The sequence below is a fragment of the Chlamydotis macqueenii genome, chromosome 2 (assembly GCF_036417535.1).
Source record: "Chlamydotis macqueenii isolate bChlMac1 chromosome 2, bChlMac1.mat, whole genome shotgun sequence".
Lineage (NCBI taxonomy): Eukaryota > Metazoa > Chordata > Aves > Otidiformes > Otididae > Chlamydotis > Chlamydotis macqueenii.
This window is the reverse complement of record NC_141557.1, coordinates 15,977,273-16,093,234: the sequence shown is the minus strand read 5'-3', so window position 1 is coordinate 16,093,234 and position 115,962 is coordinate 15,977,273. Positions and strand designations below refer to the sequence as shown.

The following is a 115,962-nucleotide window of genomic DNA, read 5'->3' as shown; positions in this document are numbered from 1 at the left end:
CTGCAAAAGGGAGTGTTTTCAGAAGAAGGGGAGAGGGGAAGGAGGAAGGAAGTCAGAAAGGGAAATGGAAATGGAGGGCAGGCAAATGTTGGATAGATTTTCCAGGTACATTTGTGAGTATTCTACCTGTGCAGTTCGAGAGCCACTCATGCATTAGAACTAAATGGCAATGGTGATAACAACTCTACAGATTGTTTTCTTAACAGAAATTCTGTACAAGAAATTACTGTAACTCAGAGATTATCACACAGGTCCAACATTGATGTTTATGATTACTGTTTCATTTTTCAGTATTTTTAGATTCTTTAGTGTTGCAGTGCTAGATGATTTTGTGTTGACTTTCTTTCCAGTGGTGTAGTCTGAACAGTTAAAAAGTTTGTTTTCTCTTTTCCCTGAGGTATTATTTGTTGGAAGTACTGCGGGCAGTAATGCATACTTCCAAAGTACTTGTAAGAACTGGACTAGGAAAAGTACTTTCCAGCAGCTGGCAGACTAAAGGGTTAGACCTTGAATGGCAGGAAGACCCTCTTACAGATCAATTCCGTACTAGTTTATTTGGAGTTTAATATGTGTCCATTTCTGATTCATTAATGTTCTTTTGAATAATGACTCACATAATCGTTATGGTCACGGGAATTAATTCTCAAATTAACTTCTTCAAGATTGAGCCTTGAATGTCAAACTTAGTGTTGTAGCTAAATCTTAGTGCTAGTGTGTGAACTTGTTTTGGGAATCTGGTATGAAGTTCTGTAACTTGTTATTGGTGCTAACCCAAAGCCTTCAATAGCAAGCTTGGCACTGATACTATAACGAGTCTGTTGCTACCTTAATCTTTTCAGGACCCAAAGGTACATTTTCTGCTGTTTCCCCAGCAATAGACTTTGAAGCTTTGTGAAAATTAGAGCAATGCTCAAATACTTGTGAGTTTTCTTAATTCTAGCTAAACAAAATGCGTAGTACTGCAGTGCAATAGTAAGAAAGAGGTGTATCAGGGACAGAAGCATACAACAGAACTGTGGCAGTGCATACCTGCTTGCGTTATATTCACAGTGGTTCACTCTGGCATATGTAGGAAAGATTTTATAAGAATTTTGATACACAGACACAGGACATTTGTAGTCAAATACCAATAAACTTTCTAATTTGGTTATACAGTTAAACCATGCTGAAGCACATGCTTCATTTGTAAATATGTATAGGCGTTCAAGCTGCTTAGTGTTCCTTACAAGGCAGGGCAGAACATGGTTACTGTCCATGCAGCGCCTTTCAGCATCACTCTTCTGTTTAGACTGCCTGTCCCTTTTGGGAATCGTTCTGAACCCTTGTCATGGCTGCAGGCCAATTTTGAAAAAGAAAAGAAGCCAAAAGCAGTGTTGTAGCAATGGAAATGCACAGGTGATCATTTCAGATGTCTGCAAGTCCAGGGAGCGGGAGGCCAGCTGCTAAGCAAAGCCTAGAGTTTGAGGAGCAGCTATCGTTGATGATATAAATAAGCCTGACTGGCAGTTTTCATAGAGGAGGCTGCTGGCTGGGGGTGGAGAACTGACCGTAAACTTCCCTAGAGCATGAGCTGTGTCTGGGAGAAGAGCTGCGTGACACTGGTGGAACTGAAGCCACCTGTGAGAAGACAACCAGACAGAGAAGAGGAGGACAAATATTTGAGGGGGTGTATTTAGCAAATCAAGAGAGAAGATGTGATCATAATTTCCTGAGAGCAGCAGCCTTATCAGGTTGAAGATGGTTAGAAACAATATGGTTCTGTCAGTAAACACAAGGGTTGGATATTTGTCAAGAAAGGACTATGGTGACAGTCTGGATTTGAGAGCGTCTTCATATGGTCCAAAAACATGTAAACAATGTCTCGGTGAGAGGGAGGCAGTATATTTTAGTTACTTGTCAGACTTGGCACTGATATGCTATGTTGTGGGGTAGAACTGTTGGGGAGGCCACATGTAAGGAATATCAGTGCATTAAACGCATTTTTGCCCCTCTGCCCCTTCCCTTCACTGGGAATACTTTTTAGTGCAATCTCATGTTCCCTGACTCTTAACTGGTTAGGGAAACTGCAAACACTTAAAATTTCCTTACCCTGAGAAAATGCACTTTGGGACATTAATTCAAGTTAATATTTGTTGCCAGGTATTTTTTTTTCTAAATGTTTGGTGCTCACAACAGTTGCAGGAACGGGTTCTGGTACAACTGCCACTGTTCCATCACTCCTCCGTAGCTTCCTGAGAATCTGTACCCTTGGTCTGCGGTTAGCTGCTGGGTGAGCATCTGTGCATCTGTGTGTGATGCTCATGGCTAAGACACAGTCACAAAACTGAGACTTCTTGGCTGGTAGCAGATGCTTCATTCCTCTGCCTCGATATCAAAGCTACGCTTGCTGCCTGGGGTTCTGTCCTTTAGACTTTGCATCACAATATAATGCAGGCTGGGAGAGACCTCTGGACCTAGTCTAACCTCCTCAAATGGGAACAGCTGTGAGATTAGACCAGCTTGAAAATCTCGCAAGGATGGATACTGCACAGCCTCTGTACAACTTGTTCCAGTGCTTGACTGCCCTCATCACCCCGATGAGCTGCTCTGAAATACGCTGCCACGTGCTTGTCACTCTTACTGCCATCCATCACAAATGTTCAAGCTGCACCTTCGTGTAAAGACACCCCACAATCTCCCCCTTCTTCCTTCCCTGTCTTTCCTGAGGAGCTTGTGTCCATCCATCAACAGTACTCCCACCACATGTGAGCTCTCCCACCATATCTGTTACTCCAACAGTGCTGCAGTAATAGCACAAGGAGCTTTAGTTCCTCCTGCCTGTTCCCCAGGCTGCCTCACATTTGTATGTGTACATTTGAGGTGGGTACCTCTTCATTCATTTTTTTTGTTCCTGAGGTCCCTCGTTCCCATCACCCTGCATCCTTCGCTCTCAATCCATGTCCACCGCTGTCTCGCTTAACTTGGTTATAATTGTCCTCCCTTATTGTTCCTAGCTGAAAGCCTTGATATGGACTCTGCTCTTATCCAACTTGCAAAGTCTCCTTGACATTCAAGTCCTGCCTAAAAAGTAATTTCTAAAAGGATCTGCAGGAAAATAGGAGGTTGTGAATACGAGATTGGCATGACAGAAAACCAGCAGAAAATACATTTGCACCTCTGCAGGGAAGCATGGTGGAAATGTCTGAGCTAGCCTCAGCTGTGCTGGTGCATCTGCAGAGAAGCACATAACACCATGCAGGGACACTCATGCAGATGTGGAAGAGGACTTTGCTGCCCAGCAGAGCTTGTCAGCTTGGATTTGGGACGTTGCTGATGCTTCTGGGTCCAGGGCAGTTGGGCTCTCAGCTGCAGCCTAGCTCCATGCTCATGCTGGGTCTGTGGTTGTTGAGGAAACATGTTCCTACAACAGCATGTCTTCCTTCTTGCAAGTTTATTTCTAAGTTCAATTTAGTTTGTATTCTCTGGGGAGTACAGGCAATGTTTTTACTTTACACAATTTTGTGCTTTTGGAAAAGGAAAGATAGACAACCTTTATTTAAATAATTTAGCCAACAGACAAGTTAAAGGTCCATGCCAAGTTCAACTGAAGCAAGTTTAGGATTTCCAGCCTGGGCTGCTTTGGAGATCTCATGAATCAACAGTTAGGAAGTTTTTCAAAGTGAAATAATCCTGTTCACTGGAATGCTTTCTCTTCCAAATGCTTTGTCTTGCTTATCGCAAAATAACCACCAAAGTTCTCTTCTAGTACAGAATTCTTTTAAATGTCATGGATAGTTGGGGGTCAGTTTGTTTAAGACAAGGGTTAGGATTTATACAAGGCTAACCTGTGCCTGGAGATAAAATCTCTTCCTCCGTAAGTCCTCTTAGTTGACAGTCTTGATCCACTGCTTTTGCAGACCTGTTTCTTGTACGTTCTGTAAGTAGAGTTGTTTTGCTTTCAAAAGAAGCAGTACCTCCCTGCTTCTTTTCCCCCTCTCCGTTGTTTTTTCATCCTATCTCATCTGATCTAATCTGTGAAAAACAGTATTTCATTTGACCTGTAGTATTTTGTGGAGCAATATTGAGATACATAGAAGTTGCATTCAAGAAATGGGTTGTTTTTAAAACATGGCTCTCACACGGCAATGTAACTTCTTTTGGCAGCTTAATTTCTTGTGTAGATTGGGTCTCCATACTGCCTTTTCCGTGGCTCGTAGAGGGCTCAATTAGCTGGACTTGATGCACCTCACCTATACTGAGCATGTTTTTTAGGAAGTCTGCTGTTTTGAGAGACTTGTTTAACACAGTCTGTAGTATTAGAAAGCAGGAGTTCCCTGCAAATTTTTTGAGACACTTTATCCTTCGAAATTATTTCTGGTTTCCCCTGTTGTTATGGGGAAAACTGTGTTCAATTTGTTTCGCAGAAAGACTTTGGAGATAAGTTTTTGTTCCCATGCTGAGGTCTCTTGTGCATGCAGATTCGTAGTCAATGTAAACAGTGCAGCTCGGTACAGGAATCTTGCATGGAACAACTCCCAGAATATGTCTTCTAGGTATTATCTTCGCAGCCCCACGATTAACCTAGGCGTAGCCTCCCGTTTGTGTTGCTGACTCCACGGAATGGAACAACTCCCATAATTCTGTATTGCTTTTTCTCATGTTGGACACAGGCAGTACTCTGCTTTCCTGCAGAGAAAAGGTACATAGGTTAGAAGTTGGGCTGTTAGGTTGAAAAGCAGTATTATTTAAATTCTTTCTGAATATTTACATCTTAAGTTTGGTTCTTAAAGTCCTTGTCTAGGAGCTATTGCTGGAGATTTTCAGGATGAGGGAAAGAACTGTGAGAATACATAAAGGCTTCATATTTCAAGTCACTAGATAAATGTTAATTACAATTAGATTAATTATAAAAATAATTATATAGTGGAAAATAATACATGTAACAATCCAGCAATAACAAGGAACACTGCCTTATCTCTTTGAACCAAGTAGTCCTCCCAGTGGTGCACTTCTTTTAGAAAAGGATGGGATTTGGGAGAGCATGCTGAATGGAAATGACAATATCCAATACATGGGAGGGTGAGTGTTTAGTCACTACAGTAAATAAAAAGGAAACATTACTGACTCCATCATGAAATGAGATTCAGAGATTTTGTGACTCCAGAAATACAATATCGAGAACTGGTCTGTGGATCTTTTGGTAATTCATACTTCTTCTTCTTGAAAATTTTCTTTGGACACCCGTCAAAAGAGGGTTTGCCATAATTGCTTGGTATCTGAGCCTGCTAAGTAAGATCTCATTTGAAATAACCATGATCTGTTTTGTTGAGAGACTAAAGACCTTAGCTATTACAGTTCTGCTCTCCACGTTTAAGAAGGTTTCCATTGCAGTTGGCTTAGGAATGTGTTGTATTGTCATTTTCAGTTATCCTAAAAATGCAGGTGCTTACAGATAGCAACAGACTTTCACACTTCTCCCACATAGGCTGTATGATTTTAGTTCCCCTTTTTACCGCAGAGAATATTTTAAATCTTTGAAATGTTTTGCAGCAATTAATTTTATATTTCTTGTAGGAGATTCATAATAAAGTAAAAGACCTCCTCTGTATTTGTTTGTTAAGTTACTGTTCCATTGTGCTATTGAAGTCTGATGAGATAAAGAATAATCTATCTGGTGCTTTCTTTCCTCAGATGTGAGCAGAGGTTTGTTGCATGCTGAAACGAGGATGCATTTCGTAGAGCAATGCTTCTGAACTGCTGATCTCTGAACCCCTCAGCACCCAGGGAACTATGTCTATAGAGCTTACCCCAAAAAAAAGCAAGAAAACAAAACCCTGAGAAAGCCAACCTGATTGTCAGCCAGCTTCAATTCACCCGACGGAGGTTTTTAACTTTGGGGATTTTCCAAACAAAACAAAGGTCAAACTAACTGCTATTGAGTCATGGTTGGAGATGTAGCATTTCTTGCATTCCAGCATCACTTTATGATTAATAATTTGTTTAAGTAAATGGTGGTCTGTAAAGAGTACATCTCTCTGTCACTTACAAAACATGGTTTCTAATGAAGAGAGCAGAAATAATATTTTGGATGTCTGACAAACTCTGAAAGATATCTCTTAATGGGGAGAGAAGAATTTTTTTTTCTAGCAGGATATCTAAAGTTCCTGAACCCTGTTCTGGCAAGAAACTTGCATTTTATCCTTATAAATTATAAAGAGAGAATACGGGCATCTCAGTTTGTCTTGATTTAATTTTATCCCACATGTATAGGGTTACAAGTATGTGGCAGTTAGGCATAAGTGATAGGATTTTATGCTCCAAATGCTGGTAAGAGAGAAGCTTCAGATCACATAGGTTATTGCAGACTTGATTCAAAGACACCTAGTCCAAATCCCCTACACTTTTTTAGACCCCACCCACCATTGCAGCAGAAGACTATAAATATTAACGACTGCCAACTGCTCGCTCCCAGTAGGGATGCCTTCCCCTGAAGTTAATCTTTCTGATTCAGTGGGGACATTTCATTGCCAAGCTGGCCCAGGGACTTGTGAAGCCTGAGAAGGCAAAGAAGGGTTTGTCACCCCCGTGTCCCCTTCCTGGCATTTTTTTTCCACCTGACTCCAATAACAGGAGGACTCAACCCCAAAATTCTCAGGTACAGAAAGTGGGCAATGATGTTATAGCATGGCCATTTCTATTCCTCAGATTTGTGCAATTTATGTTGAGGGCAGGGGGGAAGATGGACATTTTTATCTAGTATCTTTATTCTGTTTTTCAAAGAAGACTGATGATTTTTTTTTTCCCTTGAGTTTAATAAGCTAGAGTTTTCAGAGTTGTGCTCCACTTGCTCCCATGTTTGTCCTGGCAAAGAGCAAAATTTAAAGCTGGGGTTTGTTCTTCTGGGTGTTTTTCTTTTCTGCAATAAACACAAAATATGGAGTTGGTGTCATGAGAGCAGTAGGTGTGGGATTCAACTAACACTTCCCAGCAGAAAACTCTTCGTCTTGCCAGGCCATTGAGGAGACACGACAGTGATTCATTTCAGTGATAATGCAGCAGGAACACAAGTCCAACTGTTTGCTATGTAGGTCAGAATGGGGTATGTTGGCATCTCTGCAGACTTTACAAAGAAGTCTGGGAATGGGAAGCATGACAGGAAAACCCCTATTCTGATACTGCTTACATTGTTCCCTTGGCAGAGGTAGGCTATAAACAGCTTGCTGTCAAATACTTGCGGTCTAGCTGGCATAGCTGCACACTGTCTGTGTATGAGGAGTTTTAATTTTTCAGATTAAACAGCTCATTTACTCTTTACCCAAGCTCTGTGATTAAAGTCTGGGTCTGTGTCAAGGAGAAGGCCCTTAGAAATGCTCAGTCATGCTGTTCCAGCATGAGTTCCTAACAGCACTTTATGTTCATGTAGATATTTCATGTACTTAAGAGTCAGGGGAAATTGGCAGGTAACTTTGTTAGCTCACGACTTTTCATGTGCCTTTTAATGTCTGTAATAGTGCTTCAGAAATTTGTTCATCTGTCAGTTTGGGTTTTGCCTATTCAGTCAACACGAGCTTTGCAAATTGGCAGGAGATGAAGTTCTTGGGGACATAATTTTGTGTAACACATTACAACATTCTCTTGGACACCAGATTGCACATCATGATGAGATGTCTTCTTGTGGGAGTCTACCAGCTCTCCCCAATGTCTGGTCCTTCCAGGAAAGCCTCTGGTTATTCAAGATGAAGAACCAAGCTTTTCTGTCTTTCCCTTTGTGAATGCTCCAAGGGAGGGACCAGGGACTGCTTTTGTTTGGTAGGTTTGGATGATACCATGCACTCTTTGGGGCATGGCATGTCTCTGCATCTGCCCGTGCAAGCACTTCAGGCTCTTGTTTCCAAGTTCGTCCCTGTGGTCCTCAATTACCATTATCTGCATAAGCAGATAATAATACTGCTCTATAGCTAGGAGAAGCTGAGGCACATGTTGTGCCTTCCTGTTCTGGGGAGAATAACTCCCAAATGATGCATCTCCTTGAAACCGACTGTCTGCTTCTTCTCACCAGTGAGAGAAATGTGCAGTGCCTTACAGTATCAATCAAATATATGTTATGGCAAACATTACAGCAAAAACCACACTTTTTTTAAGTTCCACACCACACACGTTCAAGGAGAAATTTTTTGTCCCATATCTTGAGAGCTGAATAGATTTTTGAAGCAGTTGGAGGCAGTGTTCCAAGATCAGATCATGTGCCTTTTTTTTTTCCCTCAGAAGGAAATAAATCCCGATGGCTGAACATGATGTTGTCTAATGATCATACTTTTTCTTGGCATGTTTATTAGCACAATGTGGACTTTTATGAGACTGGTCTCCTCCCTCTATCAGTCCTAACAATTTATAGCAATTCTTTTCTCTGAGGTTCAGTTAATTACCTTATGAAAATCTCTCTCATCCAGGAAAGATACCAAGTCAGGTGATAATAAATTTGAAATAACGATATGTGATATCAAAGATTTTAAGTGGGTGGTACCTCTGATATTTTTATTTCAGCCTCATCATGAGAATTTGATTTAATCTATTTTTTTTATTGCTGGGGAGGCTTAATTTATAAAAGCCAGGGAAATTCTGTCTACCTGCCTAAAGGTCAGATTTCTCTTCTAGTAGAGGCTGAAGCCCTAGCTAGTGTTTGTGCATATATCTGTAGCTTAATGGATTTCACAGAAGTCACTAGCTGAGGATCTTGATTGTTCTTGGTTATGAATAAAGGCAAAAAGAAAAATAAAGAACAGGGATTTTGATTTCCGCTACTGCACTGTTACGTGAAATGCTTGCAAACACAGAGCAGAACACCATGTTCTGACACAGAGAAGGGTCTGTCTGTAAGTGCAACTTGAATTTTCAAAGGGCTCCAATGTTGAGTCCCAGATCTTTTTGGCATCTTTGAAAAATTACTGAAAAATCAATTACACAGCAGTTTATGCTGGGAAGAAGAAACGGAGCATGTCTTCTGTTGAAGCATCACGCTGTGATGAATGGCTGGTAGGTCTGGTGAGTCAGTTGTCCCTTCCAGTCCAGTCTTTGTTTCTGTAAAGGAGCCAGTGTATATCTGGAAGAATGGGAAGTTGTCTGCAAACTTGATCCAACAAATAGCTCAGTTGATGCTGTGATAAAAGTGTAGCTGACCATGTCAAATGTTCCAATAATGGTGATGTTTTTAATTAAACAAGAAATTATAACCTTGTTTAACACTGCCACTACTGTTTATTGCTGGAAGAAGTAGAAAAAAAAAAAGGAGTATAGATCATGAGGTACACTCTAATCTTCCTATTTAAATATCTGTAACACTAGAATAAGGAGTAGCATGATAGGATGAAAAAACATGTTTTGATAAGTCTTTACCACACACACTTTGACTGTCAGGCTTAAAGATTATATTTAGATTTGGATGGTGTAATAATTACTATTGTATTAGGCTATTTGTATATGCATCTATTTAATACACTAATTTAAATAAAGCTACTTTTTTAAAGTGTTGAGTTTGGTCTGATTCCTATAAAAATTAAGAGAAAGAAGGTCCCCCTTGGTTTTCTCCATTGGCACTAAGGATGCAGCTGACAAGATGCTCAGAACCCCCCAAGTTTGAGGATGGATTTCTCAGTTCATGAAAGTTTTCTTGTTCCTCCCTCACAGTTCTAAGGCATTTTATACACATCTCTGTGAAAGCTTCTTGTTGGGCTGTAACAGCCTATCCCACTGGTACTGTTTTCAGAAACAAGCTCCTGTTTATAATGAACAAAATGTACTGAGATTTGCAAAACCACTCTGTTACAGCTCATGGGAAGTGTGGTGCTTCCATTCCTAGCGAGGTCAGATGCTGAATCAAGAGCAAGCTCAAGGCTGTTAAACTGTTAATGTGGATCAGCTGTGACAATCATCCTGTAAGTCGACTGAAAGGCTTCTTTTAGTGTATGTACCTCACTGGCAGAAGGCAAATTCAATCTCACTTTTATTGGCATAGATAGTTAATGGAGATAGGAATTTACCCTGAATCATTAAAAGTAAAGGTATTTGGACTAAATTCTGCTGTAGTACAGCCTCTTGTGATTCTAGGGATACCAGGGAGTGACTGTGGCTACACCTCTTCAACCTCTAGTGAAAACTGTCAATGGCAAAATACATCTGTGCTCCGGTGGCTCAGCACAGGCTAAGACAAGAATATCGTGGAAACTGTTAGATTTTCCCCTGTCTCAGGAAAGAAACTTGTGCAGCGCTTTCCTGTGTGAGTTCTGGCTGCAGCTGCTGGAAGGCAGCAGCTTTCCACCCCTTTTAGCTGAGTTTTGCACGCTCTTTAGTTGAGTTTTGCGCACCCTTCAGCTGCACCTGCCCCGTTCCTGCTCCTGCATTGCCCTCTGGTGCGGGCACACGCATTTGCATGTCCATGCAGCGATCCCCTTTCGGAAGAGCGTCCATAAAAGTGACCCCAAAAGCCTGCAGCTCTCTTGCTCCTCTGTCTGCTCAGTGAGCACAGGAAGCTACACGTTTGGTTTTCTTTTGCTTTTCTGAGCTCTTGCAGCATGCAAGCATCAGCACTAAACACCCAAAGTGTCTAATAACTTATGTTCTCTTTGTGTTTTAAGCAGAAAAAGGCTGATGTGGGCTTATTCCCAAGGCAGCCGCCCCCGCCATCGCTGTACCCTGCCGTGTGCCCACACAGCATCCCGTGACGCAGAGCTTCGCGCGGGATTGGGCTCAGCACCCTGCCCTCCTCGTTGGGAAATCCCCGTGCGCAAGCAAGCCCTGCTTGTGCAATAGGGTGGACCTTGATGCTTTCGCTTTTCTCGCTGTAGAAGAGGTGATGTAGAAAGAAGCTCTGTCCTCATCCAATGTGGCTTCGGAGCTGGGAGCAACGATGCTTCAATGCTCAAATAAGCTGCAGTTCTGGCTGGGGAATTTTGAAATGCCTTGGGCTCTCTTGGGAAGTTTTAGGGTACGTGCCTGTACCTCGCAGAGACTTTCTCAGTATCCTCCCCCACTGTCCCTCCCTGGGGGATGCCCTGCACAGCAGCATTCCTCTAATCATCCCAGGTCCCTAGGGATGGGGGAGTTGGCTGCTCTGCTGCCTGTTTGCAGAGGAAATCACCCTAAACTTTCCCGTAAGTGAGGGAGGAAACTCTGACTGCTATGATGCTCCTGGGTTTAGCACCAGTTCTGAAACTCTGAGCTAAAGTGCTCCATTTCTTCTTGGAAATGGAAAGTCTGGCCCAAGGAAGTGAATAAATCTGTTAACATGGAAAGGGCCTGACTCCCTCCTTTGCCCATCTCCTCTGCAAAGTCCCTAAGAGTGTTTCTATGCTGCTCAGCCTGTGAGGGGTGTAACGCCGAGCACATTTTCTCTTGGCATTACACTGGAGGGAGGGGCCTCTTCCTACATGGACAGCATGAAAAGTGTGCTAATTCTGTTTTCTTCCTTTTAAGGCGTTTACACAGCTTGAAGAAATTTCATTTGTATTTCAAAACCAGCGAGCGAAGGCAGGCAGGCGGGTGGTTGCTGTCAGCACACGTACGGCAGGGAGGTATGGATGTGCCGAATGGTTGGGTGCAGCTGCGGCTTCCTCTGCGGCCAGGGGCAGAGCATCTCTCTCCGAGCCACCCTGCAGAAGGTGCCTCCTGGGAAATGGGGTGCCCAGCAGCAGCCCAGGGCAGGCACAGCCCTGCGACAACCTGTGCTTCTCTGCCTTTTGCTTCGTGCTTTTCGTGATGGCTAAAGTACACAAGTCAGGGTCTGGGCTGTGTGCTGTCCCCACCGCTCTGGTCTCCTCACGCCTACCTCTGAAGCTTACTGTCCTCTCTCCTTTGTGCGGGAAAAGCCCCGGGTGGGTTCTTTATTGAGATAAATGATTCCTGCTCTCTGCCTACTTTCTCTTTCACCTGCCAGCTTACTCATTGCTGGATTGCTGAATCACTTTATACCTTTCTGGTATTAAGTCCATGTCCTGGACAAATGTTGTCCCTCTTCTGCAGGTTCTACAACTGGGAGAAAGGCAGATCCTGACAGTCAGAAGACAGCAAAACACCTCCTCCTGTCTTGATTTTGAGTTTATCCCCAGCTTTAATAGAAAAAAAAAGACCCTTTTATATGCATAGAGTTTAACCATAACCAGTCCCTGATGATGGCAAAGGTAATGGGTTGGAAAGCTTTCCATCCCATAATCCATAGGAACAGCACGTGGACTTGGCCATGCAGTAGCCTGCGATACGCTGACAGATTGGGTGGTCTGCTCCCAGGAGTAGCGACTCGGTGGGTGGGGAGATGCTGTAGATCATGATTTTGGATTACTTCAGCACAGCACAGAAGACTCAACTTCACACTGCTGTTCCCTGTCAAAAAACATTTACTGCTTTTCTCAACCACAGCCAAGGCTCTGCATCGCAGCTCCATGAGGATATACGTGGCACCAGGGGTGCAGGCCGTCCTGCTGTCGGGGTACGCGGCAGCGCACCAGCTGAGGTGCAGGCGGCTGACGAAGCCACACACTTCTCCCCGACGGGGTGTGTGCTCCCAGCCAAGCCGTGACTGCGCTGATGGACTTTACTGGAGGATGTTTAGAAATGTTTCACCACAGTGCTTGGAAAACTCTGAAAAGCAAAGAAGGTCTCTGGCTCTGCCAGCAAAAACATCTCCTAAAAGGAGAAGATATATTACTTTTTCTGTGTGGTGGGCTTGCTTTCTGGAAAGGCAAATGCCACTAATAGTGGTGGGAGGGATAACAGAGGCAGCTAGTAAGGAGGTGATTTCTTTCGAGATGAAATTATGCATCTGTTCAGCCTGACACAGACATTGCAGCATCAACCCTTCCTCCCTCAGCTCAACTTCTTTCTCTCAGTAAAAGGCTGTGAGATGCTGTGCAAAAATTACGTATTTTTGACACAGAACAACTACTTCTGCAGGAGCACGCATCAAAGGCACCACAGCACTCCTTGTAAGCTCTGAACCAACCTGCCTGGCCTTCTCTCCTGAGGCTGGAGCATGAGGCCATTGATTAGAAAGGACTTTGCTGAAGTCCCAAGCAAGCTGGGAAACCTTTCCCATCCTTCCACAGATTTCTCTAAAGGTGAATTTGGAAAAATGTCTTCCCAGGTTTGCTCATGCTCTTGCAAACATGAACCAGAATAACGGTATCATTTGTTCTGTGGTATTTTCCTACAAAATTCTCCGTATTCTAGGGTAATTCTTGCAAGCCCTGTTATTTACATGTAGTAGGTGCATTCTTTAATCATTGTGAAGATCTATAGATTTTTCTGCTTCAGCTGAGAGCTGATAAAGACTGGTATATCATATGTTTATTATCAGCAAAAAGCTCATCTGTCATTCACTGAAAAAGGCCTATCAACACTCATTCATTCAATCAACGATTGAATGAAGAGGTAACAATCATAACAATTGGAAGCTGGGTAACATTGGAATCACAGCCTGATAAGGCTGGATGAGGTTGGCAGGGACCTAGATCATCCCATCCAACCTCCTGTTCAAAGCAGGGTCAGCTAGAGCATGTAGTCCAGGACCGTGTCCAGTTGATGTTGAATGGGCAATCTGCTCCAATGTTTGACCACCCTCACAGTAAAGGAGTGTTCAAATTTCTTGCATTTTAGCTTGTGTCCATTGCCTCTTGCCCTGCCATTGGGCACTACTAAAAAGACCTTAGATCCATCTTGCTTAAACTCTCCCATCATAATGGTGAGATCCTCCATGAGCCTTCTCTTCTCCAGGCTGAACAGTTGCAGCTCTCAGCTTCTCTTTAAGAGATGCTCCTGTCCCTCAATCTTCTTTGTGGCCCTTCGTTGGACTCTCTAGTATGTCCATGTCTCTCTTGTACTGGGGAGCCCAGAACTGGACACAGCACTCCAGGTGCAGCCTCACCAGTGCTGAGTAGAGGGGAAGGATCACCTCCCTCAACCTGCTGACAATGCTTTGTCTAATGCAGGCCAGGACACCACTGGCCTTCTTTGCCAAAGTTCCCCAAATCTTTTTATTGCACTTCCTGAAGAAGGAGGAACATTTGCTTTCTTCAGGAATCTCTCCTGATTGTGATGATCTTTCAAAGATTATAGAGACTGCCCTTGCAATGTCATTGACTAGCCTCTCAGCACTTGTGGGTGCATCCCACAAGGTCCCATGGGCCTGTGTATGTCCAATTTGTTAAATATTCCCTGATCTGGTCCACTTCCACTGACAGTAAATCTTCCTTGCTCCAGATTTCCCCCCTGGTCTCAGGGAAGTCTACAGCATTCTATAGCAAGGATATAATTTTCTGTTAATTCTCTGCAGTGCTCACAGCATATTGGAGTCTTCTCCCATTTATTTCTGCAGTATTGTCCAGAAAAAAAATTACCTGAGCAGCAATGTTTCATGTAATTCTAACCTGTATATATCTACCTTCCTTCCCTCTCTTTTCCTTCCACTCACCTCCTGATTTCTAAGTCCTCCTCCTTCCTCAGTGCCTGCAGCAGCAGATGGGCTTTGCAGCATGTTCGTGGGTTCACATTTCCCACTCTGAGGGGCACAGACTGTGTAAGCCCCTGTGGTGCATACTGAAAATTTCAGCTTCATTTTGCAGAGGAGGAGAGCTCTGCTGAAGGTTTTCCATTAAGCTCATCCCAGTCCCAGTACTGACATCGTCAAATCCCCAGCAAGGGGTACCATTGCCACCTCTTTGCAGTGAAAAGGTGAAACGATGCTGTTTAAACACACAAATTTAACTTACTACCCAGGGTGTGCTCTAGAATACTACAGAATTTTCCTGAAAGATTAATGATGTTAAAATGATGGCAGGCGAGAGCAGCTTTTAGCCACACAGCTGTCAGAGGGTGGCACAGGATGCTGAGCTGCTCCTGGCGCTCCTCCACACTGGGGCTGGGGACCCTTACCCCCACAGCCCCGTGCTTGGGATGGCATGGCATGGCACGGGAGCCCACCTGCCCCACCATGGTGAGCCTGGTACAAGCTGATCTCACTCCTGACAAGCCTTGGGCAGGCTCGGGGAAAGAGTTCCTGGCGGTTGCTGTCAAGCGTGCCGGTACTCACCCTTCCGCAGAGCAGGAGTACTCCGAAATGACAGCTTTTTTCCAAAGTGCTCGTCTGCCTTTTATGTTTGCCTCCTCAAGCAGAAGAACACTTTCGCATTAATACACCACTGCAGCTTTTTCAGAAATATTGGCCTGGCCTTTGCCTGTCTGCCTGCAGAGCCCCAGCTGGCTGGTGGAAAGAATAAGTCCCCCTCCCAATTTCTCTGAAGGTGCCCACATCACCCCAGCAACCCACCTCGTCCCCAGCCTCTCCCCGCCTTCCTGTCTGGTCTGGGTGCCAACAGCCAGCTCTGCCCCGTGCTGGCATTTTTTTTTCCTTCTCATCTCTTTCAGTGAGACCGGATCCTTCTGTAGTTTCAGCCATGGTGTGACAGTTGGATTTTGGACACCACTAGCTGGAAAGATTTTCGATCCAAGAAAATATTACCCACTGCTCTGGGACAAAAAAAAATGGAGCAAAAAGTTAGCAACAGATACCCCGACCCTGGGGCCTGTTGACAGCGAGCATGGAGAGCCAGGCTCCGTCTCCAGCTTGTTCCGGTGCACCTGGACAATGCTTGCAACCCCAGAGCAGACTGCACTGGGCATAAACCAGATGTCTAAAGCCAAGTACACAGTCAACACAATGGGCACTCTAAATCTGTGGGTCTCTGATTTTAAGCCCATGCCCCTGCCAATTTGAGATGCTTCTTAAAAGATTTCAATTAAATTCCATGTTCTGGAGTGTAGAGTTTTAACTTTGAGAGAAAGAAGGTCCTACCAATAGGTTTGGCTAGACAATGAGACGCATCCCTTAAGGTATTTTTTTTCTGCATTTAACAGAAAATTAATTACATGGTGTCATTCTCTATTAATCTGTATGTGACCAAAGAGTGATTTCTACAGAACCCAGTGGGTTAACCCCACTGCCAAGGCCTGCCCCGCTATGCAGACTGCCCAGGGGCGCAGCAGAAACTGGTGTGGGAGACACTGGTGGGGCAGACACCAAAATGACTACGCAAGTGCCTGTGCTCCTGGAAAACCCACAGGGAAGAAAGCCCCACTATGGTGAGCCGGGCTGCTCTGCAGCACTGCTTCCAGAGGGGAACAGCCCAGATCCACACACAGCCTCTGCTTTGCCTCTAACGTGACAAAGTGCCACAGCGATCGCTTGTGCTCTGAGGTTGATCGTGTCTGACTTTCTGTGACCACACTCAATGGATAGAGATGATTAGAGTAAATTCCGGTGCTCTTTGGCTCTCCCTGGTGCCGGGACGCTGATGAGCAGTGACAGTTGCACCACTGCTGTCCTTTTCTGTGGTGGATATCAGAGATGAAAGTACAGAGACATGGCGGCATGTGCTGCTTCTTACAGCCCAGTTCCGGGAGGCGTTTGGCCCCCAACATCCTCACTGCCATAGAAGAGAACTAAGAATTGCATTGGAAGGTGCCTGGAAAAGTGGAACATTGGCGTGGATCTGTAAACACATAGATCAGTATTTTTATCCATATTTCTCCAAGGAGAGGTGGCAGATTTGTTGTTTGCTTTGGGGAGGTGGAGGAAAGGTCAGTGTGAACACCTCAGCTGGCTTTACCAGGAGCCAGGTAGTGCTGGGTTTGCTCTGTGATGCACTCTCTCTTCAGACCCATGTCACCCTCCAAATGCCACCAGAGCCAAACTGACACACAATAACTCGCACTCCCCCAGCCCTGCCATCCTGGATCTTCTGTCCATGCAATCCCTTCACTTATTGAGTGGCACAGCACAAATCACAATCACACCCATAATCATACACCATCCGTCTGGACCCCCGTGGGAAATAATCACAAACCGTTCAGAAATGCAATAAAAACACAGAAGCCTGCAAACAGCTGTGAAATCAAAGAGGCTACCTGTGTTTGCAGTGTTTGCGAAGGGTGCCATGGGCAGGCCGGTGGGCCTGCGCCTGCTGCTGAGGGGCTGGCTGGAGACAGGGCCCGTGCTGCCGCAAGGTGCACGAAGGCATCCAAAGCGGTGCCATCGGCACAGCGGTACCGGGCTGAGGTAACCCGCCGCAGGTGATGTCAGTGCTGGCAGCTGAGAGGCGGCTTCCTGACGGCTTTGGGTTTTGTTTACAAAGCCTTCATCTCAGTCGGCAGCAGCCACACTGACATGGCCAGCGGGAAGGTGGTTGTATCCCAGGCTTCAAAAAAAGGATGCCATTTTCCTGTCTTCAAAGACACGGATCTGTAGAGGCACCGTGTTTGCAGGAGATGCTCGCTCTCTTTAGGGGGAGAGAGCTTTTAGAGAAATAGCTTCTCATCCAGCAGCAGTGCCAAATGGGACCCTGAGCAGCAAAATGACACTGGGAAACCCAAGTGGAGGACAGCATGTTTTGCTTTGAAACTTCAGTAGCTGGTTATAGAGAGAAAACAGTTTTGATATAAGGTCCAGCGCATCCAGATGTGGCAGCAGGGGCTGCCCGGTGGAGTTTTAGATGTTTTACGTATTTGAGAACAGATGTGAAGCTGAAGTTCTATTATTGCTGGGCATTTCTTAGCTATTCTTTGCCATGAAAAATTCCATATGTTTTATACCCCAATGCACTTGCCCTCCCATCACTATAGCATGAAACTTTAAAATTAAAACTTCATTTTGTAGAAGCAGAAAAAGAAAATGTATTATTTGTCTCCCATTGCTCTCTATTCTTTCTCCTATCTGCCTCTCACACACCAAGTTACTATCCCAAAGGCTGTTCTGGGCTCTCCCTTGTTCTTTGTCACACACGAGGTAGGAGCTCAGTGCTGAATGTTTTTTTCTGCCAGGAGAGACTGTGGTCATTCCTACTGCCCACTTCAGTTGTGCCAATGCAACTGCTTTCTTGGGCTGAAGCCTAAACTGTGTCAGTGAAATGGTTCGGGTTAAGGAACAGCAAGCCAAAGGGGGAAAGCTGCAGATGTTTAATGCGTGTTTAAGCAGAGCAAATAGTTTACTTTTCTTACCCATTTTACAGAAGTGAAGTAACTGTCTGCTGGCAAGTGAGGCAAGATGCCAGGTGAGCTGTGGCCGGCAGCTGTGCAGATCTTGGGCACGGGCGCTTCAGGCTGGAGGCAGATGAGACCCCTGGGCAGGTCTTGGGACCAGGGCTGGTTGTGCTGATGTGGTTGGTTGCCATTTTGCTCCAAGGCCGTAATGATCTGATGTCCCAGGTGACAATGAAACCTGCACACCAGCTAACAAGGGATGGCTTTGGAGGTCACCAGCACTGGTAGACCCACCAGCAATACAGTGTTGTGTCCAACAGCCAGGAAGCTGGCATATTTCTAGTTATAACAAAAAAAGTGGCCATAGCCTGATTTCTGCAGATGACTTCCTTTGGTTAGGCCAAAAATTGTGATTATTTCAAAGCTGATTTATACTTCTAACTGAAGTCCAGAATCTTATCCTCTCCTCCTGTTTCCCTGTCTGAACTATGCTTGGCTGTGTGCAGTGAGGAGTTAGGGTCAGAGGTGGAAGTCAGAAGGAAGAAGGATCAATTATTCCTATTGCAAAAGTAAACAGCAGTGAGTGCTTAATTGTTTCTGTATTTTTTAATCAAGTGGATTTTTCACTGCTTCAAAGAGCCCTCAGTGTGTGTGTGCAGCACAGGCTGAAACCAAACCAATCCATGTCCTCCTCTCCTCAGGTACTTGTTTTTCTTGTCATTGGTCCAGGGTGAGGACAATTTACTCCAGCGGTATCCATCCCCAAACCGGGACAGGTCTGGGGAAACATCAGGAAGTCCCGCTGGGTCACGTTCTCAGTGTTGCAGGGCAATGCAACTGCATGATCAGCCAAAAAGCCTAGTCCTGCCTTTGCAGCCGTCAGCAATATCGAGGGACCGCAGCACGGGCTTCCGACCCCCTGCAACAGCCCTTGCAGGCCGCAGCGAGAAAATAAGCTCATGCAGAAACAAACGCTTTGGTGGACACAGGAGCTACTGATGGCTCGTTTCCAATGGGTCTGTGTTTTATACTTGCCCTGGGAAAGTGTGGTCTCCTACAGTACACTTTTCTGAAGCAGGTGGGCTTCCCTCAAAGCAAAGAATGTGGGCTCTGCTTCAACCTGATTTCTAGCAGCCCAGCTGCCTTCAGCAGCCATGAACCCCTGCCACCCAGGCCAGCCCCCTCCTTCAGCCCCTCCTGAAGATGTCGAAGGTGCAGTTCCCCACAAAGATGAGGATGTTTGATGCTCTGGGCCCAAACTGGGCTGTCACAGGGACAAATGATATTCCTGTGCTTGAAATGGCCTTGCGGCTGGTGAGACTGGGAAGTATCATCTGAGTTTCCAGAGGCCAGCTGTCTTGTATATCCTACAGATGATTTTTTCCTCCCTTCATACTTTTTCCCAAGGTTTCATATGTTTTGACAGACAACTGTAACCACGACGCTGAGGGATTAACCAGAATCAGAAAGACTTTAATGATTCTTGGTAATTTTGGCTTCTGCATTTCCCAGAGTCACTGGAAGGCTGCAGCGTTTCAGTATGGGACGTAATGGGCATTGAATGAACCTAGTCTGCTACACTGCAGGTTAACTGTGAGTAGAGAGGAGATGAAGAAAAGAGTAGCTTGGGCAAGAGGCACACCCTCTATTTTGGCAAGAAGCAGTTCAAATTCTTACTCTGATTTACTTTAGTTTATAGAAAAGTCTGTACTGAGCTCTTGAAGCATGTGGTAGTATTTAACTGTAAAAAACTTGGAACCAGCTTCAAGTACTGCACGCAGGGAGATCAAAGCTAATAAACTATATTTTTTATATAGGGAATATCTGTGATGAAGAAACAAATTCATCTCAGCAATAGCCAACTGGGAGAACCTTGTTCAAAAACAAAGGCTGGCGCGGTGATGTTCCTCTGTTTGCTTGTTTTGCAGGGAGATTGTTTATTGGAGCCACCATTTTAATATAAACTCTGCAGAGGCCTGTGTACTTTGCACGAAGGCGCTCGTGCTCTGGAGGCCGAGTCGCGCGGGAGCAGACAGAGCTGGGCTCTCCAGAGGTGCGGCGCCTGGGGCAGCAGCTCTGCCTCCCCTGCCAGGGAAGGGATGGAAAATGCTTTCCTCTTCGTGTAGTCAGGCTGATACAACTGCCTCTGGCCATGTTTTTCCAAAAGGGAGATGAAAACCTTTGCTTGGCTGTTTTTTGGCACAGCTAATGACCTGTTGCCTAGTCTCAGCTCCCTAGGAACTGAAGGTGACCTGCAATGCCTGTCCCAGGGAACGTGGGGAAGAACATGGTCGTCCTGCACCCCTCAGTGCTGCTGCCAGCCTTCTAGCCATCACCAGGGAGGGTCCTTCACTGTGGAGAATGGCAACCGTTCCCTCCACCATCCTCTTCTGGGACGTCCCCTCTCCCCATCCCCGCTCGCTCTCCCTCACCTTGTGCAGTTCAGCTTTTATGTCCTGGTTATTTATGTGAAACGAGCTCTCCAGGGCTACCCCGCACGGCTATTTTGGTCGTTTCCTCCAGCAAGTTCCTGCGATTGTTAGGCTGGCATTGTGTGAGTCACCCACCACGCTTCCTCCCACGATCCCTCCAGGCTGGGAAAAGCCTCCTCCTGCTAATTCTCCTTTGTTAACCAAAGCATCCTGAAGTAATCACACTTTTAACAACAGAAAAGCCACGCTTGGTGATGGCAGCCCTGTGCTTTGCAGGTGCCTGCAACATCAACAGGGGCAGAGGATGCCACTGAGCCGTCTGGCAAAGCTACCATGGGTGGGAGAAACCAGCTGGGCTGACCTGCCCATTCGTTTTCTGCCCGCAGCTCCATGTGGTCACCCTGTGCCTGGGGCTCTTGTCTGGCAGTAAAGCCAAATTTCAACCAGAGAGGGACCCAGAGCCACAGCCTAGCTCCTACTCTTTGCATGCAGCCCCAAGACTGCTGGGAAATGCTTGTCCTCCTGCAGCGATGTCCCTCATGGCCTCTCCTGCCCAGAGGACACCTGCATGTTGTATGCAGGACCTGCTAGCCACGGCATAGACAGCAGTGTGTTTCTGACACCAGCCAAGATTATTTGCTTTAGTAGACAAGAGGCACAACCAACTACACAGGTCAAAGCCACAAGTCTGTGAGCAGAGCCCTTTTGGTGACAGGGATGCTCGTTGCAGGCCGTCACCACTCTGTGACGGAGAGCAGAGCTGGCAGGAGCCACTGCAGCACGCCATGTGCGCACAGGGCAGCGAGAGGCCGCACTGTGCATCTGGGCACCATGTGGCCCTGCGAAACCCCAGCGCATGCCTGGCCAGGCACCCTGGCTGGGCTGCCCCATGAATGAGCTGCTAGCGTGTGAGCGCTAGCATGCTTCACCAAGGGCAGATCGTGCCTGACCAATTTGGTGGCCTTCTATGACGGGGTGATGGCATCGGTGGACAAGGGACGAGCAACAGACATCATCTACGTAGACTTGTGCAAAGCTTTTGACACTGTCCCGCATGACATCCTTCTCTCTAAACTAGAGAGACATGGGTTTGATGGACGGACCACTCGGTGGATAAGGAGTTGGCTGGATGACCGCACTCAGAGAGTGGTGGTCAATGGCTCAATGTCCATGTGGAGACCGGTCATGAGTAGCGTCCCTCAGGGGTCCGTGCTGGGCCCGGCCCTGTTCAACATCTTTGTCGGCGACATGGACAGTGGGATAGAGTGCACCCTCAGCAAGTTCGCCGATGACACCAAGTTGTGTGGTGCCATCGACACGCTGGAAGGGAGGGATGCCATCCAGAGGGACCTTGACAGGCTGGAGAGTTGGGCCCGTGCCAACCTCATGAAGTTCAACCAGGCCAAGTGCAAGGTCCTGCACCTGGGTCATGGCAATCCCAGGCACAAATACAGGCTGGGCGGGGAATGGATTGAGAGCAGCCCTGAGGAGAAGGACTTGGGAGTGCTGCTGGATGAGAAGCTTAACATGAGCCAGCAATGCACCCTTGCGGCCCAGAAGGCCAACCGCATCCTGGGCTGCATCAAGAGGAGCGTGGCCAGCAGGTCAAGGGAGGTGATTCTCCGCCACTCCTCTGCCCTGGTGAGACCCCACCTGGAGTACTGTGTCCAGTCCTGGAGCCCCAAGATAAGAAGGACATGGACCAGCTGGAGAAGGTCCAGAGGAGGGCCATAAAGATGATAAAAGGGCTGGAGCACCTCTCCTACGAGGACAGGCTGAGAGAGTTGGGGCTGTTCAGCCTGGAGAAGAGGAGGCTCCGGGAAGACCTGATAGCAGCCTTCCAGTACCTCAAGGGGGCCTACAAGAAAGATGGGGAGATGCTGTTCAGTAGGGCCTGTTGTGATAGGATGAGTGGTAATGGTTTTAAAATAGAGTGAGGTAGATTTAGATTGGAATTAGGAAAAAATTTTTTACAATGCGAGTTATAGAACACTGGAACAGGTTGCCCAGAAAGGTGGTGGAGGCCCCATCCCTGGAAACGTTCAAGGCCAGGCTGGATGAGGCTCTGAGCAACCTGATCTAGTCAGGGATGTCCCTGCTCCTTGCAGGGGGGTTGGACTAGATGACCTTTGAAGGTCCCTTCCAACTCTAACCATTCTATGATTCTATGAAAGTATCAAAAAAATACACAGGGCAAGTACCTAAATATATGTGATAGACAAGTGTTAAAAATCTGAAAGAAGCAGCCCAGCATGTTTCTTTACAGACTATCATGTTTCTTTTTGTCAGTTTGGTTTGCTTTGGGATTTTTGGTCTTGTCATCCAAAATGAAAACACATTTTTTTCCACCTAAGCACCAGACTGGTATGCGACTAACATTTTTGCCCCCATAATAGTGGAGAACATCAGCAAGCTCGAGTCTAGCAATTCCTTTATTTTATTTGATGGAGACATAATGTTTTTCACTTTTGTGGTGTGCTGGACAGACTAATTCTCAGGGATGCTCTTTGCACACCAGCCTTGCCCCCATTCAAAGGAGTCTAGCAATGGGCTTGTAGGAATGTTACCTCTGGCCACTGGTCCCCACCGGAGGTGGCCAAGGGCACCCCCCACCCCAGCATTGCTACCTTGCTCTGAGTGTGGGTGAGTCCTTTGGAAAACGCCTGTATGTGCCTGATGAGTGGGAGCTGAGCAGGCAGCTCCACAGCAGCTGGGCAGGGGAAGGCATGGACCAAGAACACACTTTTCTTACGGCCACCCAGGTGGATGCTTTTCTGAAGGTGTCCCTGAAAGAGTAGGAACTGTACATACATGGACTTTATACAGCTCCTCCTTTGTACAGGAGGACATCTGGCATTTCTCCCCCATTACCAACTGCCATTACCATTACATTGGCTTGTCTGATGTTATTTCTGCTGCTTGTTAGGTTCGCTCTTCCGTAACCACTGACACGTTTCCCACTGGGGAGGTGCTAAAATCATCACCCAGCTGCAGGGGATAATTATAATTTCTGCTGGAGCGACCCTGACGTTTCTGATTAGCAGCGGTGGTATGTATGGAAACCTGTACTTAGCAGGAAGCAGATGGCGAAAGGGTCCCCTGAGAGTGCTGGGGCAGGAGGAAGACTGGACTACCACCAGCAGAAGCATCTGCCAGCTCTGTGCCTGGGTATCATGATCCTGGGCACCACCAGTCTGAGGCTTTTCTAGCATGTGGAGACATGGCAGAAGATGGGAAGAAAAGGAAAGGAGTTTAGAAGGAAAACTCAAAAAAAAGGCACCTGTGAACAAAATTCTGTGACTTCTCTTCATGGCTTCACTCTGGATGTGCTGATCTAGTAGCGATGCAGGAGGAAGGTCCAAGCCACTGTCATCTGGAGGGATGCCACGAGCCACAAGTTGGGCTTGGCCTGTCCTTCAGCATCTCACAGGGCAGCGCCATGAAAACAACTGGTCTAGGTCTGAGGGAGGTGCATGGTCTAATCTTACTTGGTTCTTTTCAGTGCACATGCAGGGGCCAAATTTCCTCTTGTGAACACTGTGTCCTTACCCCATAAGGAACACAGGGCCACCCTGTACATATGAAAAGGCAGGCAGCACATGCAAATTACTTCATTCATCTCTGGAGACATCAGTTCTCCCTCCACCAGACAGCTGCAAGGAAACTGTTGGCCCTGAGCCTGGTGCAACAGCACAGCAATACAAGGGCAATACACTTAGACCTTGTTGTTTCTCAGAGCGTCTGGGATTTTATTTCCTAAAAAAACCAAAACAAAATCTGAAAATCACCTGAAGTTCCTCATCAAAATTAGGAGATCGGGACGGCTTGAAGTGCCTCCTCATAGCTATTTGGCCTGTGTTACACCTGGGGGCTATCTCACTGCTGAATTTGTTTCTCTAAAGCCTGTTAGGATGATCATTCTTGGTATAGGCTGCTGCGGGGCCCCAGAAACACCCTTCTGAATTTTGGTACCACACAGGTCCAGTTGATCCTCTTCTCTCTGCTGCTTTTCAGTAGGGCTACTGGGCTGTCACAACAGCAAGAGCATTAGGACTGCTTCCTTCTGAATTTAATAGACTTGGAAACCCTGAAAACCCTGAGGTTTAAGGTGAAGTAGTTGTCGAGCTGGGAAATGTTTGTTTCATTCCCAGTCCTGCTTCCTCTGACACTTGAAACAGCAGGAGAGACAGTGAAGAACTCATTCCCCTTTTTATCCCCTATGTCCACAACCTCATATCCTTATTTGCCCCAGGGCTATGGAGGACAGGATCCCTGAAGGTTATTTTTTTCCCAAAGATGAGCTTTTCCAGTGCAGCCAACAGTTACCATGAGTTAAGGACCAAAATATACAAGAATTTGAGAAGTCATGTCCCAGGCCTGCCTCACACAAAGCTCTGGTTTTGGGCTGATCTGCTTCTACTACCTCAGTCAGTAGAGTAGGTATCTTAGCTACTCCAGGAGTTATATTAACTGTAGGACTGGAGCATCTCACAATGCTGAAGTGGTTCTCACATGAGCTCCCTTCTGCAGACAGGAGTGGAAAAATCATAAGGGTAAGTGACTTGCCAAGGTCAAATGAATGTTTGCAGAAAAATAGGGTCTCCTGAGTTCCTGATTGCCACCAAAGACACTGCAAGACCTTAGCAGGACTGCACAAGTTAGGAATGGGATGCTCAGGGGTGACTTTGACCCCTTACAACCTCTGCATTTTGAAATGTGTGTGCCTGCTCTGCTTCCAAGCCAGCCCTTTAAGCTTTAAGGTTTTCTGGCACTGGCACAGAGATGCTCCAACTGACCTGATTTTACTGATCTTTCTCATCTATAACCTCCATGGTTCATTGACTACAGGGATCGCTGGGTTTCTCATTAGTGGTTGCAAAGTATTTTTATGCTTTCCTTCACTCAGGACAGAACACAGAGTACAAGCTTCCAGAGGGTTATCCTGTGCAGGTCAGGGCTGCGGTCCACGGAGAAGCAGGCTCCTGATGCAAGCTCACCCCTTTTCTCTAAGAAAGGTGCAGCCAGGAAAACTGGAATCAGAACTACAGTATTCACATTATTCACATAGAATTTTTTCTCTGTGTTGACATCTTATTTTTTATGTAAGCTGCTCCAAGTGAGGATTTCTTTAGTCAGGCATGTTCTCTAAGCACATAACCCTGAATTACTATTTCGTCTTTTGTTGAACTTTTGGGCGGTGGAGGTGCCTCTCACAGGTTGGCAGTGGAGCTCTTACAGATGTGTGCGATAACACAGGGGGTCCGGGGTGTTTTTGTGTCACTCTACACTCGCTGTGGATCGTGGCGATGCTTTCCAGGCTCCTGCACACCAGCGCGGGTGAGGCTGTTCCCAGCGCTATTCCCAGCACTTCTGCATCTGCGCTCTTCTTTCCAGACTGGGGCTGAACCCTGTCACTTCTTTTTAGATGATTTTTCAGTTTCCTTGCCATCCCTTTTGATGTCCCATGGCCACCCACAAGCAGGGGCTCTGCAGGGGACCCTCACCCACTGGGTGCCAGCGTTGTACCAGGCACCACGTCGCAGAGCCCACGCGGGGACGGTGAACAGCAACACTTCACATATGCTGAAGATACCCTGCAGGATATTTTCCATTCTTCATACACCATGGTGCTTCCCTTTACTTGTTTCCTCTTAAACACTGACTTGCTGCTTCTTAAGGGGGAAAATAAAAATGAAAAAAAAAAAAAGGGCAACTATTAATTAAGCCTAGGATTTCACAAATACCTTCTCCAAGGCTTTTGGTGAAGATCAAGTGTAATATAACATTAAAAATTTAGTGTGTCCTCTCAAAAGGGATTTGATCTTTACACATGAAAAAGGGATGAGACTTAAAGATTAAACAGATCTTTTTAATATCCAGCTTCAGTGACTCCTCAAAATAACAATGTAAGCAGCAGTGACTGAAGAATTTGCATATGGGGGATTAGGCACAGTGATCAGACATCAGGGACAGAGCACGGGTCTGGGGAAGCTGTGCTGTATTCAGGGTGTCACTGGTGGAGACACGGAGATACCTGGGAGGAGGTGACATGAGGTTGGAAAAACACTGACAACTAAAAGGAGAGGGGCAGGAAAAATGTGACCGTACACATGAGGAAGAGTTGTATAGCATTTAGGTGTGGTGGCCTGATGCTTTCCCAATTGGCCTTTGAGCGACCAACTCATTCTATCATGCTGCTGTAGTATCTCTCTGTATACAATGAAGCCCAAGAGTCTTCCCAAACGACTCTGAGGAGTCCCTCCTGTGAGACACTGGACTAAAAACATCGCTCCTGCCCCAGGCAGTGTATTCAAACAGAAGACTTTGTGCCAGAGGTACGTTTATTTATACACAGACGTGCATGCAAGTTAAAAAACCCAGAATTTATGAAATATGTTTATCAAGCAAACAAAAAAAAATATTTCAAAAGGCAGAAGAAAGGGAAAAATCACAACAAAAATCTTTCTGCACAGTTTGTTAAAATTAAGGGTTAAAACAGAGGGATGCCCTGCTGCCACAAACCCATCTCTTTTTCTGCTTTTAAGGATGAGAACGGTGAGATTAAGACAGCTCACAGTAAAGGAGGGCTTAGCTAACATGGTGTGGCAGCCGCGTGAGGTACAACGTGGAGCCCTGCCTTGGCAGAGAGCAGCCACACACGGCCAGCGCTGTGGGGAGGCTGCACTTCACCGCTGCCCAGGCTCTAGCACCTTTTTCACTTCAGTGTTTCTTAAACAATGCACCTATAGCATTTGGTCTGGAAAAAAATGCTTGTCTGGCCTCCTATGAAGCCGATTTCAGCCTTTTTCCCAGTCCAGCTCTGTGCCACTCTTGTGTCTGAATGACCAGTAACCACCTACATGGGAAAAAGGTGGTGGTGGCCCCATCAAGAAAATAAGCATTCCTCAGCCTTTCCACAATATCCCAGTTTCAATTGTATCCCATTTTGTTCTGTAGAGCAGAACCCTGAATGATTTCAGTCATTTCCCTTTCAAAATAATCACTTTCCTGATGCAGCCTTGGCCAGTCCAAGCAAAGAAATGTTTTTTTTTCTAGCAGCCCTGATGAAGGAGTGGCAGATACTGCACATGGAGCCGTGGTGAGCTCAGCATTACTAATGCCTATCAGATCTAGTTCTCATCACTGTAGTGTGGCAACTTGCAAACCTTACAAAAAATAAAAGGATTAAAGCTGGTGAAACCTGTCCTCGGTTTGCCATTTAGATTTGCTGAATACTGAATCAGAAGAGACTGTTATAAACATTTACTCTGACTTACCAGGCCAGAGCTCCCCTGAATTAGTTTGCCTTTGAACTAAAGTGTTTCTGTTTAAAAATGAATTATAGGAAAATTTCTGGGTTTTGAAAATCCACCCCAGCCTATGCTAAACCATTACTGTGTTTGGTTAACACCATTCCTAAAACACCTTCCTTTTGATCTAAAACCCCCATGCTCTGACATCCAGCTCCAGATTTTGCTGCACTTTGTGTTCCAGATTGATGAGCTCCCTGATCACATTTTTATTCTCTTTAGCATCACTTACGGTCAGGTTTGCCTTGCCTTCCTTTGGATAGCTGCAGTGGGGACATTGCTAGCAGAGCAAGACACCACCGCCTCTTTATACTCAGTTAAGGGAAACAGGTACTTTGAGGATACAATCTCTGTCACCTCTTTTAGACTTCTCCTTCAGGAAAAGGAGAATTGCACCCCTAAAAGTGCTCATTTCTCTGCAATGACTTTGAAGGGAGTCTAAAGATAAGCTTAAATATATCTCTGCTTAGTCAGATGAGACCCACCCAAGCAAGCGGTGATCCCAGCCCTCTGAACTCATTTCTGACAAACTCCAAAACCACACAGAAAGCCTCAAACACTGTTTTACAAAGCAGAGTTATCACTCCCTCCAGTTACGCCCATCATCCTTCCTTAAGCCTTTAGAGCTTCCCAAACCCTTCCTGCACTGGTTGCTACTATGATTCACAAGATCTCACCACATCCCATCCGGACAGCAGTCTGAGCTAGGGAGTAAGCTCCCTACCCATGACAAGGGTGCGGCATCGTTGTCATTCTTTCAGGGTTTATTTTTACTGCCTTGCCTGTGTCCGTGGAGAGCTCCAGGGTCCATTTAGCAGCTCCATGCTTGCAATGAGGCTGCCACCTAAATAATAGCGACCTGCTTCCAGGGCACGGCACGTCTCCTCTTCCTTTGCAAGACCGAAACTAGCTTGTTCAAAACAGCGTGACGTATCGAAGACATGGAATAGAAAGGGAGATGTTGTAGACTCAAGGCCAGAACAGAGTTTCCTCAGCTCTCAGAGAGAACAGTCAGTAAAGGAAAACCTTCTTGGTTTGGCGGGATGAGCCTTGAGCAGAGATTAACCAATGTGAAAGACGGTTTCTGCAGGAAAATGCCATCTTCCTGCCGCGGAGCGGGTGCACATCTGGCTTCCTCCGTGCTCCACAGCTGAGGCAGGGGCTCTGCAGCTGCAGCGACACCAGCCCTGGCTCCGGACGCGCTGCTCCCGTCCCCGGGGTCAGACACTTGAGCTGCTGGGCTGTTGTGGTGCATCCCTCCCTCCCTGCTTCCCCTGAACTGCTGTTTCCCCTCTCCACGCTATTCCGGGTTTTCCTTTTGGAGAGGCTTTTTCCTGGACACCCTGCATCTGCACCATTTCTCTGTACTTTCAGCTCATTCAAAAATACCTCTTCCTTCCCAGGCCTTTCTCCAGGACACCGTGGACAAGAAGCAATCAAGCAGATCAACTGAGGCCAAAACAAGAGGGTCTCATTTTCCTTCCCCTCGTCAGCTCTCGGGACATTTTGCTGCTTTTGCAAGTTTATAGCAACCTTTTCTTGCTGTGGGGCTGTGTCTGGGTCTCTGCTCGGTCCCCAGAGTGCCTGGCATTCCCCTGGCAGCCAAGGGGAGGAAGAGAAGTTTTCCTCTTCTTTCCCAAGCAAGACTACCTGCCTCCACATTAGTCCAGCCTGCATGCAAACACATGGTCCCAAAATGAGGGACTGGAATTGCCACCGCTGCAGAGCAGCTGAGCAACATGCAGAGAGGGAGGGAGCACAAAAAAGACAATAAATGCTCCGTAAGTGGATGGTTTGCATATTTGGAAAGCTCACCTGGAGAGTTTGCTGACACCCCAATGCTCTGGGCAGCTTCAGGCATTTCAGAGCCAACAACACAGATCCAGCTGAGAGACAGCTGCCCTTGGAGGCTGGAAAGCCAGCCCTGTCCCTGCCAGCCCTGTCCCCTTCAGCCCTGGCCCTGTCAGACCTAACCAGTACTAGCCATTTCCAACTACCCCTTCCAGACCCAGTCATTATCCTTGATATTCAGAAAACCCACCTCTGCTGTCTATTAGGTTTTCCCATTTAAATACATAAAATGCGATGTACAGCCACAGGCTGGCAGCTGGGCTCATTTTAGTTGCCTGAGCTGGAGAGACAGTGAGCCTTGGTGAGAGATGGGAACCAAAGCGTCCCCTTCACCTGCACGATGGGGTGATAATGGGTTGGTATTGCCAACTTCTGCCCTATTAACTGCTGGGGTTCAGCATCCACCTCTGGGGAAAAGGGGCTTGGCTGAGCCTGACCCACACCCAGTTCATGCTCTGCAGGCCAGCAGAAGGGCTGAGGGCATCTGCTGTACCAGGGACCTCGTTCGGGTTGGCCCACCCAGCCTCCAGACCCACAGCACTGCTGTGGAGACAGGGCGTGCACAGCGGTCCTATCCTGCCACCCATGCCCGCGTGGGCAGGGAGAAACTTCCATCTGCTTGTAAATTTGTATTGCTTCAAATGCAGCAGTGGGTTTTATGAATGTTAATATAAGAGAATATTACTGTAACAGCACTGCTGATTTTTTTTTCTTTGCAGCCTGGTTTTGACAGAGATCCCTATGCTTCTGTTGAACTTTTTTCCCATTAGTACCATTTAATTCCATGCTGACTTTCCCTTAGCTGTGTCTTAGCTTTTGCTTTTACCCAGTTCATCAATAGCAGAGAATTCCCTTAAGACGAAAATAAAACCTTTGTTGTCTGCAATTATTGTGGTGGGTTGTTTTGTTTTAAAAACATGTCTATTGAGGTAAAGCTAAAAGGAAATCAGACAACCTTCTGGACAAAACTCTTGAAGGCAATGAAGGGCTCCCAAACAGTGGTGCTCCTTCCCTTGGTAAGGAAACCTCCATCAGTGCAACAGCTATTGAAAACAAGTCTGGGGAAATGCATTCCCCCAGTCATCTTCTCATAAAACAGATCGGGTAGGTTTGAGCCTTTAGTCTTTCATTAATTTCCTTGTGCGTGTAATTAGCATTGATCCTGAAATATAAAGCAGTCCTTAAGAAGGATAATATCTGCTAAGTAAATTGCATTGTTATGTCTATTATGCATGGCTTTCTCAAAGATAAACCTTAAGGCTTGATGTATAAAGACATCATCCTTCCTCGAATAACTGGGGAGAGTGTTGCTAGTGAAGCTGTTACTACAAGAAAACCCATTTAAAAAAATCCGTCTTTGCTCTGACACATGGAGCAGTGCCTGCACATGAACATGCTTATTGCAGGCACTGAGACACTGAGACAAGGCAGATGGGTTTGGTGAGGGCTGTGAAGAGTGGCAGAGAAAGAAAAGGGTGAGTCAGGTGATTTTAGAGCAAACCTCAAATATCTGTGTGGGTAATGTTCCTTTGCAAGAAGTGTCTCTGCCTGTTTCTAAGGCTTAGTCCACAGAAGTGAAAGAAATGCTCTTTTAGTTTTCCATTGAACTGCATATATTGAAGGGCCATTCAAATCCACCCCAGTTGTCAATAGCATTTTCTTTTGAGGTAACCCAAGCTAATATAATGCAGCAGCCTCAGGCTGAATCTAAACGGAGAGCAGAGTCAGGTCAGTTATACTACTTCAGTTTGTGATTGTCCTTCTTAGTCCTTCATAAAGTAAGATGACCATATCTAAGGTAGCTTGTAGGTGACAATGCATGCTGATTTGTGAGAAAGGATTTCCAGGGCCTGCTAAATGGATTGTCTAGAAATCCCATCAGCAGAGAGAGAGCAAGAGCACATCATCACTCTGTCCCTGCAATGAGTGGGGTGAGTAGAGCTCGTTAGACACTGGCCCTCCATTAGGGCTTGCAACTGTTGCTTGCACACCAGTCTTCATCTTCCTGTTGGTCCAGAGTGACCAACAGCAGTACGTTCCCGGGGAGACCTCATGCTCGATGTGGCGGTTTCCGGCACACAGGCATTGGGTCCATGAGCCCTGTGGCCACGCTGATGGGGACAGAGGGTTTCTGCAGCACTGCATATGTGCAGCACTGACTCCAGGTGACTTAGGAAAAGAAAGTTAGTATCTTTTGATTTAAGGGTCTTAAGATCTGGGCTGTTCTGTAATTAATTTTCTATTTAATAATGATAATAATAATTAATACTGAACTCGTCTCTATTCATTAGTAAAACTGAAAGCACAATACAGAAACGGTGATTATTCCCATTTTACATAGGGTAAAAGTGAAGCAGAGAGGGGTGGATTGCCTTCCCCAATGTCACACATCAGTTTACTGTCAGATCTGGGAATAAAACCACAGTTTTCCAAGCCTTGGTCCAAGCTGAAGCTGCCAGGTCCCCTGATGGCGTTTCCTAAGTATCCATGACTGCTTCAATGCCTTTCCCATTGCAGCACATCCAGGAACCGGAGGAAACTACTTCTAGGCCAGGGTTCATACACTTCAGTTTAAGGTCACACCGAAAATCAGCTGCTAGATAAGGGTTTTCTCCAGGGGAGATGATGGACTGTCTCTCATAGCCGTACACAGAGCAAACCCAGCTCTCTGGATGGTTCAAAGGCCTTTTGAGGGATGTGTTTCCTATTTTAAAATGAACTTCACTTCTTTCTCTCACTTTTCCATTCCCTGTGTATGCCCTGTACCACTACCCAAACACAAACCCCTGCATACATTTTTTTTTCATGACCCCTTGTGTTGTGGTAGTATTAATTTCCACCCCCGCTGGGTTTTATTTCAAGGTCCACTTTCTTTCTGCAGCCTCTTCACTCTGTCCCGGGCTCTTGTTGGGTTCATTGTGTATCCTCAGGTGCGTGTCTTGCAGCACCTCTCCAGTTCGTGTTTATGCTCATTCTGAGCCATGAGCAGACGGCAGCTTTATCAGAGCTGCTCTGCTCCATCCACTTGCGCAGCGTAAGAAGAGACACTTGGCTAATGGGTGTCTGACACTCTGTACACCATTTCTGTAGCACTCAATATCACCCGCCCTGACATGGGTACTAAGGGCTTTGTTGAGTCTGTGTAATGATGGCAAGACCTCTAGGAAGCCTGGTTACCCTGGAAGGATTCAAGGATGATTAACTGTAAAGGTCTATTTGGGATTTTTTTCCAACTGAAATTGTATTTCTCAGATTTGAATAGCTGAATTCTTATTCTACAGAGAAAAAAAAATAGTTCAAATTCACTCTCCAGTGAAATAGTTCTTGCATCCTCTCTATGAATGAGTGAGCTCCTGCATATCCATTTGCCAGAACCAAAATTTTTGTGAAATCTCCAACAGGCAAGACTGTATTGTCCTGAAATATAACAGATTTAAGCAGTCATTTTGTAGCTGGATATTTCTCAATTCCCTTAGCATATCTAACTACAAAGGAGAGATGAAGAACAGCTTTAAAAAGCTGGGAGAAAGTGGAGCGTTTCTGTATTAGCTATTAGCAGGTCAAAGGCTTTTCCTAAGGAAACCTGCCCATTTAAACAGAAAACTGAGAGCACACAGAGTTTTCTTCTCACTCTTCCCTGCAGAGAGTGAAGTGAAATCTAGGCATTAGTGCTAAATTGTTTTCAATTTTGTAATGGCTTTACATAAGTAGCTTATTCTCCTCCATGTCAGCACACTTGACAGCCGTTAAATACCACCCTTGTCAAAACAGGCCCTTGTCCCTTCAGTCCCTATTCCAGTAAAACTCGCAGTTCTCGGTTGCAATCACGAATCCCATGCTGTGAGTGAGCCGTTGCACTGGTCTCTGCGGTCCCTGCGTACGGACAGGCAGTGAAGCCCCGGCGGGGCTGCCAGGGGTAGCACACTGTGGCCAACCTGTCCAACCCAGCCCTCCCAGACACACACCTACCCTTGCTCTTGTGCTCCGGAGAGTTTATTAAAAAAAAACCCCAAGCTATTTCAGACTCTTTGAGTGCCTGAAGACAATTGCCAAAATAACTCTCCACTCTTGTTATAGCATCCGGTGCCTCTAACTGTGCGGTGCTGCACGCCACGAGTACCAAACCTTCGTCAAGAGCTTAACTGATAGATTCAGAAAGACATCTTGGAGGTATAAGTAATGAATAAAGTTGTTTTTATTATCTGACATCTTCTGAACACTTCATAAATGAACCTCCGATCACTGTCTGAAATACTGAAGGACCCCTTGCATGTTGGGTCCCTGCCAGGGTCTGAAGGGTCCCCAGCATGTTCCCAAGGAGACTCCCTACCCAGAAGTCAACATGGGCAATCTGGCCTCAGCCCTTAAGCCTTTGAGTTAGAGCTCAGGTTCATCTACAGCAAGGACACAAGCATTGCCCTCACTTGAACGTAGCATTTGTGAGGAAAGGAGTGGAGGCAGATAGCTGGGGGTCTGGCAGTAGATTTTGGCTGACTGAATGTCTGAATGCTGGGCTGCCCTCCACCAAAACCACCTTCAGCCCTACCAGGCTTTGACATGGTCTGGTGACACCCAAACGAAGACATGCACCAGGAGGAGATGGCTCTTCATCCCACAGGACTGCCTTTCTGATGCTGAGATCAAGTACCTCCCACCTCATTGGCAGCAGGTGACAACCAGTTGCACCAGCCTCCTCACGCCCAGGCAAGGGGCACAAAGGAGCTACGAGCAACCAGGTTATCACCATCAGCTGCTGCTGCTGCTCCCTCCTGTTGCTGCCAGCAGGACTTAGACACCAGCAGAGATGTGGCATCTCTGGACAGAGGAGCACTAACAGCACCTGCAGTCCACTGCTCTCCTTCAGCTAATGAGTAATGAGGAATTAAAACACATTGTTTTCAGGGGACTGTCTGCCAACATGCAGGTGTAGTCTTCTCATGGTGGGAAGGGGTCCTGTAAAGCACACAAAACAGCCCCTCTCTGGTGTCCTCTGCATTTCTGGGGTTGCTTCCACATGTTGTGGAGGTGTAGGTGACCCTGCTCCCATGGGTACGTCCCACCTTTGTGGCACCAGCCCTCCTTCCAAAACCGCCTCTCCAGGGGGTGAGATTATCAGCCTGACTGGACAGAGCTTTTCTATCTCCAAAAGCTCTATCAAGAGCACACGTGTAATTTGGCCATTACACCAACAGCAAAAAGAGAATGTCACTTGCTTTCTGTACCATTTCCCCTGGTGTCCTTTCTCTGTTATTTTGTTCTTTTTCCTCACTGCAGTCATTTAAACAATTTCCAGCTTCACATTGAAGTGAAGTCATTTTAAGACGGCTTCCTCCTGTTCAAATTAGAAGGAGAAAGAAAGGGAAAAGAAAATCTTTCTTGCTTTGCTGTCAGCCCTCCAATATAAGCAAGTGGTGGTGAGTCTCTTTACTGTTCTGGCACAAGTACCTTGCCTATAAAGGTACTGTCACACTGCGAATCTGAGACACCGACTTGCAAGGCAGTTCCATGAATCTAACTGCCAGGTCAAAAATATCTACCTGCTCTTCCTTTGGCAAGGTTATGGTGGTGGTTATGAGCTTTCAAACACAATATTTTCATTATCTTGATATTTTCCAATCACATGTTGAATTGTATTTTTAGTTTTAAAAGTTGATGTTGGTAAGAGGAATTATATTTTTCAAAGCTATTACTCCCTATTAAAAATCAATAAATAAAATATTTAAGGAAACACATTAGTTCATCAGTGAGGGACAATACCCATCAAAACAGAAGCAGCCACCTCACTGTATGGCAGCAGCAACAGAAACCAGCCAGGATCCGCTCCCTGAAGGGTTGGGGACCCACTGGAGGGGATGCCCCAGGGGTGTCCAACACCCTTTTGTACTTCAGCTATGAATGTGAGCAGTGGGACTAGTGGGTTTTTTGGACCCCCTCCTCTGACTGACCAGCCTTACCATGTCTGCTTCTAAACTGGCAAAATTCTTGTGTCAAGTTTCTGGGGAATGTTGGGGTTTTTTTATATCACAGCTAATTGACTGCACTAGCAGATGGGGGAGTTTAGAGATTCAAATCAATAATCCATGTATGCAGGCGAGAGTAAGGACAGCTTTATGGCTAATGCACTGAGCAAAGGCTTGGGAAGCTCAGCTCAGCCAGGGGTACAGGGACAGGCCCCCAGCATGACCTTGGGGTCGTGCATGGAAGCACAACCTTGAACATTGGCTTCTTACCTGCAAGATGAGAACATGTGAGGACACATTCATCAGTGTTTGGGAAGTGCTCAGAAGTTGGGGTAACAAACACCGCTAATGAAAAGAGGCTGAAAGATGACATGGCACTTCCCAGTTCTGGCTTTCAGGTAGTTCACTCCAGCATTCCTTCCTCCAGGAGGGCTCCAGGGAGCTCTGTGAGGAGCGGGGGATGCTCAGGGGCTGTGGTGATGTGACTGGATTTAAGCTGCCTGGCCAGGGAGAGATGTGGTGAAGGAGCAGCATCCCAGTGCATGGGAGCAGCTGCCTCCATCCATAGCTTCAAGCACTCCCACAGCAACTAATTAGTGTTGTTTATTAGTGCTGTGTTCCCCTGGCTAGGCACACTGCATATTGCCTCCATTATGTCCCTCCCTATGGCCCCAGGAAAAGCCCTGGAAGCAAACCTGCCTTGCAGCATGCCCTGTGGTTCAGCTAATCCTGCCCCTGTGGGACCAGTGCAAAGCGCTGAGCTTCAGACAAGGAAACCTTGTGCAAAAACACATCTGTAGAAGGAAATGATTAAGAGTTTTCATCTTCTTTGCAGTGAGGTGCTTCTTGCTGGCTGATGAGACCAGCCTTGCTAGGGATGCTGAAGCCCAGAGTGATGCAGCGAAGCCCCCTCGCCAGCCCAGCCTGAGCAGGAGCTGGTGATGTGAAACCTCCATGCACCGAAGTGCCAAGCCCCTCTGTGCCCACAGCAGACCCTCCCCAGCATGGCCGCCAGCTCACAAGGCAGGCTTGCCTTCACGTGCGGTTAGGAGCCCAGCAGGCACCATTCAATAGAGGGAGCCAGTGGGGAGCCCAATGAAAAACACAACATGCCACCCGTGCACCATAAGTCTGAAGATGAACACCACATCAATGGCAATATCTGCTTACACTACATCTGCTGCTGGCTCTTCTCTACAGTGACCACTGTCTGAGTGTGCAGAGGCAAATGCTCCAGGGGAAAAATGGAGAGCAGTTTGTTTTTGTCTGGCTGAAATGGGGAAAAGAGGATCCAGCGTACGTGCTCCTGTATCAGAGACACAGGTGAGAGGATGGGACTTGGGCTGTACACAACTGGTATTCAGGAGACATCTGCACAGGGTTCTAAGGCGAGTGCAACGTTGCTGTCACTCCTGGGCAGCTTCTGCTTCAGCACGCTGCTGCGCCATGCCCACCATCTCCACCGAGTGGGCTCCTGCCGAGTCCAAAGCCTGCTGCATGCTCCTGCTGCATGCCTTACGGCTCATGCTTCACTCCTGGTGTGAGCATCTCTCCTCGCTCAGCCTGCGCATGCCCCTTCCAGCACAGCCGGTCCAGCAGCAAGATGCCAGTCTAGCCTGATGCTTATTTGTGATTAATATATTGTGTTAATTGTACTTCACAGAACGAGTGCATGTGACCTGTGGCTCAGAGAGCTTCCCAACAGGCAGAGGAAGGGCTCTCAAATGAGAGAGCAAGCTGAGGGGCTCTCAAATGAGAGAGCAAGCTGAGGGGTGAGCTAAAAGAAATCACCCAACAGCTTTTTAATTTGCCACCTGGATTTTGATCCCTTTAGTTTCATATTTTTAAGCTTTTCTCCTCAAACAGGACAGCTACTAACATTTTCCTTAAATAAATTTAGGCGTTTTCACAGAATCAGATTATTCCAGGAACTGGAGCCTTAGAAAGAAGCCGGAGCCTGTTACACGAGGTGTGAACACAGGATCCTCTGAGCATCACAGTGCTGTCACTTGGAGAGACGGGAGGCACAGTTTTGCAGGCGGAGGTTATCCTTCATTTTTAGAATTTCCGTTTTGATCCAGTTAGCTTCTTGAAAATTTAGCAGCCCCTCCCAATTTTTCTCAGAGCCTCAAGGGACTGGTGGTGGGAGCGCAGTGCAGGAGGAGGAGAACACACCACGAGACCGCAGCAGATGGAGAAGGGAAGCTGTGAAAAGAGCAGGGTCACTGGGGGGACAGTGCTCAGATCCTGGCTGTGGCAGGGAGTCACTTTAGCTTGTTACTAAATTCTGTGAACTTGGTATTTGTCAGTGGTTTTGAGCAGGCATTGGTAAGACCACCACCACCAGACAGATCACCTGGATTATTCTGCTGTGAACAAGAATAAACTCAGGCCTTTTCATTGGAGTAGCAGAGTCAGATGTAGCAGGTACAGGTCAAGAGTTGCTCTTAGAGTCATCAGTCTGACAATGACCCACAGCATGTCTCAGAGCCAGCAATTTAACCTCCCATGTTTCTGTTTCTTCACCTGTAAAATGGAGAAAATGAAGTATTTCTCTCAGAAAGCCTGAAACTCATGTTTGTTTGATGTATTGAGAAGCAGTTTTATGATTAATCTCGTATCTGCAGATGCATAGGAAATGAAGATTAAAAAAACATACTGGTCTTTGATTTCCTAAATTCAGACATAATTTTTATCTTCAGATTGATGCAGGCAACGATATGTTGCCTTTCTTTAGGAGACATGAAGGGGCAGTCAAAAGATGTTTGGGGCTTTGAGTGTCTAAATTAATGCAGGTTTTCCTCTGCCTTATTGCTTAGTAGTTGAGTCTAAATGGGAGGAGAAGGTGCGGGTTTGTTTTCAGGCAGCTTGGTTTCCATAGGGCTTTGAGTTATTGATCAGTTAACGTCACTACCACAACAGCTGATGTGGACTTGCTGCAGTCATAGTCAGGGCACCACCTGGGTTTGCTAATAAACAGGTTTTTGTCATTTTAATACAGTGACGCTGGCTGGGGGTCATTGTTAAGGCTCCTCTTGGATTCATTTCCTCGTGAAAGCTGCGCCAACCTCCAGTGCATAGATACCGTGTCAGTGCAGTGCATTGTGAGGAGCGGATCTGGTTGGATATTTTCCAGTTGAATGGGGTTTTTTTTTTGCATTTGAAAATGCCAATTGGTCAAAATGGGAATGCTCTGCAGGAATGTGTCGATTTTGTCAGATTGCAGCAGCCAGAGGAGTAGTTTTGCCATGGGGAGGTCTTGCTTACAAAGCCCCTCTGCACCCCAGGGCTCCAAAGCAGCTCATGTGGTTGCAGGGTAGTGAACAGGAGCTGATTTTGCCTAAGGGTCCCCTCCTCTCAGGTCCATCTCCTGAGGGCACCAGGAGGCTGCATTTTCCTCTGAGCAGCCTTCCTAGGGGAGCTGGGCTCGTGGAGGCAAACCAGGCAGGCACCTCTGCTTCCTAGCAGCAGAACTTTCACAACCTTTTTCAAATCTCCTGAGTTTTCCCAGAATGGAAGATTGTTCTTCTGCCCTGTCTCAAGTAAGAATCCTTAGACTTTCTGTCATTCTGGAATACCAACACACACAGATGCATGGGAATAATTGGTGGTTAACTGCTTTGCTTCTGAGTATTGCTAACAAGTGCAACCATATTGCCTTCAAAGGAGGACATAAACAAGAAGAAAAAGAAAAATTCTAAGGAGATGGAGGAACAAACCTGACCAACAATGGAAAATGCTGTGTGAGCCTGAGTTTTGGCAGCACACCACCTTACCTTCCTCTCCACTGCTGCCCCTGGGCCCCAGCTCGCTCACATCAGGGCAGGGGAGGCACCAAGCAGCGGTGGGACACAGCAACCTGACTTTGTGCCCAGAGACCCAGTCATGCTCTGCGAAGAAAACACCTGTGATATCTCACTCATCTCCTCAAGTGGCTGTGGACAAGCCGTAGTGTTTCATTTTGCCCCATCTGCAAATGGGGATCAGGATACTGTCTAGGGCTGGTGCCCACCCTGCTGTGACAGTGTCACATCTCCTGGAGCCTGGCCTAATTAATTTAATTTGAGCTGCCAAGTAGTTCTCAGAGGGTAAGAGCTTCAAACTGCTTCTGTCTTAAACAGATTTGAAGAGATCAGCTAAAAGCGAAAGACTCCATACCCAGGCCACACCCTGCACACAGCCCACCACAGTTTGACGTTTTTTTTTTTTTTGTAGAGATCTGCAATGCATTGCAAAGCGGGTGGTAAGGAAAGACACCCACTCATTTTTTTAACCTAAAGTATAACAAAACTAGCTGCAAACTCAGGAGCATCCGTATGATAGGGTAATGCATGCAACTAAGATATCTACACCTTGGTTTTGCTCAGGTAAATGTTCCCAGTCCTGTCTTCATAAACCCTTTTATTTGGTGTGAAATTTCACTGCATCACTGTCACTGTCCAGGAGTCCTCCCTGACCGCAAGAGTGGTGATTTGGTACTGAAAGTTGCATTGCGACGGCAGCGAGGAGGCAAGCAGAGGAGTATGGATCTGTGCTGTAGGAAGACGTGCAATCTAGATGCAGTTGCTAATCTTTTTGGGGTGCTTTCTCCCTGCTGAGCTGACCAGTGCCCAGAATAAGACTTGTGGCCTCCTGTGAGTTTTCTGACTTGGGGACAGGTGGAAATGGCAGGCCATGAGACAGGGCTGACCCTGACTCCATCAGCAGCTGCTTTGTTGCAAGCTCCCCAGCAGCTGGTGCAGGTACATCCACAGCATGGTGTGCAGGGCAGGCAGAGCTGCCTTCGGAGCAGCATTTAACCCATAAAGTGCTAAATACCCTGGCTTTAGAAGGAGCCACTATCGCTTTCTGCAAGACACTAAAGATTTCAAAAATATCACCCTGCCAGATCTGAAAGTTATGTCTGTGGAGGGTGGAGCTGAGGGCTCATCTGCCAGCCTCTGCATTATTCTCCTTAACTTCGCCATGCTTTCTTGTAATTTTTTTTTTGTGGGAAATGTTGCTGTGAGCTTTTCAGTCTTAGTGCAAATCTCAGTCTGATTATCAGAACTTTGACAAAAATATCCTTCTTTTTCTCAGTCACCTCTAAACATTTGTGTACTGCCAATCGGTGAGTGACCCATATTGATGGTATGAGGCTTGGTTTTCTGGAATATGAACATGTAGGAAAGAGTTTTGATCTGCCAGGGGCAGTGTATAATTTGAGTGCAACTACCTTTGTAGCTTTGCTTTCCGTAGCTCAAAGGAGCAGTTCCAGCATCTGAGAAATCCTATGCTAAACATCACTTTCAGATGAAAATCAAGCGGAATTACTGTGGCCATAAAATTGAGGAAAGGTCAGTTTGCTCTGACCTTAAGCTCAGTTTCTTTATATTTCCTGGGAAATCCTAATGTTTTGCTCCTTCTGATGCCCACTCTAGACAGAGCATGCTCATCCTTATTCATCTTCGTCATTAAAAACCCAAAGAGGATTTACACTGCCTTTCCCAGAAAATGTGCCTTCTAATCTTCAAAGTGTACAAAGCAGAAATAGGTCCCAAACACCCAGGATCTTATAGGAGGAAACAGATTAAAGTGCATCAAAGAGCAATCTAACACGATATTTTATTTCCCTTTTTAGTGCCTTTCCTCTGTGCAGTTTGCTTCTTCATTCCATTCCTGTTACCAACGACATATATTTGTGTAACAGGGGCAGGCAGGTATGTGTCAGAGGTTCGTGCTCTGCCATGCCAGAAATGTTGGGACACCTCTACATGAGAGAGGTCTTATGACCAGGAACTCATGGTTGAAATAGAAAGGCCAGACAAAGGACTTCAAGGAAACATGGTTTCTTTCAAGATGCAGATGGGAATGGAGGCAGAGAGGTGTGGGGATAGTTTCTTAAGAACTTGGGGCTGCCAGGGACAGGCAGGTTTTCAGAAGAGCTGAGCTCCCATTTAGTAAGTAAAATAATGGGCTAATTCTTCCAAAGAACTCTGGACACGGGGAAATGAGTTCTTCTGGAGATCTTGCCTTATATAGTTATTTTAATGACTTGACTTTAGTGCCAAGTGTATGAAAATCCATCACAAAGTGACTTGCCAAAGTGATAGAGGGTCTGCAATACATCTGGGGATCAAATCCTGATCTCTGAGACAATGTACATTATTCAGGCCTCTTGCTTGTCTGGAAAGCACAAAATTTGGCCTTGGCTTAGCTGTCTTGCTTTAGACAAAATAAAACAGCTCAAAGCAGATCTTACAGTTCCTTAGAAGCCTTCGGCATGTTTCCTTGGGGAGCTCTAGAAAAGGACTTGACCTCTGTATGAGGAAATGTCCTCAGGGGTGGTTTGACTGTGATGAGGTAGAGACAGCCCCACCTCGCCCTGCCCACCCTGAGCCATGCAAAAACTTTGGGGCTCTGTAAGATTTTAGATCTTCCATGCACACTTCATAATTTTTGAACAAATTCCTCCAGGGCTGCTGGGCATGGTGCAGGCTTGGAGAATGCCTATGAGCAGGTTGGTGAAGCATCTTTCCCTGAGTCTTATAGTATTATATGCAGGATAACTTTTGTTGCAAAAAAACAAAGGCAAAATGTAAATGTGGCTCTGTAAGCAGTGCGAGGCGTAAGGACTGGTGTGGTGCCATGCTTTCTGCATTTTATTCCTGACCTACCTTTTTATTCAGTAGGAGTTTTAGCTCAGCATTTCCTTCAGACAGGCTTTCACACTGCGGGCTGAGCAGCCACTTGGCTAATTGCAACAGAAATAATTGCAGGTAAGCAGCTAAAGGCAAGGCATGTGAACAGAGGCTTTCTTAGAGATGCAGTCTGCAGTTCTGGATGTATTAAAAAGAGACTTCCCAGCTGCCTGGATGCCTCCTGCCTTGCTGAAATCATCAAGAACTGTCACATGAAAATAGCCAAGGAGCTACAGAGGCCACAGGACAGGACTCCAGTTCATGTCAGACCCACCTTTACTTTCCTTAGCAGCAATTACTCCATGTCCTGGAGAAGCAGCCGTCAGGCCAGACACAGTCCCTTCCTGGTGGCTGGCTCTGCATTTTGCTTTCACAGCATAGACTGACAAGTCATAATCACCAGCAGACATCGATGGCGTGATGGCACCTTCCACTAACAAGCCTCATTTCACAGTCCATCATATAGGGACCTGCCAGAGGTCCCTGGGCTCCTGCAATCAGAGGTGTGAGAGAAAAGAGAAACCACCTAAAAAGAACCATCACACGCTTTGCCTGATTATTAACATTTTCTTAAGTTCAGCAAAGAGCTCTGCTAACTCTGTTTTCCTCATTAGCCCCTCTTCTCGGGACCTCCGAGGTTCCTGCTCCAAAACCCCAATTTCCTTTCCTCTCAGTCTGCTGTTTCTCCATTTTCTCCACACCGTGCCCTGACACCTCCAGCTGAACAAGGACCTCTGTTACTTGCTCCCATCTCATTGAATGCACCCTCTAAACCAGGGACTTTATCCTGCCACTTTGCAGCTGGACAATTTTGTGGAAAAGATGTCCCTGGTCTGTGGGCAGCATCGTTGTGACTATACTTTTGAGTGCTGCACACTGCCCTCCTAAGGCACACCATGCTCCTGTGCTACTTCTGTTCACTCTTCTGTTATTTAAAGGACAGTTTGGCAACATGTTGCTCCAAGTCTGGATCAACAATCAGCATCCTAAATATACACACCATCACTGCGGGCATCCATGCAGACATGAGGCATCACCACTGTGGGAGGACATACAGCCCTCACCTGTGTGGTGAGTTGACCCTGACTGGATGCCAGGTGCCCACGAAAGCCACTCTACCACTCCTCTCCTCAACTGGACAGGGTAGAGAAAATATAATGAAAGGCTCCTCGGTTGAGATAAGGACAGGGATATCACTCAGCAGTTACCATCACAGGCTTCCACCACGTGTGCAGAGCAGCTCATGCTACGGAGAGTACCACATAAGACAGGGGACTTCAGAGAGGCATTGCTCACAAAGTAAGGCAGGAGCTGACACTCCTAAAACTACCTGCTGCATTCGAAAACTGCTTTGGTTTGGGTATCGTTATGTTAAAGACACACATACCTGACTGCAAGAATGTGAATCCTTTGTTAAAGCAGAGGAAACCCTTAATCTCATAAATCAGAACTCAGTTGCCTTCTTTTTTGATCCTGAATGTCACAATAAGTAGTCTTCCTTTCCACAACAAAGACGAGTATATAAATATTGCAGGAGATACAAAGAACTCCTCCTGCAACTGCAGAGCTTTCTCATAATGCACGTTCTCCAAGGCAGAAATTCCAGTTTATAGCAGTCACATATCTAGCGCAAATGCTCCCTGCTGACGGACGAGCCTGCCTATTGGGATTTAATATGTTTAAGGACCTCAGAAGACACCTCATAACAAAGGCATATTCAGTATAAGCAATCGCATCTGCCCATCTGGTGGGACTAGGGGAGAAGATAACATCTTCTAGAGTGGAAGGATTCATTAGGCGCTGCTACTGGCACTTCTCTATTGCTGAGCAAAAGCAGCTCATGTCTAGGAATGTTTTCAGTGTTGTCCTCAGTTAACTTTAGCTGTCTATACAGCCTGGTTTTCAGCTATCTCATCCAAATCTCCTTTCAGGAAACGCATGTTCTCCCTTCTGAGATCTACATGGATTTTCTCACTCTGTCTCATACTCACAGCAAGCCAGAAAAGGCTGGGAGATGGGATGTAGAAGAGGGGCAGATAGATAGGTGGGGTAAGAAAGCTTAAATAAGACATAATCAGATCATAATATCTCATTCTAACATTATGCTAAAATACTTCTAACTAGACAGGAATTTTCCAATCAGATCTATTAATGGAAATCCTCCCACCAAAAGGAAGCCCTTTCTGAAGCAAGTCACCATAAGGGCAATATAATAACATTTTATATCCAGAAAATTAGGACAAAAATATTCTCAATACGATTAACAGTTTGGTTATGCCTTCATCACAGAGTTAATGCCAGTGATTTAGCATCAAGGGCCGTGCTCCTGGGCCAGTCTGGCTTTGATGTCAGCAATCACCCCAGGAACTGTATTGACCTTACTGTGCTGTCATAGTGCTGCCCTCACCTTTGTGGGTCCCCCAAAACCCATTGTCTTGCCAGAAGGTGAGCTGTTTTATGGTACCTACCTAGTAAGCCATTTGAAAACCATCCTTCTAGGCACACTGGGGAGAGCATGCTTCCCAGTGCCTTCTAGGCATGCAGGGACATAAGGGAAGACTACCAGCAGCTGAATGATTTTGGCTTCATCATCTCTGCAAGCAGGGTGTTCCTTTCCAAAAGTAACTCTGAACTTCAGTCCACACCTGCACTGGGCCAGTTAGCCCAGGTTTGAAGAATCATCAAATGCAGGCATTCTGGTGTAAATGGGAGGAGAGTTAGAGATACATCCAACAGAGAGGCCAACTTAGCTACAGTCACAATACATTCTTAAGCATCTGTAGAGAAGAATTAATTATCCTTATTTTCTCTAAATTTGTTAATTGAACCAAAAGAACTTGCTAAGTAGCACAAATTCCCGCCCTACTCTGAGACACAGACCAAGTTTAGTCTTCACTAAGACTACAGGCAACTACAGGCTGGTCAGCCTCATCTCTGTGCCTGGCAAGGTCATGGAGCAGATTCTCCTGGAAACCATGCTAAGGCACATGGAGAGCAAGGAGGTGGTTGGTGACAGCCAACATGGCTTCACCAAGGGCAGATCGTGCCTGACCAATTTGATGGCCTTCTGTGATGGAGTGACAGCATCGGTGGACAAGGGACGAGCAACGGATATCATCTACCTGGACTTGTGCAAAGCTTTTGACCCTATCCCGCATGACATCCTTCTCTCTAAACTAGAGAGACATGGGTTTGATGGACGGACCACTCGGTGGATAAGGAGTTGGCGGGATGGCCGCACTCGGAGAGTGGTGGTCAACGGCTCAATGTCCATGTGGAGACCGGTCATGAGTGGCGTCCCTCAGGGGTCTGTGTTGGGCCCGGCCCTGTTCAACATCTTTGTCGGCGACATGGACAGTGGGATAGAGTGCACTCTCAGCAAGTTCGCCGATGACACCAAGTTGTGTGGTGCCATCGACACGCTGGAAGGGAGGGATGCCATCCAGAGGGACCTTGACAGGCTGGAGAGGTGGGCCCGTGCCAACCTCATGAAGTTCAACCAGGCCAAGTGCAAGGTCCTGCACCTGGGTCATGGCAATCCCAGGCACAAATACAGGCTGGGCGGGGAATGGATTGAGAGCAGCCCTGAGGAGAAGGACTTGGGAGTGCTGCTGGATGAGAAGCTCAACATGAGCCAGCAATGCACCCTTGCAGCCCAGAAGGCCAACCGCATCCTGGGCTGCATCAAGAGGAGTGTGGCCAGCAGGTCAAGGGAGGTGATTCTCCCCCTCTCCTCTGCCCTGGTGAGACCCCACCTGGAGTACTGTGTCCAGTCCTGGAGCCCCCAGCATAAGAAGGACATGGACCAGCTGGAGAAGGTCCAGAGGAGGGCCATAAAGATGATAAAAGGGCTGGAGCACCTCTCCTATGAGGACAGGCTGAGAGAGTTGGGGCTGTTCAGCCTGGAGAAGAGGAGGCTCCGGGAAGACCTGATAGCAGCCTTCCAGTACCTCAAGGGGGCCTACAAGAAAGATGGGGAAAGGCTGTTTAGTAAGGCCTGTTGCGATAGGATGAGTGGTAATGGTTTTAAAATAGAGGGAGGTAGATTTAGATTGGATATTAGGAAAAAATTTTTTACAATGCAAGTTGTAGAACACTGGAACAGGTTGCCCAGAGAGGTGGTGGATGCCCCATCCCTGGAAACGTTCAAGGCCAGGCTGGATGAGGCTCTAAGCAACCTGATCTAGTCAGGGATGTCCCTGCTCCTTGCAGGGGGGGTTAGGCTAGATGAGCTTTGAAGGTACCTTCCAACTCTAACCATTCTATGATTCTATGATTCTATGATTCACATAGTTAAAAGTAAGCCTTGTGTTGAGGCACCCCTGGACACTGCTACTGAGCCCTTCCTCTGACAACTGTGAGGAACCCCAGGCTTGAAGGTGACCACAACTTTCCTTATCACATGCTGAGCATACCTCTGTTGAAGTCCCAGTGGGTCCTTGGCTCATGCCTGGTTCATGGTGATTCAATCATTTAATCCTTTGCTCCTCTGCAGAGTCCTGCAGTTCCCCAAGGTCGCACACTAGAGGACAAGAAAAGCCTGCACCATTACCATTAGTTTATATTATACTTTAGGTTTTGCCCAGTACTCATGTAACATTCAACACAACTTCAGAGATTTCCATGTGAAATGAAGTTGATTGTTGGGGCAGTGGTAAAATGTGAAACTTAACACTTCTTCCGTAAGTACTCATTCCAGAAGGAAATTGATTTGAATTTGTTCATCATACCAGAGCTGTGGCAAAGCCTGAAGGGCCTGGCTGCAGTGCTCAGCCCACCCCAGCATATCCCTGCTCTTGCTTAGCAGACCTGGATCTCCTGGGACCAGGCTGGGGGGTATCCCCACTCCATGTCCCCTGGACCTGCCACCTCCCCATGGGCGCCTGGGGCTGCCTGCATCAAGCAGTGTCCCACATAACCCTGAACGAGGGTCAGATCCTAATGCCATTAACTGGGAGATGCTTCTTGCTGGGTTGGGTGCGACTTCCTTATGGTAGGGACAAGACCTGGTGAGTTTGGAGAGGCAAAGCAATGCCCACATAGCACCAAGTGCTGCCAGTGCCCCTTCTGTGCCAGGCAACAGGGCCACAGATTCTTGTGATTGACGTAATTTTAGAAATAAATAGAACAGAAACAAGCACTGCAATCCAGAAAGAAAATAATTAAAGATGCATCAGCTTAAACTCATTTTTTTTTTCTTCTAATTCTTTTCATTTTCAACAACCACTACAATTTTGTGTCTTATGGCACTTGACATTGGGAGGGCCTGGTTCAGGCCTCAGTTTCTGGACTGCTTTGATTAAAGAAAACTTTTGCTTACTTTTACAATTATAATAGAAGTAAGCACCAGATGTCAAAACTGCAGAGCAGAAGTGTGAAAATGTGGTCTGCTACCGTTCCCAATGGGCTGTTTTCCCCAAAGCCTGCATTTTCTAAATAAATCATGTGGTTTTGTGTGGATCCTAATGGAAGATCTTTTAATGGTGTGAGTTGGCAATATCACTTCTAGAAGCCACTCCCTAATTCAAAAGAAATAGAAACTTTTTATCTCTACCTCTCAGGTCACTTTATAAAAAAGGCAGAAAACATGCAAAATAGATGGGCAACTAGTCAGGTTTCTTTAACACGTAATTTCCCATCGACAATGTCTATTATGAATTCTTTACCCCATTATCTCGGAAGGGGAGGCCAGTGTGGGAGTTCTTGCTGCTGCAAAATTGTACATCATTGTACAGTTCATTGTGCTTCGCATTTCCTTTCATTTGTTGCTCAATTCATCTAAGCGCTGACTGAAACACAAAACTGAATCCCTAAATAGTTCTAGCACGGGCTGTATTGTGTTCTGCGGGCTGTAATGGAAGGCAGGTGAGCACCGCAGCCTGCAGACCACAGCCCGGTGTGATTACGGTGCAGAAATATCCAGCATCGCACAGAGAGTGCTGAAAGGGAATGTTCCTCTCACAGACTGGGAACAATTTGTTGCTGTTTACAATTGGGAAACAGCCATTCCAGCTTAGATCCGTAACGTTAGCGTTGGATGAAGAGGGAAAGATCTCTAGTAAACCATGTGGAGCTGACTTTGTGTTGGAGGCAGCAGGCACGTTTGTGGTTGGCACTGCAGCAGGAAGACGCGCCAGGCAGGGAGCAGGTCCGAGCCGCCCCAAGACATGGGAGAAAAACAGCAAACTTCATCCATAGGCAGGTATTCGACTTCCAAAGGCTGGCTGCTGTGTCAGAGCCTAAATCTGGCAAAGGTTGCAGACAGAATGATTTTTTTTTTTCCTTTTTGATTAAAAATACGAACTTGAAGGAACAGGTTTGTGAATTTGGGTCCAATATGTTGACTTGTCTAGGAGAAGAAAGGAAACAAACACTAAATCTATCCCACTGTTACTACTTTCCTCCACATCCCAAAGAAACAGCAGCCATGTGCAACGCTGAAATGTCTTGCCTTGACATTTTAGAAATGAAACTCTTCATTTCCTTTATGTTTGTTTTTGAAGAGCTGTTTCTTTGTAAATTGAGTACAGTCTGACCTAAGAGATAAAGTAGAAAAACCAAACCATGCGTCAGGATCAAATGCTTTCACTTAATTCAAAATTATTTTTACTTTCTTCCCTCCCACTTTTTTTTTTTTTTTTAGTTTCTCTGAAAAAAATGAACTCTTTTCAGGTCAACCTGCAGATCAGCGTCTCCTGACCCCTCTTCCTCCTGCTGTTTCCTATCGAGCCAGCTAAGCAAAATGAAAACTAAACCCCTCTGCAGCACAGAAACTTCCTTTGTGCATGCAATGCACAAGAAAGACAGCTTGGGTGGAGCGAGCTGCTTGGCTGGTGCAAGAATAAGTTTGTTGGTGGACCAGAGGCATGTTGATGGGACATCTGGGGACACTTTGCTCCTAGCTCAGGTGCACAACCCTGCCCATGGCATAGATGCTTGGGATCCCAGTTGCCTACCTTGCAAAAATCCAAGCTCAGGGGAGCCAGGCTGAGCCAAGCATTGAGGGGAGCTCAGAGAGCTCAGCCTGAGCTCTGGGAAGGAGACTGACATCTCTGGAGATGCCCCAGTCTGTTCTGGGAACCCGTGGGCTGGGCTGGGTGACAGGCTCTTAACCACTGCTGGTCAATGAAGATACCAGACCTATACATCAGAGTGAGCTCTCCTGCAGCCAGCGGTACCCAGGTGACCCAACAAGCTGACGCCCCATGCTCTTCTGGCCAGCACCCCAACAAGCTGATGTCCTGTGCTCCTGGCCAGCACCCCAACCGCAGGGTACTGACTGTGACATCCCAGCCAGCTGCCAGCTCAGGGACTGGCCAAGCTGCGGTCGGATGCTCTGCTGCCTGCCTCCTGCCCAGCACCAGCAGGGCCGCCGAACGGCACTACCCTGCACTCCAGGGTGGGACGTCCGCCTGTGGTTTTCAGGTGGGATGATTATGTCTGCAAAGCACTTGGGAATGCTTTGGGATGAAGAGCGTTATGTAAGTGTAAGATAATGTTATTTATAGAGCCAGGTTTTATTCGAAATGGAAATACACTTGTGTTCCTGAAGCCTCTGCTGTCAGACAAATTGAAATTCGTCCCCTTTCCTCTAGTGTTTTGCATTCAAATTGTTTTCTCCAACTCAGCCCAAAGTTTAAGAATGTGTTTTATTTACAAATTGTACCTCTTAGAAAGTTAATAGATCTCTTTTCCGTCAGCTGTGAGGTGGCCCTGGAAGCCTGGACCGTAGCCATGCTTTGCAACCACAGCAGCTGCAGCACCAAAATGTCATACACCAGGAAATGAAAGCAGAGTTTAAACTGAATTAAACAACAAAAACCCCAAACCAGTATCCTGGGCACAATATTTTGCCTGCATTTAACAACCTCTGTAGCAATCCATGAGCTACAGGGAGGGTATCAAGCTTACATCCCTGTTGGAGATGGCACTCGTTCAGCGGGCTGATGTCTGTGCTCCCAATGAACTACAGACCTCGTGGCCTTTTCAAATCTTGCCTTATTGCCTTAAAGAGCTTTCTTTGCTCTTTTAAAATATTAGATTCAAATCCCTCATATATGTACTTTTTACGAGCCGTGAAAACCCAGATTGCTGGGATGCCTGCTGAAATCTGTGCTAACAGGTGTTAGAAATGGTGTTTTACGAGGTATGGCACCTTACATAGGTTACTTTGCGTGGTTCATCTGCTGCCCCTCACTTCTTGCAGTATCTAGCATGAAATTCCACACATGCCTTTTATTTAGGAAAGAACACAAAAGTATGTTATCTTATTCCTCTGGAATTTTCCAGTTATTTAGTATGTTAGTTTAAGCATAATTGGTTCGTAGGCTCTTGAAATTTATATCTTAGCAGTACTTATTTACATCAGGCTTAAAGTACTTCATTTCAGTTGAGGTAGATGTGCAGCATTAGATTGCAAACATACCTAATCCATCTCTCCTCCCCCATGACTAGAAATCCTGTGGTTAAAATAACACAGCCTCTATTCAGAGCACAAACTTAGAGCTGCTAGCGGGAGCAGGCTTGGGATTTAGACAACTCTCAGCAGATGAGTCTGATCAAGGGTCTTTCTCAGGTTTGTTTTTCATCTGACTTCTGATCCATGAGAGAAAACCAGGCTCTCTCCTCTGGGCATGCAAGGTAAGGATTTTCTGCATTCTGTATATTGTTGCGTGTGCTTGAAAAGGAGTGTGTAAATGTGATTGTAAAAATGCTGTTACAAATGCAATTGTAAAAATGTTGCTGCTTACAGAGCAAGAAGTGTTTGGCAAATGGCTTCACAGTCTTTAACTGTTAACCTGGTCTTGTGGCTATCTCCATACGACAGTGAAACGATGAAATTATAATCTTGCACAGAGAAGCAAGCAGCAGCGATTCTCCGTCACGTGTTAGAGAGGCTGAGCATGTAGGCAGTGTAGGAAATAGCAAACCCAGGCACTACTGCGATCAAGCCAGACCAAAGCCAAGCTGGCATGTTGCTGACTGTCAGGTATAGTCCCTCCTGGCTTTGTCCAGCTGCTGTAATCCCCGCGCGGGAGGCTGAGGCTGTGTCGGAGGACGGTACTGAGTCTGTTTACAGAGGATATGCTAATGCTGTTCCAGCGTGATTCTTACTAACGGCAGAGCAGTGCCTTCAGAAATGTTTGGATGTGGTGTGCCAGATAATTAACTGCCTTTATTTGCTCTTATTGCTTTCCAAGTCACAGGGGATGTAGGAAAGCATCATATTTTCCTTGAATACTTATTTTATTTGAAATCCAGGAAACAAGCGTGATGTCTGTGCTAATGCCTGCAGAACTGTACTCCCAGTGCCGGAGTCTGTTAACTCTCCCAGCCCTGATGCTCTTTCTTCTCCCCATGCTGTGATTCATGGGCATCCTGAGTACCAAATCACTCCTCCTGGACCACAGTGTTCAAATACAGTGGGTCATGCTCCTGGATAATACAGAAACACGGTTACTCAGATTTTTGCTTAATTTAAAAAAAATGCTGTCCCTCCCTGCCCCAAAGCATGGGGCAGCATGTGTGCATTGTGGGGACACTTGCTGCTCCAGGTGCTACCTTGCCAGTGCTGAGAAAGCCCAGTCTCCCACCCAGAGACATTCCCTTTCCTCTTCCCCATTTTTTCCAGCCCCCTTCTCTTCCCTGAGTGAGACAGGATGGTTTCACAGTGTCCCGCCTGCAATAAATGGCCTCCCTTGGTCCCCGCTGTCCCACAGCTGTGTCACCCTGGCAGCATGCACTCCACTCCTCTGCTCCTCTGGAGAAAAGAGAAGGATCCTGCTTGGCACTCCAGGTCCCTCACAGTGGGAAAGCCTCTTGGCTGGCAAAGGTGCCCTCGTCCCTGGAGCCAACAATGCCGCTTTGTCCTGGAGGAAGAAACGCAGCTTTATCACTTGGGTGCCCGGCGCAGGGAGGGGCACGCGGGGCTATAAGGAATACAAACACACAACTTTTCGTGATACTCATGTACAGCACGCTGCTGTGGCAGAGAGGCAGCTTAGAGGAGACAGAATATGCGCAGAACAAAGAAATGTGGTCAGGCAGCAACTATAAAATTTCAATATAGAAAGTGGAGCTGATGTCATTTTAACGTCCCAAGCAGTGCCAAGAATTCTAAGCTCTGTATCAAGATTCAGTGCAAATCCCCCACATACTCACAATTTGTTCTTGTGGAAAAATGAACTTTTATGGAAAATATGCATGGGAACCTGCCAGAGGAGTGTGTTGCTTTATTTCTTTTATTAATTTTGAATACATTAGTTCAAACAGCAATCCCATTTTAGCATCAGCTGCCTCTATCCAAGAAGCTCAAATGCAAATACTGGAGGCGAGGGAACTGTGGTTTTTTGTACAACCAGTTGTGAGATGGGAAGAGCTGTTTGAGTAGGAAGGGGTGTGGGAAGGCTCAGTGGGATGACTGAGTTAAAGCTTTTTTACTGGTGACATATCTGAATCGTGATAAGAGACAGCTGAATGAAACAGCATCATCAGCTATTATAACTTTGAATGCGTCGAAGGTGGGATTGCATGCAGCTCCTATGATTAAGGTTACTCATAGATGTCCTGCTATAAGACCACATTCACAGTTGCTTATAACTTTGCCAGACTTGAACAGTTTAGACTGAGTTCCTCCAACTTGATTGTCTGCCTTGGGCTAAGTTCTTTTCTGGAAAATTTCAGCCAAAACTGTCCAGCCACTTCCAAGAATGAACATAGGGAAAAAGGCATTGTTGTCCAACTGGAAAAAAAAGAAAGGAAGAAACAGGAGGGGGGAATCTGGTGATCCTTTCCTTGGATAGTTCTTATCCCTCTGCACTTTGGAATAGAGATCTAAAATTTGGCAGCTTTGTGTTAGGACTGTGATTTTTTTTTTTTTAACTTCATAAATCTCCTCCAATTTGGCTTAGTGATAGCCTTTGAAGGGAAAAAATAGCAACTTATTAGGGATGTGCTAGGGCCGAGTAGGCAAAATCTGCTGAGATTCCTTCTCATGAGTGAGCTCAGCCCAGCATCCCAGCAGCTCCCAGTGCTGACCCCAACGCTCCTTTGCACCCAGTCAGTGCTACCAAGTTCCTGCTGCTCCTGCTGCCTCCCCACAGCTCTGCAGGGACTGGGCAACACATATCGCCTCTCCCCAGCCCAAGAGCCATCCCCAGTTCTAGGAGCAGGATGAAATTGGGCTCTCCCCATAATGCTGCTCAGAGCAGAGGGGTTGGGCAATGGAAAGGCAGCCAGGGAACAACACTTTTCTTTTGACACCTTCACCATACAGCCAGGAGGCAGCTAGGGACCCTGGGGATGCTGGGCTAAGGGAAGGTCTGGTAATGGGATGCTACAGCTGAAGGATGGCAAGCGTGGGGAGTACATGGTACAAGTGAGGAGTCAGGGGCTTGGGACCAGGGCAAGGAGGCATGTGTCAAGGTGTGAACCATAGGGAGAGGCTGGACATGCCAGAGCCTAACATGAAAGCTGAGCTGCCCCATCCATGGTCCATTTTGGGGAATATGAGTGGTGTCTTACAGAACTGGCTTCAGTCCTGCTCTCCCTGCCCAGTCTTTTGTGCCAGGTCTCGCTGAGGCTTTGCTCAGTCTGCAGTAAATAGCCATGGGGGGGCTATTTACTGACATCCCCATGTCTGCAGATGCCGCGGGACCCTGGTACTGAAAGTCTGCTCCTGGGATGGGATTTGATGGGAGCTCTGCCTCAAGCGTGTCCAGTACTGCCTGATGCTGAACACTTTTGCACAGCCCCAGCCCCAGCTATGTCTGTTGGTCACCCCTTGGTCTCAGATCATGATCTTGAGGCACTGGGCTGTGGGACTCGTGAAGTCCGCAAGCATGGATGCGGGCATGGATCTTGCTGTAGGGAAGGACCACCACTCTGGTGGGAGACAGCTGGGATGGGCAACCAAGCCAGATCCCTGATAAACTGGTGCCTGATGCGATAAAGCTGGTTGCTTGCATGCCTGTCTCTTCCCTCTGTTTCTATTTTACTCAAGTGACTAAAGCACCACCATAGCCCTGACAGAGGTACTAGAGCTCAGAGACACTTGTGATGCACCCAGATACTACAGGGAGGTGTGCCAGTGAAATTTTCCCAGTGTTGGGAAAATCAGTAGTTTTTATCAAGAGGATTACTTGGGTAGCAAATAAAGTCTAGGAGTACACTGAACACTAAGGAAAAAAAACCAAAATTCCATATAATGTCTTCTCCAGTGAAGACAGTCTATACCATGGGATAAAGCTCAGACCTCCAGCAAAATGCTGTGTGATCATCTAATTAACAAGTGTATCATAACACATAGCACAAGGGAGGCCTAATTCTGGCATCTCTTGCCTCATGGGCTTTTCAGTCTTAACAGTTTTCTTATAGCCTATTTTTGTAGGCAATACTTATGCAGCACTTGCAGACGGTGAAATCTCAGTGTTTCCATTTTGCCACTTGACGTGATTTCCACATTGAAAGGTAGGGAGCTGCAATCTGCTTGTTTCTGCTCCTGCTGGAGTGGCAGGGAGAGGTGGTTTCCTTCACTTCTTTTATGGCTGTGGGTTACAGAGCATCCTGTACAGCCTCTCCTTCCACAAAGACAGGCACTGACATTTCATCATCTTCATGAGCTCCTGGGAACGCCACACACACACCAGGACTCAGCTGTGTGAGACAATGTGGAAACAAAGACCAGAAGAACAGGAGGTGACAATGTGAGAAGACCACAGCTGCCTACAGATAGCTACTGAAAGATGAAGGAGTCCTAAGAACCTGTAAGACTATGTTGGCCAGTGTGGCAGGCAATGCTCGCTGCAAACCAACAGCCTTGCTTTTGTCAAGGATGTCACAAGAAGGAGTTTTAAGCAGAGATTTGCAGGAGAACTGAAACAGAAAAAAAAAGGAGTGGTGGATGCTTACGGGCTTCTGCTCCAAATGTCATGGAAGAAAACAAGAAAGCGCTTGTCTGGATGCTGTGGCAATCAGTGCCCTAAAGTTTGATTCTCAAAAAGAGTGGATGGGTGGAGTGCAGACCAACAGTCAAAGGACCAGAGAAGCTTACTGGGGATGTCCTTGTGGAAGTTGTCACAAAAGAAACCCAGGAAGCTGTTGCTGTTATAACGTTGATGTGATGTTTACAAGTGGGGAGCAACATCATGAATGAAGCAGTCAGGTCTGTGCATAAGGTTTCCTGCACAGCTCTGAAAGAGCTGTTGCCTCCTAATCTGCAACCCTGGCTGGTCCAGCCAGCTCCTTTCACCGCACACAGCTCAGAAAAAGAGTGAGGTCATCTCATGAGTGGTAACCCAAAGCCTTCATTGCTTGATTAATTGCTTGACCTACTTGAAACTCAGACCTGGTTCCTATCCCACCTCTGTTTCCAACTAACTACTGGCTGTATCCCATCATGCTCTTCCTACAGTTTGAGTCTGAATTAAACCAGTATGTGTGACATGACTGACTAGTACAACAATCACAACACTGTGCCTTGGAACTTAGCCTTTGCTGGAAACTAAAGCACATGCAATTAATTCTGCAGTTCCTCAATGAACAAAATGGAGCTTTTGTGTAATTCCTATTTATCATTTGTTTCCAAATAGTCATGAATCATACAGTGTTTTGTCTTGGAAATTAATGCTTTTTTTTCCAAATAATCTGCTTTGACCTACTCTGTAGACCCTCGTGTCTCCACAGACTGTGTGGGCCACTTCTTCTGTCCTGAGCACACTAGGGCCTTGGGTTTCTGAAGGTGGTTGTATAGTAACATTGAGGTCCCCAGATCCTGTGGCTGGAGAGAATCATATTGATTCCAGCCCTGAGAGAAGCTTCCTGCCTTCCTGCAGTTGCACCCCAGATACAAAATCATCTTCATGTTATTCTGCTCTCCAGTGACACGGGATAGGGAGAAACATCAGAGGAGTTTGTTCATGAATGGGTGCACAGATTTTGGCTCCTACCAAGATACAGCCCTGGCTGAGTACTCTTGTAGTAACCATCTTGATAACACAAATCATGTCCTATTTTTTAAAGGGGATCTGCCATGTCTTCGGATACATACATGGGGACCTCAATGTTTAGGAACATACATACATGTGACAAATTCAGAAGGAGAGTGAACACACAGTCATATCAGAAAAGAAAAACTAATTGCTGGTAAGGCAAAGGCCTTACCTTTTTCAGAAGAAGAAGACTAGCACAGAATGAGGAAGATGAGCATTTCAGTCTTTTGCACTGGTGAAGACCATTTGGGAAACCCCTACTCAGACATAAATTCAGGTTTCCCACTGTGAGGCAAGTGCCGTGGGTTCCCCTAAGTCCTTTTATATCAATTAATTTATAACACCCTTGTAAATCCCATAATCGAGATCTATGTATGATATTATGACATAATAACCTCAAACTCACTGAATTTTTTTTAACTGCTTACAGCCTTTTAGCATGTTTTCACTTTTATTTAGATGTCTTGTCCCTTAGTGGTGAATTTCTCTTGGTTTCTCTTCTTTTCTGCTACTACTGATTGGATGTTTATGCCCTTGGCATTTTCTACCTGCAGGGCAGTAAGCACCTCCTTGTATCAAACCTCTGACAGCGCACGGCGTTGAGCTTTGGCTATGCTCTGTAGCCACAGAGCACAATAAACTTTGCCCCAACTTGCCATCCCTGAGTCTCCACCAAAGCAAGCAGGGTTTGAAAATGAACCCATATTGCAATGTGCAGCCCTCTAGTACCAAGGCTCTGATTGTGTGTCTGCCAAAGACCGGCCAACACAGGTGATGGATCAGGCATGATCAGCCATATCCACCTTTGTCCCCTCGTCTTTGGCACACAGTCAGGCTGCTGCATGTCTGATCACTAGCTGCCAGGCAGAATATCACCTGTGGAGCCAAACTCTGCACTTACTTCTATTCCCAGCCATCTCATTAGCCCTAAAATGCCAGCGAGGCTTGCAGAATGGCTTTCTTGCACAGCACACCCACTGCTGGGATGGCCAGGGTTCGTACCCCTGCTGCACTTTGGCACTAGGCAGAAATGGTATTGTCAATACAGAAACAGAATCAAATGAAATTGCTTTCTCTTCCTCTGCCGCCTTTGTTCATAATGGTTTGCTTTGGCCTCTCGCATATAGGCAATCAAACGCTGCTGCTTTCCACATGCTACAGCTCACTGTGTTTAAATTGAGAGGAATCTCCCTCAAACATTTATTGAAACAATAACATCCTTTGAGCTCTTTATAAATTGCTGCACAAGGTTGCCTTTCATAAATGGCTTCAACTTTTTAAAAAAATTTTTTGAACTGCTTTCCTGCCTCACCGCCATGCCATGGGCCAGCACCTCCTTCTGCTGGGGCTGCAGATCCCACAGCTCAGAAAGCTGGTGGCTACTCACAAGGCTTACAGCCCCAGCCCTCAGATTGTAGCGGCAGCTCCCGGAGTTGCAGGGCAGATTTTCAGCAGTCAAACTGTTTCTGTCCAAGGAACTCGACAATCCTGTAACTTCCAGGAATAGGCTCCTTTCAGATGCAGGAAAGCTGCTCTGAGAGCCGCCTCTTCCTGCTGGAACCCACACACAACGGCTGAGGCTGGAAACGCAGGGACGCCAATCCTCTGTGGCTCTCATCAGCCAGGGGGGTGAAGCTGAGGCTGCCGGTACCTTTCAATAATATTTAAATTATAACTTCAGAACCTGCAATTCTGGGCATTTTCTGAGCAGAAGACCTTCAAGACACATAAAACATGCTCTGTAATATTCAGTTGGAGTCTGCAAATCAAAGAAGGACTCACCATTCGAAATAATATTTTTATGTTGTACATAAAAGAGAGGATTCAAATTCTTTATTTAGCAGGCCATTTGTTTGTATTTAGTTTTAGCTAAAGGTGGACTTTCACTAAAATGTTGCTTGTATTAATGTTATCTGTTAAAAAGTTTATCTGAAATTATCAGTGTTTAAGAATGAGTGGTGGAGAGCTACAGTCCTTCTTCAGCATTTCCAATTCCACATTCTTCCAGCATCTTCATGAATCAGATATTGGCAAAATCTCCATAGTTAACGTGGGTTTGGGTAGAAATTGGATTACTCACCAGCTAAAGTAAATGCAATGCAGATAACCCATTATGCTGTTCTTTAGCTATAACTGAGGCTCTAGGCTCTGTGTGGGTTTAATCACGGGAGCTAAACAGAGGAGAAGTACCAGAGCTTCTCTGAATCGTTTTTATTCTTGGCCCAGTTCTTCATCATTAATTACGTCAAGGCATATTTCCATGGAGACCGCGAGTGGTGCCATCAGCCTGCTGTCCCTCAGGTCCCCCTGAAACCTTCACTTGCTTTGCTAAGTGCAATGCGTCTCCGGAGGGTCCCCTGGGAGGAAGAGGTAGGCTGCATTTTGCTCAAGATCCTTCTTGTTCTGAGTACAAATTTCAACAGACTAAATGAAAGATATATCCTTTCAGGAGTGAATGCTATTGGTGAAGCTGGGGGATCAATTAGCCTTTTCTAGTGGCTGAGGATGATTGCAGAAACAGTTTTGAACATCAGGAGGGCATTGAGTATTACTTTCCTCCCATGGCGAATGCAATGTGTGGAAAGTCTGCCTCAGACATCCTTTTCCTTTTTCCAGTCTGAACTGGAAAGACCTCCTTGTACTTTTCTCTCCATCAGATAAAGCCATCATCAGCAACGTGGATGTAGTATCACAGTTCAATAATTTCAAATCAATACTTCATTACTTTGCTCTGTTCAGAGGAAGCACATTTTTCTCTGGATGGGTGTGTGTAGCCTTTATCCAGCTTGCATCTACCCAGCCATCTTGTGTCAATGTTAGGGTCAATTCTCTCCTTTTAATTTCCTCCCATTCTTTATTCACAGCATCTGGCGCAGACCTTTGACAGTGTGTGTCTGAAAGAGTATTTCCAGAATAAAATTCTTAAATCTGGTTTTTTTTTTTTTAATTTCTTGCCTGTACTAGTCAATCTGAACAGCTGCTCAGTAGCAAGAAAGGACTCTTTCTTCCTCTCCTTCCAAGCTTTTGCCTTTCGGTGATAGCTCTTGCGTAGCTCCTGCATTGCACATGGCTACATGGGCCCAGTGTTTCCATTCCATGGGAACTTCTGAGAGTCATACCCTTGTCTTTGTACACGATCAAGTCAGAAAGTCACACTGTAGAAAATTTGAGGGAGCTGCATGCTCCAGAAAAAAAAGTTGTTTCAAACATGACCAGGTCATTTAATTCCAGAACCAAAACACTTTGATGGTTCAGAACTGAAACGTGTTTCTAGTTTGAACTGAACCAAAACCTCTGGCTTCCTCTCAGTTTGACATTAGTTCGTGGCCTCTCTTTTCCACTTTGGTGTCTTATGGGAGCTTGTGCTCATCTACAGCAGCTATGGCTCACCTGCTGGACTGCAAGCCTCCATAAGTCACAGCAATCACACTCGTGTGTCACTCCACTGGCAGTGGGAACACCTGTTCCACCAAGGAATAGGCTTTTCCTTTGATCCTGCACACCTGTAATGGAAGCTATTCACCCAGAAAAAAAAGGACTTTGGTGACTTGACCCAAAGCACTGCAGCAGAAATCCTATCTCCTCCTGGAAGTCCCTGGAGATCTGAGGTAAGGCACTGAAAAATACAAGAATAAGGAAACCCATTCAGGTACAATGTCCTGAAGCTGGGCCAGAAAAAGCAAGCTCACTCATTTCACTATACTCTTGCAGGGGCTGGAGCTGCCTCCTGGACATGGTGAGACTCACTTCCCAATCTCCATCCTCCTAGATCTGGAGAAGGGACTTGAAGTGCAATGCCACACATCTGCGCTGGCTGTCATGCCCACAAAACCAGCTGTTTCCTTCTGCCCAGTAAGTGCAGGAGGTCAGCACAGGCATGATGCAAGAGCAGAGCTGGGCACTGCAACCGCTGTACCAGGCACCCTTGCAGAGGTCTCTGATGTTTGCATGGCCAAGGTCTGCTCAAAGAAGCATTGGTTTAATTCAGCCATGTTTACGTGGCTTTATGAGCACTGAAAAAGCACGAGCCCAAATGATTAACTGTTGTTATTTATTAGGTATAATCCTTCCTGGCCCTGGGGCTGAACTCTCCAAACCTAAGCCCAATATATACAATCAGCCTTGCCTCTCTCCAAACAGCGCCCAGCATCAATCATGGCACTGTAAATTGTTTACACAAAACTGCAGACATCATAACTTATTAAATAACTCTCTTGTCAGTCAGATAAGTAAATATTTCGAAAGACTGTGAACACCATGGCAAGCTCCAACTGCCCAGAGCAGCTCCAAATGGATCCAAGTTAACAGGGGACCAGATTTGCCTTGCCTTTGATGTCCCTGCTCCAAATTGGGTTGAGAAGGGATCTGAAAACCAGCCTCCCTAAGGAAGGCTAATGCAGTTTTAAAGATGCTCAACTTTCTGTAGAGATAACAGGAGGAAGAAAACCATGGAAAGTGTTTGCAAAGAAACTATCTTTCTGAAGTTGTAAATTTGAACTTTTGGTAGTCAGAGCCTCCTCCTCCTTCTCCATGTCCTGCTTGCTTAACCCAGCCAAATGAGGTGGATGCCAGCAAACCTCTGCTGCAGAAAGGATGGAGCCTTCACTCCTCAGGCCATAACCAGAGACTGCGGTGGTGGGTCTCTCATGCTGTTGGTGAAATGGATGGTGGTAGCACCTTTACTCAACCGCCTCGCGGTGAAGGCAGCAATCCCACAAGCTTTGCGCATGAGGAAGGGAAAGGCGTTGGCATCGACTCCCACGCCTCCATTGCCTGCCCGTGGCAAGTCACTGTGCTTTAAAAAACACAGCATCTCACAGCTAACTGCTTCTGAAAGATTCAGCTCTCTGTTTGGCTTAGGATGTTGTTTTATGAGATATTTCTTTCCAATCATTTCCAACAATTATTTGGGATCTCTTTCCTTTTGAGTTCACTGAGTTGTACCAGTTCACCTCCTTTTCAAAAAGGATCCTGTTGCAAGCAGGAATGCGGAGTTAAAAGGACCTGAGCCTTTGCAATAGGAATTTGTTTCGGAAGCAAGCGAGTCGGAAGGAGAGGAAATGGGCAGCCCACCAAGGGCTTCGGCAGGATTATCCCATCCTTTCAGCAAGCCATACTTGGGGCAACCCATGGGCTGGGGCTGAGCCTGCTTCTAGCGGAGGCAGGGGCAGACAGGCCATTATTCCCAGCAGTTTTTATACAGCACAGGGTCTGGTCCTGTTGTTTGAAACCTCATCTGAGAAATCCCCTCGGGCACAGACCTCACTAATGTAGTAGCCACCATGAGCTGTGGTGGAAACCTTCACGCGGGTGCACGCAGCAGCTGTCGGGGTCGCTGGGGTGCTGAGGAGGGCAGTCTTCCATGCAGAACACCATCGAAGGCCATGCACAAAGTTTGTCATCAGCTGAAAACTCCTTGACTTCGGGCTAACCTGATGCTGAGTCATTGACTCAGCTGCGTGTTTGGTGTCTACTCACTGGGTACCTGATTGGGACGTCCTTTCCTGCAATTCCTTTTATAAGATTTTAATTCTTTTTCTCTTGTGTTACTTTGATACCTCCTGTTGCTGGTGCATCTGGGTAGTTTTCTTAAAATATACGTTTCCGTGCACCTTGTTTATTACTTATTTAATGTCAGAGGCATGTGTGAGGCTGTCCGTGTTTGCAGGAAGTCAGGGTTCTCATCCTAGGACTAAATCAAATGCTGCCAAGACAGCACAGTACAGACATAAATAAAACATGGGTTGTAGAGACAAACTGTCAGTGGTTCTCATCTCCTTAAATATCTGTTCATGTTTGTGCACAACCACACTTGCTGGCACTCCTGCCTCAAGGTAGTCAGTATAAACTGATGATTGATTAAGAAAACAAGTTGACAAAAAGAGTAATTTCTTACTGTGTGGTAGCACAAATGGGTAGTGCAGAGGGGAGATGAGAAAAGGGTGCAGAAGCAATACTGACCTGATAGCGCACATGCCAATGTGAAATACAGTCAATACAGCCAACGTATTCACGTCCCGCAGGCGCTGAGAGGTTTCACACACTGGAGTAAATGTTTTCTAATTCCTAGACACATGATAGAAAAGGACAGTGCGCAGAGGGAAATACTGTTAGGCAACCTGCCAGAAAGAAAGGTGTTATTGTTTTAGAAGAGAGCTAGAAACACTCCAGCTCTGGATCCAGACCCAGCTCTAGCCTCTAGGCATAGGTGCCAACTCACCCTAATTTGGACACCACCTAAGGGCCACAACTCTTACAGACAACATGTCTGTACTGATTGCCTACATGGCTGCTAGTGAACAGGATGTCCCAGTGTGCTGTATGTAGCCGTGGACATTACAGGAGGAATATCCTCCCACCTCCGAAGCCCCAAAGCCCCAGAATCCCATACTGTGCAGGATCCCGCAGCTCGCATAGCCCTTCACAGCCATGTCCCCTCTCCCGTGCTGGGGGAACATCTGTGAGCAGGCACCACAGCCTGCCCCTGGATGCATACACTGCTGGCTTCTTTCTGAGTAGGTGCTGTGTGGGTAACTGTGCTGCTTGAGGATTTTTTTTGTAAGCTAAAGGTGCTGTGCATCTCTCTGTGTTGGTGTTTCTACACCTACAATGGGAAGTTTGCAATGGGGGTAGGTTTGCCCTTAACTAAGTGCATTTCTTTTCTTCTCTGCGTTGCAACATGTCACTGTTTTTTTCATCCATTAGTGATTTTTTTTTCCCCTCTTAACATTGTCTCTGATTTCTGTGTCATGAGGGGGAGTATTGTCAGATTGCATTCTCATGATGGGAGAGGCAGAAAATCCGTTCTGTATATCATGCGCCCTCGGCTCCCAACACCACAAAGGATTTCTTCAAGCCCTGCTCATTATCTCGTTTTATACTTTAAAAGAAAAGCTAAAATGCTGGTGACAAATGGCCTCGTTTATCACATTTAATTGACTGACTGTTCTTTTAAGCCTCTGAAATACATACTTTGGGCCAAAGCACTGGAAAAAGAACATGCCATTTACCCTGGTCTGCTGCCAGGTCACATTAAAAAATGTTCTGGAGGTGTTTGCTAGACCAGTACATGGAGCGTGCTTTGTCCAGGAGTGTGTCTCCAGCTGTATGTGTTACTCTCTAGAAAGGAGGTTGAGCAATTGCACCACAGGTACTTTTTTCTCCTTTTCTAATTGCACTAACAACTTCACTAGAAACCTGTGCGTGCGCAGCACGAGGCCTGTACCCTCTGCAGAGGGTAGGACTTGGCAAAAGATGCAAGGGTCCATGAAGCAGGCCTTCTAGGACCCCAAGATGGGGATCTACCAAGCTTTCCTACAGCAGGGCCCATGCTCTGAGTGGCTTCTCCCTCCTCTCTCTGCTCGGGCTGGTGCAACCTGTGGGTACTGCCTGCCGCGGGCAGGCTGCCATGCCAGCCTGGCTTCGCCTGTGGGGCAAGTGGGATACCATCCCACCCACTCCTGGTTTCTACCAGCCCTGACAGTTTCAGCCCTTTCATGAGCAAGCAGCAGAAACAGGGTTGAAGCGAAACCATTACGGGGAGGGTGAAGCCATTACAAAGTGTTATGTGGAAGCTCCCTGTTGACTAGGGGAGCGCCTTGAACGGGGCTCCCTAGGGGGGTCCCTTAATCCCAGGGCTAACCAACATTTCCACTGACAGCTTGGACAACAGGAAAATAGAGCAACGCGCTTGTTGCAGCTACAGTGGGTGCTGAGCTGGCTGCAGGAGTGGCAAAGTGGAGATAGGGATTGAAAAGCCCCAGGATGCAGTTTGGGAGGGATGAATGCACACCTCTCCACAGCGTCCCTGAGCCAGGCTGGGGCTGACTGCCTGGGCTGCTGGTCGGCTCTGAGGACCTGCAGATTGTGACGGGTCAAGGACTGGCTGAGAACATATAATGTCATACAATGTCATACTGCTGCAAAAAGACCCCTTGAACTCCATTATGGAGTACATAAATAGAAATATAGCATGTAAGACACCTCCCTTCCCTCTGTTCAGCTCCCCCTGTTAAGTGTGAGACCACCTTGAGAATTTTTTATGGATGGAGATACTATTCCTCAGAAAAGGCACATACAGGTATGTGCAGGAAGGTAGGCTAAAAAAACTGGGTTTGATTAAAGAACAGATGTCTGAAGGGAAAAATAATAGCTTTCAGGCATATAAGGGCCTGAGCAAAAAGAAAGTAAATAAACTGCTCTCTGTCCCTGCTGTAGATAGCAGCCACGTGACAAAATTTCAGTGAGGGTGTGTACTGGGTCTGGCTGGGAGGGAGTTAAGAAAGATTTAAGACAGATTGAAGAAATATTCCTAATAGTAAGAGTGGTAAAATGCTGAAATACTTTTTCTCAGGAGACTGTGGAGGTTCTGTTATTAGAGATTTTTAAGAACAGGTTATCCAGACATCTGTAAGGACTGACCTAGCATGGAGTGGAGGGATGGACTGGAGCCAGCCTGAGTCTCCAAGGACCTTTCTGCATGACATTTTCATCATATTAATGTAAACACATGAGACTCCTCTCATAAAGCACTAAAAACACCACCTTGATTTCTGAACAGCTCCCAGAAAAGGTTTCGGTCTCAACTGAGCCCATAGGCAGTTTGAAGATGGAAACCTTTTGACTCCTTTTTCCATTCCACTCTCAGACAAACCTGCTGCCAAGCGGCCACTGGACCCCAAAGTCACAGAAATCTTGTCTCCTCTCCTGTCCTCTGCTGGCCTGGGAGCCCCAAGCCGGAAAGGGCAGCAGCAGGACCCTTGCCCCAAGAGGCACAGTGGTCCCGTGCCCTGGGAGAGCCTGTCCCACATTCCTGCTCCTCCCCACAGCAGCACACACAGGGCACATGCAGGGCACCCCAAAGCCCAGCATCACCCCCCACAGCCGTTCATCCCTGGGGAGACCCGGTCACTTCGCAGCCCCAGCCACCCCACGCTGATGACCGAGGCACTTGGCATCACCTCCTAAGTAACAGATTGACACAAATCCCGCTGCCCTGATTAGCAGCCCACCTAATCCCCATGATGTCAGCAGGGTTTTGCGTGGTGGGATTTGGCCCACTGCCCTCGTACGGGCACGGCTGAAGAGCTCCGGGTTTTATTCCCCTGCCTTCTGGCTGGGGGTGGGCAGGGGGAGGCTGCAGGTGTGAGCCTGCAGCAGGAGACTGCGCTGGGGTTTTAGCCACCCAGCAAAATTCACTGCCAAGATTTGCTTATCTCAGTGGGAAAATAGGGCAGAAAGGTGTTTCCTGGAGAGTGCAGAGAAATCCCACTGTGCAGTTCCTCACTAACTGCACAGCATATAGATATATATGGATTTGATTACATCTATGTGCATAAATATATATATATTGCAATTATACTGTTTTCATGCTTTTTACAAGTACAGTTTCTGGGGCTAAGACAAGTTACACATGTGGCAGGGGAGGAAAGGGAGAGATGGAAGGAGAGGAAACTGCCGCTGGACACAGCAGCTCTCCCTAACCCCCATTTTTTACACTGATGGAATGCACTCGGAGACTGTTTCTGCTATTTAAGGAAAAAGGTTCCTATACAAAATCCTGTGGTTTTGAAGTGATCCTTTTATAGGCATAAAGAGATTTTTCCACATCCCTCTATTTGATTTCTTTTTTTACTCAGACCTGGCTACTCAAATAGATGTTTGCAGAATATCACGCACTGGAATCAGATACTTCGTTCCTGTTCTTGGTGCTGGAGAACAAATATCCCACCAGTTTACCACGTAAAGCCACAGGGATGCGAACTGAAGTCACTTTAGTTGTAGGGAAGTGCAAGAGAGAGTTGAATGTGGTCCCATAACCATTCTGATGGATTTTGAGCTGGCAATGCCCCATCACTGTATGTTCTGCAGCACGTTGGCCATAGTCACAACGCTCTCTAATGAGTTGTTTACTCTGTTTCTCAACAGTGGTGAATGTTAATGGCATTTGTAATCTCCTCAGTTTGGAATAAGATTAACTATATTTTAACCTTGAGTTAGTAACACAGGTTTTTAGGGTGTGTATCCTAAAGAGCAGTTGGGTGCAATGCACAATCTGCACCTGGAGCAGGGACCTGAACACTCATCTCTCCTGTCCCACAGCACAGCGATTTGCCAGCAGCGATGTGGGATGAGGAGGTGATGGGGTGTCCGGGCTGTGATGGTGGGTGCTCAAGCGGGAAGGTTCGGACCAGGCAGAGTGCGTCGCATGTGGGGTCTCAGGTAGGAGACGTCCAGCCCGAGGGCAGATAATGAGTTGCTTGACTCCGCCAAAATGCTGGGATGTGAAGAAGAAAAGTAAACCTTAGGAATTTACAAACAAGCCCACAGACACCTGAGAGTTCCCTGAGTCCCTCTTCAGGCACGAAAGTCCTTGGGGGTATCCAGGCACAAATGCTAAGCTGGGGATCCGAAAGCAGCATTACACAGCTCAGTGCTTTGTAAGGACCAACACAATCTTTTTATTACTCCAGACTATACAGTCATATACTGTGCTGGAGGTAGCTTTCCTGCACAAAACTACAAAACAAGGGGTTTACAGAGCCTCAGTAGCCGCTCAGTGCCAAATGTCTATTATCTCATCACATACATATGCTGCGCAACGATGACGATGCTAACGCTTTCCTCCACTACCACAGAGACATGCCTGGTACCACCAGTTTGCACTGACATAAATAACAACCTGTCCAAACATCTCCCCTGTGAGTGCTGGGGGAAGGACATATGTTCCAGATGGAAATACCACCGGAGGTTGTGCCCTCAGTGGCTCAGAGTTGTGTAATTTTATCTCGAAGTGACCTGAGTGGGAGTGATTCCTCCACAAACTGCATCGTAGTTGGCTGCTTGCACACGTACTTTTTTTTTTTAAAATAGGGGGATTGGTAATAGGGACGATGCCAAAACTACTGCAAAGCAGCTGAGACTTTCAGTATACGGTAAAAAAACTTAACCTGCTACGTGGTTCCCCCTTGGCAGAGGAGGCACGTTCACTTATTCCTGCTTTAAAGTGCTGTAAAACTCTGACTGCAGAAGAATAAGTTCTGATTTAGTCCCACACTGAATGAGTGGAAAATGCTGAGGTCTCAACACCCCAGGCTTTGAGGACTCTCAACTTGAAATCATCTCTTAACTGCCTATGAGGCCACCATGGAAAATTATGTGATCCAGATATGCTTCCAGCTCATCTAGAAGGAACAAGGCCAGGCCAAAGATATATTGACAAAATGGCAATGGAAAACTAAGTAATGTCTGCCCACAGAGGGACAAACTCCTAGTGCTTTCCCAAATTGTGGGTGGTCTATTGTGCATCACTCCAGTCAATGAGAACATTACACTCATATATGCAAACTTAATTTGAAAAACCATTATTTAAACTGAACAATGAAGGTATTGTAGCCTCATCATTCACACACACTGAGCCTCAACCCTCCGTTCCTCTCCAGGACATAGTAGCCTCTTCAAAATCCTACAATTTGATTCAAAAAAAAAGATGCTGTGGGCGTAAAGTTAGCACAGAAGTACACAGACCACTGATGACTCTGTTTTCATCTGCACAGAGCATAAGGCAACCAGATGATTTATTTTTATTGGCACTGTGGGCAGATAAGCTTCCACTGTTTTGAAGGAGAGAAGTGCGGTTGGCCCACGCTGTCAGCCAGATCACGCCCAGCAGAAAGACCACAAAACCCGATTCAGTAGTTGCAGCCACCTCAAGGACGTACGGCAGAGGAAGGCCAGGATCCCCGCTTCTCCCGTTGCCCTTGGCCGTAACCAGGAGGGCTCAACGAAGGACTTAGACTGTTCCTGATTTTTTTAAACATTGTGGCACGTCATGGGACACCACAGCTATGCTGCAACAGAACAGAAAATGTCCAAATTAAAATAAGAACTAAACACTGGTGCTGAAAAATAGAAATCTTACGTAAAGGTACTGAGACTTGGTGCTGCAAACACCCTTCCCAGACTCTGGAGGGGTGCAGGCAAGGGTGCGGTGGAACATCTCTGCTTAGAGGGCTGCAGCCTGGGGAGGCTTCTCCCCAGCTTCTCCCCCTCTCCCAGGGAGGCTTAGCTTCACCTGGCCCATCCAGTGCTTGTCAAACCTGTTCACAACCTCCCCTGCCCCCGACAGCCTGCCCCACCACCCCCCTCGACTGCCCCATTGCTGTGCTTTACCTCCTGCCTCCCAGGGGCAGGGCGGGCAGCCCGCAATTGTTCTCATTTTTGCCCTGCCACCACTTCAGCAGGGCTTTCCTGTACACCGTAACAAATCCTGTCCCTTGGGCTGTTGCTTTCCTGGCTTTTACAATACACTGTTTTGTGGTCACCTGGACTTGGAATAAAGGGAACAAACTTTTGATGGATATTCTCACTTTGCCAGGTTGTGGCTAATTTATCCAGATTCTACTTGAAGGAGACCTTGATTATCATGCAAATTATATTTTTACCATGTTCCTCAGAGATCTCAAGTGGGAAATGGATTTTTTTTTATTAAAGATTGCTAGAGGATTCTAGCAAGTAAAAAGGCCATGAATACAAATGGATGATCAGGGGTGAACATCAAATGATATTAACAGCCCTGCGGAATTGCTCCATAGCTTTAAATTTCAGTGTTGTGGATCTGTGTGCCTCCACAGTTGTACTGGCTCTTCTTGGATGGTAGCTTCAAGGCCAGCAATTAAGATACTCCGAAGAAAAGCAAATTACAGCTCCACATACATGCTATGGGCATGTGTTAAAGCATCTGCAATGGAGATGCTGCTCGGACTTTTGTGACTTAAAAACATTCCTCCCCAAATAAGGGATTTTGTCATTGGGTTTTTAAGTCACCTGTTGCAGGAAAATGTTGCTTTTGAACAATTTTTTTCCATTTAAAAATGTCATTTAAAAATGACATTGTAGTTTAAGTTTCCAATTTTTGAAAACAAAATACCTTGAGAAATTTGGATTTCATAGAATCACACAATCATAGAATCTTTAAGGTTGGAAGAGACCTCCAAGATCAAGTCCAAACCATTAACCTAACACCACCATGTCCACTAACCCATGTCCTGAAGTGCAACATCTACACGTTCTTTGAACATCTCCAGGGATGGTGACTCCACCACTTCCTTGGGCAGCCTGTTCCAGTGCCTGATCACTCTTTCAGTAAAGAAGTGTTTCCTAACATAAGAAGTGTTTCCTAATATTTCATTTTTCCATCTCTGGTACCAGGCCTAACAACTTGAAAAATATAAGAGGGTCCTTTCTATTTGTTTCTTTTCCCCCTTGTTTCTCCGTCTCTCTTTTACCCCCAAAGCCTCCAGAGCTCCTTGGGTTCCTCCCACCTTTCCCATTTGCCTTGCCAAATTGGTTCACCTCAGTGGCATCAGGACCTCACCACCAATGTCCCCTGGCACAGCCTGCATTTTGGAAAGAGGTAAGCATCCCATGGGTACCAGCAGTGCAGGGGAGAAGCTGCACCTTGGGTCATCCACGGGCACGGGTGAGCACCCCAGGTCAGACCCACAGTGCTGTGTCCAGAGGCTGCTCTCATGCCCATTTTGCAGCCAGGGCTCAGCAAAGGTCTGAGCTTCCTTTTGCTGGCATCTGGGCATGCTTGGTGCTTTCTGCTATTGGCACTGAAGATCAGGCCCTGGAGGGCAATGTGCTGTCCACGACGAAATCTGGTTGGAAATGGTAAAGATCTGAGGGCTTCCTCAACCAGAAAATCAGATCCAGCTTATCGGAATGTCAGGTCATCTGGGCTGGAGTTAATAAACAACTCAGGATGGACGGGAACAAACAGTGATGGAGTTGCTTATAGGAGCTTGTGAGGTTGGTTTCCTGCCGGGTCCAGCCCTTCACACTGCGCTGGCCACAGCCTTACGGCTCCCCCTTGCCCTCCATGGTGGCCAGCACTTGCCTGGGCAAAGGGTCACTGGTGCTGAGGATGGCCCCAGCTCGTTGCGTGTCCCAGACCTGTGGGGACTTCATGGCCGTGAAACGCCTCCCCTGTCAGGACTGGGTGAAAGTTGTTGACAGAGCCATGTGCTGCCAGGGGCGGACAGACAGACAGCGCAGCCTCACAGACCTCCTCTTGGCAGGAAACGCAGCTGAAACACCTAACCAGTCATTCGTACCTGTCACCCAGCAGGCCAGGTCCCACTGCTGCTGGGCTGCCAGGTACTGGGGACACCAAAATGGACTGTCTTGTGTTCCCAGGATTGTCCTACCTGCATCCCTAACCACATAGCCAAAGTCCTTGTTTCTCTCCACTCCCCATAAATGTCTGCAGAGGTGGAAAAAAGGTGGATTCTGCAAGAAAACCTTGATATATGGTAGCTTTGAACATGTTGAACTGCTTGTAGAGAGAAATCCCATCTCCGGCTGTACGCTGACCTCCCTGGAGTACCCCACCATCCTCCTTCCCTGGGCATCTGCTGCCCAGTACGGGGCCTGAGCCCAGTACTGAACCTTCACACTGAGCCCAGTGTTTCTTTCCAACATAAGGGAAGAAGACCGACCCCCACTCACAACGTGAGTCGTTTCTGGGACTGCCTGGGCTGGCAGGGATGTGCCCATGCCATCAGGAAGCCAGGTAGCGAGATACCTTATTTTGGGAGAGGGAACAGTGATAAACTGCAGAAAATGTGCTGAAAGTGTGACTCCTGGTTGCCTTGTAACCCCACACCACCGCTGCTGAAAGACAAAGAGAAGGCTGCTCAAGGCAGCCAAGGGCTCTGCCATGGCGATGCTGTGGCCTTCAGAGGACCGATGGGGATGATGGTGGGTGCTGCAAGGAGCAGCTCCCGGCAGGCACTGGTTATGGCACTGCTCCTTCACACAGATTTTATACCACTGCAGTTAGATTTTCTGTCCTGTGCAGGGGAAACAATGAAAGGTGAAATCCCTGTAGGGAAGGATTTACGAAATTCTGCGGGAAATTGGTATTACAGATAATTGTTTCCTGCTGAGGGGATCTAACAGAACTTTGCAGAAAAGCTGCCCTTTTCAGCAATACCCACTGCGGTGTACCTAGGCACAAAGTCTGTCTCTAGCATAAAGATGCTTCGCTGCACATTTTCCTGCCGCAGCTGAAATCTAATACTGGTTAATTCCAGCGGGATTTCCTTGAAAAGAGACATCATAGTGTAAATGATAAACCTGTGAAATTGCAAATGAGGTGAAATGACAGATGCTTTGGCCTCTGGAGAACGAAGACTTTGATTCTTAATGGTGGCCATTGAGACTCACCTTTTGAAAATGGGGGAAAATTTATTGACTATCAGAACAAAATCTCCCCTCCGAAGCAGGCTCATTCTGCCAGGAGGCACCAACTTTGCTTCATAACACTTGGTTGAGGATAAAAAAGACACTTATGAGTAGCTTCTTTTTTTCTGTCTGGTTCCCAGTATTTTGAGAATATGTCCTTTATTTCTCCCTGTTGAAGGTACTCCGTTAAAAATAAGGCAGCATTAATAAAATAATAAATACGACAATTGAGATAATCCCGGCTTTTACCATTGTATACAGTCATGGATATGCTTGTGCACATCCAGAAAAATCCATCTTTTTTTTTTCTCTAAGCCAAGACACATTTGGTAAGCTACTCTGAGCTGCAAGAGTGTTAACAGTGGATGGTGAGGGGCTCCTCAGACAAGCTCTCCTCTTCACTCTGTCACTGAACTTAGCCAAGTAGACTGATGGCACTTGCTGGATTGGACACTGTTGTCCAGGGAATGAAGCCCTCTTGCTCAGCTGCCTCTGACAGCTCTAAACTTAAAGCAACAAAGACTTTGACCTAGACAAAAGAAAACTTCTGTTTATAATTATCACAGTCAGAACAAAACCAAGAGCGCTGTGACTGCTTTACTAATAGTGCGCTTTGCTGCTTCCAACCTTTGCAAAATCTGTGTAGCTGGCTCTCCAAGAACATTACTACTTGGACCTATTTCATATGGATTGGGAAGGATAAAGACATTCCTGAAAGCTCACTTGCCAGCTCTGCTGCTCTGCCAGCACCAATAATTTGAGAAGGAACGATGCTCCCTTTGAAATAAGGATCGTAGCACAGCTGGAGTACAGGGCACAGCCAGATACACGTGCATGGACAGATCTGCAGACCATTCATTTTCCATCCCACAGTAGCCCTCATCTTCCCTCTTCTGCTGCTCTGCAGTTTTCCTATTGAGGGCACATGTTGGCAGAGAAGACACCAAATCTGATCTTTGAAATAATTTCAGAAACATGCCTCTATCGGGCGTCTCCTCCTGGTTGTGGGAAGAGGAGCCAGGGGCAGAAGGCTGGAGCAGGAAGTAACTCAGATCTCATGTTTTCCTTATACATCTCAGTAGTAGCTTCATGAAGAACTAGAGCATTTTTGCAGGACTGAAGGATGCTGATGGCATGTGGTTTAATATGACAAACCTTTCTTGTCATCTCAAATTTACTGACTATCAGATTACCTTATCTGTTAGACTGGGAGAGTGGCTCCCTGACATCATCAGAAGCGAACGTGTTACATCGATTAAGCCTTTTACAGCCCAGCACAGATTTAGGTAAACTGCATTAACTGAAGTGCTTAATGAGAAAACCAGCCTGCGCGTGTAGAGCCCTACCTGAGACACATATTTGAAAAGTGCAAGTGTCTGTTACACGGATCCCTAACTGCTTTATCAGACGAGAGGAGAAACCTGGCAAAGCTTAACGATCACACAGCGAGACACGTGAATGCGGCTGAAAGTTTGTTGGGTCACCCAAACAGATCCTCAGGCTGAGGGAAGGGGTGCTGCCACCCCAACTAACGAGCTCCAGGATGTGCACCTCAGCTCGTCATCCACCCCAAGAGCTTCCTGGGAGGTAATCGGCTTTTTCAGGAGCAGGGTGAATAAGTTGTAGTAGAAAAGTAACTACGCTCTCCCTGTGAGTCACTGGAGTTCGAGACTTCTGTAACTATTTTGAGCTCCGTCTTGAGGAAAGAGGCACCTGGACACGTGCTCTGCAATGTAGAAGAGCTGGTTAACAGAGGAATTTTATACCGTGTTAGGAGTGACTTTAAGCTGTTCCTGTACAGCCTTATCGACAGGTCGTGGTACAACTGGGTTTGAGCCTGTCATCCCATGACCCAATCAGTTTCCACATGTGCAACAGCTGCCAAACTGCAGAGTCCACCTGGCTCCACCGTCCTCTATCAGGCCATCAGCAGCAAAGGCAATGGAAGAGGGAACATCTGTTTTCTGCAATGGGTATGTTCATCACTTCTGTCCTGGATCCCTCTTACAGAGCACGAGAAGAGGATTGCCATGTGTGGACAAACCTACCCAAGCCAGGCTAGTGGCAACCTCTTCCCTTGGCAGCATAAAGCCACTGTTACGCCATGCTTGTCATGACTTTCTGGTTGCAAAGGGTCAATTAGGACCACCCCGCCATGGTGGCTATATCGATGGGGAAGAGCAGCGCTGGCCACAGTTTGAGCAAGAGCAGCTGCTGTTGCTGAATTCAGAGACCAGGGCGTAGCTGCAGAGCATCCGAGTGACCTCGAACATGGCTACCTCCTCCGCAGGGCTGGAGGGCAGAGAAGCAGGAGGCAGGCAGTAGTGGCCAAGCCCAGCTAAGATGGCAGCACCTAGAGTCACACCCATTGCAGAAGTCCAAGTTTTTAAAGAGGTTCTGGGAAGGGGTGTACAAAAGGGGGAATCTAAGTCCTTAGGCAGCTGTGCATTGATGTCTTGGATTTAGGCACCTAAGTGCTTTCTTGGACCTCATCCCAAACACTTCATTGAGCGAGCATTGCATTAACATCAGCCCAGTCAGAGGATAAGCAGCAACAGGATAAGCAGCAACAGAAATGCTCCAAGCTGTTCTTTTATTGCATCCTAGGATGTGAACAAATGATCACCACAGAAGCAGCTGTACTTGGTTATGGTGTCACTGCCCCAAGCTGTTTCCCTCATCACTTTGACAGGGAAACACCCCTCAGCAGAGTTTTCCTTACTGGCTTCACTGCAAAACCATCAGCACTCTAAAAAACTAGCTGGGCTAATACCACTCACTTGCTGTTGAAAGGGGTTTGCAGCTCCTGCCATCCGTACCTCTGGCTCTGTTAGGGAAGAAGGTGGCCCTTGGTAGGTGGGGAAGGACACCATCTTCCAGCAGTAAGACATCCCTTACAGCTGCAGGGATGGTTTGCCTCTTTCCTTAAATATGGAGCAGCCACTTGTAAGGACCCGAGCATGCACTGACCTTCACAACTTCAGCTTCTCTTTTGAGCTGTGTCAAGTACTTACATAGTTTGTGGTGCTAAGCTCATATTTAACAGAAGGAGAACAGAGGCTCTTCTAGAAACGATGAGAATGAAAGGTAAGGCTGCATGCGCCATTTTCCACTCTGGGTAAGCGTACTCTGACTTTGGAGGATGCACCGTTGCAGGTGCATGCTGCCTGCAGCGCACAACAAAAGGCAGAGCTGAAGTAAGAAGACTCCTTTCTATTTTAGCTTTCTCTTTGGTGTGGATGCAGCTCGACTCCTCTGGTGTTGTCTGCCTGACCATAAGCTGCACGAGCAGGGAAGGGTTTAATCTCCTTTCGAGCAGCAGTTCACACTTTTCTCCTAGAACCTTCCTGAGGACAGGTAAGGCACTCCAAAACACGATGAACGAAGGATCTCCTGCTAGGCTCAGGTCTTTGTGAGGTGAAGGGAGGCCTCATGAGGTCCCACCCCGCCTGGGCAGGGGGATGTGGGACCCTCAGGGTAGGGACTTGCCCATGGAGATAACCGGGTTTGGGCAGGGTGGCGATGCGATTAAAGAGTGTGTGGTATAAATGTCCCACAGCCCCTCGGTCTTTAAACAGCCTCCCTCCGAAGGAGAGCTTGAGCGACACCTCTGTATCACCGCGCTGCAATAGGCCCAGATACCGGGGGGGAAGCTTAAGCCAGTGAAAGAAAGGATGTGACAAATTAAGGCTTCCACGGTGGCTGTTTCTGATCCAAAGCACAGAAAATACGGTGAGGGAGAGGTGTCATTTCCACTGATGACTCTGAAAGCCCTCTGGTGAATCGGGGGCTGCATAAATTCTACAGAAGGTGGCCTCAGAAGAAAATAACCTACTAAAATGCACATAGATGCCTTCTGATTAATCTGAATGAGGCTTTGCCTAATAAAAATTTTCTATTATTTTGGTGCTTGGACCCATTTTCCTTCTAGTCCTGGATAGAAGGAGGGAAATGGAAGAATTCAACTTGACAAGCAAAGCATTGCGGTATGAGAGCTTGCATTTCTCTACCCGTCTAGCAAGATTTCTTTGTAACATCAGTATCAACTTCTCAGGACAATTAATAGGTTTCAGTGACTTTCAAACCCAAATACAATCCCTACAGACCTGCACACCTTTATGGTGCAGGCTAACACTCTGGTATTGATGCTGCAATCCTTTGCATAGGTGCAGTAGCTTAAAAGGTTATTGAGCAAAACCATGTTTCCGTAGTGCTGCTCACAGAAGTTCTGGGCAAAAGCACTTTTCCAAAAAAAAGTGTCTCCTCTCCAGTCCTTCCAAAAGCAATTCCAGTGGAGAGCAGGTAAGAAACGGGGATGACAGCAGTATCTGCAGAAGTGCATACTCTGCTGTAAAATAACATGAGAGCAAACAAGAGTTAAATTCAAGACTAAAATATACATGCACGAGGCAAGTTAATTACTGTGGGGCTAAAAACACATCCCCACTCGCTCCTCTAAACCTCTCCACCGGCGGGTGTGAGGGGGAAGGAAAGCAGCTTGGCGAGCGTGACTCTGTGCAACAGGGATGCTCTGCACAGCTATATTTTTTCTTTTTTTGGACTCCCACTTGAAGCAGAGGTGGGCCTGTACCACCCCCACAGATAAGAGCACACTCCCTGTTCATAGCTTTAAGTCAGGCACTTGGGAAAGATTTTTCTATGAAGAATGGATTTGAGTCATAATCCTCTGACCCCCTGGCCCGTTCGAGACGGCCGTGACATGTCGTTGCTCTCTGATAACCATTCCCCATGCTGCCTCTGCCTGCTCCCGTGGCGGTGAGCTGCTCCGGGCCTCCCTGCAGAGCTCCAGGATCTGTGTAATCTCCAGTGTCAAGATGTGTTTGGATACGGGAAGCCGCCACACTCTGGTATATATCAGCTAGATAAGAGGAGCATCCCCTCGCCCGAGGAGACAGATGCCTGGTGCCGGGTGCTGAGCGGCTGAGGGTCCGTCCCTCTGTGGGCTTTCTGCCTGCTCTTTAACCCCGGATGACAGTCACATCTTCACGGGGCTGTTCTTCGGAAGATAAACATAGCTTTTCTGGTTCAAAAATTACAAGCCACTCTCACTTTTTTCCCCTTTAACAGAGAAGGACTGTAATTTCAGCTTTTTGGTGAGGCTTTTTGTGGGAATGCACTGGCATGAAGAGGTCTTGCAAACTCTTGCTGAACTTTTTCAGTATTCCCGTTACAGAGAAGCCTTTCTTCACGCTCTGCCCTTGCTAGTGTGCTCAACTTCTCTTATGAAAAAAAAAAACCAACAACCTACTATAGGTAGTTTTCTCCCCTTGATCTCATAAAACCAGCTCATGTAGATCTGCAGGAGGGAGACAGTATTCCAGGAAGGACAGTGCTGCCTTTTGAAACATAAGATTTAAAAATTAATGTTACCACGGCTGAAAGCTGACATTGGTGAGTTAAACTGAAATAGCTATCACTTAAGTCCTTATGGAACTAAGAGGAACTATGCCACAGAGCATTTATAAAAAGAGCCTTTTATTGCCTGCTGTGGGTTTGTATCAACACGCGTCATTTCAGCGATGCTCCCCTCTCCCTGGTGTGAACCTGCGCTCCCCGGGGAAGGGCTTGCTGCGGAGGCTCAGCGCGAGCGGTACCCAAAGCCACACTGCAGAAAGCACAGCAAGCGCTGCGGGAAGGATGGTCTCTTAATTTTGAAGCTGCGTTTATCTCTTGCCTTCTAAAGGCAAGCAGGAGGACTATGATGCCAATAGCTGGCCCACGGCCTAGAGCTGTGGGTCCGACTTCCCGTCCGGCTGCACGCCCCTGCCTGGCTGTGCACAGGTCCCTCAGCACCTCCTTGCCTCTCTGAATGGCAGTGATGGGGCCAGGGGCAAGTGGGTAACCTGCTCTAGGGCAGGTTTCCCTTATTTTCCCAACAGTTACAGTCTGGCCAAAGCTTTGAAGAGTGTAACCCCTCCAGACTCTATTTCTTGATATTTACTGCTGTAACTGTGGGTTCTTTTGCCATCAGTATATATTTTTGTTTGTTCCTCATAAACCCCAGGGCTTCTGATGTATCTTACAGCAGTGATTTTCAGAGCCTAGCTATATCAGTGGAAATTAATAAGAATCCTTTTATCAAGACTGTATTTGCCATCTCTCAGCTAACTGTTTATACATATATGTTCAGGAAAGGGAGGAGACATTCCCAAATCACCGCTCCTGTTTCTACATTACTGCACATACTGTTATCACCCTGCCCCTTGTGCATCTCCTGCCCCAGGTGCCCCACTTTTTCAGACTCTGTTCTCCCAGATAAAGAGCTGCCTAGCACACACTGTTTGGAAGAGGAAGTTGAATTAGTTTCATGAAAAAGGCAAAGAATTTTTAGCTAATGCCTGTGGGCAACCTGAGTTTGCTTGAATCCTTCACTGTAACTCCAACAGGTCAGTATCTGAACTTGCCACAGTAAATCTGGAGTCACAGTTGGACAGTGCTGAGGTGTAGCTAGAAATTTGGTATGAGGACAGAGTGGATCCTACTGCTTGACCCAGACCTACACTGGATATCGTGCACGATCCGATGGGCTGCTGAGTGTTGGCTGGGAGCTGCTGAGCACTCACCTGTACTGGTGGAGTGGGCATTTCCCTGGAGATCATCAACATCTGGTGGTAATACATGAGATCCAACCAGGGCCCGCTCTTCTTTTACTGTATTTGAAGTGTTTTCCACCAGCACTAGTCTACATAGTGATGTTAATGGGATCCAGAGCTCTTGCTAACCCCTAGTTTTTTATTAGAGAAATCAAGCTAAAACCTTGTCTGTGCTTGGAAAAAGACCACTTCCCGGCTGCGCGCCCCTCAGCCGTGACCTCGTTCCCCAGTGTCCGTGAGACCTCACTCCTTAACAAGTGAAGCTCACATCACTAGCAGGAACGACGATGTGGCAGTCACAGCTCAATCTCCATACGTAGCCTTGGGGAGATCAACAGAGCTGCGATAACATCGGTATTGTACCGTTCCTGTACCCTCGTATGTAATGCATCAAAACTATATTACTTCATTAAGCAAATGCAGGGATTAGCCTTCTCTAGAGCAGTAAGCATGCAAATTTCAAACTAGGAAAAATAGGACAGATCCAACACCAATACGCTTTACTACTGGGTAACTATTGCCTTTTCATCTTCCCCTGCCTTTGGGGGATGACCCTCTCCCTCCCCAATCTCGACGTCTTGCTGGGAGGCCAGCTGGAGCTCCTAACCCTTCTTGAGAGCTTTTCAGCTGAATGACTGTACAAATATTTTGGTCAGGAAACCCTCCTGAAAAATGAGGCCTAACTGTTCTGTTCCTCGGCTGGGCGACGGGGGTAATTACTGTGATAACTTCCCATTTCCCCTGGGTGTTATGATGAGAAATTCATTAATATTTGCTGAGCACTCTGAGCCAAGTCCTTGAATGAAAGAGCTGTAAGGATTATTTCAACAATATTTAGCACTTCAAAAGTTTTGGAAGCACTACCTAATTTTCCCAAATGTAAACCATCTAAGTTCTGCAGGGTAATTTGCGTGCCACACCTCTTAGCCTTTTCTGCAGTCTTCACAATGTTTGGGAACACATGGGGTATGGGTGTACACTTCCTCTGCGTTAGCTAGCCTTGTATTTTTTCACTTTCCCCCTCCTCATTTTTTCCTCCCTCCAGCACACATTCATGCATCATACTTTAGGAGTCAGATGTATCTAACAGACATGATAGCTGGGTCCTTACATCTAAAGGAAAATATTCTCCATCGGTGTACTAGTGCTCCTCCCCAGCAGCCTGCGGCCCAGCACCTTGCACAGACACCGGCTGGTGTGCGTTAAATCATCCTTGCAGAATGGTCACCACTCGGCACCGTGAACTATTTCCCTCTGTTCAATACACGCCCATCCCATCTGCTTCTTTGGGATGCTTAGGAAGTGACAAAGTAGTTCAAGAACTGAATCCCCAAATACCAGGTCAAAATACAGCTAAAGAAGCTCTGAAGAACTGGCAAATTAAAACATCCCCCATCTCCATGGCAAAGCTTAGTGTTTCCTTGATGTAGCAATAGAATATCTGAAGCTCCTCTGTTCCAAACTAAAAAGAGGTGCTAGTTCTATAAACAGGTGGTTACTGTGGGATGGGTAAGGTGACATATTTTCTTCCAAAAGGGTAATAGTTGTTTTGCTTATTACTAGCATCTGTTCTAAGAAAATTTAACGTGTTGTGGCTGTAACATGCCACATAGGACAGACAAGAGGAAAAAATAAGCACGGGTTTAATAGCACATCTGTGGCTAGTTAGTTATGGCGAACTTCAGGTATGTGGTGATTTCAGCGTATGTTCCTAAATACACTCCCAGCAACTGGATCGAAGACAAAACCTGCTACAGTCTTTCAGGGAATAATTAATGCACCTAGTCACTTCAAACCACACCAAATTATGAAGTCTGCTTGATTTCAAAGTAAAAACCACTAATGCAGGATCACCTCCAGAAATGAGGCTTCAAGCCTGCAAAAAGCTCGGTAGGAACGGCAGGAAAGCTCTGGCCCCAAGCAGCAGTGCTGATGATGGGACATAAAACATGAACAGAGGTCTCCCAGTCAGGGCGGTTTTGGGGCCAGAGAGAATTATAAAGGCATAAAGCAGCAATAACTTGCACTGAGCAGAGCAGGACTTCCCATTCACTCATCACAGCAATGGCACGCGGCAGCGCTGCTGCTGAAGAGCTGGCTGGAGTGCAGCATGCCTGTGTGTTTTTCCTTTTCCCTTCCCCGTGCTTTAATTCATCTGTATTTCCCCCATCTGGCCTGTCTCTCTTGTTTTTGTGTCTTTCTGTTTTCCACGATTTCTGTCTGTAAGGGTCGCTCATTCAGACTTGCAGGCGCTGCTCTTCGGCTCCCAGGGAGCCGAACCCCGATGTTCCTTGCTTGCCCAGGCACGCGGATCCACTCCACGGTGTCCCACAGGACACCCATCTGAACCGGACTGCTGGAAGACAGGGGATGGCTTTACCGCTTGTTGGGTTCATGCAGCCCCTCCATGCCCCTGTCCCACCTTTGCCGCATACAGCCACTGCCAGCTTTTGATTTATGGTTTCTTTGCCCTTTTCCTTGCCCCCTGCAAGCCAGGCGAAGCAGAGGGGCAATAACAGCTCTGTCTTCTGTTGCCCCACCGTGTCACCCTGTCCCATCACACCAATTTTCATCCATCTCAGGCATCCTCAGTGGCAGGGCCAAGGCTTTAGTGCTCTTTTCTCTTCCACAAACGCCATTTGTACACTTCTCTCTTCGCGACGTTTAGTTCGTCCAGCCTTTTCGAGGCTGAAGCTCTACACTGAAGAATGTCCAGCTGTGGTCCCTTCTCTGGAAAGAGCCAGGAGAGGGAGATCTCCCCAGGTGGCTGCAGGACTGTGGGCTTTGCAGGGGAGCAATGCTCCATCAGCTGTGCACATTTACTCTGACCATCAAAAAGCAGAATTGCTTTCCTGCCTCCTCTGCTTTTCTCCATCCTTGCCCTTCTCCTGGCAGTCACGGTCTGCACTGCAGTAGCCACCTGAGACCACAGCCCCACCAATCGGGGCGCTGAGCAAAACCAGAAGCAACATCTGCCCAAAGCATTTGTTCTCTAACAAGCAGAGGGCAAGATGCAGCAGGAGCAAAGGGAGGCCCTGAAAACCGCATGGCTGCTGAGGGTCACAGCCCGTCAAGGCACTCAGCCCTCCCAAACTGCAGAGCACTGGCTTCACATGTCACACCTGCCCTCTGGGCAATCCTGCTTGGACGTGATTTGGGGCTGCCAGCTGTCATCAGTCGTTAATTGTGAATCCAGACCCAGGGATCCCTCAGACTGTCTCAAAAATCCTGCAGTTTGCTTTCTGGTGTCTGACCGTAGAGCTACGTTCAGCTCAGGTTTTCAGGCTTTCCTCTGTAACAGGAGAGCTAGAAGCAGGGGCAGCTGTTTCCTTTTTTTAGGAGGAAAGCTCTGTTTCTCAACTCGAGGCCCTTTGACTTGGCTTGAGGGAAATCTTTGGTGATTGCCGGACTTCAAACAGCTCTGTAGAAGTATCTCCTTCCAAGGGCTGCATTCTCCTTTGCAGCCCAGGGCATTTTCTCAGAAGAAGCGTAACAAAAAATAGCCCCAGGTGCAGAGAGGCAGCTCTGAGGTGTGCTGTCCTCCGCGCTTTTATTGTACTTTCCGCAGGCTGTGACCTCCTGAAGAGAAAAAGATGTCCCTTCCTTTCACCTTGACATTTATTTTTTCAGTAAATGATCCAGATTTCCTTCACTGGAGTGGCAGCTCCAGCCTGTGCCCAACCCTCTCTTCCCATCCCCTAAAGCCAGTGCCGCAGCAGCTTTCCCAACGGAGAGCCGAGAGCTCCGGCAGCAAGGACCTGCTCTGTGTGGTGCCTCATAACTACCCAACAGGGAGCAAAAAAAGCTTTTTGGCTCAGGAAGGAGGGATGTAAACAGGACTGTCTCCTACAACCAAGAAGAGCAAGAGCTCTGAGCTGCAGTCATGCAGATGAGAAAATCATCCTGGAACTTTTTTTCATGCAAGACAGTGGAGACAGGTATTCAAAAAACCCACGACTTCTAATTTGCCTGGCAGTCAAGGTATTTAAATAATAAACCGTAACTTGTGCCAGCACGGCTTCCTTGATGGAAATTCGTGCTATCGCCACACCCACAAGAAGTTGCTCTGTGACAAAACCTAAACTTTCTCCTGATGGACTGTGTCAGCTACAAGGCTTTGCCTTGGGAAAATACGGGAGTTTCCCAACCAGCAAAGCCACGGAGAACTCCGCAGGTACCCTGTAAGGACAGGGTGTAAGGTGCCTGTGTGGGGTTCTGCTGGAGGTCCTCTCCCACTGGTGGCATTGCCCTTGGTGGATGCTTCATATGTCAGCGGCTGCAGACTCAGAGCCTTGCTGCTGGAAGACAAAAGGAGATGTCTGTAGAAAAGCAGGTCAGTGACTATTACTCCCAGTGCCCTACGAAACCGGGGCACCGGGAAACCTGTACTTGGTTCTGGGCTCTCCTGCAGATTTCTCCAGTGACCTTGGATTCATCGCATAACTTCACTGCCCTTGTTTTCCCGCAAGTAACTAGAGCACGTGTTGAATCGGACTCAATTTATGAACATGTGTAAAGCGCTTTGATAGCCTAGGGTGAAAGTCAATTAAGACATGATGGGCCCAAGCAATTGCTGAAGTAAATGATTCCCAAACACAGTCTTTCAAGAGCGTCATTAAACCAAGACAGATCTGCAAATTATTCACCTGTTTCTAGAGGCTGAATAAATGACGGGGAGGGGAGAGGTGGGGAAGCAGGCAACCAGCAACTCTTCGAAAACGCTTGTGGACGTCCTGGTGAAAACCACGGTGAGGACAAGCCCTGTGGTCTTCCCTTCTGCAGATTTTTTCTCCTGATGAGAGTTGATGTCTTTCTTCTCAGCTGAGCCATGCAGAGGGAAGGGGGCAGGAGGCCTCTATTCAACTTTTTGGAGAAAATAATTTAACCCCATGTAAAACTGTTCCTGGGGCAAGCTCCTGGGCCAGATTCTCCTGGGTTATCTCTCTGGAAGGATGCTGTCCGCTGTCAGAGATGTCCCCCCGCCCCAGCCTGGCTTCGCACCTAAAATGCTGGACCGGTGGAAAGAAAAAAAGAAAGAAAGAAAGAAAGAAAGAAAGAAAGAAAAAAAAAAGGAATTGGGATTTTCGGCCGCGGGGAGAGCATGGAGTTGCGCGGGGGGGGGGCGGGACGGGGCGAGGGGGGAGGAGGGCGGGGCGGGACCGCCCCGCTCGCCCCCCCCCTCGCCCCGTCCCGCCCCCACCCCCCCGTGGATTCGGAGCCTCCCGGCTGCCGCGGCCGCTGAACGCGGTGGCCCCAGCCGCCACCCGTGGGTCCCGGAGCGGATGCCCGGAGAGGTGAGAATCCTGGCTGGGTGGGGGGCAGCTGGAGGTGGGGGAATGTGTGAAACGACGGAGAGGCTTTTCGGGGGGGTCTCGGAGGTGTCCCACTTTGCACCTGCTCGTTCCTCTCTTTCCCCCCACCTTCGTGTCTGGATGAGGAGCCCCACATCCCGAGCTCTCCCGGAATCCCGGGAAAACCGGTCGGATGGAGGTCGCTCGCCTTTATTTTAACACCAGTCGCTGCGGTCCCTTGCGCCCGGGAGCGGGGCACTGGCTGCGACTGGGTGCCGGGTCCCCGTGACACCGAGCAGGATGTGGCATCAGGGTCCGAAACGTCCCCTGCCGCCCCTCTGGGCGTTTGGTCTTATTCCGATATTTAGACAGCGGTCAAAGAGAGCTTTTGGGGTTATTTCCCTTTTTGGTGGTTGTTTTAAACCACGGACTGTTGCAAAGGAGATGGAAAAAAAAAAAAGGCTGTTATGTCAGAAGGAGATCTGTGCTGTTATGTCATTTCATAATTGCCTCAGAATTACAAATTATGGCCTTAGCCTGCTGCTGGATCTGTGCCAAAGCACTCTTGCATCTATCCAGTTTTGGTGGGCTTTTTTTTTCCTCTTTCTTTTTTTGTCAAGAGTTGAGAATAATGACTTTTTTTTTTTTTTGTGGCATGTTCAGTTAGTCCAGCCCATGTCTTTAAGTGAAAATACCATGTAACTGTTCCGGGCAGTCAGTCTGATCCACATGGTCAAGACATTAAATCTTGGCAAGTGACAATGAGAATTGTGTCCTGCCGAAAAGTATTCAGCTACACTTCTTAGCAGGAGCTGAAGCATTTTCTCTTTGTTGCTTTAAAAGTTCTGATTCTGCCCAGAAACGCTGTTGCTGTTAGTGAGTAACAGACACATGGAAAATAGCAGCCTTCCAGCTTCAAACTAAAGAATATCAGATTAATGACAGAGAAGGGCTCTGCAGTTCAGGGATGCAGCTGCTGCAAGAGCCTTAATTTCTGGTTTGTAATCACAGAGGCTAGATCTGCCCTGCCCTACTATGGTCTTGCAGTTCTACTACTCACGATGGTACTACTTGGAGGAAAAAAAAGTGTGATTCTGCCAGCTATTCCCTTTGCCAAGGATGCCCAGGGCAGCAGGAGTCTGGAGAAGGTCAGGGCAGGCTGGTGCCTCGGGGCAGAGAAGCTGGGCAGGGCTTGTCCCCCTCAAGGTAGGATGCTCTCCTAAGCTGTGCCACAGGGGCATGTTGTAAGACCACCTAAAATACCAATTTAGGCTGATGTTTGGAAGTCTGGGCACACTCCTGCATCCTCCCTTCCTATGGTGATGTTCAGGATTTCTTCATGCTGCAGCATGTATTCGCCAGCCCTTGGAAAAGACGGATCTTTCAGAGCCTGCCAGGCTGTGTGTGTCAAGTGGCGTATTACAGTGGTATATTGTTCTTTAGATGCATAATTTCCCTGGCCTCTTATGACCTAAAAAGCATACAGAAAATAAACAAGGGCATATTGTTTGGTGGGAAGGATGCAGAAAATTCTTCTGCCTTAGCTGTTAGTTAGGGAAAGATTACTTTTAAGTGTTTCTCCTGATTGTCAGAGAAATGACATGGCACATGTGAGCCTGGGTTTTGCCAAGTAGGCTTTATTTGGAAGGTGAGGCATTTCTGAACTTCTCGGTCACCTTGGAACTAGTTACGAGTACATAGCAAAGTCCTGCCCAAATCTTCTCTTCTAATTAATTTGGCTGGAGGCCATCCTAATTAACCTTGAGGGAGTTCAGGGGTGGGAGAGCTTGGTATGAAACAATTGTTCTCTTGTAATTTGCTGTTCACAATGTGTTGACCAAGCCACGAGCTGCATCTCTAAAATCCTCTGGGTCTCTTGCTGAAGCCATTACACCAGTTTATTTGGCTTTTTTAACAGATGTTGTTTTCCATGTCTTGAGTGGAGCGGGTTATCTCACTTTCTGCAACCTTGTTATTGTGCTTTGTTTCAAGAGCCAGTGGACTCGGGCTTACTGGGGAAGCTTACTCACCAGTTCCAGCTATGAAGGAAGGGGTTGGTCAGCCTTTCAGCATTCTTGATGTGATCGTTAAGGTTTCTGTGTGAACTGATGGCATCTTTTCACATCTACCTAGAGATAACCCTCAGTTCTTCTGGTATTGGCAGTGTTGGGAAGAACAAAAACCAGCAGCAGCCTCTTTGCCGCCCAAGAGTATTACAGTTAGGATATTAATAGAATTTGTCAGCTCTAACTTGGAGCATCTCAAATGGTGGGGCAAGGGAATAGGTTTTTAAATCTGAGCTAGCTGAAAAAAAAAAAAAGTTAGAGGCTGAGTTCTGCTTTTTGAAAGTGCTGAGGGCACCCTGCAAGTCACCAAGTGTGTGACGAAGGGGGAAAAATTAACAGCCATTTCTGGAATTTTAGGATGGTCCCTTTTCCCCTGTCATGATGATGGCAGCTCGCCTTGTTGGTCCAGGGGGCTCAGTCGTGCTCAGGAGCTGGGCCACCGCTCACCACGCTCACCAGCCTGGGTCTACCTCACCGGTAGGCAGCCCTGCCCAGCGCACGCGGGGCCTCAGCAGCGTGACAGTGCTTGTGCGTAGGCTTCTTGAGTGTCTGTCTTTTTTTTTTTTTCCTATGCTAACGCATACAAATGCTACTTTGGCATTTATTTTCTGGTAGTGCAAGGGGTCGGGGGGAAATCCTGCTGAGACTACAAGGCAGGACACACAGATGCAAGAAAGAAAGATCAAAGGCATCTATAATACAGGAAGAAGCAGAGGGTCAATCCAGAAGAGAGCACATTTGATTATACATACAAGGGTAATATAAAAGGGATAACAGCACAGGAGAGGGATGGTAATGTCTGAAAATGAGTAAACAAACAGATGCGTAAGACTATGCTGAGAATTTATTTACTCCAGCAGACACAATCCTTATCTCTTTGAAAGAGGAGAAGACCACACCAACCTCAGAGCGCCTCTGTGCCCAGCCATGGTTGTGAGCGGGAGAAAGTGTTTGTTTACGGATCTCTCCTCCGTCAGTCCTGGCCTGATGGGCCGGCCCGTCCTGCTGTGATTAGTAGGATGCTAATGTGTGTAATCCTTTTGATCACAGGGGCCAGGCTCTATAAGTCATGTCACTGTCACCTCTAAGAAGTTCAACTATGTGATGGATCCCTTATTAAAAATATGTACTTGGAAAGATTTAATGCAGTTATTATTGAAATCCTTTTTATTTGGTTTGTACAGATGGGGAGCTTTTCTGTCAAAAACCATGCGAACAATAAAAATGATCCATGTAGTCCTAGCATGGGAGTAGCTTATGAGCACTTTGTCATAGGTATTTTAGGTGGGATGATAAACCCTTAACATCTTGATTTTAAGATGTGAGCAACAAATGTGATTGATTCCATGTGCTTTGTTCCACCAGCGTGAATTGCTCTGTACAGTGTCATAAACAGCATGGAAACATTGTCCAAGTCCTAAAAGATATCCTCTTCTGCAGTTCCTTTTTGGGAGGGATAGAGTTGGCTAATTAGGCTTTGTTTAATAAATGTACTATTTTACTCTCCTGTTGTGACAAACAAAAGCTGTCATTTGAGGAAATGCACCATATGCTGCCAATTGGTCGAAGGACTGGTTATATCTGGAGCGCAGAGTAGCACTGAGTGCTCTTTAACAATTGCTCCTTCTCCGAAAAAAATCTGGACCGGTTTCAGTGGAGTAATGTGCTGCTCTGTCATCGGTGGAAGTGAGCTGTTGACATTTTGAAAACCAGCTAATATGAGCAGCAGTATCTGTGCATGCTTGGACGTTTCCTCTCTCCCTTTATGCGTTTACTTCTGTTTGGATGCTTATGAGCCTCAGCGAATCAGTGCTCAGTCGGAGCTGGATTGGTCCACGGCAAATTTAAAAATCAACCTTATTTCAGATAGAAACTCCCATCCATGCATCATCAGACACGTATTTCATCATTGTGTGAAGCCAGTACTCAAACACCCACACTACTTTAAAAAAAAAAATATCTAGCACTCTACCATTTTTTCTTGGCAAATCTGAGAAGGCAAACTTTGAAATATGACCTGAAACCTCTAACGAATGGGGCTGGCAGCCCCTGGAGAGCAGCCGTCACTCGTTAAGGTCTCCCCCAGGAGATGCTCTGCACTCTCTCTCATGCCACAGCGGGTTTGCTGATGCATCTGCACTAGTGAGATACAAGACAGGAATAACTACCTTCTGAGAGTTAAATGAACTCTTTGAGACTCGCTCCTCTTCTCCTCTCCACTTCCTAATTCTATTGGAGACACGTCGTATCATTAATTTATTCTCTGGCACAGTGCCTCGGTGATTTCAGAGAGGACTTTTTGCTCAAAGAATGCAAAGAAGGTGTAAGCTGTAATTTTCACTGTCTGTGAATCTCTGTGTTAGGAAAAAAATGTGAACCCTCCTGCCCACAGGTAATGAGGATTAAACAAAAAAATTCACAGATTTCTTTTTAATTTCTTTGAGATGAATGGGAGACAAACACAGGCCTGGGAAGACATGCAGAGCCAACAAAGAGTTGGCTTATCTTCCACCAATGACTTTGGCAGGTCTTCTTCCCATGTAGTCAGCAGAGATGATTGCGCATTTAGTGCTAGTGGCTTTGAAGCCCTCGTTGTTGGCTGCAATGGGAACTTTTTTGAAGCTTTTTCTGGTGTGTGCCCATGATCTGATACAAGTCTTCTGGTCAGGACTCTGCTCTTGTACCTCCACCCAGGTCATCTACTGCATCTTCTCTGTGCAGGAGCCTTCAACATGAGCGTGTCTCTTGCGTCTCAGTCTCTCTATCCCTCCCATCCCTGGAGGAGACGCAAAGTTTCTTCTTCTGTGAAGTCATACTTGCCACCTTGCCAGGCTGGCCTGCCTGCCCCTGGCACCTCCTCACTCTTCCCCGCAGAGCAGAGGATGTCGGGACAGGGGGGTGCAAGGTGGCATTGATGGCATTTTGTGGTAAAGTGTTCCTTTTACTTTGGATAGTGAAAGCCACATTGTAATTCAGGCAAGGTGGCTATGAGACTGGGATTCTTGTACAGAAGGGCGTTGATTTTGTTGGAGTGAAGATCAGACTGGTAAACAGTGTCTTGTGTATGATGTATTACCCTGAGGATTTGTGCTTTTGACCCCACATCTTTGTACATCCCAGAGGACTTCAGCTCCCAAAAACCAATGCACTGATCCGCCTCAGCTGTCTGTGGCTCAGCATGGAGGTACATGGAAGTTCAGGGGAGCATACAAAGCCAGGGAGCCTGCCCCACAGGAGAGAACGGAGGCCAATGAACTATAACTGAGGAATCAAGGTGGGAAATACTTGATATTTGAAGTCTGGGAACTCCAGGTGTGGGGTATACCAACAAAACAATACCTTTTTTTTTTGGCAGGGAAGAGAGAGGAAGAATGTAAAAATATTTTGTTTCCATCCCAAATCCCTTGGTTCTGAGGCAGGATCTGCTTCATCTGCACTGTTCCTGATAGATCTTCACTTAGCCTGTTCTTGGAAACCTCCCTCTGTTGATGGAGATTCACAGCCTCCCAGTGTAACCAGTGGTTAACTATCATCATGGCTAGACAGTTCCCCCCAGTATCTAACCTAAATCTCCCTTGCTGCATGCTAAAACAGGCCCTTCAGTTTTCCACATCCACAGGGAGCAGGACAAGATTATCACTGCCTTTTAGCAGCCTGACATATTTGAAACTTGTTACCATCTCTCATTCTCTCACCCTCATTCCTCCTCCTTGTTCTTTCAGATGAACAAGCCCACTTCTTGTAGCCTCTTCTCGAGGGGTCACACTTCCTAAACTTTTAATTCTTGCGAGAAAGTGGCAGGGAGCAGCATCTTGCCTGAGTTAGGGCCCAAAACTGCATATAGGGCCAAGAGGAGTAAAGAGCCTGACTCGTGATGCTCCTCTTAGTATATCTCTAAGCATATTCACCTGCGTGTACCAAGCCCTGTGCTACTCTTGATGTCCTCTCTCTTTGTGGCTCTGGCTCTCGAGACCCTTTTGCCATACTGCTCCATTTTGCACTTCTGCATTGCATCCTTCTTCAGCTTTGCACTTGCCTGTATTGAATCTCAGTCATTAATTGCAGACTGGGTCTCTAATTTATTAAGATTTTATTCTAATTGTAATCCCTGAAAATGCTCGCAGCACTCCCTACAGATTTGTAATTGTAATCTTTATTCTAATTTACAAGTCATTAATGGAAATACTGAATAGAGCAAGACCCCAGGCACAGACCTTATGTGTCTTTTCAGGTTGACATTGAATTCACTAACTATTCCTTGAGTACAGATTCAAAACATTTGTATACCCACCTAGAGTAAATTACACCTAAATTGTATTCACCTGGTTTGCATATAAGACTATCACATACATTCCTCAAAAGCTTTCCTCGTTCCAATGTGCGACTCCTACTGGTTTTTTCCTTCCTAGTCACTATGCACCCGACTCCGTCAAAGAAGAAAATTAAATGGATTAGACTTAATTTGTTCTTGACAAGTCCGTGTTTTCTGTTTTCTCATGCCTTTATCATGTGGGAGTGGATGCAGCTGCAGCGCGGGGCAGGGAGCTGGAAACGCCGCTGCTCCTCCTGGATCGCATACTCGCTCCCTCCCGCTCTGCGATAAATCGGCACCTGTTATAAGTATTTACAAGTGAGTTGAATAATAATTTTTCTGAGGCGATATCAAAGCCAGGCTGTTTGGTCTACGATACCTCAGATCTGTCTCCTTCCCTCTTTTGTTTGAAGTTAGATAACATGTTTGCCCTTCGCCTATCCTTTGAGAATTTCTCTGAGGTCATGGCTCAGAGGCTGCCCTGGCTAGTTCCCTACTCCTTCCTTACTCCTAGCCTACGCTTAATTAAGCCCTGCCGAGTTGAATACATCTGACTTACATTAGTATTCTTGATTCTCTTTTCCCTGTGTTCTAGACTATCTTTGCGTTAAATATCTGAGATGTGATCATAGTGAACATTATTGTTGAAGGCTCTTCAAGCACATGAATATTATCTTTCCCGATGGAGCGTGTGTCTGCAGGCCAGTGGATGTGCTGGTGGTTGTTTCCGCAGCCGAGGGCAGGGGCACGGCGCACCAGGGCAGCTGCACGCACAGCGGCACAGCAGCCTGCAGTCCACAGTCCCATCTGACTTTATTGTCCCAAAGAAAGATGAAATGGTCAAGCTAAAAGCTTCATTTAATGTGTTTATTTTTTATAAGCTATCTGATATGCACACATGCTAAACCAGAGTGAGAAAACAGGAGCTACTACAATGGCCAAAGACTTACATAATCTCCTGGGATGTAGCTCAGAGTTATATTTAGACTGAGCAGGTTGTACCATCTAGTATTAAAACTTCTGCTACAAGAACCTGTTTTCCATTGCTGTAGTCTGTCAGGCTTTTATCACTTCATCTGAGACTTTCAGGTTGTGTCTCTCTCTCAGGCTAAATTTGTTTGAATATCGTCAGCTCAACTAATTCAACCATTTCCAAGGAAAACGAGGACGGAGGAGAGAAGGAATGTTGTTTTGCCCACATTAAAAAGGGGAAAGAAAAGAAATCCTCCAGCTGTTTGATTGAGAGCTGCGGTGCCATCATGTTCAGGAACAGGATCTATGGTGACAAGGCTTGGAGATGTCCGCGCATGTTCTCGCCAGACTCGTCTTTGTTTCTAGCTGCTCTGTTTTCTGAAGATTTTTTCCTCCCATCCATCAGCACCTTGCATCCTCTGGTGCTGAGCAGGCCACTCGTGACCCAGCCCTACGCAGGCACGGCGCTCGTGCCCTAACCACTCCAAGAGGCATTCGAGCAAAGCACATCTGCACAGCCCCAGCGTGGTGCCCCTGCCCAGGGCTGTGGCAGCAGAGCTGGGTTGTCCCTGTAATGATGGCTCCTGCTTTTTCCAGGTACAGGTGATGTTGCGATCTCGGACCTGGGAGCAGAGAGCAGGCACAAAGGTACTTCTGCTGGACACATAGATGGGACAGAGACTGGTTATCAGGACAGGAAGGAGGAAAATTGGGCTGAGGGATGTGAACAGAGGACTGGTGGAGAGCAGGGTGGACTGGCTAGCACAGTGGTGGGTGGTGTGGGAAGAGCAGACGGACTGGTGGGACCAGGAGACAGGAAGGCAGGGGACGGATGCTGGGGGGCAGTGGGAAGGAGAGGCAGCTCTGACTGGCCAGAAGATTGGGAAGTGGGAAATGAAAGCACCGGTGTGCCTGGAGTGAGAAGCTGACAGGGGTGGGAGATAGGAGCTGCCTGGACAAAAGCATTGGTGCTGGTTTAGACGGGCAAAGGGACAAAAGAAAGCAAGGTAGACAAATTCCTGCAACTGATTTTTTTGGCTTATCCCATTTCTTCGTTATGTGGGCACCAGACTTGCTACACTTGGCTTGACGTGCAGAGGCACTAGGTTCTTGCTTTGAACATACCTAGTTCAGTTTTAAGGCTAAGTGCTTTGAAAAATCAGGTTGTAGACACTTCAGACTGGGTGCCTAGAATGGAGAGCTGTGTTTTCACTTTAGTTTAGCCACATAAATACTTCTGTCTGGCACACGTCTGATATGAAATGGGAATAATGTCACCCAGATGTGAGTGAAGATAAGCTAGTTTAATGTGCGACCCATCTGGATAATACGCTTTGTAATTCAGATGCCTGTTAGTAACTCTGTCTTCAGAACAATGTTTGGATAGCTGCTGTAGATAAAGCCCAGGAAGACTAGCATCACCAGGCTGGTTTATCAAATGAGGCAGGAGTCCTGCAGTCTTCAGTAGCCCGAAGTCATGTAATTACAGACTGTGGCAACTCCTGTGTCCATGCAGGGTGCCTTGATTTTGGCAATTTGTGGTTTGTATGCTTTGTTTTGCAGTATGAATCCTGATCCTTTGATGTTTTCTGTAAAGTTGTACAGAGTCACCTACAAAAGTGTTACAAATAGTTCTGCAGAGGTGGGCAGGGCAAATCATGCACAAGAAGGAGTTTCAGGGGTCATATCCAAACAGTTAAAGGGCTGCCACCTTCCACTTTATTTCAAGTAGCAGAGGGCAGGAGAGATGTAACAGAGGGCAGCCAGGGCCAAATTCTCTGTCGCTTCTGGTCTCCCACTCAATATGTGGGTGCTGTACCAGGACGCTCTCCCGAACCAGGGCTAAGGGAAGGACCACGCCAATGGGCTGCTCTAAATGCCACGCGGAGAGGATTCAGCAGCACGCAAGCTGTTTCAGAGCATGGAGGTAAGAGCTGCTTCTGCCACTGCTGTAAGTGTTGGCATTCATCATCACTGGTACTGGTCATTGTACAGGTGGTGGTGGAACCACCCTAAATAATAAGGCTTGGGAACCCTTCCCACTGGAAGAACCTGCAGATAAAGGCAGACCATCAACAGAACCCAGGGCACTTCTGCCACTGAGAATGGGCTCCAGGAGCAGCTGAGAGGAAACTCTAGCACCAGCTTTCTTCAGGGTGTCTTTCAGGAGCGCTTTGGGCTTTTCTCAGGGCCAGTGATGAGATCCCTGCTCTGGGACAGACCACCCCGAGCCAAGGTGCTCTGATGACGTTTCCATCTGGTGGTCCCATTGTGTCCCACTCGCCGAGGCTGCGGGTCCCCATTGTGTCCGCGCACACGGGGGCTGATGCCGATTTCCGCTAGTCAGCCTGTGCTTGTTTCTTTGCATCTGAGAGTGCTGTTGAGAAGTTTCCAGAGAAAAGCTTGGCCCCCGTTTCCAGTGTAATACGGAGTTGTACCGGCTGACGGGGACAAGTCGGAAACGCTGGCAAGATAGCAGGCATCCTCAGGAAGCAAACCCTATCAGAAAGCACTGATGTCATTGGCAAACAAAACAAATGAGCCCTGGAAAAACAAACTGTTTTCCAGCGTTGTTGATCTTCCCTCAAATTAGAAGCTCTGCACAGCCTTTACTCTTTGGCCCAGTCTGACAGATTATTTACAAGACAGTTCTGCAGCAACAGTTTTGTTACTCCTGCCAATCCAACTCCTTTGATTTTATTTTTTAGATTTATTTATCTAAGGGAGGGTGGGAAGAATGTCCCAGTGCTGCAGCCAGGTTTGGAAAGCTGGCCAGCATCTTTGCGGATGTTGGGTGCTGACATGGTTGATGTCCTACAGGCTTTGCTCAGGCAGGGCCTCCAGCTCCCCTGCCCTGGCCAGGTCCGATGCAGGGGGACAAGGGCTCCTTGTGACCTCTGCACAGCCCTTCAAGGAACGTGTCCCACCAGCGTCCCAGCTAGCAGCCACCTGCCACCACTGCTACTGGCTCCTGGGAGCCTGCATCACAGGCATGGGGCCTTTCTCGATGTGCTGAGCCCATCAGGGAGGCTGGTGCCCAGGGCACCGCAGCAGGCAGAGGGGTGCAGGCTTCTCTGCCTTGTTTGTTCCCATTGCGGAGCTGTGATGGGTACAGCGATGGCATTCCGCTCCCTGCCAGGCCTTCCCACCGCCCATAGCACCATGGGGTTTTCCCTTCCACACGTGATAAGTTTGCAGAGCAGGAAGAGATGGTCACACCAGTTCCTCATGGTGCTTTTCCAACCTGTTGCTCCTCATCACTGGTGCCAAAAGGAGGATCAGTGTAAATCCCACGGGCTGGAGGTTTCCTGCCCACTCGGCTTTGCTTCTCTGATGGCACCATGGTGGCAGCGGGCGGCAGAGAGAGGGTTAAGTGGTGCTCCAAGCCAATCTGACAATAATAACAGGAAAAGCACATTTCTTCCTTGCACCTGTGAGCGCTCCAATGGGCTTTCTGCTGTTTATGGTCGTCACATTGGATCTTTCTCTTGTTAGAAGCTGAACAGCTCTAGCAGCCAGCTGTTCCCCTCGCTCTGCTCGTACCTGGCTCCTTGCACAGTTCAGGGTGGCAGGTGGATGGAAAATCAGCTTTTCAGAGCAGCATTCAAAAAAAACTTATGTAGCCTTCCTTTCCTTCCAAGAGGGAAGGGTCCTGCTCCTCCCTGCTTTCTGCCTGTTTGTACTTAACTGCTGGCTCGTGTACGCAGAGCACTTACTGGGAATTTGGAGTCCTGTTCTAGCAAGGGATACTCCTAAAATATCTTCGGCACAGAGCTTTGTTTCTCTATTTTTAAAGGGTGTGTAGTGTTACATGTGTGAAAAGGGAAGAGATTCATTAAGCTCTAGAGACAAACCGGTTTAAGTGCTCAGTAGGCTCTCAGGCTGAAAAGCCACTTTTGCAGTGTTCCAGGTTAAATTGTGGCTCTGCATAAAAATTCTGCATGTCTTTCCACGCTGCGGGCTGTCCCGGGGCGAGGGCCGTGGCTGCTGCGGGCAGCACAGCGCAGAGGCGGCTGGAGGGTCCATGCGTGCCCGGGAGCCACACACCAGGCTGGCCCAGAGCAGCCGGCCAGACTGGCTCCGCAGACTGCAGAGCATCCAGGAGACAGGGTGAGAGCAGAAAATGGATGGGGTGCTGGATAGGCAAAAAGTGGCCATAATATATGGAGTGCTGCACCACAGAAACTGGTTTATATTCTAGGACAACCGATCAACTCCTGCGTATACGTAGCCTGAGAGATTTAGTACTAATAAATGTGCAGCAGCCATCTCGGTAGTTGTCCCATCTAAAGTAAATTATTGTAAACAGCAGTGAACAAAGTTCTCCCTTTCTTCTTGCCCAAGAAGAGCATTAGAGCCCAGAGTAGAAAATGCACTTGCTTTTCATGATCTTTGTAGGGACAATCTTCTTTGGAGCAGCTGCCGATGCTGCGCTCCTGTCCCTTGGGTAGACCTGCTACTGGTAAGGACGCACAGTACTCACCAGGCTTGTTAAATGAACTCTTCATGCAGAGAAAATCATCTCAAGTGTTTTATGGTTTACATAGCAAATTACTTCTGTGTGTTTCACTTCTTCTTTATGCAACTTTTTTTTTTTTCCCCTTCTTTCTTCTGGTAACATAGTTCTAGCAAGGAGAAATGTACCAGAATGGGTCTGTTGTTGTGCACAACCTACAGAATAGATCATTACCTTCCACTTACTTTAAAGCTCTGGAAGAAAGGGTATTCCGTAATTGCCGTAACAAGCTGTGAGAGTGGTATAGACAACAGAGGTTGTTTCCGGCCAACTGATTCAGTTTGGTGAATCTTTGCTGTAGTCAGTGCAGAACTGAGGGCTGTCACTGGGAAGAAAAATCTCAGCTGTCCCGTATCTTGGAAATCATTGAGACACAATAGACACAAGCATCTCGGGTTGTTTCCAGTCATTTTACACAGTGGAAGTGCACTGTAAAAATAGATCATACTTGAAATCTTAGGTTTTGTATTATTCTAGTTGAAGATTACTGACTTCCAGCAGGCCAACACAGGCCACAAAGTAATCTGTAAAAACGACTGTTCAGCTGGGGTACTGCATGATATTACCTGGGTTTCTCATGTGGTTGCATAATTCATTTTTGTTCTCATGCATATTTTGTCCTTGTTCCTGTGAACATTTTTTCTTAATTGGAATATGCAGAGCTATAGGGAGAGGCATATTGCCCTGTAATCCACCCCCTCCTCCTGCACCAACTTAAAACGTAATACAGAGCACACCTCTCCATGACTGGGGAAAAATTGTTTTTAAGGAAATGCCTGACTCAAATTATGGGCTTACCTCCGATGTGAAGATTTTTTTGAGATCATTTAGTGAAATCTGAAAGCTGCAATCACCAGTGAATTCTTCAGTGAAACAGACTGAGTCAGCAGCAGCACAGCATCTGTCGCTTGGCTGAGTGCATGGAGGTGTATTGTCTAGGGAAGGTCAGCACATGATTCATCAGCATCCGCATGCACTTTGCTCCATCTATTTTATTATAAGGGTGGAAAACTGAGGCCAGGGGATCAGGCTTTTAGGTTCAGCAGCCTACCAGCTGATCAAAGATATCTTTCCTTGTTTAAAGCGACCTTCTGTTTGTTTTTTGTTTTGTTTTCCAGTGATGAATCCTGCTGGAAAGAGCTTTCTGATGGCACAGCTGTAAGTGAAACCAGCACAATATGTTCAGTGTCGAGGACCTCCTGATTTCTCATGGATACAAATTGACAAAAAATCCCCCTGTTTCATATGAGAACAGATATGATGGATACCGGCATGAAGTTGCGGGGAATAGATCTGCTCAGAGAAGGCTGAATGGGTTTGAGGCAGAATCAAGAGCTGGAGCATACAGCAAGAAACCTCTGGTGAAAACCAACTCAAGCAGCACTGAAAGCAGCCATGGGAGCCAAGGGAGGCAGGCGGGTCCTGGTTACCACCATGACCTTCAGGGTTTGTCCACTTTTCATACTTCAGAAGGGGGGTAAGTTTCAGCATCATGCCATGGCTTTGCTTTTTCTTCCTTTTGGTCCTGACAGATAACTAAGCATGACCCTAACCCTCGACACCTTCTTCCTGTGATGCTTTCCTGCTCCCATACTGGTGACCATTTCCATGCACTGTGAGTCCACATGAAGCAGTGGAGCATCAATGCACCTTCTGCTGGAGTGAGGCCTTTGAGAATATTGGCGTGATAGGAAGTCGACGAGTGTGGGGAAATGTGATTTGCTAATATAGTGTGTATCACTGATGGGCTTAGAAAAGATCAGTCCAAGTACAGTTAAAATAAGGAGCAAAAGTTCTTTCTTTTCTTCAGTTTTAAAAAAACTGAATCCAGCTTCTTCTGCCACATACACACTCTGTTTTGTACTGCAGATTCAGCCACGTGCAGCTCTCAGTGGATGTTCCTACATGCACCAAGGACTTCCCTGGCTTTTTACTCCGCTCTCATGGAGTAAACATGAGAAGGTGCCCGTGCATTTCTTTTTAAAACAGCTCCAAGCCAGTGGAAGCTCTTGTCGTCACTCCATCAAACGTTCTTGTACACGGAGTACGTGCGCTGTGGGGCCGGGACAGGCTGGGCAGGAAGAGCTGTGTGTACACACTGCGGCTTGGCCATTGTTCTGCGGCTATTTGAGTGCTGCCGACGAACAAAGGAAAGGGGCTAGAGCAGGACTGGAAGCCAGCCCAAGTGTGATGACGGTTTATGAGGAAAAGCCCCTTCCTCCTGCCGAATGGGCTTGAAACTGAAAGCAGGGCAAAATGCTGCCGCCTTGGGAGCTTGTCTTCTTACGAAGACCTTCAGTAACACGTGGCAAAGGCACGTGTCCCCTGACTGCTGGGCTCGTCTGCTCTTTCCCTTCATATCTCTTCCTGTGGCATGCCTGTTTGCCTGAAGCAGGAATGGCTTCTGGCTGCCAGCTAGGATAACGGGCAGGAAGAGATGTGCACCCTGTAAAGCGGTTCTAGGGCAGCAAGTCCCAGGCACGCTGAACGTCCCCAGGTGAAACCATCCCTTCTGGAGAATGAAGGAGAGGACACAGATTTAAAGGTAATATGGAGGATCCTTCATGGTGTGTTTTGGGTGAAGTAAACTGGGCATCAATAAAGTGAGAAAAGATACTAAAAAAAGAGTGAAAGGGGAAAAGGATTTGAAGCAGGGAAAGAGTGTGCTCCATTGGCCTTGGAGCAGAATTTATAGTGTGGAGAAAAACTGGTGTGAAGAAGGCATGTCTGTGCCAGGCTGGAAGCGATGGCAGCGCTGCTGCTCCCATGCCCTGTAAGGCAGAGCCCGCGTGGGTGCACAGCGGCATGGGAGGGCTGCTGCCTCGCCTGCCTCCTGCCTCTGGGGGGGCTCGCACTTCTGCCCCACATCTTGGGTGTGGCAGAGGTATCTGTAACTGCTGGTGTTGGCTACCTACAAAATAACGCTCTCTGACAGTTTAACTGTCTCTAACATCTCAAAATGCAAGGGGTGGAACCTGTCAGTCTACAGCAAAGTTAAATATTATATCCTGATTTTAAAAAGCAGCTTTTCCCCTTAAAATAGGGAACACAGCTCTGGAAATGGCTTTGTCACACTTTCTTACTATTATTGCTACAGCAAACTAATTCCCAGTGAGCCTATTGGGAACTCTTACAAGGCACTAGCAGCTATGAAGAAGGAAGAACCTTTGTATCAGCCGTCCCTTTCTTGTCATCCCTGGGTGTGCAGAGTGCCTCTGGTGCAGAGCGCGACCCTCCGCAGTCCTGCTGGTACGGGCAGGGAGGAGAGAGCTCTCCGGGCCAGACCCAGGAATGCTGCCTGCAGTTTCGTTGCCGCAGCACCTGTGTTTTTGTTGCTAAGCTCCAGGGTGACAATGTCCCTCCAGACCCACTCCCCTGCCCTGGGGAAGGACCTGAGGCACAGGGCTGTCATGCGAATGTGAGTTGCTTGAAAACAGAAGGGAAGAGTTTTGTAAGGGCCCGCTTTGGGGTGTTCTGGCCTGTTATGGGCAGGCCACAGTGAACTTTGATCTCGCTGTCTGGTTTCTGGACCATCACAGGAAACAGGTTCCTGGTTCTCAGGCAGAACTGCACACTGTGAAGATCTGGGGACCATCTGGGCCCAAAGAGGGGACAATCACCCAACAAGGTCCAGCATGAAGACACTGCTCATTGGACATCGGAGACTTCCTGCAGCCATCTCCTGATGCTGCGTTCCCAGCGCAGCACAGTGGCAGAAGGGTAGAAGAGGCAGTGTGTGTCCTGACAACCTTGACAGACTTTGACCAGCTCCTTGGCAATTTGGAACATGATTCAGGCTCCTCAGATGAGCAATTATCTACACCACACTTATGCTCAGACCACTGATGTGGAAGAACTGATCACCCTCCAAACATGTGATGTTGCCCACCTCATTTCTGCCTTCACAGACAGGTTTGCAGGGCTCGGGGTGTTTCATGATGGCAAGGGATGATGCTGTTCTCTTCACTCATTGAGATTGTTCTGCCGATCAATCCTTGCTGAGGAGGAGGAGAGAGCTTCATAGCAACTGCATGTGGACACATCACACCTCCCGCTGCTGCTGCTTGCAAGGAGGGAGTGCCGCCCCGGCAGAGTGGGGAAGTGATGTTTTGCTCCATTCCGTTGTTCTTCAGGCAAAGTGTGGGGGAGCAGATGGTGGGAGGGCTATCCTGGCTTAACTGAGCATTAGGAGGCTGCACTTTAAATGTTTGGGAGATGAGGCAAAGAAAATAGGGAAGCTGACCCTGTGGGTAGAGATGAGAGAGTTCACAGAAGGAGAACTCCCTCTTGCTTCTCTTCTGAGTGTAGAGAAGAGGCAATTTGCTTAGCTATTTGTGTGGGAGGAACTATGTTGGTAGTTAGCAGATTTAGAGATAAATAGATGGCATCATTAGTGAGATCACCTGGAAAAATGAGAAAAGTGTACTGGTGTTTTCCAATGTTAGGCTCAGAAAAGTGAGGATAGGATCCCAAAATAGAACAGAAGCTGCCAGTGTCCAGAACAGCCCTCTGAAAATTTTTCTCCGTTGCTGCCAAATCCTGGAAACTTTGTAACAATGCCTCCTCCTTGGACGCAGAAGTCCCAGTGCCTGCAGCTACAGTGTCCTGGTGCCTTCAGCTCACGCACAGTGAGCTACTGGGTGCCTAACACCTACCTCGCATGCTGGCAGCCAGAAACAGGGACAGAAACTCCCTAGATAGCCCTGCAGTGGCCTAATTCTACAGGATTTTGGCTTGGAAGGCTTCACACTTCACTTCACTTCTGGCCCTATTATGTGGGTCACGCAAGGTCTTGGTGGTCCAGCATCATCCTAGGGGAACTGGGCAGCTTCAACCCATTGCTCTGAGAGTGGCAGCTCAGTGAAATACGGTCGTGCAGCCAGTGTAGGGTGGACTGATGGCATCGTTTCTTGCAAAGCCGTAAGATTAACAGAGAGCTAGCAATAGTTAGGGTTTTTTAAACAATTTTCATTAGATTAATTTTATATAGAATCAATTAAAAGCACTTTATGACAGCAAATGTGTTATTCGTTAGAAGCAGGCCTGTTAGAAGAGTTCACAATGTTAAAACTTACGTCCTTGGTCCCATGGGACCGTTCTGTCCCTGGCACTTAAATCTTCCTGGTTGGTCCTATGGGACCACTCCATCCTTGGCAACCCTCCCATCTGTGAAGCACTTGCAAGCTGCTGTGTCCGTGTGTGCATTTCTTTGTGCGTCAGTACCGGTGCATCATGAAGTGAGACAGAACTGCAGTGGCACAGTCAGAGGCTAGCTGCTGCTAAGAGGGGCTGTGCGATCTCTTCCATTGCTAATATGAAGACACAAAGACTGCAGCCTGAGTGGCATTTAGCATCCAGAGATGTAACATTGCTGACCCTGTAGTATAGCATTTTGAAGTTGAGGTGGCTCTTGGATGCTTCCCTTTCCCACCACTTCATTCCACTTCAAGACCCAAAAGTGTCCTATACCTTGGAAGGAGGCACTCTTTGCTGCAGTGTGGTTGTGCTGTCCTACCCTGCTGCCTGCCTCCCTGCCTGCCTGCTGCGTGCAGGTGTGCAGGAGCTGCTCTCCATCCTTGTGAGCAGAGCAGTCTTCAGACTGGAGCTAAGCTGGAGGGTCCTCGGGGGGACTGGAGCATCGCCTTCCCACTGCGCAGTGCAGTGCCATCCTCTCCAGAGGGTTACGGGGCCCACGATACAGGGTGTCTGTGTAACCACCTGTAGCACCTGAGCCAGGAGCTGCAGAGACTGATATTATCCACCTTGTGAATAGATCAGAGAAAAGATGAGGTTTAAAATGCTCTAAATACCTCCTTTTAAATGGCTTTTCTGTACTCGCGTTGCAATGATGACAAAGTACAGGTTATATGGTGGTCTGTATCATGTTCTGAAGTTCATTACTGGAGCCTCGTTATTAATATTTTAATCTTTAAAAAGAAATTTAATCTTTTAAACAGCTTTTAATAAATGGAAGAATATCCTTTCTGTAACTGAAGCTGTCCTAACCTAGGGCTAATTTACTTTAATGAATGTCCGAGCTTGAGTTTTGTTTGTTTTTAAAAAGGCAAACTAACCAAAACTCCTCTGTTTTAGTGATTTCCCAGGAAAGAGTTGAGTAATGCTTCCTTCCCTATTCCCGATTTCCTATTAAATCCTTTAAACAGCCAGCTTATTCATTCAATTCCTGTGCTGTTAGTTGCAATTTTTGCAAATCTCAGTACTATTGTCTACCATACCTCCTTCCCCTGGTGTTTTTATATTTGGATCCATAAGAATTTGGGTTTACTTTGGGGTTTTTAAAATGGTGAATCAAGCTTTGCAACAACATCTCTGGAAATTTAAAGATCAAGATTTTTTAGATGCGTTTGTAAAAGATGTGATACCACTGAAGCAGGAATCATTTCGGGGAGTTCTGATGGCCTGCACTGAGCAAGATGTCAAACTAAATTATCGTAATGGTCTCCTCGGATCTTGGAATCTATGACTCTGTACTTCCTACAATTTCTGTAGACCCTTTTACGATGAGGGATAAAATCAAACAGAAAAAGCAGTCTGTCCATTCCTTCCTCACTATTGCTAGACCCTGTTTCTCACCTCATTTTGTGGTGAGAGCACAGCAGATACAAATTGTGCCACAGCCGCTCTGGGATGAGATGAAAAGTTAGATTTGATAATCTCAGAAGAAGGCAGCATTTGTTCAGTTGCATGTTTCCACATGCAGAGAGGCATGGAAATGGTCATTATTACTGCAATCAACTTTCCAGTATAGGAGATGTCCTGTTATATCTCACCGCCTAATGAAGACGTCTGTTACTTCCTGGGGTTCAGCAATCGAACTGTTCTTTGTGCTCCAGAGGCAGAACATTTTGTTCAGATGTTAAGTCTTAATCCAGTTGCATTAATATGAACAAGACGCTCCTTATCCCAGTTTGATTTTTAAACTTTTATAGTCATAGGATGAAGTTAATATGCATAAAAGAAAATTGCTGTGGATCTGCTTAATTTTCATTCCAAATTTTGAATTGTATTATGTTTTTGCAAACTACTATTTAAATAGATCATTGTTTTTAGTAAAAAAGAGTCAGATAACACTGTTTATATACCTTGGGGTGGAGGGAAGAGAAAGAAATTCTTGGGTACTATCTACATACTTGTCCTATTTCTGTCAATTTTGATTTTTCTTTCCAGTCTTATGCTGGTGGCAGCCACATAGTGTAAAGGCAGTTATATTGTTGGACACCTTAGGTACAAGAATAGCAGAACACGGTTCAAGTAGAAGATTAATTATTTACAAAGGAAGGTACCAGTTTTGTTCCACAGTAATATATAAACCAGTTTACACTCAGTTCAGAACACACAAAGAACCTATTCTGTTCATGTAAATCTGTGTTCTGAATTTCTAATCTGCAATAAAATGTTTAATGTCTTTCATATTCAGTAATAGATTGCTGGAGTTAATCTCTCTTTTATTTAAAAATTTTATACCTTTTTGAGTATTTTAGATTTAAAATATTGGTTCCATCTTAGTCAGAACTATGCTGATACATCACCATTGTTGTGGCATGTATCATTTCATCCAAAGCATTTTGAATAAATTTGTTCCCTTGGAAAGACGAACAAGAATCAATGCTGGAAATTACACGTTTAATTTCAGCTCTTATACTAGGACGCAAATCATGTTTCTTACAGAATATGTCTTATGAAATAGCCCGCTACCTGTTCTCCTGCCTCTGCTTTTTAGCTTTGGATTGCTACTAAAGGTGCATACCACAGTAGTCCCCTTGACGCCTATAGATTTTGATGTAGCAGAGTACAGAAATAAGTCCAACACAATCCTTTCTGGTCCTCTGGTGTCCATCGAGGAGGGCTGTGCGTGTTTGCACAGCACCTAACTGTGCATTTGTTTTGCTTTCTAACAAACAACTTTGCATAGCTAACAACATGCCAGCAGAGCATCGGTCCCTTCTTTTACTCATATTAATGACTGACTTTTAAATCCTCTCATTAAAATCATTAAGTCATCTGGTTGCGAATAGATTACACAAACCCCATTGGCATAACTCAACATTTGACCTCTTAATAGCTTTACCTGTGGGGGAAAGAAAAGGCATCTGTGCAAACTGCCTGTGATGCTTCATTTCTTTTCCAGGGTTTATGACAGGCCTCAATTAGCATGGTCTTCCCAGCCCAAGACTGATAAAGATCTTGCCTACTGGAGAAGACGAGGACAGGACTTCAGTGTGCTCCTAGGCTATTCCCAGAAAGGCGGTGTGGAAATGAAAGGCCTGGCTGCAGCCCCGGGGGCTCCCCACCACCCCAAGGAGAGTCAGCTGAAGATGGGGATGGGCACAGGGTACGTCAGAAGAAGCGGCTTGCAGGAGAGCTGCGAAGTGCCTGGTGACTGCAAACGGCAAAGTCTGGGAATGGAAAGCTGGAACCAGTCCAAAAAGGTAGGGAGGCAAATGTCTGAGGGTGAGAGGGAGAAACTGCTTCAAGAGCTGTATTCACTGACCCTGGGGGACAACGTACTGAGCACCCACAACAAGGGGAAATCACAGTCATTGCCGAGAGTCCTTTCACCAGAGAGTATGAGGTGCGTGGAAATGCCCTCCCTGTCCAACAGTAACAACTCACTCAGCGTATCTAAAACCCCTTCCTATCCCACAAACAGACTGAGTGTGGAACCAGCGAAGCACCACGAAACGGGAAGTCATTTCCCTCCCCTGGTGAAACCCAAGTATGGGAGACCTCTCAAGCCTCCGTCCTACGAACTGCAACGGCAGACTAGGGTACCTGCAGAAACCGCAGGTTTCCAGGACCACTTCCAGAAAGATGAACCCATCTCCTACTTAGCCAAAGTTAATGAGCCAAGGCAAGATGCTTGCATTCAAGACTCTGGTTTGGAGCCACCTGTCTACATACCTCCTCCATCTTACAAATCCCCACCTCACCAAAATGTGAGCCCACATCCCCTCAATGAAGTGCCTAACAACGACACATACGCCAGCAGCAATCAGCAGGGTCCTGCAGAGCGGGTTGTCCCCTGCCAACGACCAGCCACGAATACTTTTGAAGCAGGGGGTGACCCTTGCAAAGACAACCATCTTCCTCATGGGAAGCAAAGCCATGCAAGGCGTGCCACTGACCACCTGCGTTCTGTTCAGTATATTCCCTTTGACGATCCTCGGATACGACATATTAAAATTGCACCACCAGAAGGTCTGCAGGACAACACTGTATACACTGAAAATGCATGTAGTCCCAGTTCTGGTGCTTTGCAAGAGAGAAATCTTGAAGTAGAGTACAATAGTGCCTTTTTGGATGCATCAAACTTGTCCAGTTCTGCAAAGGGAGAAAGAACTTCCGACAGCTCTACCCATAACAACAGATGGTTGGCACCATCCATCCGAGATCAGGAAAATTGTGCCTTGCCAGACCAAAGAGACAGTTGTAGCACAACTAATCACAGCCCCCGTAACGAAGCCAGCGCAGAGTACACAAAAGGCAAACTTTCTGTAAGAAATTCACATATGGACAGCACCTGTAAGACTGTTACAAAAGTGAAAAAGTTTGAACCTGGAACCGGGATGCAGAGCAAAAAGAGTTCAAAGAAAAAAATGAATGAAACTATATTTTGTTTGGTCTCTATCCCAGTTAAATCAGAATCCAATCTGCCAGATACAGATAGGAACAACAACATAACCCAGAGCCCTGATAAGAATGGGTTTGATAACAATGGGGCTTTGCAAGAACAAAGTCTCTTAAGTATGTCTTCAACAGACTTGGAGTTACAAGCGCTTACAGGAAGCATGACCAATAAAAATGAGTTACAAAAACAAGAGCTGTGGAGACCAGAAGAGTTCAAACAAATGAATGACCTCAGATTTATTCAGCCTACAAAACACAGAGAGCTCAAATACTCTGGCTCCTGGCCAGGTGATCAGTACAAAGACCAGCAAACACAGACCAGTTTTGCTGAAGAACCTAAAAGCCCACAATTTTTCCATGGTACAAAGCCTGAGCATCCCAGTAGTAACAAACCGCTGTCTCCAAAGTTCCTAGGATGTACAGCATCCACACTAGGGTCAAAACAGGCAGAGTTACCTTCTGATGAGAGAAGCTGCAAACAGAGTGCTTATGGTATGAAGGGTCAGATGTACCTCAGCCAGTCTAGCAACAGTGCATTTTCCAGGACTGCCACCTCAGTCCTTCAGGCCCCCTCTCCAAAAGCCCACCAGAGCCAGCCTGTGCCTGGCCAGGAGAAGGAAACTGGCTTTCTTTCCAAGGGAGATGTAGTAAAGGGAGAAGCAGGCGCTCCCTGCAACAGTAAAGAGCTGTTTGGGCAGTTCCTGTTGAAGCCTGTAAGTCGTCGTCCCTGGGACGCAATAAGTGAGCTAGAAAGTTTTAACAAGGAGCTACAAAGTCAGGAGGAGAGCACAAGCAGTGAAGAAGATTTGGAAAGTGCTGCGGCTTCTCTGCAGGCAGGTGCCCTTACGCAGAGGAGGGCATCCAGAAACGAGAAGTTGAACCAGGAGCCAATACATGGTGAGAAATTGGTAATGGTTGTGCCAGAGGTGCCTGTATTTAAGTCAGGAAGAGTTAAAAGTAAGTCTGAAAGTTGGAGTGTGGGGACAGAGCATGGCGGTGAGCCGGGCTGCGTTGGCTCTCAAGGTTCCTCGCAGCCAAGAGGGAGCAGTGAAGGAGTCAGGCCAGCAGATGGAAGTCTGATAACAGAAATGAAGACAGGCGAAGCCAAGAGCAGAACAAGCAAGCAGCCGGTTCTTGTGGACCCTCTCAAGACAGTTTTGTCCAGTAGCCCAAGCAGTTCGTGTCACAGTAATCCTTTCAATAACCCTGTCTTACAGGAGATGAGCAAAGACCAAAATTACCTGGACTTTGTTAAATTGAGCAAAGGTGCAACTCCCACAAATGATACAGTTTTAGAGAGAGGCTCGGTAGTACGCTTGTCACTAACAAAGAGGAACCAAGGGCACTCGGAGCCGGATTTGAGGTCAGTGGGACTTGATGTCGCCCCAGGACCCGGTGCTAACAATTCTGATCACTCTTCAAATGCAAATGCAGTGGAAATCCCTGTGAATGAGTCATTGCAGGCAAGAGCTGCAAGAATTTTAGGTATAGATATAGCAGTGGAGTCTCTCCTTCCAGATGACCACGATGGGCCCCACCCAGGCACTAGCCCTGCAAACGGTGCCCAGGACTTTGAGTCATCAATGGAGAGCACAGTAAGTGACAAAGAAGGAAAAAAAGAGGATTCTTATGAAGGCAGACGAAAGTGTGGCTGGACAGAGAGTGCGCTCTTTGTCAGAGTGGGAGGCCGATCTTTATACCCTCATGAACACCAGACCACTCACCAGGAAGTCAGTGCTAAAACACTGGTAACTGAGCAAGTTCCTGAACAACCTGCAAGTCCCAGCCAAAGTGAGGACCAAAACTTGGTTTGCAAGTCAGCTACGTATCAGCATTCAGAAAAGAGAGTGAGAAGCACCTCGAAAGTGATAGAGACACTCCAAGGCAAGCTCACTTCTCCTCCAAGCCGGACTGCCATGGACCGCTTAGTGCGAATGAAAGAAGTTGACTCTGTGTCCCGGATGAGACGTCTGAGCATTAAGAGTGCAGAGTCAGGAGAGGAGGTGGATGAGGAGAAGCTGTCGAGGGTACAAGAGGAGAGAGGAAGTAAACTGGCAAGCTCAGGGGCTGTTTCCAAGCGTGTTATCTCTCTCAGTGAAAATGGATATTTAGGCGGAATGGACAAGAAGAAGATCGACAGAGATTTTTCTTTAGGTAAGACTCTATTATGGGAGATCCAAGTAGGTACTGTTTCCTTATGTAATGGGCATGCTCGGTTTGCTTATGCCCACATAACGCTGCTCAAATAGCAACAGGCTGTAGGTGGTACTACCCCCGTCTGGTTGCCACCCCTTTTGCTCTCCTTATGGAAGAGGTAACATGAGTGTTCTCCGATCCCATTTTAGAAAAAGTTACTGTAAAACGCACTTGTGATACTGAAACTCATTCACAGAGACTGGAGTGGTCCCTGAGGTCTTATCTCTGTCTAATTGTTTCAGGGAACAGCCAGCTTCAAACAGCAGAGTTCAAAGATAGTCACTCTAGTGCCCATGTTTGGGAACACGTGGTGATTTAATCATAGCCTCTCCTTGAATACCCATTTTTTCCCCTCTCTAATACTTAAGTAGACACATTCTACATCAGAGTTCAGAAGAAACTAAAAATAAAAATCTGATGTTCTTCTGTGAAGCCTCTGGGAAATGGCTGCATTAAGGGGCCTGGAAAATTCTCTCTCTGTCTCATTAATATTTTCCAGATCAGATGTTGAGAATAACTGTTATCCCTAGGTCAAATGCAAAGTTGAGTTTTTCGGTGAACACCTTTTTTTTTGTATTCCTCACATCTCAGAAGCATATAAACTTGTGTAGTCCATATGCATCCCCAAAGTAACATGAGCTGTTCTCCCTCTGAAACAGTTTTCATACAGCATTGTGTTGAACAACTGAAAATCAGTTGATACCATAGATCTGTGTAAAGGCATAAATCTCCCAGGCCACCTGTCTAGTCCATTAAATTAATTGGAGTGAGCAAATGTATGGTGTGAAAGTTTTTAAATTAATATTAACCTCCTCCTTCCTTTTTCCATCCTCTCTGTAACAGCTGACACTCTACCTTGAAATCTGCACAGGTTATTCATTAAACCTCATCGATATAAATCTGTTCACAGTTTTTCAGTACAGAGAGACTGAAATTAAATGGAGCATACTTGAAAGTGGATTTATATATTTCCATCTGAAGAGAAATATTTGTATGAGTTCTAAGTATTGGCTCCTGCAGGCTTGTAGGCTCTCCCTTCATGTCTTTTTCTGTATCCCAGAGCTCTGTGTCTCTTTCTGCTCTGAACTGTATTTCTCTAGACCAGATTTTCCAAACAGGCTAATTCAGCTTCCTTGTACCCATCAGGTCTAGTATGCCCCACATGCATTTCATATGCTTTCCTCCCTTGGGGTTTCTGCTGGAGTGAAGAAAATAACTGTTGTGGTGACATGACTTCAGGGATGTATCAAAACAGATTGTGTGTGTTTTACTGGAGAGTTATTCTGCAGTAAATTAGGTCTAAATTTATCCCTCTTGCTGACAATGCCAGGCTTGTATTCTGCAGTGTGTTCCCACTGCAGCACTCCCCTCGCAGGCGTAACAGCCCTCCCCACGCCTGGATCGCATGGATGTCCCTTCCTGATGCGCACATCCAGTACTGCAGGATAGCACACACTCACATGGGGCAGGAATGCATCTCCTCCACTGGCTTTTTCCCATCCAGAGAGATTTGTTGACAGCCACAAGGTCTTAGCAGGGCAGGACTGAAGATTCATGTTTGTAGAAGCCTGATGTTGTGTCTTCCTCTGTTAACTCTCACTCCAACTTCCACAGTAGCTCATTAGTACCACTGAAAGTCAAAAAGAGAATTAATCCTGGAAAACCATTGTTTTTGTTGCTTTTAAAGAGTAAATATTGCTAAAGGCCATTCTATTTGGAGTGAGGTACGGTGATGTTAGTCTTATAATTGCAGACTGGGCCTGTAGCAGAAGCTGGAGCCCACGGCAGAAACAGGCTTTCACATCTATCATGCAGCTTGGCAGACTCAGGTCATCTCAGAGTACAAGCTCTACTGAAACTCAGTGCAAGAAGCTCATGTTACTACGCAACTACTGCCATTAGAACAACATCTCCAAATGTTCCCAAATGCACTGGATGTCTTTTCTTCTTTGCTGTTTGAAGACTGCTTCCATGAGGCTGCTGATCTGGCTTTGTTTCTGTAGGGAGCATTTCAGATGAGTTTAACCAAATGTTGAAAAAACATTTCTGTATCAGTGCTAGAATTCAAAATGTTTGTGTCCCCCCAAGAATTGTGACATAGTCTGGCAGTCTGCCCCTTTTGTGTCTGTGGTTTAGGTGCTGAGGGTGTGAGAAGGCTTTCAAGGAAATGGTGAGCACCTGCAGTTTTGTGGGGAGCTCTATTAATGTGAGCATGTCTGGTCTTAGGAAAATCAGTTTTCTGAAATGTGAATCCATTTTTATTCTTAGGTCAGCCTCACACAGAACAGTTCAGAATTTTCATACGTTCTAGCAGTTTAGATGGCAAAATACTTACAAATGAAAAAATGTTACTGCTTTAGAGGTATCTTCCCACACTATCAGTGCATTAAGCTTAGAAGGATGCAGCATTATCCTGGAGTACACTAGCCCTCAAAAACTTTTTTCCTCTTGATTTTTTTTGCATTTATGTAGTGTCTGTTCTTGAAGTTTGGAAATACCAGAAGAGGCTGAATAGTGATAAGCAGTTTTGAAAACATAGGCGTTGCTGGCGCAGACTCCTTTCTTGGCTGGCCTAGCAATTTGAGGAGAGTGGGCAAGAGAAGTGATAAAGGATCCTGCACCAGGAATCCACTCACTGGGACCAAATCCAGAAGTTCTTTCTTAGCCAGTTCCCTCCTTCATTGTAAGTCTGGATGCTGCAGATGGACCACTTGCACACAGGAGTAAGAAATTCCCTCTGAGGATTTTTATGCTTGTTTGAAAGAAGACTTTCAGTCACATCAACATAAAAGTCCTGACAGTGAATGTTTTCCTCCAAAGTGTTATATTTATGTGTGCAACTGTTTTAATGCTCAACTGTTTAAATGCATGTGCTGTGGGAGCACAGCCTACGGCAGGGACATTTAAGGTGAGCACAGATACTCAGGTTGCATAAGACCAGCAAGTAGCACACGGTGGCGTGGGCCGCAGTGCCGGTTTGTCCAGGCGCCTGTGTGCCTACAGACACCCTGGTTCCCCCACGCCACGGCCATGCATCCCAAGGAGCCTAGGGTAAGTCAGACGTGTGCATGATGGCACAGCGCAGGCAGATCTCACAAGGCAAAGCTCTTTCATTGCAATCCTATTGCAGAGACACAAGGGTGAAGGAAAAGGCTTCTATCTGCTTACTTCATGGCCAATTTGGGATAAATCCAATTTAAAAAAAATCTGATAGAAGAGTGTCCCTGGGGCTTCAGGAAAAGAAAAACAAAGTGTGATCTGTCCTGTGAACTAAAAAGAGGTAGGCTGAAAATGAAGACCAACGTTAGTAAGCCAGTCCAGTGCTTTAGTGAGTAATGTTCAAAACGTGAGCCGCGGTTTTGCAGACTGAAGTGAGACAGTCCAAGCATAGTGATGCAACACAGCTGTGCTTTCTTGTATTCTGTTGAATTACTCTGAAACCAAAGATTTGCAATCAAATTAAAAGACCCTAATGACTGGATGGCATCACCACTTCTTCAGCCAGCCCTGAACACCCTGCTAGGATGCTTAAAGCATTTACTTGTCCTTAGTGTTCGGTACAAGGAGGGACAAATCTTATGTCTTTCTGTCCCTGTCAAAGCATCTGAAAACTAGAAGTCATCACTTAGGATTCAGTGCACTTGTTCCTACCTACCCAAGGCTTCCCAAATTCTATCTCTATGTATTTGATCCAAGCTGCTCCTAAATTACACTGGTGTAAATACAGAATTTGGGTCAGGAATGTAGTATGTATCTTTAAGACTGTAAGTCCAGTATTAACTTATTTTTAAAAAATAAAAACTAAGTAAAAGATGTCTCATTTCCACAGATAGCAATGTTGAATAGATTTCACAATGTTATTAATAGTGTTTTCTTGGATTTTTTTTTCAGATACGTATGACCCCACCAAAGTTGAAAAGGTGTGAGATGAATGAAGAGGAGAATAGAGAGATTTCTGCTCTGCTAAGAATGTTTCACTGATTTTTTTTTTCTGGGTGGTTTTTGTTTGTTTTTTTGTTCTTTGATGCTTGGAAATTGCCTCCATTTGTGGTGTTCATGGTGTACTGATAATGCCTTTACCACTGCCACTAGGAATTAGCTATTTGTATCTGAAACTGTTGTGGAGACCACAGAAAAATCTGACTTCTACATTGGAACCATCTGGCTTTGTAGTGTTAAGACTTAATACCTGCTGTTGGCAAAGAGTTTCTGTCTAAACTGTTTCAGTCTACAGCAGGGATGATGAAATGCATGAAGTGAGGCTTTTGAGCTTTCTCTTTGGTGTAAATGTAAACGTGGGAGATTAGTGACATGATTTTTAAAAGAATGTAAATTTATAAGCTAAACTTCTAAGTATCTACAGTCTAAACTTTGTTTAACTTAAGGGATTTTTGGCCATAAGTAGAAAGTGCTGCTGCACTACATGGGGGAAGGAATGCAAGAGAATGGTAGCGAAGACTGATTGTGAAATTATTTCTGACTTCCAGAGTTTGAATTTACACAGATTAAATTCTTACTTGCCACCTAGAGAGAAGAAAAGCAAAAACCCCAAAGCTTCTAAAGGACGGAAGACTTTTGTAGTACAGTGTACAGAACGTGTAATTATAGTAGCTGGCAACTAGTGTTTCAAACCAATGCAAAGTATACCACTGGCTGTTTTGCACTCAGTATTACCTATTTTTGTTTTGCTGTTTAGAAATTCTTTATATGAAAGAATAGTAGCTGGTTTAAAATAGCCCATTTTAACAAAGTAACTATATTTCTTGTTACAGAATACTATCTATTTTTCTACGTTGTAAACAATTGCTAACAAGTGGCAAGTATAAAGAAGTATTATTATTATTATTATTATATTTTAAGAAGACTTATCCCTCTGAGCGAAGGTGCCCCAAACAGATTTCACTTGTATATCTTAATGCACACTCCATATTGCCGCATACTCAGTAGTGCTACCTTATTTTGTTCTGAAAAGAGCCATCTATGTATGTATGTATCTATGTACTACAGGGTTAATTTCTATTTTTCCCTATCAACCCTTGGATCGTTCTTCTTGGAGCCGCTTTCTGAAACACAGCTGAGAACTGTCTAGGCTGGTGTTGCTGCCATTACATTCCAGTGACGGTGATTACTAAAAAGTGGGTTTGGATCTTTGTCCCAGTATCTCTGAGCAGCTCAGAAAAATACCTGGTTGCTTTTATTTTGTTCCCTTTTACAGATTATGAGTTTTGATTAGGCCAGTGTATAAAAATAAACAAAACTGGGTTTAATTCTTCCCTGAAGTCAACTGATGTTGCTGGGGAGGAGTTCAGGTGTCTTCTTGATGGTATTTAAATACATGGCTTTAAGTATATTTATCTGCACACACAAATGCATGAACTACAGAGTTAATAATAAAGCCTATGCATTCTGCTCTTTGACACTGAATTAGCCTGCATAGTATCTGTGTCTTTAAAGCCTTTATGTCCACTCCTGTGTGGTTTTTGTAAGTAACATTCTTCTGATGACTTGTTACTGTACTTCACCGGTCTATTCTACTGGCCTTTTCTGGTTTTTAGCATACTTTTATTTTTTAAAATCTTCTAATTTCTTTAAATACTAAGTCTGTAATTTGGAAAGAACGATGGGGAAAAACACTCATCCTGTGTTCTGGCAGCAAGAATTTCTTGTCTGTAACACATGATTCTGTTACATATGGACTATTTAAAGCTTGTTTGAAAAGAAAATGTGGTGTATCATTTATTTTATTAACTCTTGTGCAGGCTGTGTAGCAATACTTGTTGACAAACAGTTTCCACCTCTTACTATATCCACCTTTCTTCATCACCATCTAGGACACTTGGGGGCTAGTAAATAGCTACAAAACATGTTTCTCCCTTCTCTGACACCCCAATTCTGCCCATAAAAAGCATTTCTTAAAAAGAATTGCTTAAACATTCATCATCCCACTTACTAGTAAAGCTGAGATGCCTGGCAGTAACTTGAAAGTTTTAATTTATCCTTGATTTCTGGACAAGTGTAAATTGTCCTATATAACTAGTCCTACTACTTTCAGTTCATGTCTCTGTGGAACGAGAGTTTTCTGTGCATTTCATTTTCTTCTGATGGGGAGGGGGTTAATTGCTTCTGCAACATGTCTGTTTCATCAGTCATGTCAAGTAAGTACTTTTCCAATATGCATAAACAGCCAAGATCTTAAAAAAAAAAAAAGAAAGAAAGAAAGAAATAGCAAGCAGCAGTATTGGAAGGAAGGTTTTATTGGCTAAGAATGAGAAATTAAAACATAGAAAGTTGGTAAAAGTTGGTAAGCTTTGTTTTGCAGTAGTACGTGACTGAGCAGTAGTTGAAAGGCTAGAGTTAGTACTGCTTTAAAAATGGTGTATTCCTCCATTAACACCAGCTGTTTCATGTCATACTGTGATACAGATAGCTAAGAAATGCATGGAGGACAGTTTTATGACAGTGTTTCTACACTACCTGTGCCATAATTAAAATGTCAACTATCAGAACGGGCTGGATGGTACCATAGCTGAACACCTTTCTAGAAACCTTTTGCCAGTTACGAACAGCAGTCAGCAGCAAGCTCCTTTTACACCAGATGTAGTTAAAAACCTGTAAATGGTGACTTTCAGTGCCTGTCTCAATGGGTACATAAAACTGTCACTGGTAATGGCAACAGCAGGAGCTGGGGCTGCGTGGATGCCGGAGGAGGATGTGGCAGTCTGTTTCCAGAGCCTCCTGCAATGCAGTCGTGTGGCTGCAGGACAGCAGTGAAGAACTGTGCATTTATCTTTATTCTCAGGGGGAAGAGGGGAGCTAGAACCTCAGAAATGGTGGTGTTGCAAGCTGTTGTGTATCCAGCTCGCACTGTTGCTGCAGTGCTGCAGCTGGGGAAGCTGGGGCTGGACAGCAGGTTAGCAAAGGGCTCAGGTGGGAAGATACTGGTTTCACAAGCATTCCCAGAATTTCATGGAAAACCCCCATGTTTCATAGGGAGACTTCTCAGGAGGTAGGTAGTGAAAAAGGACCTGCCATCTCCTTCCATTTACCCTGCTGAAGTCCAGAGGGGACAGTCAGCCTAAGGGGTTTGTGAGGGTCACAGCACTTGGTGGCAGCGCTGAGGTGCCAGGATACACAACGAACCCCAGATTTCAGCCTCTTATCTTCTGTCTGAGAAAGAGGAGTCACCGTCAGCTTCGCGGGCTCCTGAATCGCCCGACAGCAGCTTCCCTGGCGCAGGCGGGCAGGGAGAGGCCCGCGCCCCGGCGCTGCGCCCGGAGGGGCCGCCATCTTGTGCCGGTGCTAGCGCTCCCTCCTGCGGTTCCCCTGAGCACGGACGCTGTTTTCGGATCCCACTCCAGTTTCATTGCTAGAGGCATTTGGAACGAGAAGTGTGGTCTGAGAAGAGCTCGTTAGCAAGTGCTTCAAATCCCACTGCCATCACAGCTAAACAGGGTGGGCTGGGGTGGCAAAGGAGGGAAATCCCTTCAAATGGCTCACGATCGTTGCTGACTGAAATGCCCAGTGATAAGCCTGACTACGCATCACTTGCTGCTGCTAACTCAAGAAACCTTCCCTAGGCGTAAGGAGAACTGTTGTGTTTCATACCACAGGTTTTACAGCAGGTTAGCCTTTACTGCAAACAACTGCATCATGTGTCAAAACCATCACATTTCCTTGACTCCGCTCCTGATGTTGGGAGCAAACAGTATATAGACTGAAACATCCAATAATTCTTGGAAAAAAATAAAGGACAGTATATGCCCAAGGTGGTCAAGTGAGAGAATTAATGTCACCCTTTGAAAATAACCAGCTTCATCAAGCTTATTTACACATAAATATTATAATGTAGTCACAATTTCTGTTTGTTTAATATAATACATCAATATTAATATCTAGGTTCAACATTCTGTTGCCTTTGCCACATGGCCATTAAATGTTAGTTTTATAGAACTGAACCTTCTCTTTGGGTTTAAATGTTGATATTGTCTTCACTCCCCCTTTTCAAAGGAAAAACTAGTGGAGTGTCTGGGAGAAAAGTAGAAGTGAACTGTTCTTCCATTTTAAATGGCAGAAGTTCTTGCAGTTGCCAAGTGGGCACTGTTGTCCAGGTTCAAGATCTGACAGAGGCAAGTACATGTGAGCAGTGAATCTTTACTTGGCAGAGGCCATCAGCTCAAAGAAGAGAGACAAAACAGTGTTAAAAGGAATGGAGAGGATTGACAGCTTGTCAGCCTTTTGAATGTTTTCCGTAAAGCTGTCCTCTTGGAGGACACTGGTAATTTCTTGGTTGAGGATCAAATGATCCCCTAATTTCCCTGCACTGGCAATAAGCCATGATGCTGCAGTCCTAATTTATGCGAGTGAGATTTAATTACAAGTGGAGTTTACTGAGTTTAAACTTCTGTTCTTCTTCCTAATCCCAATAAAGGATCAAGCTGAAGATTTCATGAGATTATGACTATATCATTGAATTCATTAGAAAAGTTAGGAAATTGTGATTTAATTCTTATTCAAACTTGCATGAAAATTTTCAATGCACCTCCCCCTGAGGACTAAATGAAAGCTGTTTACCATCAACTCTTATTTTCAAAGAAAAAAAAATGTTTCAAACAAAGAAAAAGGGAAATCCTGATATCAATAGCAAAGCCCAAAACCACAATGATACCTCCCACCCATGCTGAAAAATATGTTCGCAATATGGCTTGCAGAGCTGCACAGCAGGGAGAGGGTGAAGGGAACTTAAGACAGAATTGACCGACACATGGCTGAGATTAGAAATAAAAAATGAAATTTCCCAGCCAAGAGAAACCGCAATAACATACAGATTATAAAATGAAGGAGGAACTTTCAACCCTCAACAGCAGCAATCCCAGCCTT

The 115,962-nt window shown here is 46.4% G+C and overlaps 1 protein-coding gene across 9 annotated transcripts; it reads left to right on the top strand.

Annotated features, from left to right (window-relative positions):
* Window positions 1–50,755: 50,755 nt before the first annotated feature.
* Window positions 50,756–112,808, top strand: JCAD (junctional cadherin 5 associated). 9 transcript variants are annotated; one of them, XM_086742073.1, is made up of 6 exons: window positions 91,327–91,373; window positions 95,124–95,187; window positions 96,360–96,399; window positions 96,497–96,718; window positions 103,391–107,043; window positions 110,977–112,808. In XM_086742073.1, the coding sequence occupies exons 1-6, from the start codon at window positions 91,332–91,334 to the stop codon at window positions 111,009–111,011; spliced, it is 4,056 nt and encodes a 1,351-aa protein (XP_086598199.1). In that variant the 5' UTR covers window positions 91,327–91,331; the 3' UTR covers window positions 111,012–112,808. The 9 variants fall into 9 exon arrangements, with proteins under 9 accessions (XP_086598202.1, XP_086598207.1, XP_086598206.1 ...); XM_086742081.1 differs by lacking the exons at window positions 91,327–91,373; window positions 95,124–95,187 and adding an exon at window positions 50,794–50,873; XM_086742080.1 differs by lacking the exons at window positions 91,327–91,373; window positions 95,124–95,187 and adding an exon at window positions 83,298–83,378 and having other exon boundaries at window positions 96,360–96,718.
* Window positions 112,809–115,962: the final 3,154 nt, after the last annotated feature.

What these genes read in the sequence shown, in the direction of transcription:
- JCAD (XM_086742073.1), top strand. Translation starts at nt 91,332, where the DNA reads ATGTTGCGATCTCGGACCTGGGAGCAGAGAGCAGGCACAAAG. An exon ending in AGCAGAGAGCAGGCACAAAG is followed by an intron (nt 91,374 to 95,123) that starts GTACTTCTGCTG and finishes TGATCTTTGTAG; the next exon opens with GGACAATCTTCTTTGGAGCA. An exon ending in AGCTTTCTGATGGCACAGCT is followed by an intron (nt 96,400 to 96,496) that starts GTAAGTGAAACC and finishes ATATGAGAACAG; the next exon opens with ATATGATGGATACCGGCATG.